Source organism: Melitaea cinxia, chromosome 8, assembly GCF_905220565.1.
Source record: "Melitaea cinxia chromosome 8, ilMelCinx1.1, whole genome shotgun sequence".
Taxonomy (NCBI): Eukaryota; Metazoa; Arthropoda; class Insecta; order Lepidoptera; family Nymphalidae; genus Melitaea; species Melitaea cinxia.
This window is the reverse complement of record NC_059401.1, coordinates 12823608-12955439: the sequence shown is the minus strand read 5'-3', so window position 1 is coordinate 12955439 and position 131832 is coordinate 12823608. Positions and strand designations below refer to the sequence as shown.

General features: G+C 33.0%; 4 protein-coding genes and 1 long non-coding RNA gene across 5 annotated transcripts; 3 read left to right on the top strand and 2 right to left on the bottom strand.

The window, feature by feature from the left end:
• The first annotated feature begins 22933 nt into the window (after positions 1-22933).
• LOC123656040 (facilitated trehalose transporter Tret1-like) lies at positions 22934-50580 on the top strand. The gene is made up of 8 exons (XM_045591762.1): positions 22934-23120; positions 23306-23520; positions 26657-26801; positions 30095-30233; positions 32273-32439; positions 41279-41474; positions 47955-48138; positions 50216-50580. Exons 1-8 carry the CDS (start codon positions 22934-22936, stop codon positions 50396-50398), a joined length of 1416 nt encoding a protein of 471 aa, XP_045447718.1. The 3' UTR covers positions 50399-50580.
• Positions 50581-58461: 7881 nt separating this feature from the next.
• On the top strand, positions 58462-60179 carry LOC123656039 (pro-resilin-like; the record flags this gene model as incomplete). Its single annotated transcript, XM_045591760.1, has 4 exons — positions 58462-59034; positions 59124-59313; positions 59502-59543; positions 59678-60179. Coding segments are annotated over 4 exons (1209 nt in total), but the record flags the coding sequence as incomplete, so codon positions are not given.
• Positions 60180-61342: 1163 nt separating this feature from the next.
• On the bottom strand, positions 61343-72524 carry LOC123656038. Its single transcript, XM_045591759.1, has 6 exons — positions 72482-72524; positions 68829-69037; positions 63913-64048; positions 62350-62615; positions 61794-61974; positions 61343-61530 (listed from the first exon to the last, which is right to left on the bottom strand). The coding sequence occupies exons 1-6, from the start codon at positions 72522-72524 to the stop codon at positions 61457-61459; spliced, it is 909 nt and encodes a 302-aa protein (XP_045447715.1). The 3' UTR covers positions 61343-61456.
• Positions 72525-79778: 7254 nt separating this feature from the next.
• Positions 79779-96284, top strand: LOC123655971. Its single transcript, XR_006743478.1, has 3 exons — positions 79779-79880; positions 95919-95924; positions 96271-96284. It is a non-coding gene; the product is annotated as an uncharacterized LOC123655971 (long non-coding RNA).
• A 7203-nt stretch (positions 96285-103487) lies between these two features.
• LOC123656037 lies at positions 103488-109540 on the bottom strand. Its single transcript, XM_045591758.1, has 5 exons — positions 109528-109540; positions 107573-107787; positions 105717-105852; positions 104531-104790; positions 103488-103694 (listed from the first exon to the last, which is right to left on the bottom strand). Exons 1-5 carry the CDS (start codon positions 109538-109540, stop codon positions 103488-103490), a joined length of 831 nt encoding a protein of 276 aa, XP_045447714.1.
• Between the last annotated feature and the right edge of the window lie 22292 nt (positions 109541-131832).

Genomic DNA, 131832 nt, shown 5'->3' with positions numbered 1-131832 from the left:
AATACCAGCAGCGTTCTTGAAACAGGTATTATTATATTTTCGTATTTTTATTAAAGTACTTTTTTTCAATTATACAGTAAATAAATATTTGATGTGCTTAAAAGAAGTCTATTACATATATGTAATATATATAATATACTATTAGTTCGTGTGCTAATTGTAACATACAGTAACTTTGTAATTCTTTTAGTTGAACAAAATAAACAATAATGTGCCTGTTGTCTTCTATAAAAATACTGACTACTTCATCGGTAGCTATAAAAGTTTTTTTTTTTTAATAGATGAGAAATACTTGATGATTTTTAGATCGTCATTCTATTTCTTTTATTTTTATATTCAACTTTCATTTGTCTCTTAATTACGAACAAAGTTTAATTAATTTAACGTAAGCCGGTTTAATGATCTTTATTTTTCAAAAAGACATAATTATACAAGATACATGATATTTTAAATGAGAATATTGTTACAGTGTTATTTAAATAAATAAGTCTGAAATTACTTGTAATTTCATTCTCAGGAAGCGTGTGTTACGGAAATCAGTGTTCAAATGATAGCAATCATTGTTGTTACTGTCATTAATTTTAAACTTTGGAATTATTTCTGTTCAAAATAGAAATACTGCACGCATGAGTTCATTTACCTACAGGTGTATTACAAAAATGTACAATTAAATTAAAAAAAACCTCAAATACCTTCACTAGAGTGTCAAAAGAACACACACATCACACAAACGCCCAAACCATGAAAACCGTTTGTAGGACCTACAAAAACATTTGTCATTTGTGGGCATCGTACCCGCGACCTCTAACTATTAACCAGTCACTGTGACCACATCAATTTTATGTAATACTGGTATAAAATATAAATGTTTCTAATAATATTTCTATCTTTCTCGTTTTGTATTAAATTCAAAATTTCGAAACAAATTTATATTTAAGGTTGATACAGTAAGAGTAGCTGTCTTACTTACTTGTCTCAAGTACTTTTTGTGTCAATTTTGTTACATTTTGTAACGTTTAGATACACATTTTTCTATATTTTAGATAGTTTTAGTGGCATGTTAGCATGTGTTCTTTCTGTATGATTAGACTAGCCCATTTTCTAGTTTATAGTGACTCTGCTATCTGCTCCGAGGGTTGTGGGTTCGATTCCCACCCCGAGTCTGAGTGTAATATATATATTTATTTATATATGTATTATGTATAAGTATGTTTATCGAAAAAAAAAATTTATCTATATCAGTTGGCTGTTACTTATAACACAATCATTAAGTTGCTTACTTTAGGAACAGACGACCGTGTGTGTATTGTGTAGATATTTATTTATTTATTATTATTATTATTTATACTCTGGGGGTCGTGGGTCCGTTTCCCGCCCTGAGCCAGCCTACTAGCTATATCAGTCGCCTGTTACCTATATACAATCAATAAGTTAGGAACAGACAACCGTGTGTTTATGTTATATAGATGTATTTATTTATTTACGATGTAGTTTCTTTAATAGTAAGAATTATTAAAAAAAAATTCACCTATTGATTGTTTATAAAAAAAAAAACATTTTCTCTTTATAATTCCTTCACACTCGAAGCTATCATAAATCATGACACGGCACGGTAGCCGTACTTCACTGGCAAAATGTTTGAATTTATCAATACAGGTAAAAGATACGATTCTGAAAATATATTTTGAACGTTATAAATGATTTATATGTTACTGAATAAACCAGTTAAACTAAATATGTGTAAAGTTATAATTCGTTATTCGTCATAGGCTAGAGCACATTGTGTTTATGTACTGTAATTATTACATTTATGAATAATTCTGCAAATTTGTAAACAAAAAACGTGACAAATTATTTCCGTTAGATTTTTTGGTTACAAATGCTACAGTAATATAAAATTAAGTTACTAAAAATATTTTGTCTTTGTTAATATTTCTTGGGAGCTGATTTAGAAAATGATTAAAATCATATTTAAAAATGCGATCAAATTAGTTGCTGCAGATTTACTGACCAAAAATTTAGTATCAAATAAATTTAAATAAAATTTACTTAAATAATTGTGTTTGCTCGCAAACGAAAAAAAAACCGACTTCAATTACATCGAAGAGTAATACAACGTAGATCGACGAAAAAATAGTAATACTTTGTTCGTATTCCATATAACGCGACATTATAAAATTGTAGAATTATATAATGTCCTACTGTTATTTCTAACATTTTGTTAGCGATTGTAGGCAGAAATTTCATAAAAGGCCCGTCGTCGATTCGCGCGAAGCGCTGACATCGCTTATTACGGCGGGTTTTTTAGTTGAAGCGGATTTATATTGAATCACGGTTTATGTCTTTTTTATTAAAAATATGTAATGTCATGTTTTGACACAGCTCCGATGCACGACTGGAGTTTACCCCTTCAGATCAACTGTCTAAATAGGCACAAAAAGGCTTACTAGTCTAAGAAATATATTATTACTATATCAAATTGTAAATAAATGAATGTAATAACGCCATCTATCGGAACCTAATTGTGTTATTAGAAAACGTCTGAACGCCATCTCTAACAAGGTCATTCGTTCAGTAGATTTTACTGTTCAATTTTTTCATTCCGGGGCCTTAAATGAAAATCGATTCTTAAGGAGAAAACTCCAAAAACAGTCAAGTAAATACGCCATATCAGATATAGCTCAAAAAGTTCGAGTCAAATCTCAATTATATTTAAATGGGACCACATGACAAGCACCACCTATCGATTAAAAAAAGAATCATCGATATCGGTCCACCCAGTAAAATAGTAATGAGGTTAATATAACGTTGGTCGACGTAAAATAGCCAAGTAAATACCCAGTATTAGCGATAACTCAAAAATTAAAAGCTCAAATATATTTATAACGAATAAACTGCTACTCTCTACTCTAGTGGAATATTGTAATTTGATCGATAGTGAACGAAGTAATTTCATAACATTTTGATAGATGGCGTTGTGGCAAAGTATTGAACATGACCACAGTCGTCTTAACATCGTCATGTAAATACGTGTCATCAAAGATTACTCAAAAATTGCTCATTATATCTCAATCATATTTAAAACGGACGACATGACAAGTATTAGCTTTTGATTTATACAAAAAAGATCAAAATCAGTGCACCCAGTAAAAAGATATAACGTATAATACAACGTAGGGTGACGAAAAAACCGTCAAGTAAATACGCAATATTAGATATAACTCACAAATTACGAATCAAATCTCAATTAAATTTGAATGGGACCACGTGACGAATAGTAGCTTTTAATTTATATAAGAAACGTCAAAATCGGTGCACCCAGTAAAAAGTTATGAGGTATAATACAACGTAAGGTGACGAAAATAATGTCAAGTAAATACGCGTTATCAAAGATTAATCAAAAAGTAGTTATCAGATCTCGATAAAATTTGTATGTGACCACATGATAAACATCAGCTTTCGATTAAAGTAAAAATTATCAAAATCGATACAACCAGTAAAAAGTTATTGCGGATTTTCAAGAGTTTCTCTCGATTTCTCTGGGATCCCATCATCAGATCCTGGTTTCCTTATCATGGTACTAAACTAGGGATATCCCCTTTCCAACAAAAAAAGAATTATCAAAATCGGTACATCCAGTAGAAAGTTATGTGGTATAATACAACGTAGGTCGACGAAAAAAGCGTCAAGTAAAAACGCATTATTAGATATAATTCGAAAAGTAGTTGTTAGATCTCAAATAAATTTAAATGGGACCAATCGGCACACACCACCTTTCGATTAAAACAAAATTTGTCGAAATCGGTCTACCTGGTCAAAAGTTCTGATGTAACATACATAAAAAAAAAAAAAAAAAAAAAAAAAATACAGTCGAATTGAGAACCTCCTCCTTTTTTGGAAGTCGGTTAATAAAATTAGCTTCAGATATATTATTTAAATTATAAAAGTATTTGTAACAAGTAGCTATTAATACACCTGAACACATATTCAAACAGTATTAAAATTATAATGTAATGACTAAATTTTTCGTTATATTAAATCTACTAACTGTGTAAAAGAACGGCCGGACTGATTAAATAAATTAATTTTCATAACAGTATCCAAGATCTCATCTCTGTGAAGAAAATACGATTATAAGAAACTTTGCGAAACTCCTTTGTTTTTAGTTTAATTCTTTGTTACCTCTTTTTAAAACATATAATGAATAGAAACTGGACAGATATTAATGAGCACTGTTTATCAAATAAGGAAACCTCATAAAAATATTCAATGAAGCAAAATAATATAGAATGAGCACATAAATTTGCATTTAATTCTAACATTTAAATATATACTTGTATGTATTTAAATCAAACTACAGTTAAAATATTTAATTATTGTGCATTCTGTCGCCGTTATCAGGTAACTTTTAAATTATGGCACATGATAAAATTAAAGTAAAAATGAAACGGTATTTATTATTATTTTACACTTCCTAATCGCGGCTTGTATATCTATCTTTTTTTTTCTTTCTTTAGATATAATATTATTATTATTATTTTTTAGTAATAAAAAGGTGCCAATACAGTTTTGATCGATATTTGCACGAAATAGATGCGTCGTTAATAGTATTATTGTTTGTTTATAAAATATCATCGGGACACACGGATTGACGAGTTTTTTACCTGGCCGTCCGGCCTTGACGGCACGGCTATAGAAAAAAAGAGTTGTTTACAATAAATGAAGACATAATTTGTAAAAATGATGATAATATTGAAAATATGTCCCGCAGTAGCCCGATAATTGAAAGAAATTGAATACAAGGAAAATGAAAACATTCACAAAATAATGAAATTAAAATTTATATAAAAAGTACAAAGATTTCACCTAAACAACTCATCATTCATCATCATCATCATTTCAGTCTATCACAGTCCACTGCTGGACATAGGCCTCCACAAGTTCACGACAAAAATGGCGTGAACTCATGTGTTTTGTCCATAGTCACCACGCTGGGCAGGCGGGTTGGTGACCGCAGGGCTGGCTTTGTCGCACCGAAGACGTTGCCGTCTTCGGCCTGTGTATTTCAAAGCCAGCAGTTGTATGGTTATCCCGCTATCGCTCGGATTTTTAAGTTCCATGGTGGTAGTGGAACTGTGTTATCCCTTAGTCGCCTCTTACGACACCCACGGGAAGATAGGGGGTGGCTATATTCTTTACTGCTAGAGCCACGCTACAGAACCCACTGAACAATTCACGATTGCAAAAGTACTTAAAAATAATAATATAAATAAAATAAACAGAGTAAAATTCATCAGCCCATACAAGATAAGAATTGATTTATTAAGCGATATTAATGCTGAGAGACTAATAATCTGCAAAGGTTTTATTGAGAAGACTTGGAGAATCTATAGAGCGATGGAGAAAGACGTGTCGTGTGGAGTATTAAGAAACATAGATTTAGAGACCAGAGGACAGAGATGTCCAAATCAATTTGAAGATGTCCAATCAATTGTTGGCGCTGTACATATAATTGATTTTGAAAAAGATTGACATTTTAAAGATCGGCTATCCTACGCAAAAAGAATCTTTCAATTCGAATCCGTATTTCCTGAAATTAGCGCGTTTAAGTAAACAAACACACTTTTCAGCATTATAATGTCGGTATTGATGTATACATTTGTTCGCGAAAATTGTCGTGTTTGATAGAAAATGTTTGGTTATATCATATCTATCTCGGGAGTAGGTAATCGCGAACGCTAAATATGGTTTTTCTCGCGTAAATTCCGATTTTCCGGTAATTTCGGGATAAAAAGTAGGTTATACGTTGCTCCATAATCTACTCTACGTTTTAGTAAAAGTCCCATAAATATCAGTTCAGCCTGTTAACAAATGATTTTAAAAAAATTCCAGGCCATCAGAATGACAAATTGACGAAAATTTTAAAATCGTTTTTTTTTTTTTGTGTTTTAGTATCGTGCAAAAAACTTAATATTACAGTATTCGTTGTTATCAATTTTTTTCTAATTTTACGGAGGTGTATATAGATAAATCCATAATGTAATCTCAATCAGGAACAATTTTTTTCTATCAAAACAAACTTATGTTCAACAACAACAACCTTATTATATTCTTTAATTTTTTCCTTGCTTTGTAACACAAAAATAAATTGTAAAACACAAACAGACAAACACACTTAGTAAGAACCAAGCAAGGTAATAAAACAACATAGGGAGAATAAACAAATGAGTAAAATAAGAAGCTAAGTTTTAATTTATAACGCTTCGGCCTGTAATATCCCACTGCTGGATATAGGCGTCTTACTCCATGTAGGAGAAGGATCAAAGCTTAATCCACCACGCTGCTCCAATTCGGATTGGCGGATATATTATGATAACAACCGGGACCGACGGCTTAACGTTATCTCCGAGATACGGTGAGAAGGTGGTAAAAGGACTGCACTGGATAATACAAATGTTTGTCATATGCGGGGATCGAAACCGCAACCGCAAGCGCAACAAACACAAACCAGTGCTGTGACCGTTGCGCGGGTCGTTAATTTATAAAAAATAATACATATATGTGGCTACGGTACTAAAGAATATAGCCACCCCCTCTCTTCCCGTGGGTGTCGTAAGAGGCGACTAAGGGATAACTCAGTTCCGCTACCACCTTGGAACTTAAAAACCCGACCGGTGGCAGGATAACCATCCAACTGCTAGCTTTGAAATACACAGGCCGAAGACGGGCAGCAGCGTCTTCGGTGCGACAAAGCCAGTCCTGCGGTCACCAACTCGCCTGCCCAGCGTGGTGACTATGGGCAAAACACATGAGTTCACGTTATTTTTGGCGTAAACTTGTGGAGGCCTATGTCCAGCAGTGGACTGTATAGGCTGTAATGATGAATACATACATATATTATCATTGTAATAAATGCTATTACTTCTAATATTTACTTAATGAGATGATTCTTAAAATAGGTCTTTTCAAGTTAAACTACACATTTTTAGTTGTGGCTATCTCAAGGATCGGGATATTATTTGCCTATTAAAATATCATTTCACTCATCAGTTACAAAGTCACCCCATTATTTTCTTTATGCAAATAGTTAAGTATGAGTATAACGCATATCAATACAAAAAAATAAAATTGGAGTGTCTGTTTGTAATATTAAAATAACCGCTTTTTACTAAATTTATATGGATGTATACACGGTACATATACCAAAATAACATTTTCTACAATTTTTGTCTGTCTATCTGTCTGTCTGTTTGTTTGTTCCGGCTAATCTCTGAAAAGACTGCACCGATTTTCACGGGACTTTCACTGGCAAATAGCTGATGTAGTGAGGAGTAACTTAGGCGACTTTTATTTTAGAAATTGATTTATTTTAAAGCTCTACAAACTGAACATTATCTTTTTGTTAAATTCCACGCGGACGAAGTCGCGGCCACAGCTAGTAATAAATATAATTAATATTAATTTGTAAACAAGTACCCAAATCACGGTCGTCGATTTATTCTACGAGAAGGTTGTTGTATTTTAAAGTGACAAAAGAGAAGTCCGGGATCAATCAAGTTTAAATATCGTTTGGCAAAATATTTTCCATCTTTAGAAAAGATTAACGATTAAACGATAACGATACACGTTACTAAATATTTAAGATAGCTACTAGGAGAGTTCACCAGTCTTTACATATTAAACTGGAAAGGAAGGTGAGGAAACCTACAAGTACACCCAGACTAGAAACAAATCATTGTACAAATAAAAATATCTACTACGGTCGGAAATCGAACTCGAACATCGGTGTTTGTAAGATTTTCACGCTTGTAATCAAATATGGCTAGCAACACAGTGGAGACCAAAATCAAGGACATGTATTAAAGATGAATGCCATTATTCTCAGCTATTGAATGGGACCATTTTGTCCGTATCCTGAGTTGCATGAACTAAAATAACTAGTAGATGGACTTCTTCCTTCACGCGACCAGTCGCGTGATTTTCTCGCCTCGCATTTTATGTTAAGGATATTAGTTTTAGAATTTAAAATCAACTTCAAGTGAATTTAAATATAATAACTCTTATAAAAAAATATTACGAAATTAACAGAACTTAACAAGCCTGGTTTCGTTGTTCCTTTTCCCAGCCATACAGAAGAAGGGTGTTCATTATGGTTTAACAAATTTCAATAATTTACATTTTCTATAGTCTGTTTTTTCTTTCTTTAACAAACGAGTATCGGCTATGTCTCTCGCACATTTCCAATATTGACAGAGTGAGATGTATTATTATTACGGGTGGGGCCAAACCTTTTGTTCTTGTTTTGAAATTGTAAAGATAAATGTATAATAATACTTTCATAAATAAATAAAAATATAATATTATATTGGATATAGTATAAATATGTTATGCATAAGAACTTATAAAAATATAATTATTGTATAATTCTTGTAATCTTAAAAACTGTCGTCATCACTTCCTTTTGATGATCTTTCTGCAGATACGTGAATATCTGCTCTAACATAATTATTTTGCACACAAATTTCGACTTCATACATTTTTTTTTTCGATCTTGGTTATCACATTATTGATACATCACGAACATTTTTGGCTATCCAATTTAGTTACTCCTTTTAATTTCATTAATTTTATAACTTTTGTTATTTGCTGTCAAGTAGCCCTTTATTTGAGCCCAAAAAAGTTCAATTAGATTGTGATCAAAGTGATATGGTAGCAAACGTAGACGCAACGTTTTGTGGCTATCTCGTCTACGACGAATAAAATTTTTCAAAGCGATCTTCAGTTTGGGTAACTAAATCCAAAAGTATCGTTAAATCATCATATTTCAAGAAAAAGAAGTGTCAAACTGTCAAAGTCGTATAAATTTTCTTTTATATATTTTATACGGTTTAATTGGAAATTATTTTCTAAATTATTAGTTTACATTAGAAATGAACACAAAATTATCAAAATTTAAGCAATGCGCAGCATGCACCAACGACATCTCAGCAACAGAGGTAATTAAATGCGGTACATGTGGCCTGCGATATCACATAGAATGTATCAACACGTCTTACAAAAAAATTAATGACCTACCACCAGAGTATAAGACTAAATGGTCTTGTCCCTCTTGCTGCTCTAAGAAACCAAAAGGTGATAATAGCAACACACCAGCACGTGGAACTACCGTTATCAACGATAGTCCATCTTCTAATATCACGCATAGGCGACCACAGCCTTCAGTACAGCCAACATCACAGGTACATGAATATTTTACCCTTGAAAATTTAAAACAGCTAGTCAAGGAAGAAATGGACACACTTTTGATTAAAATAGAATGTAAATTTGACAAAATAATGGAAATTAAAACTAGTGAAATGTGTAAAGAAATGTATGAGATTAAGGATGCATTAAACTTTATTAATAATCAATATGAGGACATAAAAAATAAAATTCAAGAAAAGCTAACTGTTGTCAAAGCACTGGAGGAAGAAAATGTAAAATTGAAATCGACAGTAGTTGATCTCAATAGCCGCCTAACTCTAATGGAACAGCACGCAAGGATGAGTAATTTGGAAATTCAATGTATACCAGAACATAAATCCGAAAACTTGCCAAATACTATTTTACAAATAGGTAAAATAATAGGCAATAATATATCGGACACTGATATTCACAGATGTACCAGGATTGCCAAAACAAATCCAGCAAATGGCCGCCCACGTTCCGTGATCGTAAAGTTTGCAAGCCCGCGTATTCGAGACACATTTTTGGCTGGAGTAATTAAATTCAATAAAAAAAATAAAGAGGATAAGTTAAATACAAGCCATGCTGGTATAGCTGGTGAGAAAAGACAAATATATGTCATGGACCACTTGACGCCTGAACTAAAAAAAATACATGCTTTTGCTAGAATAACAGCAAAAAAACTAAATTACAAATACGTATGGATAAAGAATGGACGTGTATTTTTAAGGGAAACGGATGGCTCTGAATGTATTGTTGTAAAGAATATCGAACAGCTGGAACAACTTAAATCTTAGAACTGTAATTTCGAATAATTTAGTCTTGTATTTATTATATATAAAATTCTATAATTTGAAAATATATTATCAAAATGTTAGAGGGATCAAAAGCAAAACACACGAGGTAAAACTTAATATTCTATCTAATGACTTTGATATTATTATACTAACAGAAACTTGGCTTAATGACGGAGTATTTGATGGTGAATTTATTGATAATCGCTATATAGTTTATCGTAGAGACAGAAAACAAAATAATACTAAAAAGGTTAGTAATGGAGGGGGAATAATGATCGCAGTAAAAAGTAGTATTAGTTCTAGTCGTTTATCACAGTGGGATAGTACTTGCGAGGATCTATGGGTGACAGTTGATGCAGTAATACAAAATAAACTTAGTCAAATAGCTATTTGTGCTGTGTATATACCACCACCAGTCAAAAGTGAAGCACTGAATACATTTTTAATTAACACCTCTAGAATAATTAACGCAAATGAACATGTGCTCATTATAGGTGATCTTAATTTAAGTAGTATATCATGGTCTGTATCACCAGAAGTAAATTATATGTACCCAGAATATGGTAATTGTCTTGGTAATTCTCTTATTGATTTTATTGAAGAAAATAATTTGAAACAATTTAATAACATTTTCAATTCAAATGAAAGATTACTTGATTTAGTCCTGACTTGTAATACGCATGTCAATGTCATCAAATACCCAAACCCTATCAGCATAGTTGACAATCACCATCCACCCTTATTAGTTAGTCTTGAACAAAGCGACTTAGCTAATATAGATGAAAAGACTACTGAAAGATTAAACTTCTATAAGGCAAACTATGGTAATATTATCAATGATTTAAATAATACACCTTGGCTTAATTTATTTTCAAATTGTTTTAATGTCAATTCTATGCTCACAATATTTTATAATAAAGTGAGGGAAATCATTGAAAAACATGTTCCTAAGACTAAACGTAAAAACAGTAAATTCCCTATATGGTATAACTATAAACTAATTTCCATGTTGAAAAAAAAAATAAATACAGGTTAAAATTTAAAATATTCAAAAACAAACTTGATAAAATTCATTTTGAATCTCTAAGAAACGACAGTAACAAGTTAATGAAGGAATGTTATGATAGATATATTGCATCAATTGAAGATAATTTGACGAAAAATCCTAAAAGTTTCTGGACTCATCTAAAAAATATGAAGCAGTCAACAAATACATATCCCGCAAAGATGAAGCTTGGTGATAAAATTGCCACTGATGGCTCTAGCTTATGCAATCTCTTTGCGGATTTCTTCGCATCAGTCTATGACTCGAGTGAATATTCACAAAATTACTCACATGTCTTGAATGTTATCTCAGGTAGCATTTGCAATATTAAAATTACCATTGAGGATATAATCAGAAAGCTGAAAGGACTTGATGTAAGAAAAGGATCAGGTCCGGACAATTTGCCTCCTTTATTCATTAAGGAATGCGCTGTTCCATTATCATTACCACTTCACTTAATATATAACAAATCTTTATGCACAGGTGTTTATCCTGAGATATGGAAGTTAGCAAGAATAGTCCCTGTTTATAAGAATGGCGATCGTGAATCTATAACCAACTACAGGCCTATATCAATACTCTCGACACTATCGAAAGTCTTCGAATCTTTGCTACATCCAATCTTGTCACGCCACGTTCACCATGCTCTCTCAGAATCTCAACACGGATTTATTGACTGTAGATCTACCATAACAAATCTAGCTAATTTCATGAACTTCGTTACAACATCTATAGATGCGTGTAGACAAGTCGATGCAGTTTACACAGATTTCTCAAAAGCATTTGACAGGGTAAACCACAAACTGCTGGTGGCAAAACTCTCAACTTTTGGCATAGGAGGGCCTCTTTTGTCTTGGATTTCTTCATATTTAGCCAACAGACGCTCATACGTAGTTATCAAAGGTCACAATTCTCTATTTTATCTCGCTGTGTCTGGTGTTCCTCAAGGATCAATTTTAGGACCATTACTATTTAATATTTTCATTAACGACATTACTAATTGCATCAAGAATTCCAAATGTTTAATTTATGCTGACGATTTAAAGCTTGCTAAAGAAATTACAAATAAGCATGACGTTAAGTCTTTACAAGAAGATATCAATAGAGTTTTCGAATGGTGTAAGTTAAATGGAATGGAGCTTAACCCTTCCAAATGTTCATATATTACTTTCACACGTAAACGATTTTTTGTTGAGGGAAAATATTTTATTGGTACGCACCAATTACAGAAATTGGAGTATGTTCGCGATTTAGGTATCACTATTGATGGTAAGTTACGTTATAATGTACATATTGATAACATATGCAGGTCGGCACGCAAGATGTTGGGGTTTATTTTTAGAAATTCTAAACAATTTAAAAAACTGAAAACCAAAAAAATTTTATTCACTACATTAGTAAGGAGTAAGCTAGAATATGGAACGCTCATTTGGAACCCTAACTACCAGACCCATAAAGATAGATTGGAAAGTATACAGAGACGGTTTACGCAATTTTATTCTATTGGACAGGACAAAAGAATGCCCTACTACTCACGGCTAAATAAGTTTCGGTTAAACTCACTCTCTAACCGGCGCAAGCTACTTGATATGGTATTCTTACACAAACTAGTGAATGGAACTGTGGATAATTCAGAACTCCTAAGCAAAATTTCAATTAACGTTCCCTCTCGCATACCACGATATCCCCTTTCACTATTTGCTTATAAAACCCAGAGAACAAACCTCGGTTATTATTCCCTCATCCCTAGACTGAGTAGGCTCTACAGAGAATTTACAGTTAAAAACAAGTCATTAGACATCTTTGCAGATAACTTAGCTGTATTTAAAAAGAAACTATTAAAGTCATTTGATTCCTCAAATCAAAAGTTATGTAGCACTAATATTAACTTATCTTAATTTATAATAGTAATAGTTATGTATTTAGTTCTTTATTTTGTATGTATTTTTTTTTTAATTTAAATCCTATATGTTTAAAATCTTTTGATGCTGATGACTCAATTGTCTAAAGCGCATGCTGTAACTACCTTTAAGAGGAATTATATGTATATACTTAATACCTTTGCATATATCTAATTGTAAATTTTTTAAACATGCAATTCTTTTGGTGGTTCTAATTAAATAAATAAATAAATAAATAATTTGTTAGTAACACTCAAGCGGTTACTGTTCTTTTTCTGTGATTTTCATGGTCTGTCTGATTCATGTCTCCAATAACCTTAAAAAAAGACGAAACATCTAATCTTAATATAAATAGGGTATTCCACTATGTTTGAAACAAAATGTTGATTTTCCAATAAAAGCCACAAAAAATATATATTTCGGCAAAATAAATACGCTTTCATGCCATAAAATTATATTATATTTTAAACCTTTTTTATTTCCGCGCAAACGCTATTTTGGTGACGTAATATTGTTAGCAACAAAAGTCGTGTATGACGTATGTAAGACCGAACTCGTTCAATACGTCAAAAGTTCAATACCTTATATATATACTCTTTGTCCTTCAACGTTTACAGCACCAAATATTTGGTGTTTTTGTGTAAAATAATGAATTACAATAGCTACCGTTGGTGTGTAGTGTCGAGCTGTACAAATACTAGCATTAAAAAAAACTATTAAGTTTTAATTTGGCAGTAACATAAGCAATAAAACATAATCTAACACTTTCTAACATTTTTTTTTTCAAATTAGATATACCTGGTTCTTACATAAAAAATCAGTATAATATAACAAGTTATACGTACAAAGATGTTTTAACATTTAAAAATTCAATAGAACAGAAGTCTCGGTTACATGCAAAAAACTTTGCAACCATCATTGAATCAATTTTTGGCAGATTCGTACTGTCTGCTTTTACAAAACCGGTTTTCATTTTAATAAATTAATAGGTACAAATGAAAAATGCACTAACGAAAGAGCACAACTATTACTCCTTGGTTAAAGTTGATGGATATGTACCTAGCTGTTTACAGCACTGACAAAACTTTGTTTTTTCCCGTATGACGTCATACCATGGTGGGACGTGTTTTAGGTCACGTGACATACAGATTAAAATATACGACTTTTAATTTGAATATAATAAATCAATAATGTGCTTTAATGATTCCAAATTAGAATATTTAAGTGTATGTCTACATAAATTTTAATTTTTATCAACTTTTATAATTTATTTTTCACTACCGAAAGTATCCGTAAGTATTAAGCGTCACTTTGTTTGTCCACGATGGACTTCTAAACTACTACGGACGCACAGTGGGCTAAAAATTCACGTTTCATAGACATTCAAACTTATTTTTTCAAGTGACGCTTTCTTTGCTTTTATGCGATTGAGAATAACTGCTAAATGCCTTATATAATGAACTTTCAGGTTTATAACCGTAAACACATTTTAGGCGTGAACTTGAACTATGAAACGCGAATTTCAGCTCACTGTGCGCCGCGTGCAGTTTGATCCAACTTGAAACATATTATATTCATATATTAAAAGAAAAAAATAAGGCGATATGAATATTTCCAATACAATATTTTTATTTATAATTTAGTTTGAAGTCATTAACTAATTTACTAATATTTGTTTATTTATCTATTTGTAATAATTAATGTAAAATATAATGTTATTTGCAGTTAAGTAAAAATGTTTACCTTGTACTCCGTAGATACATGAATTCCTATTGAACTTGATATTGTTTGATCAATTTCATTATGTTATCTATATGTAACAAGCAGAATATTTAATTGATTTAAACAAATTGTATACATATATAATTTGTTTTTATTTAGAATACTAAGGGCGCTTAGAACGCTTAACTACATGAATTATGTCCGCTTTGCCCCACGGACAAGCAGTATCGTCTGATTCACTTACGAAAACACGTGCACATGCAGGTATGGGTTAACTGAGTGTGCATGTGACTACAGCGTTTGTGTGAAACGGACTTTACGTGAGCGCAGTCAAAATTTTCGTTAAAACTGTAGTTATTTACATTTTAGTGCAATGTTAAAGGTTACATTTCCCATAGAGACAATTGTTAAAAATATTTCTTGAAGAGTAAGAGAAGTAGTAACTGTGTTCCTCAATACCTTTGCTAGCATATTGTACGCATAATTTCTAATTGAATTTTAAATTTTGATACTTATTAAGTACAATTTAACGGAACATTTTTTTCTTTTAATATTTGTATGTTATTAAAATTTGAAATTTATTTTTTTATACTGATTAATTAAGTTATAGTGACTAATTAATTATTATGTATATAATTTACGGTATATATTAATAAATTTAAATTACTACTTTATTCATCATAATATTTTATTAAATTTAATATTCACTGAAATTAGTAGAATTAATGAAATTTTATTAAATGTTAAAATTCTGATGAAAAAGAATATAAACATTTCCTATATTAAAAACTAACTTCATTAAGTTGGTAGGTAAAAACTAACTATTAAATTCAAGGGTAAAAACCCAGTTACACAACCGTTTGGAACAAGCATCTCCTACATAATTCACTTGAAAGAAAATCCGTAATGTAAATGTGGTTTAAAAATAGGTACAATTTTACGTGATACCCAATGATGTGAAAATAATAGCCAGATACAAATAAATATAGCTTCAATTCACTGGGATTTATTTGAATTGAAATTATCTTCTTTTTTTTTTGAGAGTAAAAGTATTTTTGCGCAATAATATAATTATTTCTCTTCGTTTTCTAATATTAACACGAATCTACATTGTCCATGTGTCTGCTAATTTGACAAACTGCTAATTGTTTTATCGTCGAAAAGATAAGAACGACTTTAATTTGTGTAACACTTAAATATTAAATAATATCTGTTTGCCCCTCTCTGTAAATTACTGTATATTATGTAAATATTACATCTAAAACTTCATATAGCATTTGTTTTGCCGTTCAAACCTTCTCTTGACAGTAACAATCATTACTAAAAGAATTATTCAATTTGCTGCAGTCGTTCGGCGTGGCCATGCGCATTGTCACAGTGGTCACTACATGTGGCTAATACGCTAGCTTTCACGCGCTCGATCCCCATGTTTGATGCTGCACACTGTCTTATAGTTTTTCTTATTGAGTAAAAATTACTTCTAAGTATTTCTTATACATATACAATTACACATAGTAACATATATTTTTGCCACTGTACGTAACCTTTATTTTAACCAATCTATATGTATTACGAACGAGGATAAGCCAAATTTATACATGTCAAGGCAATGATTCTAAAAGTGTGAATTATTATTATACTTGAACAACTTACTCGTGAGTCTTTTTTCGTTATTACAAATTTTATCTAAAAATATACGCAAATTCTAAATGTTAAAATTATTTTGTATTTATTTCTTAAAGTTAAGAAGTATTAGAGCTAAATCCACCACGCTGCTACACTGCGGGTATATTTCCTACTATGAGTAACGATCACTATCAGGTGTGTATGGTAACAATCGGGACCGACAACTGAATGTGCTCTCGAGGCATAGTGGAAGACCCACAAGGAGAGACATCCAAACCAGAAAGATAATTCGTATAAATAAAAATATCCATCCCGAGCGGGAATCAAACCCGCGAACCGTCGGTGTCGGTGTTCCAGAGCGGTTGTACAATACTTATATTGTGTAAATACAGGTTACCGGTATTGTAAAAATACAAACACAACCGTCGCCGGATGTCGTTCAGAAACAATATGATATACATTCAAGGTAATTCAGGTTGTTATTGTTTAGTACATTCTTTTATTTTACACAAGTTATGAATTAATATTTGTACTATACATTACACTATATATTATTATTCATTCGATTGCTTATGTAATGTCTCATACATTACGATAGCGATATACGACATTTTCATAGTATTAACTAATTGGAAATGACGTATGTCTCACCCGACTTGTTGAAATAGCTAGCCATTTACTTGAACGCCTGGCCTTTCATAATTATTCTACTATTTTGTTGGTTTTTTTTCCGTACATGAGTTATTATGGCGTTAGAGAAAAACGTTTATTTTATAACTAATATTATAGCTGAAGTTTTAGTAATGTCAATATGTTTCTCTGACCTGTGGCCTAAAACTATGTTCAATTAGATTTAAATGTGTTTATCCGCCCAATTGTGGGTAGCAGTATATTTTTACAGAAACGTTACAGTAGCAGACTTTTGATCTTTAAAAGTAAAAATTCCACTATTTATGCATAGAAATTAATCATGACGTCAGCTAGTCGTTACCGAGTCATGTTAACAATGCTCACTCTCAACAATTACGTATATTTAATGTTTTTATTTGTGAAATGTTATGTTAAAGGAAATGATTGTATAGTCATGATTGTATTGTTGATGTGGTTAATTTTAACTGAGGTAGAGCATTCTCCAACAACTGGGCAGGTACCTTACAGAAAATCACAGCTAAATAATACTGCTTTGAAGCAGTGCTGTGTTCTTGCCGTGAGTATGGCGATTAAAACTCCTGGAAGGGGAGAGGGATTGGGTGTAGGGCCGGCAAAGCAATTGCGATGCTTCTGGTGTTGCAGGTGTCTATAGGCTACGGTAATCGCTTACCATCAGGTGAGCCGTACGCTTGTTTGCCGATCAAGTCGTATTAAAAAAATTATGGCATTGATAAGTTAAGATAAAAATATGTCAAAATATGATCAATATTAACAAACAACACACACAAACTAGGCCAATCGACGTTTAGGAGCTAGCTTCAGTCGCAGTGTTAAATGAAAGATTTAATTGTTGAATTGAATATATATTTCAGTCGGTTGAGATAGGTGTGATATATAGAAAATGATCTAAGTTCATCAATCAGTATTTAACAATTTCTTTGTGATAGATCGCTTAATATGTATTTTAAGATAAATCCCAGACTCAGGCAAGAATCGAACCCGCAAACCGTAGAGCAGAAAGCGGGATCTGTGTCTACGCGCTAGTTAAAAAAACATTAACGAAACTATGACCTGTGTTATAGCAACCGTAAAAAAATATGATGGTGTAGCGAAAATGTAAAATTGATAAATTAGTGTGTCATATTGTTCACATGAAAACCAATAAAGTTATCAAATACAGAATAATCACTCTTTTTCAAGAGTCACTCTTGTGAAGTAAATACATACCTATATCTTAGATCTGACCGATTACTAGAGTCAAATCTTTTGATATTAGTACGATAGGACACATCAGAAACACAGATTATTATGATTTTCCTACCGATATCATACGTTGTGATGGCAGCTAAGGTGATTTAGGTACTCACTACGTACGTTAACGTATTTAATGGTACATATGAGAAAATTGATTTATATGTTGTGATCTTTTATTATTGATGCCGCGTGGGCGCAACGGTTACAGCCATGGATTGTACCTGTTGCGCTGGCGGTTGCGGGTTCAATCCCCGCACATGACAAACATTTGTACTGGCCATACAGGTGTTTGCTGGTCTGGGTGTTTGTGCAGTCCTTGTGGATCTCCCCACCGTGCCTCGGAGAGCACATTAAGACGTCGGTCCCGGTTGTTATCATGTACACCTGATAGCGATCGTTACTGATAGTAGGGAATATATCTGCCAACCCGCATTGGAGCAGCGTGGTGGATTAACCTCTGATCCTCCTCCTACATTGGGAAAGAGGCCTATGCCCAGTAGTGGGATATTACAGGCTGAAGCGTAGCGATCTTTTATTTAATAAAATACGGATAGTTAACATTAAAGTTTTTTTTCTTAATAGCATTTTGGTGATTTCATGGTGATTGCGTTTACAATTTATCAATTACACATTGTTAGGCGGTTAATTCAGTCCGAGTGAAGAAACACGCTTTGTTGACACTAACGACCTTTGGCGCTTCGCTGATTTCAATTAAGCGATTTTACGTGTGTTTCCGGAAAACTATCCTGGGGATCTTTAGGTCGCGAGTGAATAGGTTAGTTCTAGGTAAGTGTGCGCCATCCTAGACTGCAGTTTTACTTAAAATCAGGTGATATATTAGTCGTCAAACGCATCAAATCGCGCACGCATCCTATCATTGTATAAAAAAAATTAAGCGATGTTTTGTTTTTCTTATCAATTTCCGTTTTATAATCACAATATGACAAATAAATAAAATTGGAGTGTCTGTTTGTATAAAATAACCGCTTATTACAAAATGTATATCGATGTATACACGGTAAAATAATTTTTTTTACAATTTTTGTCTGTCTGCCTGTCTGTTTGTTTCGGCTAATCTCTGAAACGGCTGGACCGATTTTGACGGGACTGTCAGTGGCAGATAGTTAATGTAATAAAGAGTAACTTAGGCAACTTTTACTTTAGAAATGTATTTATTTTACAACTCTGCGAACTGAACAATAACTTTTTGTAAAATTCTACGCGGACGAAGTCGCGGGCACAGCTAGTCTTAATATAAAATGATAAAACATAATTTCATATTTCCATACAGATCATAATTCAAGTCAAGGTATTTCGTTATAATTATTTAATAAAAATAAAATAATTATATCGTTATAACTTTTCTGGTAATAATAATAAAAATTGTGTAGTGTGAAATTGCAATTTTCAGTTTCAGACATATATCTCGGTTGGTATAAATTATATGAATACTAATATTTTGTCGCATTATGGTGCGTTCAGACCTAGCCAATAAACGCGAACGAATACTACACGTGTGATGTTCACTATCGAATGTGACTTAATTCCTTTGACGTTGCATACTAATCGGATCTGGTTAGAATTTGTTATAGACATATTAGTTATAGATATTTTTAACATTCATTTTTCGTTACAACTCAACAATATGGTATGGTACGATTTGGCCTATAACAACCCACTGTTCGGCATAGGCCTCTTTTTCCATAGGGAAAAGGGGTCAGAGCTTAATCTGCCATCTGCTATGAGTAACGATCGCTACCATGTCTATGATAGCAGCTGGAACCAACAGCTTACGTGTTCTCCAATAAACAGTGGAGAGACACATAAGGACAGACCGCCAGATTGGAAACAAAGTTTTATACGTATACAAATTTTCACTCCAAGGGAAATCGAACCAGTGAACGCCGGGGTGTAGGCGCTAACACGGCAAGCACACCTCTACATCAGAGCGGTCATCGATTTTAAACGAAAAGCTGATTTAATTTTTTAACCTGGGTCGTTGATTGTCGCAAAACATTTGTATTTTCAAAATAAAGTAGGCACCTGCTATTTTGAATAATTTCAAAAAAGTGACTAAAAACATATAGTATGGCGGAATATTTTAAGGTTGTCTTATTATAATTTTTTCATGATGATCAAGTTTTTAATAGTTTATAATATTTATCAAGTTTGTAACCGGAATGTCTGGGGCGAACTTTGGGAGGCCTGTGTCCAGCAATGCACTGCAATAGGCTGAACTGATCTGATCTGATCAAGTTTATTCTAAAATAATGCATTATTTACGAAGGTGGCTTTAGACATGATAAGATGAATCCTTATCAAAATAAATATGTTATTCAATCGCAAGTTCTTCTTTTTGAACAAAATTGTCCTTAGCGTCACATGATTAAAGCATCACAAACACGATCTAATCATCATATGATCAAATGATTGACATGACTTCGATGAATATATATGATATCGTAGTATTAAAATAATTCTGCAACAAAATAAGTCTACCACACTCTTAAAGTAATGGTTTAAATATATGTTAGTACATTTTGTCCTCAAACTGTTGTGGATAAAACCGCAGGGCTAAGCTAGTGATATAATATTATCACGTTCATAAGTTTGTCTCCTTTATTAATTTCTACAAGTATTTGGTTAACAGCATCAGCTCAGCCTATTGCAGTTCACTGCTGGACATAGGCCTCCCCAAGTTCGCGCCAAACATCCTGTTTTTCGCAATTCTTATCCAGTCTACACCGGCAATCTTACGTAGGATCGTCGGTTCAACGGGCGTTTGCTAAGACGCGGTCTCCACTCCATAGGTTAACAGCAATCATCAGTAAAATGACTAACAAAAGCCCGATTCTATTTATGTATTATCGTCGATTGGTTGGTCTGAATGCACCTTTATAGACTGTAATAATATGATATTTTGTTTACAAATAGCTTCAGCATGAAAAGATGACTCATTTTTTAACGATAAGTTCGTTTTGGTCAAAGTGTGTAAAACAAATAGAAAAAAAGTATGAAAATGAAAAATTAAAAAGAAATACCTAAATTATACAATATTTTACAATAGTCAATTAGAGGTGTTTTAGAATAGGTCTTGCATTTTGGCTTTGAGGCCACATTACGCTACGCACTGCGTGAAACTTGAACGTGTTTAAAAACGGTTTCTCTGGCACCTTGCTTATTCTGTGCGAAAGACTAGTCTGTTGCGATCATACGAGTCGCGGCTAAAATATTTCAATATTTACTCATTAGCACTTAAAATCTAACCAGGGTAAGAAAAACAAAATAAGGGTCTGATTTTAATTTTCTTTTTACTAGAAAGAATTTCATAAGAAAAGACTGGATGATATAAAACTTCACCTTGTAACGCGTAGAACCTGGCTTAACATTAACGTGGCTAAAACCGCTAGTTTAATTTTATATAATGATTTTTAATAGAATTTAAGGTAGTTCGGCCGTTCCCTTAGTGCTTAAGGACAATAAAATTGAAACACTCTTCTAGTTTCTATACTGATTCCTATACCGCCCACGCGGCTAGGCTGTGGAATTCATTGCCGTCATCACTTCGTACTTCTACGACTACATATACTTACTATAATCACTATAAAAATATAAGAAATGAATTGAAGACGAATTACTGAACATCCTGTAACTGCTTGTAGTAAACCGGTTTTGCGTCTCGATCGCCTTCCCTGCGTACGCATTTACATCGAATTAAAAGATATACCTACTTACTTTAGTTTATAACCACCGTATTTTTATTGCCTAAATGAACTGTATTCAAACTTAACGCTCCGGATAAACCTCTGCGATTTTTGGAGTGTATTACTGCATTTTTTTATGTAAAATGAGTTTAAATAATAATAATAATAATAAACTTAAAGAGCATTATCTTTAATTTTTATTGGCCTGTGTATTTCAAAGACAGCAGTTGGATGGTTATCCTGCCATCGGTCGACTTTTTAAGTTCCTAGGTGATAGTGGAACTGTGTTATCCTTAGTCGCCTCTTACGACACCCACGGGAAGAGAGAGGGTGGCTATATTCTTTAATGCAGTAATTATTATTAGTGATATATATGTAAGTACCGACTAGTGCGGGTACTACGAAATATAATTGTATTAAATTATTATGTTTAATGAGGGTAACTCAGTTCCGCATTAAATGCTACCTAGCAACAAGTCTTCTCTTGGGCTACTATATTTTTGATATTTATAAATACTTAAATATTTATCAATGAGCTTATATTATTTTGTGTCAACGTTATTTTTTTGTATGTGTATGTATAATGTATATGTTTGCACATGTGTATGATTGTATATGTCTATAAATATATGTGCGTGTACGTATGTATATATGTATATGTATTTCAATGATTTAATGTTTTAATATTGTACGTCTACCTGCTGTAATTGATATCTGTAATTGTTCCGTTTTGGGTGTGCTGGAAGAAATCTCTTAAAGGGATAAGCACACCCATTATACGTGAGTCTCCATGACATATATAATTATTATGTATATAGTTTTGTACGTATAATAAATTGTTAAATAAATAAAAATAAATAAAATGAAAATTGATTAAAAGTGATTGTTATGTTTATGTTAAATTCATTTTTATTTAAAGTGCACAATAAAAAACTCTCGTTTATTACCTTCTGAAAATAAAATCTAAATAAAAAGATTGAGGATGTTGGCGTGTGGGTTTTCTCCGCAATGTACCGCGAGACACGCAGCTTCCTGTTCTTATGTCTTAAATTATTTCAGTTATGGCTGACCTTCGGCGCATCACTTGCTTTTCTCATCATCGGCCTTGTCAGAGGATATTCATCATCATCTATACCTTCAATGGAAAGTCTTAATCCGGATATTATACAACATAGCGAACAAAAATCATGGATTGGTAAAGTATTCTTCTTTAATATTAAATAATATCATAATGAGAAGAGATTTCATTTTTTGGTTGTTAGTAATGGATAAATGGTTTATTTGTAATGGATTCTTTTATTCTTGTTTACTTTTAATTTCAAAATAACCATTTCCTTTTATGTTATCCTTATATAATATGCTATATTTCTTACTCTACAGGTGCAATACCACCGCTAGGAGCTTTTTTTGGCAGTATGTGTTCCGGACCTCTGATGCAACGTGCAGGCAGGAAGCGGACATTGCAACTGACAGCACCGCTTTGGGGTGCCAGTTGGCTCATACTCGGATTTGCACCTAACTTTCCTGTTATACTATTGGGACGTATACTGTCGGGTTTTTGTGTTGGATTTGTTTTAGCGCCAGCGCAAGTATATGTAAGTATATTTAAAAAAAATGTTACAGTTTGTTACTGTCTAAATATTTATTATTTCAGCCTGATTTGCACCAAAACAAATATTCTTAAATTCTCAGAGAAATAAGTATAGGTACTATATTAATCTCTGTGATCTTGATCATGTTGCTGACACTGTCTTAGTCCACTCTTTTTGTTGCTTAGAATATTTAATCGTAAGTAGTCATTCTATATTACATAAGTAGAATTTTAGTAATTTTTAACCCTATCCTCCCCATTGTCAGCGAAAGTAAGTGAAACCCTACCAACTTCCCCCTGTGCTTACGTAAACATTGTTATAAATATTGTTAATCTATTCAGAAATAATAAATAAATATTGCTGACGTAACTACCGTCTAAACCATACCGATCCTCAAGTCAATAAAAATAAGCAAAAAAAAGACCGTACTAAATATTTTGATAACTGATAATAATTAGTAAGTTGTAAATCATTAAAAAAGTAAAAACAAGAATTGAAAAAAAAATTAAGCAACAAGATAAAAAAAATACAATCGTATTGATATTTTGCACAAAACTACGTCAATTTTAATGGTTCCTGGTCATAATCATCAAATAATTATATGAGGTTCAGAAAAAAAATAGTCATTTTATTAAATTATACTGTGTTAATAATAAGGTAAAAAAAATAACTTCTTAATTAAATTGAAATGAAAAAGATTCTTTTGATATCAGCAATTCTAGTACATATTCATTAAAAGTAATAATTAAAGTAATAATTGGTCTAATTTTTTAATATTTTTTCGTAATTACTATCGAAAAATGTAGAAGCAATTTGTGATATAAAAATTTGAAGTAATGTTAACATATTCAAGACTTCCATATTATCGTTAATGGAGATAGAGTTATTTATTTTTCGACGTTAAGGTTGTATAAATATCGGTTTTATAAATAACAAGCACAGTCCTAGTGGGTCTCCCCACCGTGCCTCGGAGAGCACATTAAGCCGTCGGTCCCGGTTGTTATCATGTACACCTGATAGCGATCGTTACTCATAGTAGGGAATATATCCGCCAACCCGCATTGGAGCAGCGTGGTGGATTAAGCTCTGATCCTTCTCGTACATGGGAAAGCGAAGAATTAAAGAAATAAGCGAAAAATTACTACTTTTAATTTAATTTTAATGCAGAAAATATTAAAAGGAAGAAACAATGAATTTCTATGTGATGGTCACAGTTTAAATTCACTTGAACTTCTTTGTTCTCTAGTAAAACTATTGTCTTTGTCTGTATGCGATTCTTTTTTCCTTTTCTCATGACCAAAAACCAACTGTTACTCATTAATCTGCTAACTACTTCACTTAAAAAATAGAAAAAAATTACAGCAAATTAAATATTTTTACTGTTTAACATCAGAAGTTTAGATAACAATAACATAGGGCTTTATATCGTGTAGTCAAATATCTGCTATTTTCATATCTGCTTACATTTTGATTCCCGGTTTATATCTGACAGTTAACAGTTGCTCGTATCCTTTTTAATATTGATATTTTCGTTTAACCCCTCTTGTCTATTTCTATGCACATTATCAACCAAAATAAGATTTTGATGTAAATGAATTTACTAGTATTTTACTGTAATAGTTTAATATTAAACTACTGTGTTATTCGAGATTTATATTCTGATTTATATTTCTTAATTAAATATGTTTTTTATGTGACATTTGCGAAATTAACCGTACTGTATTAGGATTACTGAAAGTCATCAAACCTATGAATAACAAAATTTCGAAGATATATATCTTGGTAAGTATATATAGTATATATGCAATGGAACAAATATTTTTTTTATAAAGAATTTTCAAACAGTTTTATAACGTCAGACATGTGTACATAAGCGTTAAATCTAACACAGATGTGGATATCACGGAACAGATGAGTATTGTCAGGTTATGAGGAAGTATATAGTTACTTTCAAGTACAATTATTCAAATGCTCAATTAAACAGAACAGACTTATAAATAGTGCAATATATAAAAAAATAACAAGACATAGCGGCTGTCTTATAAAGATTAATAGCTGACGTATTGTAAGAGTATTACCATAATTTGTGTTTCACGTATCTAAGCTGCAACTATGTACGCGTAGTTCTTTACGTGTTCGTATTGCTTAATATATCTTTGATAAGTTACCAATATGTTTATTAAGTTAAGCCATAGGTACTAATATTATAAATGTTTGAGTTACTCTGTCAATCCTTACGGTATTTGTTTATATTTTAATATAAAGAAATAGATTAGCATTAGATTTTAAAAGATATTTTATATTCCAAAGAAAAAGACAAAAAACATTAAGTTGTAAAGTTAGAAGTATATTTTTAAAGCTGTGTTTTAGGAGTTTTAGGACGATAGTACGTAGAATTTTCGATTTTCCGGTCGAATTAAAAAAAAAACTTATAGTTTTTTCCAAAAATATAAAAACAATAAAAAAAAATGTGAAACCAGTTGTGCAGTTCTCAAATATTATTCCCCAAATATAATACAAATGTGCAATGGACATTTTTTTTCAGATACTTTGTACAAGCCGTTCCATGCGGTTGCTTCGCGTTGACGTTTTTTACGTTCTTGCGAATCTCATAACTTTGAAATAATTTTTTTAATGAATAAATGTATTCACTAATTTTTTTTGACACTATTTTGTCTCCATACCATCTATCAACCATCATAATTATGAATATACGTGTTATGTGTGATATCTATATATAGAGGGTTGTAATGTTGTTTGTCCAATCTTTGAGACTACATAAATCGTTATTCCTTAATATCAATTTAGTGGTAATTGTTTAAATTTTGGGTCATATTGTTTATTTACCAACTGAAAATAGAATAATGTGGCTTATTAAATTCTAATAGTTATTCTTAACATTATGAGGCCTTTCTCCAGAAGTAAAATATTTGTAAAGAGTTGTAGCAAAAGTAAATTGTTAATAAGGGTTACTCGAAATACCTCGTCTTGCAATATCATTGTCAAACAGAAAGTACACTTATTCAAAAACAAATTGTACATAAATTTTATTTGTTTATAGGCTTAATAGCTTTTTATTACAGCTTGATCGGAAAACGTAACTAATAACGTCGAATTATAAATTGAACTTTGTTAACAGGTAAGCGAATGCTGTGATCCTGAAATCCGAGGGAGGCTGGGCTCTTTGCCCACTCTGTCTATGTCGCTGGGTATCCTCATTCCATACGTAGCCGGAAACTGGTTATCATGGAGATATTTGGCTTTCTTCTCTGCTTTATTTTGTGGTAATTTTTAACACTGCATTTGATTTATCTGAACTGAGGCAATATAATTGTATGTTCGTAAAACAAAATAACACCTGTCTGACTGCATTACATCGACAAGCAATACAGTGTGTAAATACGCATTATTAAAAAAAAAAAAATACTTATACATCGCAATAAATATAAATGAGACCACATGACAAGCGCCACCTTTTGTTTAAAAAAATCATCAAAATCGGTCCACGCAGTAAAAAGTTATGAGATACACACAAGAAGAAACAAAAAAATTGAGAACTTCCCCCTAAAAAATTCTACTCAAGCTTTTAAATATTTTTTTTTTTGCATGTTAGTCGATTTAATTTGATTTATGCCGTATGATAATTTAAAAAGTTTGAAAATCTGTGCAATATAATAATCTAACAATCTATCAATATAATAATATTATTATATAAAAATACAAAATATAAAGTGACTAAAATACTAAAACTTCGACATAGGAGGACAGCTATATATTTCTGTTATTTTTTTTATTTTCGACTAGTTACAATACATTCTCATATAATTGAGATGCTCACAGGCAGATTTAATAAAAACCAATTTTTTTTTTGCATTAGCAAGCAGGTTTTTTCTAATAATAAGATTTAAATGAATATAAAATTTATATTATAAAAAGGTGCGGTTTTATAGTTTTTTTGTAGATTGAGCAGAGTAACTACGCCAAAAGTAACACAAATCAAACAATATCTTTATCTTAAACATAAAAATAGCTTATTAACGTATTTTTGGCTATTATTGTCATTTAAATTATAAAGCTTGTTACTGGGGTGGTTGATCTGTAAAACACACATACACACATATATCTCGTTGCTTACTTTACTGATTGACGTCATTATTGTGCAAGATAAATATAAATCAAATAACAAAATTTACACCTCGATCAGAGCTATGTTTGAACAATTTATTTCATGTATTGGTGTAAATAAATATTGATGAAATAATTAAACAAAATCTTGTTTGTGTCTTATTCAGGGTTTTCAAACACAAATGCAATTCTGCAGTAACTTGATATGTAACTTACGTACAATGTTGTGTTGGTGTAACAAACTAACGATATTTTTTTTAACATATTATATTAGTTCCACTTACGTAAGTGTCGTGATTTCATAAAATTAATAATTTGATTAGAAAAAGAGCCTAAGAAAATTTATAGGAAATAATTGTGTTTGCAGGCAAACGAAAAAAAAAAATCGACTTCAATTATATCGACAAGTAATACAACGTAGGTAAACGAAAAAAATAGTCAAGTAAATACGCATTATCAAAGATTACTCTAAAAGTTGTAATCGGATCTCGATGAAATTTAAATGGGACCACATGATAAACATCGGCTTTCGATTAAATTGAAAGTCATCAAAATCGGTATACCCAGTAAAAAGTTATGCGGATTTTCGAGAGATTCCCTCAATTTCTCTAGGATCCCATCATCAGATTCTGATTTCCTTATCATGGTACCACACCAGGGATATTTCCTTTCCAAAAAAAAAAGAATTATCAAAATCGGTTCATAAGCGGCGAAGTAATCCCCAAACATATATATATATATATATATATATATATATATATATATATATATATACTAGCTGTGCCCGCGGCTTCGCCTGCGTTGAAATCAGTGTGTCACAAAGTTTTCCCGGCAAACTTCCAGTGAAACTCTCATCAAAATCGGCTTAGCCTTTCCGTAAACCTTCCTCTTGCCAATGGTGGAGCCCTCTCTTCAATGGTGAAACCGCATTAAAATCCGTTCAGTAGATTTTGAGCGAATTGATCACATACACTTTTGGAGACTTTGTTTTATAATACACTAACGCCGCGATTACGTCCGCGTGGTTATGAAGATATGCATTACTATTAAGATGTTTAACGCAAATATTTTTTTTATTTCAGTCACTTGAAATGCTTATCAAACTGAGTAACTTTTTAAAAGGCTCAATTTAGTATAATTTAATAGTAATTTTTATAAAACCTCTGTATACACCACATTTTTAGTTTTATTTTCAGGCTGTATATGTTTCATACAAACTATCAACCCCAATTAAACCCCCTTAGAGGTGGAATATTGTAAAATCTGTTCTAAGCGGACGTCTGCTAACTATAATCTACCTCCCTGCCAAATTTTATCTTTGTCCAACCTGGATAGATAGACCATCCAGCGGTTTTTGAGTTCTCGTGATGAGTGAGTTAGTGACCTTTCTCTTTTATATATATATAGATTACGATGCATTATTTGGACATCTCCTCGCCATCTATAGAGCATATATATTTTAAATTTCAAGTCTCTTACTGTAAAAACATAAGACTTTCATACAAAATTCCGACCCCCGCTTTATCCCCTTACGGGTCGATTTTCGTAAAATCAGTTCTAAGCGGATGTCTAAGCCATATAAGGAACCTACCTGCCAAATTTCAAGTTTGTAGCTGTTATAGTTTCGGAGGTTTCGTGATGAGTGAGTCAACCTACCATCCGCCGTTTAAACTCCAAAAGAGAGTTGATTTCTAAAGATACATTATTTGGTCACCTTTCTACAATCTATAGAGCATACTGTTTAAAATGTAAGTCTCTTACTTCAAAAACATAGGACTTTTATACAAACTTCCAACCCCCGTTTTACCCCTTTAGGGGTTGAGTTTCGTAAAATTAGTTCTTAGCGGATGTCTACGCCCTATAAGAAACCTACCTGCCAAATTTCAAGTTTGTAGCTGTTATAGTTTCGGAGATTTCGTGATGAGTGAGTCAATCTACCAATAATAATATAATCTAATAATAATCTAGTTAAATGATCTAGTTTTTCATAAAATCCGTTCTTAGCGGATGCTTACGTCTTATAAGGAGCCTACCTGCCAAATTTCAAGTTTTCAGGTGTTATAGTTTTGGAGATTTCGTGATGAGTGACCTTTCGCGTTTATATATATTATAGATACACGGTCGAATTGAGTAACCTCCTCCTTTTTTGAAGTCGGTTAAAAAATAGAGTAACGCTGTATAGTAACAAATATTTTATGTAGTAAAATGATAAGTGGAGACTCTTTCTCCTTCTATGCCTGGTAATCAATGTTTCAGGTTGAATTAATCAATAATTAATGAATCGATAATGTTAAATATAAACCTATTATCTAATACTAGTTACTTTTGGAGTTGCAATTGCGCTAGTTGTTATTCGTCATCTAGCAGATAGGGTAGGTTATTTTGTAAGTTAAAGCACAGTAAATATAAGTAAATTTAGTTATCGTGTTTAACTTTTATATTTTTCTTTTAGCTGCTTTGTTTTTTGTACTACTGCCGTTGCCCGAATCTCCAGTGTGGTTGAAGTCAAGAGGCCTGGACGACGCGCTCGCGATCAAGTGGCTGCACCTCTCTCATCACGCTATAGCTACCGTCAAAAATGATGACGAAGAGTACGTTTTGGTTTTACAATGTATTCTATGCACTTTTTATTTAACAAATCTCTGAACCTATGTACGTCAAAAAGATATGGCAGTTTTATGTATTATGATTACTGTTATAATGTTATTAGTGAATAATTCCCTTTGCGTATTTTTCACCCTAACTGAATCGTTAAAAATATCTCTATCATTTAAGCTTCATTGAGAGTCAATAAACCAACCTATGAATGAGTATTATGTATTTGGTTTTAATTAGAACTTTGTTTTAATCAATGGTTTGATAAAACAACAAATTAAAAAGCAGATATTAATTTATTAATATCGAATAGTCTTTCCTAAGAGGGTTGAAAAATCAATGTTTAAACGACTATAATTGAAACCTATGTAATTGGTAAAGACTTACCACACGTATTTAAATTAAGGGCCAATTTAATTATCCGTTACTGAAGGTTTTTTACCTGCCAAATAAAGTAAATAAGGGCCTGTTCCACCGTTTGCTGATAAAGTTTATTCTGCACATAACTACATAGTGTAAAACAAAGTCGCTTCCCGCTATCTGTGTGCTTAGATTTTTAAAACTACGCAACGGATTTTGATGAGGTGTTCTTTAGTAAATAGAATGATTTCAGAGGAAGTTTTATATGTATAAACATGCATAATATAGTAGAGGAACACTGATAGTTTTAGAGGTTTCTAATGTGATGTCGTAAATAAACACATTTTTAGGCATATATTATATTTATTTATTTATTTTATATTTTATATTTAGTATCAGCATTGCATCCGAGCGAAGCCGGGCGGGTCGCTAGTAGGGTAAAATAAGCCGTTAGTGTCTGTCTAACCTGGGTTAAGAACATACAATTTTCAGATTCACTAAAAGCGAATAGAAATATTCCATTAATTAACGAAAATTCGATGGTGAAAAAGAAAAATACGCCATAAACTTTTATCTATTGGATACTGTCATGCGTTAGATAGCTTTAACGGCAACCGGTAAAACAGGCCTTTACGGTCATAGGTTAGATAGTTACTTTCGCTCGTAAATAAAGTTTAGTTTGCTGGTAAAACAGAAAGAAAACTATCAAACTCTTATCTATTAGATAAAAGTTCCTTATATATTTTTTGTTATTGTTTATTCTTTTATTGTTGTTTGTTTTCCAATAAAGAGAGTTATGAAAAGTATAAAATTGTAATAAATATATTTCATACAGAGAAATACATTTTCGGTCTTAAATCATAACAACACATGTCAGACTCAACTCAACTCTTTCGGCTTAACGCCAAAAACGAGGAGATTTAATATGTCAATTCCAAACATATTAACTGCTGTCGCTTCATTAAACTTATATTTACAAAATTTTGCTAATGGTGCTTATATAACATTGTATATGTTTAAGTATATATGTAAAATTGAAATACAGACGAAACTTATTAGTTGTAGGGACAAATAATAACAGAGACGGGTTTTAAACGTAAGCGTTTTAAGCTCTTGGATGACGAACGGGTGGAACAAAATTATTAATGTAAAACGTAACTTTATTATTGTAGAACTTCTTCTTTGTTACTCGAGATATCTTAATTTTATTTCACATTCATTTCCAGTGACTTTAATTTTCATTGTGATAAAAATTAAATTTCTTAGTTAAGAAAAAATACAAATGCAAAATTTTGCTATTTCATTTCGACCTGTAATATCCCACTGCTGGGCCTAGGCTACTTTCCCCATGTAGAAGAAGGATCAGAGCTTAATCCACCACGCTGCTACAATGCGGGTTGGCGGATATATTCCCTACTGTGAGTAACGATCGCTATCAGTTGTACATGATAACAACCGGGATCAACAGCTTAACGTGCTCTCCGGGGCACGGTAGGGAGACCAACAAGGACTAACAATCAGACCGAAAATAAATATTTGTCCACTCCGCGCGGGAATCGAACCCGCGACCGCCGGTGTTTTAGGTGCCGCCGACACGGCACACGCACCATTACACCACGAGTTTACTATATTAAACATTTACAAACATCTTACATTTAAAAAAAATTCGTTGCAGAAACAATGAAAAAGTGGAGGAACCGAAGAGTTTGTTTACACGTGAAGTATTCTTCTCATCATCCGTAATGAGGCCTCTAATTGTTGGTTTTGCCTTACTTTTCTTCCAACAATTCAGTGGCATTGATGCTGTCATCTTCTTCACCGTCGAGATATTCCAAAAAGCTGGTAATTATTTCATTCAATATTAGTGGCATGTGAAAAAATGCAAATGTAGTGTAGTTATAGCCAATATGTGCTTGTGATAAAAACATGCATTTGAGAAAATATTTTGATAAGATTACATTCGTGTCAATAGGGCAACCATTGTTGTCACTCCTGTAAGAGATATTTATCGTACAAAGATAGATATATCTGACGACAGAACACTAAAGTTTGATAATATTATTTCTTTCTTCTATTTATACGACCTAGCGTGATCTCCTACATTTATCTACGGATCAGATTGATCAGATATGTATGCTTTATCTTTTGTCCAATCACTTCTAATGCGTCATATTTTTTTTAGTATGACTGAGGCTGATTAGGTTTATTAAAATAATACACTCGTTTGCGTTACCCTCGAGACAATAATAGAGCAGCGAAAATGCTAAACGTTTTATGATAAAATCAGTAACTTAACAGAGTTCATCTATTAGTATCAAAGATGGAATTAATGGCTATTCTTGACTTGACTTCAAGTACAAAAAACTATTTTAGACATGATTTTGATACAAAATACCTGCTACTATTGGTAGGGGAGCCCTACTGGGGATTTTGGGAGTTACTCGAGCGCATCAGAATAATATAATGAGGGTAACCTTGCACCTTGTGAAGTACTTCAATTATATTTACATAAAAAATTTAAATGAGATATCTCCTCGCGTTATTGCCTCTACTGGTGAAAAGAGGGCTGGTGCATTTTTGCCCAGAGAATCGACATAGCGATTCAACGGGGAAATGCTGCCAGCATTCTAGGCACAATTCAACGTGGAAATGGTTTGTACCATAACTATCTATAAATATTTAGCTCTTAAGTCTTAGTTTTTAATTGTAATATATTTTGTAAAATAAATAAACTACTTGATCCCTTTTTATGGTATTGAGCGTCTAAGACAAGCGAACAGATTCTATAGACGCTTCGTCTTGAAGTTGTCGTGGTACTGATCCAAAATCTAACAATTGTGTTGAGAAAATTCCTTCATCTGACGGTTTGAAAAAAAATCTATCCCTTCGTATGGTCACACCCACCACGTAAATCGGCAGATTAATATTTACCCGTTATCAGGAACATGTAGTGCGTTATACTATTAACATCTGATTCACTCGAATACCTATTTCTTTGTAACTGACTACAAGCTCTCCCCACCGCTGAAATATACATAGCCTTTTTTAATAATATCTAATCTTCACAGTTAAATTGGTCTCCACTATGCTCGTGTAAATCCACATTTAGCATTCTGACCTTCATTACCATAGTATATAATTTCAATTTCTTAATGTAGACTAGTCTTAATTATAACCAAAATAATTGTGTTTGCTCGCAAACGAAAAAAAAAACGACTTCAATTACATCGACAAGTAATACAACGTAGGTAGACGAAAAAATAGTCAAGTAAATACGCGTTATCAAAGATTACTCAAAAATTTGTAACCAGATCTCAATGAAATTCAAATGTTACCACGTGATAAATACCAACTTTTGATTAAATTAAAAATCATCTAAATCGGTACACGGTATAGATAGTTTTGGCAAAAGTCAAATAATTTTTAGTTTAAACAAAGAATTTAAGTAAAGAAGTAAGAATTTAAGGAAGTAATAATTATGTGTCAGGAAAAATTAACTATCAAATAAAATGTTCTGAAATGACTCGATATTTTTAAATAGCTTATAATTAAGTTTATTAAGATATTTTATTATTCTATACAAGTTATAATTATTAAAGAGAATATTTTTCGTGCAATATTTAAACATCTATATTCATATAATGCATTACAAGTACACATGAAATTATACGTTTTTTGCATGAGCATGTTTTTTATAAGTAATATTACGTAACAATGATATTTGTAGTCCATAGTTCTTTCTTAATTACACATTTTATAGCGCATTGTTTGTCAAATATTAATAACAAAGGAAAGATGTAAAATTGCGTGTATGATGGAGCGATACATTTAGTACTTCCCCGACATTTTAAGCGGATTACAAAGAAAACCTAATGTCTAATGATAATGACACCTCGTTTCTCTTGATTTATTTCATTAAATATATAACATTGTAATGTAAATAATGTACTTTATCCGCCCAAATGTAAATAATGCACGTTAAATATATATGTAATGTAAATAATGTACTTTAACTGCCTTATGGCGTTGCTTATTGTTATGTTTTACGTTTTGATTCGGTACACGTTATAACACAAGAATGGTTTTAAATAGTTAGCGCTATAAAATATTTTAATAATTGTATATATTTCTTTTGTATAGCTCATAACTAAAAAGAACTAGGTTTTAATTTATACTATAGAGATGGGTCGATATATAGCCTGCCGTCTGACGCAAGTTCTCACCGGGCACGGCTGCTTTGGTGAATACTTGTGTCGGACGGCCCAAAGGGAGCCGACGATTGGATGTCACGATTGTAGCGCGGCGGTGGACTCGGCCCAGCACACCCTCGAGGTGTGCCCGAGATGGGCGGCGCTGCGTCGCGATCTGACGACAGTCCTCGGAGGGGACTTGTCACTGCCGAGCGTCATCACCGCGATGCTCGGCGACGACGAGTCCTGGAAGGCGATGGTCTTCTTCTGCGAGACAGTAAAGTCCCAGAAGGAGGACGACGAGTGGATGAGAGAGGAGGCCTCCGTCCGCAGGCAACGAACGGGGATGCGTAGGAGGCGCTACTTAATGCGCCTCCAGTAACGCCCCTGTGCCCGTGTCGGACCGGGATGGGAACCTGGTCCTGCTAAACACAGCGTCGTCGGGATTGTTCAGAGGTGAGCCGGACAGTCCCCGTGGAAGAGAAGTCTGGACTTTTCACCAAGGCCAGCCTGTCGCTGGAAGGATCCTGTTGCATGCAGATCTGGGACCCTCCAATTAAAAGGACTGAAGGCTCCCGCAGGGGTTTTGGTCGGTAGTGCACCCCCAAGTGCTGAAGCCGACATACGGTCTAGGAATGCCTACCCGGGCATCCTGGATATCACATGTAAAAGGGTTCCCCTGCGATAAAAAAAATGGGGCGAGGTATAACAATTAATTTTTTTTTTAATAGACCTCCAACATCAGTCAGGAGTTGTTTACTTATATTCATTTATGCCAGTTCTCGCTTTTATCCTGCTCGTGCTTTCATTCTGCATATTTTATCTATCTTTTATTCCTCGTCATTTATCCGTAGCGTAATCATCAACATATATAATAAAAATGTAACAGGTCGCTGTCTGTGCATTTAAGATATTTTTTTTTTTTATGTCATTAGGTCGGTAAACAAGCGTACGGCTCACCTGATGGTAAGCGATTACCGTAGCTTATAGACACCTGCAACACAAGAAGCATCGCAAGCGCGTTACCGACCCAATCCCCAATCCCCCCAGGAGATATATGAGAAAAATTATTATTGGGACCTTTATCAACGCAAATAGCACCCAAAACAATGACTGTCAGAATTTTTTTCTGATTGTCTGTCTGTTGTGCGCTTGTGCATGCTAATCTCAGAAACGGCTTATCTGATTTAGATGTGGTTTTACTCATATATTGTGACAAGGTTAGCTTAACATTTAGTGTTTGTTTTATGCCAATCGGTTCATAAATAAAAACGTTATTCCAATTTAAAGAATCAAGTTGACCATGTAAAGTCATTATTCTACGCGGACGAAGTCGCGGGCACAGCTAGTCTACAATATTATTTACTTTAATTATAAGCAAGGTAGAAGGAAACAACCATAAGGCACATTTATCATTAACAATTTTTAACCAATGACTATATATACTTATTCTAGGGTTACTCCAGTTTCATTATAAATTTTTAACCGACTTCCAAAAAAGGAGGAGGTTCTCAATTCGACTGTATTTTTTTTTTTATGTATGTTACATCAGAACTTTTGAGCGGGTAGACCGATTTCGACAAATTTTGTTTTAACCAAAAGGTGGTGTGGGCCAATTGGTCCCATTTAAATTTATTTGAGATCTAACTACTACTTCTCGAGTTATATCTAATAATGCGTTTTTACTTGACGGTTTTTTCGTCGACCTACGTTGTATTATACCACATAACTTTCTACTGGATGTACCGATTTTGATAATTCTTATTTTGTTGGAAAAGGGATATCCTTAGTTTGATACCATGATAAGGAAACCAGGATCTGATGATGGGATCACAGAGAAATCGAGGGAAACTCTCGAAAATCCGCAATAACTTTTTACTGGGTGTACCGATTTTGATAATTTTTAATTTAATCGAAAGCTGATATTTATCATGTGGTCACATATAAATTTTATCGAGATCTGATAACTACTTTTTGAGTAATCTTTGATAACGCGTAGTTTCTTGACTATTTTTTCGTCGATCTACGTTGTCTTATTTGTCGATGTAATTGAAGTCGGTTTTTTTTCGTTTGCGAGCAAACACAATTGTTACAAATATTTAAATCTTAACCTAGTCACTACCCTTACCATTACCTACCATTTTTTTATATTAATACTACATCACTTACCATTACTTTTACTACGTGTAACACACTATTTATATCGCTATTCTATAATAAAAAACTGAATAATATAAACAAAATCTAATTTATTTATTTATTTACATGTATTACACATATAGCACTCACAAATATCACATATATTAATTATATATTAGTATTTAATTTATAAAATATTATAATATGTAAATTTATCAAACAAGCATACCTGCACGATACCCGTAGTATACGATTTGACATTAGCTCTTTCCCTCGCATCGAGGTTTGAACAATGGTAATTAATTATAGACATCTCAAAACAGTCTCTGACTTAATTATTGCCGATTTTAAACATTCTAAATTGCATATAGCTAAATACACATAACAAAACATTTTTTTCTTACGTTGGCGTATTGACGTGTTGGCGTATTGGCGTGTTGGCGTGTTGGCGTGTTGGCGTGTTGGCGTGTTGGCGTGTTGGCGTGTTGGCGTGTTGGCGTGTTGGCGTGTTGGCGTGTTGGCGTGTTGGCGTGTTGGCGTGTTGGCGTGTTGGCGTGTTGGCGTGTTGGCGTGTTGGCGTGTTGGCGTGTTGGCGTGTTGGCGTGTTGGCGTGTTGGCGTGTTGGCGTGTTGGCGTGTTGGCGTGTTGGCGCATTGGCGTATTGGCGTGTTGGCGTGTTGGCGTGTTGGCGTATTGGCACATTGGCGTATTGGCGTGTTGGCGTGTTGGCGTGTTGGGGTTTTGGCATGTTGGGGTGTTGGCGTGTGGCGTATTGGCGTATTGACGTGTTATAGTGTTGGCGTATTGGCGTGTTGGAGTGTTGGCGTGTTGGAGTGTTGGCGTATTGGCGTGTTGGCGTGTTGGCGTGTTGGCGTGTTGGCATGTTGGCGCATTGGCGTGTTGGCGTGTTGGCGTTTTGGCGTGTTGGCGTGTTGGCGTATTGGTGTGTTGGCGTATTGGCGTATTGACGTGTTGGCGTGTTGGCGTGTTGGCGCATTGGCATATTGGCGTGTTGGCGTATTGGCGTGTTGGCATGTTGGCGTGTTGGACTGTTGGCGTGTTGGCGTATTGGCACATTGGTATGTTGGCGTGTTGACGTGTTGGCGTATTGGCACATTGGCGTATTGGCGTGTTGACGTGTTGGCGTGTTGGCGTGTTGACGTGTTGACGTGTTGGCACCCCAACATGCCAAAACCCCAGTTTTGGCATGTTGGGGTGTTGGCGTGTTGGAGTTTTGGCATGTTGACGTGTTGGCGTATTGGCGTGTTTAAGTTTAGCGGACAGTAAAAAAAATGTCGATGTTTCCGATTTTAGTAATTTTCCAATATGCAATGAAACGAAACTAATGAATGAAAACTATTGCTAATGGGCGTCAGATGTAGCCCGGACGACGACTACTGACTACTGCGCTCAGTCAGGCGTTATACACATTATATAATTTATATGTCGAAAGCCGGTAGAGATAACTCTAGAAGAAGTCTCTTCCAGCTAACCTGCGGTGGTTGTTTTATTTATTTTTTATTTTATTACTGGACTTTCATTTGGACAAAATCTCTGTGTTGTTACGGCAATAAAATATATAGCCGCCCCCTATCTTCCCGTGGGTGTCGTAAGAGGCGACTAAGAGATAACACAGTTCCACTACCACCTTGGAATTTAAAAAGCCATCCAACTGCTGGATTTCAAATACACAGGCTGAAGACGGACAGCAGCGTCTTCAGTGCGACAAAGCCAGCCCTGCGGTCACCAATCTGCCTGCCCACCGTGGTGACTATGGCAAACACACAGCTTGAACTTGCGGAGGCCTATGTCCAGCAGTAGACTGTATCAAGCTAAAGTGAAGATGATGATGATGATGAACACGGAATCGACTATCTATTTAAGCGTTATATCAAGTCAGTCAGTCAGTCCACTGCTGGACAAAGGCCTCACTGAGTTCGCGCAAGACATCCCGGTTTTCCGCAATATAACAATATATTTATATATAATTACTAGCTGTGCCCGCGGCTTCTTCCGCGTTTAAATCAGTGAGTCACAAAGTTTTCCAGGCAAACTTCCAGTGAAACTCAAAATCTCATCAAAATCAGCTTAGTCGTTCCGTAAATCTTCCTCTTGAAGCCCTCTCTCCATTGGTAAAACCGCATGAAAAGCCGTTCAGTAAATTTTGAGGGAATCGATCACATACACTTTTGGGGACTTATTGTTATAATACACTAACTGTTGCCCGCGACTACGTTCGTGTGGTTATGAAGATATTGCATTACTATCAAGATGTTTAAGTAAATTATTTTTTTTATTTCAGTCACTTGAAATGCTTATCACGCTGAGTAATTTTTTAAAAGGTACAATTTATTAGTTATTTTTATAAAACCTCTCTATACACCACATTTTTAGTTTTATTTTCAGGCTGCAGTATAAATAACCTAGCAGGCGAACTTATAGCTGCTGTATATGTTTCATACAAACTATCAACCCCAATCAAACGCCCTTAACAGTGGAATATCAAAAAATCCGTTCTTAGCGGACGTTTACTAACTATAATCTACCTCCCTGCTAAATTTTATCTTTGTCCATCCTGGATGGATGGACCATCCAGCGGTTTTTGAGTTCTCGTAATGAGTGAGTCAGTGACCTTTCTCTTTTATATATATAGATTACGATGCCTTATTTGGACTCCTTTTCACCATCTATATAGCATACATTTTAAATTTCGTCTCTTACTTTAAAAACATAGGCCTTTCATACAAACTTCCGACCCCCGTTTTATCCTCTTAGATGTCGAGTTTCGTAAAATCCGTTCTCAGCGGATGTTTGCGCCCTATAAGGAACCTACCTGCCAAATTTCAGGTTTATAGTTGTTATATTTTCGGAGATTTCGTGATGAGTGAGTCAACCTACTATCCCCCGTTTTAACACTAAAAGGGAGTTGAATTCTAAAGACACATTATTTAGACACCTTCTCACCATCTATAGAGCACACATTTTAAATTTCAAGTCTCTTACTTCAAAAATATAGGATTTTCATACAAACTTCCAACCCCGTTTCACCCCCTTAGGGGTCGAGTTTCGTAAAACCCGTTCTTAGCGGATGTCTACGTCCTATAAGGAGCTTACCTGCCAAATTTTAAGATTGTAGGTGTTATAGTTTTGGAGATTTCGTGATAAGTGACCTTTCGCTTTTATATATATACGGGATTTATGAACGTCGTTTATGAACTGATTTTGACAATTCTTTTTTTGTTGGAAAGGAGGATCTGATGATGGAATCCTTGAGAAATCGAAGGGAACCCTTGAAAATCGTAGTGACGACTAGTGTGTTTATTAACTTTTTTCGTCAACTTACGCTGTGAAACTTGTCTATATAATTGAAGTCGTTTTTTTTTTCGTTTGCGAGCAAATACAATTATGTTTAACTCACATTTTTCTACCCCCTTTTTTTAAATTAACAATATAATTTTCATATCTAGGAAAATTGTAGCCTGTGTTGACAATGTAATTAGTCGCGGTTAGCGTCGTATGCCCGAAGTGACGGCGATTTATAGTTGCAATTATCACTTAACTTTTATGTTTTTATGTCAGTTTATACAATAGAAAAAAGCACTCAGGTCCGACTTATGTTTACCGGAGGTCCTACATTTAATAACATTTGTTAAGATTATAGTTCAATCAATATCAAGTACTCTTCACACGTAGTCGAGTTTAATAATATATCATCATCTTTCAAAGTAAAATTAAAAAGCAAAAACGCTCGCAGATTTTATGTTTCATAAACTCCAGTAGGAGTCAGTACGAATAATACGAATGTGAAGTACCTACAGACGCGAAACTTTACGATAAATAAATTACTTTGTTCAAATAGGCTTTAAAAGTACCTTTTACCCGTTATTTTTATAAATTATAATTGTACTAGCGACCCGACCCGGCTTCGCACGGTTGCAAAAACTATCAGTGTTCTTCTACTATATTATGCATGTTTTATACATATAAACCTTCCTCTGAAATTACTCTGTTGTACTAAAGAAAACCGCATCAAAATCCTTTGCGCAGTTTTAAAGATCTAAGCATACAGACAGCGGGAAGCAACTTTTTTTTCATACTATCTAATGATTAGTCTTTAAAAACTTAATAAATGGTTAAAATTAACTGCCACTAATTCGAAAAGTAGATTCTACAGAAAAGCATCAGCACTTAACAAAAATAAAACATCGTTGAAGGAAACTTCAATGACTTTGCTATAAATATTTACTTTGTGCATGTAAACCATTGAACAATATAATTATTTAATTTTATTATATGTATGTAAGGGGCGTTTTTTTATGTTTCATTGATTTCAATTTTATAATTTTTCCCAGGGAGTAGTCTAAATCCAAGTGCAGCAACAGTCATAGTGGGCGTAGTGCAGTTGATCAGCAGCGGGGTGAGCACGATGCTAGTAGATCGCTCAGGCCGGCGGCCGCTTCTGCTTATCTCCGCCCTCACCATGTGTGCTTCGATGCTGTCTATGGGCTGTGCATTCTTCTTTGAATTCGAGAAGAACTCATTCCTCGGGTGAGTCTGATGCCAACGAATCATTTTTATTTATGACAGAAAGGAGAATGTGTCTGAGTTATAGTGTGTGGGTATTTATTTTCCAAATTGATTTAATTATAGTTTACTGTGTGGAGTGTTTCATTAATAATAGAGTTTGTATTTGTGTCATGTACCTGTGTATACCTTCATTGCTTCCTATTACCTATGAGATTTATACTAAACTTATATATCTTAATGTTTCGTTGCGATGAAATAATCTAAAAAAAGTCTTCAAAAATGACTATTTGAAGCGATCGTAAAGTGCCTATCGTCATGGATATCAAATTTAAGGAAGCTATTTAAAAGAAATTTTGAAACTACCACGCTATTTGGACGTGTTCATACCGTATATACATTTATTTTATTTTTATCTATTTATTACATTAACATTAACAATATTTAACCTATTATTACTTTTAAAAAAGTATATAAAAATAGCAGTCCACCGGTGGCAGGTTGAAGCCCAGCACGCCGGTAGTTAAGTTTCCAGGCTAAGAAACCCCCGTCTCAATATATATCATCCATGATCATTCATCATAAACGCGTGATAGCTATCATGAATTTTGATGGGGAAAGAATTCGTCAACTTTCAATAAAAATTTACAGATTGTTTCAGTTCAGTTCATCTCTTCTGGTATTGGTTATTGTGGCATATTTTATAGTCCGTATAAAAGATTTTTCTAAACAAACCGGCAAAGTGCCGAGATTAGTACGATGAAATAAAAAAAAAAAAACTTATTAGCTTTATAATCATCATCATCATCATCATTTCAGCCTATCACAGTCCACTGCTGGACATAGGCCTCCACAAGTTCGCGCCAAAAATGGCGTGAACTCATGTGTTTTGCCCATAATCGCCACGCTGGTCAGGCGGTTTGGTGAGCTTTATAATAGAAGTGTAAAATAGCCTGGCTAATAAATAGGCGTTATAATGTGCAATGAAACTTTGGTATTTCGAAGTTTGTAGTTATATGTTTATTGTTCTGAATTTTGAATGACTTATATTTAAATGTTACGTTAGCTCATCACTTTGCTCATTATTATTATTAAAATTAATGGACGTACTACTTTTGAATAATTTGCATGAGTAGGTTGTGATTGTAAAATTGAAAACTATGTAAATTGGACTGGCGTTTTCGGGGATATTAAAATAGTTGAGTAAAAATAGCAGCGAGTCATTATAACGATAATTTAAATATCATTTAGCAGTTTCATTCACAAATAATTCGTTTAAAATTAATTGTAAAATTTTAATTCACTATTTTCATCATAAAAAAATTAAGTATCCATTTAATATCAAGAAAAAATATATTTATTCGTAGTTTTACTAGTTTCTAGACTCGAAACTTTTCAGATTGTTCATTTAGTAATTTGTTTAACTAATTTTTAAATACGCTATTAACGCTCCCCCTCTCTTCCCGTGGGTATCGTAAGAGGCGACTAAAGGATAACACAGTTCCACTACCGCCTTTGAACTTAATAATTGTGTTTGCTCGCAAACGAAAAAAAAAACCGACTTCAATTACATCGACGAGTAATACAACGCAGATCGACGAAAAAATAGCCAAGTAACTACGCGTTATCAAAGATTACTCAAAAAGTAGTTATCAGATCTCGATAAAATTTATATGTGACCACATGATAAACATTAAGTTTTGACTAAATTAAAAATTATTAAAATCGACACACCCAGTAAAAAGTTATTGCGGATTTTAAAGAGTTTCCCTCGATTTCTCTGGGATTCCATCATCAGATCCTGGTTTTCTTATCGTGGTACCAAACTAGGAATATCCCCTTTCCAACAAAAAAAGAATTATCAAAATCAGTACATCCAGTAGAAAGTTATGCGGTATAATACAACGTAGGTCGACGAAAAAACGTCAAATAAAAACGTATTATTAGATATAACTCGAAAAGTAGTTGTTAGATCTCAAATAAATTTAAATGGGACCAATTGGCACACACTACCTTTCGATTAAAAAAAATTGTCGAAATCGGTCCACACGGTCAAAAGTTCTGATGTAACATACATAAAAAAAATACAGTCGAATTGAGAACGTCCTCCTTTTTTGGAAGTCGGTTAAAAAGCCGACCGATGGCGGGATAACCATCCAACTGCTGACATTGAAATACACCGGCCGAATAGCGTCTTCAATGCGACAAAGCCAGCCGTGCGGTTACCAACCCGCCTGCCCAGCGTGGTGACTATGGGCAAAACACAGTAGTTTACGCTATTTTTGGCAAGAAATTGTGGAGGCCTTTGTCCAGCTGTGGACTGCGATAAGCTGAAATGATGATGAAATGATGATTAATTTTTAAATATATAATACATATTGTTTTCTAGTTAATATAGTATTTAGTGAATGATGAGAATCTGCACAGATAAAGAAGATCTGATGACCAATTAAGAAAATAATTGATATAAAATGAATGTGAATTGATCTCAATAAAAAGTCTGATAAAAATAGACCAAAATTATTTAAAAATTAATATTAATGTTATAAGTGACGCGTTGGCGCAAGGGTTATGACACTGGTTTGTGGCTGTTGCCCTGTCGGTTACGGGTTTGATCCCCGCACATGACGAACATTTGTATTGGCCATACTGATATTTGGGGTGGACTGGGTGTTTGTACAGTACTTGTGGGTCTCCCCGCCGTGCGTCGGAGAGCACGTTGAGCCGTCAGTCCCGGTTGTTATCATGTACACCTGATAGCGATCTGTTAGGATGCCGACCCTGTTTGTCTTTTTTTTAAAAAACTACTCTACACCGCTAACTGCTTTATTCAAAAAGATTGGACACAATGTTGGATAATTGACTTCCGAACTTTAATTGATGTCCGATCTACTCGGCGCTCTGAGTCTAACTGACTGTTTTTAAAATAAAATAATATTAACAAAGAAAAGTAGTATTTCAATAAAAGTTGTATAAAATATATAATACTAGCTGGTAAGCGCGACTTCTGGCGTGAACTTGGCCTACGTCCAGCAATAGACTGCAATAGGCTGAAATGAGTGACTGACTGACTGACTGACTGACTGACTGACTGACTGACCCGCGACTTCGTCTGCGCAGGATTAGTAAGTACTTCAAGTAGCTTATTATCTTCTCAATATCTTTCTTTATACCAAAATTTATCAAAATTGGTTCTGTGAGATAAAAATCATATTGTTACTACCAAATGTGCATTAGAAATATATTATCAACTTTTATTGTATTTATGGTTCACTGTTTTTGCGATAATGGCTTACTCATAAAAGATAGATATATGCTGTCGCGGACTTTTTTCTAGGGCTAATTAAGATAAACATTTCTCTTATACATTATTATATACGTGTAGACTCTAGAGTTTTTGCAGCGTGTGCCAAAATAGCTCGCAGGTGGCAGATTTTTTTTCCGACTTACTTGACAATTATCGTTATATTTTGAAAAATTCACACACTATCTTTAAAAATTATAGCCTATGTGTTATTTTAATATATAAGCTATATTATTGTAAGCTTTCAATAAAATCCATTAAGTAGTTTTTGCGTGAAAGAGGAACAAACATGTATACATCCATACATCTGTACATCCATACATACAAACTTTCGCGTTTATTAGTAGGATTATAGATACAGTATAGTTTAAAATACATATTTCTAAATCTTTTTTAAAGAAATATCGAAAATTTTTACTGCGTTACGTTATATTCTGCGACCACATAACGAACACCGGTCAATAACACGATATACAAATAAAAGAAACAAACAGAACAAATGGTTCCTAATAGAATGCTCACGTTTTTTATTTAGTTAACAAGAATGTGTACTATTAGAGTTTTCTTTCAAAAGATTTACTTTAGTTATCGTCATAAAGTTGTTTATATATATTCAATACTTTTGTATGCCCTGTTAATTACAAATGTTTATATTATTAATTTATATAATTTAAGTGACGTTAATTATACATATATATTTACTTCCGCTTAGTGTGTAACTAAATTATCTAATAGATGTAATATTAGTTTGAGTCGTACTTATAAAAAGTGATTAGCGTATTGTAAATAAACAGTCACAAGTAAAAATACCTACTATATGTCTTTTACCGTATGTATTAAAAAATTAATAAAAGTAAATGTAAAAGAATACGAACTAAGTGAAACCGTAAAAAAAATATTTGCCATTAGTTTTTTTATCTAAACTACTTATATACATGATATTGATAATGATTACTGTCATGCATCTAAGTCCGGAAATATTATGAAATTTATTAGATGAGAATGATATGGAACTAATTTACATATATTATGTTTCATAAAAATAGAAAATTTGATGTTTATTATATACTAACGACCCACCCCGGCTTCGCGCAGTTGCAAAAACAATCACGAATCACAATATATTATCACGGGAAGCGACTTTGTTTTATACCATGTAATGATAAATATGCTGTGTGGTTACGGCATTAAAGAATATAGCCACCCTCTCTCTTCCCATGAGTGTCATAAGAGGCAATAACATAGTTCCATTACCACCTTGGACCTTAATTAGATATAACTCGAAAAGTAGTTGTTAGATCTCAAATAAATTTCAATGGGACCAATTGACACACACCACCTTTCGATTAAAAAATTTTTTGTCGAAATCGGTCCACACGGTCAAAAGTTCTGATGTAACATACATTAAAAAAAAAATACAGTCGAATTGAGAACCTCCTCCTTTTTTGGAAGTCGGTTAAAAAGCCGACCGATGGCGGGATAACCATCCATCTACTGGCTTTGAAATAGTGGTGATTATGGGAAAAACACATGAGTTCACGCCATTTTTGTGCGAACTTGTTGAAGCCTATGTCCAGTAGTGGTCTGCGATAGACTGAACTGATGATGATGATGACTGATTAATGATAAATATAGAACATTTATGAATTTTGTTCTTAATAATAACCCAATAGATGACGGCGTTCAATCAAATAGAAAAGTATATACAGAAAAGCAATAGTTTTGTAATAAAGCTAGGTTATACAGATTTTTCAGCTGCTATATACAGTCCATCAAAGAGAAAGTTCTATGTGTGTATTAGCTTATATTCCGCTTCAATAAAAAAATTGCTAGGTTTTGGTTTTACTTTGTTTCAATATACGAGCTTCTCTACTTGAGCCCACTGCTTTAGTAAAAGTGCAATCCAACCGTCAGGTATAAGTACATTATTACTGCTTTAAAATATTACAATGAATTCAATTCTTCGATGAAGTTGTTAAATTTGTTTCTTGTATCAATGCAACAACTTTATTATTTATCTATACTCTATAACAACTGGAATGAAAGCCATCGCTAATCACTTGAACATTAAAACGTATAACTAAATTTCTTTTATTTAGCACATTTAAACGAACGCTTTAAACATGCCTATGTCTGACAGTTTTTAACAGTAGAGAAATTTACTTATTTCGTTTGTTTAACGAGTTATACATTACTAGAACGCTTCGTTTAAACGTGCTATGGATAGTTCTACTCACATTGGCACGTGAATGTGTAGGTGCTATGTGTACGTACACATATGTTTGGCTGTGTGTCTGTATTTTGGAGTATGTAACTTAGATTCATGTGACAGTAATGCGTCAGTAATCATTACAGTGACGCGAGTACTTATTATCTTGTATTCAATTACGTTCAATAAAAATAAGAAAAAAAGATTCATGCAGATCTTTTTTTTTAAATTTGGAATTAAATTAAAAGTCATTTAATAATATATTATTCTGTATGCGTTTGAATGTTTAAAAATATAAAATATATTTATTGATAGCGGAAGTTACTAGATTATAATAAAAATGCTTGACGCACAAAGCACCAAACGACGATTAGAAACATCTTTACTTAATGATAAACTGACACGCTTAAGAAAGGGATTAAAGAATTTTTCATTATTTTCTTTTTAATAAACCTTTTAATAATCTGTTATAATTTACTTCGTTAACCTGAAATATTATATTATTAGAGTTTTAATAAAAAGCAAATTGTTATCTAAATTCATAATTTAATTAAAATTGGGCTTATTGTTTGGAATCCCTTAAACCTAAAGATATTTTTGCCGGCACGTCTTCAAAATGTTTTGAGTAAAATTTTCAAATTTGTTTAAATTTCTTGTTTACTAGCACTTTTCAACGATTAGTATTGGAAATACAATTGTATCAATATATATGAACGGAATATATGTTTATAAGTTAAGTAACGTAAGTAGTGAAAATATATATATCTTAAACGAAACCTATAAAATAAAGTGTAAGTTACAGTATCAATTTTAGGAACAGTAATTAATAAAGTAAGTTAGTAATTACAAGTACACAGGAAGCCACTAGAGATGTTTAGGTACTGTTATCATACGTACTCGTATGATCATGTTATATGAAACTTTTTTTGAACTATTTTTCACTATAAGCTAAAATAAAATTCTAACAAACATAATTTTTGTTGTTTTTTAGATACCTGCCGATCGCAAGCTTGGTGGTGTTCATGGTAGGATTCTCGCTAGGTTTCGGCGGGCTACCGTTTCTGCTGTTAGGGGAACTCTTTCCCACGCACTACCGTTCTCAACTCTCCGCCATGGCGAGTGCCGTGAACCTGCTGTCCATGTTCACCGTCATCAAATCTTACCATGCTTTAGATGTAAGTAGTTTTATTATACGCTAACTGTAACTTCAACTGCGTACAACATTTATTTTAAGTAATTTATATTATGAAACGTTCTGATGTAGTAATGCAGAAGTCGTCTTCACAGTTTCACATTCCATTTCAGCACGCAGCAGATATTTGCGTTTGCACAAATATTTGTTTTGTTCTAGGTGTATATCCTTTGCCCACGAATCCTCGTAACGCACATAAAGCGATCATTATGACTGTTAACGTCATGGAGAATTTAGTGCTAATCCGTGATTGAGCAACATTAAATAATCTAGCTTTTCCTGTATGGAAGGACGACCTTTGCCAGGATAATTTGTGGGAGATTCAATTCAGTTTTATATTGTCCTTCTGAAATCATCCTCTCATTTTACATCTACATTTTTCGCTCCTTAACAAAAGCCTAAATATGAAGTTAGGGATAGCTTAAATATAGACTATACTTCTACGAAGCGTAAGTAAAAAAAACAAATAGAGAAACAGAAATTTTATTTTAAACCTTTTTTTACTTTTATAAAATTTTCGTATAAGGCAATACAAAAATAAAACTAGAAATAATAATCTGATTTACGTTATATTCGTAAATTGGCGACTAAAAATTGTATTTTAGTGCTTGTTAGACGTAAAAAATTTCACGCTGAAATTTACTTTGCTAAATTTTTATTATAAGTACTTACAATTATATTAGAATCAAAAAGGTATTTCAAATATAATTTTCATTTATGACGAAAAATACGACACTAAATTGAACTATGAACATTGTTTATGTAAAAATTAAAATAATTTGATTTAATTTAAGTCCTACTAGAAACTGCCGCAGGAACATTAAAGTGTAACAAATTTTTTATGTCAATGTCACCATAATACTCGTAAGTAGACATAATTTTTTTGATTGCCACCGACTTACAAGTCATCAAACAGCAATGTGAATTTACAATAAAGAGTCCTTAACACTATAATAAAAATCCTTTTAATTAATTTTAATTAAATGTGTTAAAAGACGATTGTAATACTTATTTTTGAAGGTTATGCTTAAAAACGAAGTTTTATGGTGATTTGTGAGAGAAAATACAGTAAACATAAATTATTCGAAGTATTTTAAGCATTTATAATTAATTACTCGGCACATTTTGTTAAGTTCCTCATACTCTTGCTTTTCACTCAAATCTGTTTTGATTGTTAGTTGATTAGTTAAATTAAAAAATAGAAGCAGCAGTTTTATGACGAAGGCTGAAGATTTTGAGAAAACAAGTATCGTCTATACATATTTTTAACTAAGCTCTGGGGGCTCGTATCTGCGTGTATCCAACCCTAATGTTTGGATTTTAGTTTTACGATTTAATCACTTCAGATTGCTTATGAGCTTTTCAGACTAATTCCAAAAGATTTTTTTTTAATTTTTTAAACCCATTAGGTTTTTTAAGGAAGTCTTTGTTTGAAATTATTATAGCCTTCTTTTTTTGTGGAGTTTACCTGTATTTTATTTCGAAGTCATTAAAAGATAACAACTTCACTGTATTTTAATGATGCCAACGAAATAATTTCACTTGATATACTGGAAATTTGAATTTAAAACCAGATTAATATTATAAAAATTCTAATGAAAAGACAAATAAATTCTTAGATTGGGAAGAGTAATCGTGACCGGTAGCAATAAAGGAAGAAAGAAATGTACAAAGGAAGTTTCGTTATTGAAATGATTTGGTCTGTTAAATGTCGTTTGCTAAAAAGGATATGAAAATGATAAACAAGTGATAAAATTACCATACATTTTGATATATATTAACGAATTGATCAATCGCCTATTTTCTTATCTAGCCTTGATTCGGAGAACTAGACCAAAGTTGTAGTACATGTAAATATATGATACAATACATCGTATTATTAAGTTAGTTGTAAAAGTACGTCGTTTGTTTAGCATCAACTAAAAACTGCTACATAGAATTTAAAAAAATGTATGAGCAATTATTGCTAAATCAGTTTTCAAAGTTACCACCTAAAATGATTAGTTTATAAAATTATAATTTCGATAACATTTAATTACATTTAATTTTCATTATTTCAGCGTGTTCTTACGTCAGCTGGTACATTCTGGATGTACTCCGCTTTCTGCGCCGTGGCCTTCTTCTTTGTGATATTCATGGTTCCGGAAACGAAGGGCAAATCACTAGCAGAAATAGAACAACATTTCCGCGGCAAGAAAACTAAGGAACCTGTTAATTTACAATCAGTTCAATCTAAATTTTAGAACTTTAATTTTACTTTTAACGCTTTAAATACGCTGTTTTTAATATTCAAAAGTATTCATAGCCTAATCTTAGTGAAAAAGAGTTTTGTCTCGTCATGGGTCATATTAACTTATTAAAAATAATTTTTATCCAGATAATTTACGACAAATTCGTAAATATCATAAATAAAATTATATATATAGAATATTTTTGAATTTATTGCTTAGACAATTTTAGCTACAAGAAATAATCTATTAAATTATAAATTACGTTAGTTGTTTATTTTAAGATTAAGTTGTGAGTAGTTTAACATTAGCAGTTTTGTGGGTCTCTCACAATCGCACCAATAGAACACAATCCGACCAAAATCTTAAACGATGTGTCATGTGAATCAACATTACAACATAGGAAAAACTGTTGTAGGGTCAACGATTGTGAACTTTTTACATCTTGTCGCTTTGCGTTGTCGCGTTTGACTCTCGCTTAAAGCAACGAGATATTTGTAGAGGCATATAGTTAAAATTATGAAAAGCTTATACGCTATATAATATGTATATACACGATATGGAACTATTTTTCTAATTTCTAAAACATTATTTTAAAACTAAAACTATAGTAAGTGTATTGTGGTTTGTAATAATAATAATAAGAAGTCTCATTTTACTAAAAAAAATAAATAGATTTAACGAAAAAAATTGACGGGTTCGCGACTATTATTATAGATTAATAGTTAAATTGATATTTTAAGTATTTCACGCTGTGATAGTATGTCATATTTTTATGTTAATTTGTACACGTAAGAGGTACGCGTTGACGTTTTTATAATTATAGGCGTATTAAATTTATATAGTTTATAATGTGAAAATATATATTGGAATGAAAAATAAAATTCTCATTTCGTCACCATACCACTGTTTTATTAAAATCCTTTTTACTCCTTTTTAAATAGACACTTTTATTTGTTATAGCTATTTCATACCTTGACCATATAAGTTGACACATGCGGTTTCATCTCCGTAGCTCATGATATAATAATATAAATAAATAAATAATTCTTTATTTTAGACCCATAAAACAATTCTTCGTACAATGGATAAAAACAACAAAACAAATACCTACAACTTAATATTTTTAATTGTTACAACAGTTTTACAAGTAAAATAATATTAATCACTCACTTACTCACTTCAGCCTATCGCAGTCGACTGCTCGACATAGGTCTCCACAAGCTCGCGCCAAAAATGGCCTGAACTCATGTGTGTTGCCCGTAGTCACCGCACTGGACAGGTGGGTTATTGGTGACTGCAGGGCTAGCTTTGTCGCATCGAAGACACTACTTCCCGTCTTCGACCTGTGTATTTGAAACCTTTTTAAGTTCCAAGGTGGTAGTGGAACTGCGTTATCCCTTAGTAGTTTCTTACGACACCCACGGGAAGATTCTTAGATGGTTATATTCCTTACTGCCGAAACCAAACTGCAAAATAATATTAATAATCATATACAATTATATGATATGATAGATATGCGTGTAAAACGACTTCGTTACGAATTCACTTCAATTGTTCATATTGTGACACAGTAGTATTTATATAGTAATAACTATATTCTAGATCGTGTATCAAAATAAGACTTCTCCGGACAGCAGTCACTCCAATAAATTATATATTCAATGTACAGTTTTGACTTTTCTACCATTTTATTATATATATAGATTAAGCGAACTCACATCAATACGAAAATATTGTCTCTTTGGTAGACTCAAAACCTTGAATATTATGATACTGAAGTTCCGCTTTAGATTTTTTAAATTTGCTTAATTTCTAAATGGTTCTAATGGTTGGAAAGCGTGCGCTCTATTCGAAGTTTCATTAAGTACATAAAAGTAATTTGTGTAAGTGTTCGCCACTTACCAGACTGGAGTGAACTTAAAATCTATTTAAAAAATTCAGACCTATACTTGATTAGTAATGACATGGATGTTATTAACCGATTAACTATCGAAATTCTTATGTTGTTACAAAGATTAATTTATTGATTTACCTGTTTATTACGTTCTTATTATTAATAAATATTAATTGTTTTTGTTATTTTTGATAATTTTGCTTCTTGTAGATTTTTTTTTATCTCTTTGAAATCGTTCAACATTCTAAGGCAAGACTAACGTCCAAAAGAGAAGCAGGTTTTTTATTTTATTTTACCAGCTAATAAGTTTTATATATTGTGAGGTCAATTTAATTAATATATCATTCTTATTTTTTTTAACACTTCGTAAACAATGATTAGTCATATTGACTAATAATTGCAAACGAATAATCAAATGATTTTAATATCGATCATTCGATTTGTCAGAATCAACTGTCAGCAAAGATGTCAACTCACTTTGTACCGAGCTGTGAAAAGGTTGTGTTGGAAATATAAATTTGTTTTAATCCTACAAACTACGTTTTATTTCTGAGATAAGGAGTTGACTCTTTTAATATAAAATAGCCTGGAGTCAATTACTTCCAACTGTTTTTTTTTTTCATTTCGAAATGAAATATAATATTACTATGATTGTTATAATTAATATTATAGGTACACGTTTTTTAAAATTAACTTTCAACGTTTACTACTATCGTCTAAAATGTATGCTTATTGTGCCATAAAAAAGTTACCAGCGCTATTTTAACAGAAGGCAAAATCCGGAATATTTTCGGAAGCGCTAGTAATTTTTTTCTTTAAACTTATTTTTGTAACGACACTTTTGGGTCCGAGTTTCAAGTTGCCCGTATAGCTCTTTTCTGTAGAACATATATCGTAGTTAGCGTGATACATTACTCCTAAGTGCAATAACACGAGACGGTACATAATATATTATTCTTTGAAATTATATATGAGTTTTATAAATTCGAATATAAATCAAAATGTACATAGAATAGACATATATGTAGACAGACAGACACACTAAAGTTATAAAAACGATTGATTCGGTATCTACTGGTGAAAATCCCGAAAAAAGAAAAACGATTTAGACCTCAATAAATAAAAATTGATTTTAATTTAAGAAAACATTTTTTACAGTTCAGTGTTCATTATTATTACTTGTTATTAGTTACAATAATAATGAAATAATCATTAAAACTTTAATTAATTTTGTAATTTTGAATTTTACAAAAGGTGGAAGACTTTAGGGATTTAATATGCATTTATTACATTGTTTTAAGCTCCGTGTTTGCATACATAAATCATGAAATACCACCAGAACCAGCACGATCTTATTATTCCAACATGATTCAATTATTATTGTATCTAATAGTCCGAATGTTTTGTGTACTTTTTACTGAAATTAATATTAGCAAGAAAGATCTATTTGACTCATATATTAGAAACAAAACTCTATATATTTTAATGAAGTAAGAATATAACGACAAAGGCATTATCATAATTCAAATTGAACGTGTTAAACTCATTGCACAACTACTAAAGTACTATTATATTTGGACTGTAATACAATGCAATGGTCTTGATGTTACAGGCGTCCATAAGCTTGGGTAACTCTCTGTTATTTATCAAGTTAACCGTAAACTTTATTATCCTAGTAGTATTTAAAACTACCAAAAATCTATCATTTTTTTTTTTGGAATTCATTACATGCTCCCCAGCATTTCAACATAAATGCTTACATGCTGTTTGACTTTGTTCTTATAATTTATGTAAATTTAAGCCGTGTTGCTCTCCAACCTACGCTGCCCCAAATACTATGTGGCTCCGAGCAGTTCCAATTGGAACTCCAAAACCGATTCGATTCGCTGGAAACTACTAGCGACGTGGACGAGATACGTGGTGAAGATGGTGTGTACACTGGGTCGCAGGCACTTTCCACCAACAAAACCAACGAAGCAGACCAAACTTTCCCCGAAGCCTTGGATCTGATGCGGCAGAGGCGCGAGTTGTCGGCTGCTTCGCCAGAACAGAGGGCTCTTTCCAAGAGGATACGGAAGCTTGTACGCCGAGACCTCCGCTGCTCAAATACGAGAGAGATTGCTACTCTGATTGAGCAGAATAGGGGGTCCAAAGTTCTCCAAAGACCATTGGGGAGAGGCCTTCTTGCGAAGCTAAAAACAGCGGATGGCAGAACCGTCTGCTCTCGCTCTCAGATCCGTGAAGAGGTTGAGAAAATTTATGGACAGCTGAACTCCTTAAAGCCGCAGGGTGACCTGTCCTGAAAGCCTTGGCAAGACTATTTAACGCCGTCATCCACCGAGGTACCACGCCGGAGGCGTGTTCCAGGAGTGTGGCGGTGAAGTTCTTTAAGAGAGGCGATAAGTCTCTGTTAAAGAATTACAGACCGAACTCACTTCTGAGCTACGTCTATAAGCTGTTTTCGAGGGTTGTTACGAATCGTCTCGCTAGAAGATTCGACGAATTCCAACCACCAGAGCAGGCTGGGTTTCGAAATGGCTACAGCACCGTAGACCACATATACATCCAACATCCAACAGCTGTGTATGGCATTTGTGGACTACGAGAAAGCCTTAGACTCTGTCGAGACCTGGGCTGTCCTGGACTCTCTGCAGAGATGTCATATCGACTGGCGATATATCGATGTACTGAAATGTATGTACGACGCGGCGACGATGACCGTTCATGTCAATGACCAAAGAACAAGACCTACTTCCCTTCGGCGCGGGGTAAGACAGGGGGATGTAATATCACCGAAACTATTTACCACTGCGCTAGAGGATGTTTTTAAGACCTTAGATTGGGGGGAACGAGGCATCAACGTCAATGGTGAATTCATCTCTCACCTTCATTTCGCCGACGATATTGTCATCTTTACGGAGACCTGGATGAGTTAGGCCAAATGCTGGCCGGCCTAAACGAGTCCTCCCGACGTGTCGGTCTCTGTATGAACTTGGATAAGACGAAAGTTATGTTTAACAACCAAGTCATACCGATACCGGTATCAGTCGATGGTACCCTTCTCGAAGTTGTTCAGGATTATATTTACCTAGGCCATACTATCCAACTAGGCCGCAACAACTTCGAGAAAGAGGCCGATAGGAGAATTCGGTTGGGTTGGGCGACATTTGGCAGACTTCGTCGAGTCTTCACTTCGAAGATTCCGCAATGCTTGAAAACAAAAGTCTTCGAACAATGCGTCCTGCCTGTGTTAACATACGCAGCCGAGACGTAGACTCTGACGAAGGGACTGGTCCACAAGTTTAGGGTCGCTCAAAGTGCAATGGAACGGGCTATGCTTGGGGTTTCCCTCAAAGATAGGATTAGAAATGAGACTATCCGCGAGAGAACGAAAGTAACCGACATAGCCTACAGAATTAGGAAGTTGAAGTGGTAGTGGGCTGGTCATCTGTGTCGCAGGACCGATGGCCGTTGGATTAGACGGGTCCTAGAGTGGAGACCGCGTCTTGGCAAACGCAGTGTGGGACGTCCTCCGGCCCGTTAGACCGACGAACTACGTAAGATTGCCGGTGTCGGCTGGATGAGGATTGCGGAAGCCCGGGATGTCTGGCGCGAACTTGGGTAGGCCTATGTCCAGCAGTGGACTGCGATAAGCTGAAGTGAAGCAGTGTTTGTGTGTCACAAATAAAGGTGATTCGATTAGACTTAATAGTTATATTGACAACCTTGCTAAAAAATAAAAATATCATTTTGAAAAAAAAAGTTCTTTATAATTTGTTTTATGAGTAAATAAAACTTAGGTTCACCTTTAATATTACTTTAATTGGAATACACATACGTAATTATAACTCTTCTTAATAAGTATATGTGTGAAGCGTTAATGAGCGAAAAGATTGCATCACTCGACCCAACTTCAAGAGAGCACGGAGGAAACTCACGAAGCGATTTAGTTTGTATTCGAACTGGACTAGGGTTGGTACCGCAATTTAATCATATTGATGAAATTTTCATTCATTTTCTAAATCAGTAATGTTTATTTACTTTTTTAATTAGTAAGTAATGTTCATACCGATAAGACTATCTAATGAATCTATATAAAAAAAATATTACTACATCAAAGAAGAAAAAATCAAGGTGTGAATTAAAAGTTGTTTTAAAACTTTTTCTTGTTTTAGATGTATATTTTTATGTACATATCTGTTTTTAATGAAAATAAATGAAAAATAAATAAATGAATGGGAAGAGAATAAAAAAGAATACACTAAACTGTACACTACAAAAGATTTACATTAAAAGTCATACAAGCATACGCTTCAGCCTGTAATAGTAACGGTCACAGCACTGGTTTGTGGCTGTTGCACTTGCGGTTGCGGTTTCGATCCCCGCACATGACAAACATTTGTATTATCCATACAGATGTTTGCCGTGGTCGGGGTGCTAGTGCAGTCCTTTTACCACCTTCTCACCGTGTCTCGGAGAGAACGTTAAGCCGTCGGTCCCGGTTGTTATCATGTAAACCTAATAGCGATCGTTACTCATAGCAGGGAATATATCCGCCAACCCGCATTGGGGCAGCGTGGTGGATTAAGCTCTGATCCTTCTGCTACATGGGGAAAAAACCTATGCCTAGCCGTGGAATATTACACGCTGAAGCGTTACACGAGAATATAAGGCTAGCTAACAATGGTGAGTAAGTGATTTTTGACCCGATCTTCAAAAGATGTAAATGTTTGCGCCTTTCTAATGCTGAGCAGTAATGTTACACAATCGTACTGCCTGCCTTATTTGAGATTTATTAAATAATCTTATAATTTAAATTAATAAATACACCGAAGTGACAACCCTGCGTTACATTTACAAATCGAACAGAAGAATACGTAAATGAGAATCGACCTATAAAACAATCATAAACTAGTCTGACAGAATGTCTAAATAAAATTATAAATATTTTAAAATATACGTTTTTTATCTTTTTGATTTATGAAAGGTACGTGTCACGTTAATGTGTGTATAACGTTAACGTACATTACAAAAAAAATACAATTTCGTATGTATTGTAATACAATATTGTGTAAAAATTTATACCTCCTTTTTAGAAGTTGATAAAAAAAGTATATTATGTGCACATAAAATTCAGTCTATAGAAATATGTAATGTTATCATCTCAATTTTGGTACATGTCATCATCGTTTTAAAAGTTATAATTAAAATTTATTTTCTAAATACTAACATTTGTGTTATTAAAATATGTAATTTAACTGTTCTCTTCAATTATATTGTAATATAATTTGAAATATATTTAGAAAGTATATTAAATATAATTAAATTAAATATAATAATTTAGTTATTTATTAATGCATAAAGAACTTAAAACTAACATTACAGTGAACACAATGAGTTAGTTAAGTTGATCATAAATTCTACCTCTATCTACAGATTTTTGTATACAAATAACATTAAATTTAACAAATAATTTAAACAATTCAATGAAATTAATTAAAAAAATAATAATTTTAGGTCTAAAAAATTAAATAATCACACAAAAAATCATAAAATTTATAAAAAACAAACATACAATAATAATAACACAAATTAGTACATTGAAATTAATGAAATTAAAATCAATTTCAATCTGTAACATTAAATTTAACAATGAATTTAAACAATTCAATAAAATCAATTAAATAAACTATTATATTCACTTCCATGTACAGAACTTTTCCGAGTTTTGTAGGAAATAAATAAAATTACATATTATTCGTAAGCAAAGAACTGGACTAGCTGCTAGTGCTATGTTGCGTGTCAACAATGATATAAGGGATACTTGTAAATCATTGCAATGTCGAGTGTCGCAACAATTCCTCGCATCTGGAAATGGATGCACGAAATTAAGCTAAGACACGATGCGCGTGCTTACTTCTTGGGTTATTGACAATGCGACGTTCACCACAACGATCCTTAGTATATAAGATTGGATTAAGTGTTCAAAACATATTCCAAACCTTAGTTTCAATACAGAAACACTTACTCTAGTATAATTGTCTATATTCAGTTTTACTAAGATGATTCTAGTAAGTTCTTTGTTATTTGTACTTGTCATTTTTTATTATTTACACGTAAAACAAATAAAAATTTTGAATTACACTTTTTTCAGTGGATTCTTTGCTTAGCAGCGTTTGCATTAACAACAAGCAAATGTGAACCACCAGTGAATAGTTATCTACCTCCTAGCTCAGGATCTGGATCTGGAGGGCGACCATCATCCCAATATGGTGCTCCAGGAAGTGATCAGGGATCTCTTGGTGGATTTAATTCCGCTGCACCAAGCTTTGGTGGCCAACCAAGAGACAGCTATAATTCACCAGGACTAAACCCATCCGTACCATCTTCAGAGTATGGAGTACCCGGACAAGGATCTGGGTTCCCAAGAGGTGATTCACGGGGGTCTCAAGTATCAGGACAAGGTTTTACTCCAAGCTCTCAGTACGGAAGTCCAAATCAACGTGGAACCAATGGAGGTGCAAGTGGACCGTTCCGTGGACGTGGTTCATCACAGAGACCAGATTCTTCTTATGGAACACCGTCAAACCAATATCAGTCCCCTAGCAGTACCGGTTTCAATGGTGCAAATTCAGACCAGGGTTCGAGGCAGTTTGGTGGATCTCCGTCATCTTCTTACGGAACCCCTGATTTCGGTAATAAATTCACTGATAAAGGTCAAAATTATCGCGAATCAGGGGTAAATGACTCTAACGTAAGTTATGTCTATAAATATTTTTTTTGCAAAATAAAAGTTTAATTTTCGAATGTTCGTTTATAAAATAAATGAATTATTTTTTATAGGAACCAGCTAAATATGAATTTAGCTATGAAGTTGATGATCCAGACACAGGTACTAAGTTCGGTCATTCAGAACAACGTGATGGAGATGTGACCACAGGGGAGTATAATGTAGTGCTTCCTGACGGCAGGAAGCAGGTGGTCGAGTACGAGGCAGATCGTGAGGGTTACAAGCCCCAAATCCGATATGAGGGTTTGTTTATCTAGCGCTTACCACTTGTGCATATACACATAATAAAAACACACATATATATATATATATCTTAAAATGTATAATAGAACTTTTGTAGACGATAATTTCTTTTGTGCTAAATGTAATTATATCAATTATGTTTTGTTAAATGATCAAAAGTAATAACTATTGTCGTTTTTGGGTGACAGGTACTGGAAGCGGTTCTGGATTAGGATCTGGTTTTAGACGTGGTAATTATTGTACAATATTATATATTACAGATATGGTTTTGAAATAATTGTGGAAATATACAACTATCAATTTATAGTTTCTTGCTGCGAATAAATAGGAGGCACCAATGTAATTGTCAAATATTTTTCACTAGGAGATCAAGGCAGAAACCAAGGGTTTAACGTTGCAAGTGCTAACGCTGACGCCTTCGCTGGTAGTAGTACTGGTTATCCATCTGGAAGTCAGCTTCAAGATGGAAGATATCAACGGCCTGGTTTTGGCCAAGGCTCTAGTACCTCAGGTTATCCTGGAGCGAAGCCAGATGGACAAGGATTTGATGGACAAGGTCAAGGATATCCGGGTAGCAGCGGTGGTTACCCTAGTAGCGGTCCTCAAGTTGGGAGAAATTACCCTGGAAATCAAAGCGATGGCGGCTATTCTTCAGGACCTCAGAGTAGAGGGGGTAACCGAGGAGGCGGCAGAGGATCTGGTGGTTTTGGTGGCGAGGACGGTTATCCTAGTGGTGGTCCAAATGGCCCTCGTGGTTCTGGATATTAATTTTAAATCTCATACATATACAAACTTCAGGCAAATCTAAGCTTATACAGTGTTTTCTTTTAAAATGATGCTTCAATGAATAAACAAAGTGTAGTAAATATTTTGTTTTATTTTGTAATCTGATTTTTTTTAATAATTGAAATAACCCGCAAATAAAATTCCGCTTTTTGAAACATGTAATACTTACGTATAATATTTATGACTTACATTTAATTCCAAGTTATAAATCAAAGAGCTACAATGTTGCCATTAATTAATTGACAAAATAATTGACAACCGCTCTGGTGTCTGGTCACGGGTTCGATTCCCGTTCAGAGTGGATATTTGTGGTTATTCAAATACTTGTTTCCTATCATGTTGCTAGTCCTTGTGAGTCTCCCCACCGTTCATCGGAGAGCACGTTAAGCCGTCGGTCCCGGTAGTTATCATGTATACCTGATAGTGATCGTTACTCATAGTAGGGAATATATCCGCCAACTCGCATTGAAGCAGCGTAGTGGATTAAGCCTATGCCCAGCAGTGGGATATTACAGGCTGAAGCGAATTGATAAAATATTTTTGAATTTCGCATTAAATGAGACCTACAAATTTCAACCATTTTAAAATTTTTACGTAGCAAGATAAATTATTTTTTTCCCAAACTTTTTTACATAATGTGTCTATCGTTATTGTGTATATCGTTCTTATGTACCTAAAAATAGTTCTGATAGAGTATCTAACGCTTGATCCATCTACTCCTTCTACGTCGCGTTTTAATAAGAGTTTTGAATTAAATTTAGTCACTCCTTTTTTATCCAATACATTTTCCAGCCAGTGTATAATTTGACAAAAAAATCTTGGAGTTTTAGTGCCTATACTCTTTGTGCTTATCACCTGATAATACACAAAATAATAGACGTACTCTTAATGGGAGTTTTTTTTTTTAAATATTTTTAGTGACATTCATTTATTAAGTAAAAAAAAAACATGAACATTTCAAAAGACCGTTAAAATTTATTTATTTGTACATAAAGTTAAATAGTTTTTAGTAATATATGTGTTGTATATAATTTCTATTTTTATGAAACGTAAAAAAGAATATGATATTATGTTATATTAAGACAAATATTTTCATTTAAAATTCTTGTGTTAATAACGTAAAGGAAATGTCTTCGGTTCACAATCTGATTGAAAAATATAAAAACAAGAATATACATTTAACGTAAAATTTTCACATCACTATAAAGACTTATAAAAATATTAAATATAAAAAAAATGCATATCACAAATGTACAAGAGCCATTACTCTTATAGGTATGATCCCTTTGTCTTTAAAAAGCATTTTTTATTTTTCTTAACATTAAGAACAAAATGCAAATAGAATTTTTCGTCGACATTAGATCAATAACAGTAAAATAAATGTGGATGGTAGTATTGCCCATGATGAGATTTTCGACGTTGATTTATTTTCTGAAACAAAAAAAAAACTGTTGATTATCAACTTGTCAAAGTACTTCTTATATCTAACTTTATGTATTATATATATTTACTGATTGATTTATTTGTATTTTGCTCTGTGATCTATATTTTTACGCAAAAGAAAATTTATGTCCTATATTTGTTTTCGAAATAAATCATGCTTTTGTCAACTACTCGCTTTTTATATTAAAAATCATTTTAAACTTTTTAAAGAATTCCTGCTAACTGGAACTTATCATCATTCTAATAAATACCTTGAACATCTTCATCTTTTTGGGATTCGGCAGTCGACAAGAAGTCAATATTTTCATGAATCACGCTCTCTTCATAGTTATCCATTACACTGTAAGTGTTGTCTGTTCGTGCAGGTTCTTCTACTTGCAATATATGATGAACGACTTCTTGTTGATAAAGTGGAGCGAGAGATACTTGGCACTGACAAAATATAAGTGATTTTTTAACATCATAAACAAGCCTACCTACATTGTTTTTTTTTTTTTACTTCTATAGTATATTAATTTACTTTAGAGTAATTATTCACAGAGCGATTTTGTTCAGCGTGCGATCATCACTTCAGCCTATCGCAGTCCACTGCTGAACATAGGCCTCCACAAGTTCACGCCAAAAATGGCGTGAGCTCATGTGTGTTGCCCATAGTCACCACGCTGGGCAGGCGAGTTGGTGCGCGACACTGAAAAAGGAACTACGTATTTCTACCTTAAGACGCCGCCGTACGTATAAAGCCTCGAACCAAACATATGCACTGATAGTAAGTCAAAATCGCTCTACGACCTCACACTCCTCTCTAACCTTAAGTTTTATTTCTCCTTTCCGAAAGTGGTTCGGTTGCACTACGAAACTTAGTCCTAACGTTGTGTCCTGAGCATCAGAGCGCTCTTTTGACGTTTTGTCCCATGGTCCTCGTAACATATTATTTGGGGCTGGTAAGTCATTGATTAACCATTTAATTTGTGACTTTGGACGAGCTCTTGTTGATGTGCAGTTTATATCGAGTAAATCTCCAACTTTCATTTCATTTTTAAGTCCTATCATTCGCGGCATATTGTTTGGCAAAACTGAAAAAAAAGCAAAGAAAACCTTAATATCGTTTTTTTTTTCACTTTAGTAATATTTTGAAGCGAAGTTCCTTATCGCGTGGTACACGCACTGATGGGAGCGAGATAAAAAAGAGAGACAAGACTTTTTCTTGACACTTCTTGCTATGGTATAAAATTAGATTTCAAACTTGGGTGTCATATTTTAGGTACCACAAACCAGTTATCCCAATTACCCGCCAACGAGCTTAGCAGTGGAATCTCCAATCGTTCTCCTATATGGAGAAAGAGGCTTATGCTCAGCAGTGGGATGTAACAGGCTGAATCATGACAGCAATTATTACTTTTATTGAAAATGATGGTAAAATATATCTTAAGTTTTGTTTATTTTTATAATAAATAATAATTAATGTTTATTTCTAAAATAAAAAAAATAAATAAATTTATACAGTTTCTAAATTTTCCTTAACATAAAATAACATTTAACACAACAATTTTGTCGGTTTGTTCCAGCTAATCTCTAAAACGGCTAGACCGATTTCGACGGGACTTTTACTGGCAGATAGCGGATGTAACAAGGAATAACTTACGCTACTTTTATTTTAGAAATTTATTTATTTTGTAACTCTGCGAACTAAACAATATTTTGTTTTTAATTTCACGCAGACGAAGTCGCGGGTAGCTACTTTTACAATATAAATTATGACATCACAGCAAACGTCTACCAATAAGCGAAAATAACTTCGTTCCGACCGGGGGTCCATAGATCCCTCACACAGTTTTTCTTTATGTTATCTATTTAGACTTTATTGTACACCACAAGTACATAATTCATATTAAAAACAGTTTGACGATAGTTACATATGCAGTACAATAGGATAATGATCTTAAGATATATGATCTTAATGAATACATTTTTTAAATTTTAATTAAACTAAGAAAACTCCAAAAAAAGCTTGGCTGTTTATTAATTATACATGTTCGTATGTTGAACAATTTAATAAAGTTTATTTTATTTGTATATTTATGTTTATTGTGTATATGCCGTCACTATAAATTTGGCTGATGTTTGTGTACGCTATCATTTGCTTTGGTCATGGAGAAAGGGAGGCTATAATGTGATTTTCGATGGTTAATCTAATAGCTCCATTTCCACAGCAAGGTTCCTTGGACATGATTCATTGCAGTCTCGTATTATCATACAATATTAACGCTCGCTTGCCAACATCAAAATAACATCTCAACCTAGATATTTAAATAAAATAAAAAAAACAAACCCAGTCAAAATAATCTTTTTGATGAACAAAAACAAACTTACGTTGTATATCAATAATTTTTTCATCAGCAACAGTCATGAAGTAAGGCGCTTCGCCGGAGACTTCGCAACGGTAAACGCCGCTTGAATCCCTCGTTAGGTGTTCAAGAGTAACAACCGAGCTGGATGACCTGGATATCTTCAAGTAAAAGTGAAGTTGGCTCATTATTTTCAGTTATAAAAGTTTTGCAATAACAGTCACTGATCGTAAAGTACATATCCTCAACAGTTTATAAATAAACTACCCCAAAACCCGGCCATTGTATTGCATATTCTGTGAATATATTGAGGTGTCTACCTATCACGACACAAAATATATAAATCTGTCTGTCATGTCACGAGCCATTCGGACGGACGACATGAAAGACAGTTTTACATTTGGATGTATATTAAAAACAGCATAATAATGGTAGCGCGTATTTATTTCCATAGAATATTTATTATTTACGATAATAAACTCTTAGATGAATACTAAATGTGAACTGTATTTTTAATTTTAATTTACTTTTGTCATTTTCGTTTTTTATCTCGCATACGAATGCTACCTATAAAAACTTACGCTAATCGTAAATGTGATTGCTAATAGCTCTTCAAGTATATTAAAAAATTAGTAATTGTTTTAGAAAAAAAACGTGTTGAAGTTTTTTCGACCTGCAAAAATAAATTTATTTGTCTATATTAGTTACCTCATAAAGAATACACAAATCTGCGGACAAAGTTAGTTAGAATAAATTATAACTTATTTTAATTTAGTTTCAAATTCAAATTGAGATAACTATATTAATCAAGTGATTTATATTAAAACTTTTTAGGGTCCTCGTGAATGTGATTTGAATAAAAGCTTCTTCGTAGACTTCACCTTTTATCAATATTTGAAATGGTTATAATTATACCAACTAAAACCAAATTGGTTGATATTCAGTTCAAAAAATACAAATAGGTCGCGATTTTTATATATTTTATTAAAAAATAATAATATGAAGAAAAGTATAAATATCGCATTCAATTTGAGTTGTACTATTTTATTTAAAACCTTTTAATTTTTTGCAATATATGTAAGTATGTTTGTTTGTTAGGGTGGAATCTTGCAACTTAATTTTGAAGCATACCTTTAACCGTTTGTGCTGAAATTTTATATTCTCGTTTAGTTTAGATAAAAATACATATTTAGCTATATGACATCGTTCTAAATCCAATATTTTTCCACAATTTATATGATATTTTTGACCCAGCAAACGTTGTTTTGATGCTAAATCATAATAAAATAAATTATCAAAATATATTTAAAAAAAATAGGGGTGGACTTAACATTAACACCCTTAACATTTAGGGGGGATGAAAAATAGATTTTGTTCGATTCTCAGACCTACCCAATATGCACACAAAATTTCATGAGAATCGGTCAATCCGTTTCGGAGACGTTTAACTACAAACACCGCGACACGAGAATTTTATATATTAGATAAAGCTTGCCACGAAATACACCTACATAGATGAACAAGTACATTAAATAACTTGATCTAATCGATTACCATTTTTATAATTTTCAAACTAAGTAAATACGAGTACATACTTGATTCTCGCGTGATACTTAGTCTCACTCTTTCTCTCATTTTGTCTTCGTGAACGTGTCATGAGCTAAAATTTTCTAGAAACGTGGTAACGTTATAGTTTATAGCGCAACTGTAGCATTATGACAGTTCCTCAGGAAACAAATTGTTTCAAATAGCAACTAGGCTAAGCGTATCTTGGATATAAAATGTTCAGAGAATGTATAAGTGACATAACTATGCTGTTACTATCATTTTTGAACGAGCTGATTTAACTTATATATTTAATAATATTTTTAAATATTGTGCTTAGTTCCACGCTCGCTTGTCGCCGAAAGACAAAAGAAAAATATTTTATAATGTAAAATTAAAAAACAAAATTTATTGCCATAACAAGTGGGTGGTTTACATAATAAGTTTTACGCTCAAACCCACATTACTGTTATGATTTCCTCCTACTTCTGAAAGTCGTGGCATTACATATATCACTCCATTTTAAATAATGTTCAATCAACAGCTTTTTAACGTTAAAATAATTTATATAGTCGGAATAATGATAAAGATTAGCGAATCCAAACACATTATATCTTAAATGTATTAACTCCTTAGCCTAATAATATTTGAATAGCTAATAATACGTTATCTGTATAGCTAACAACATAATATTTGGATTGCTAATAAGCTCAATTAACGCCTAACATGTATTTTGCCCTTCAGACTCTACTCTCTACACTACAATTTCTTCGACGACGCTTAAGCTCAGCTGTCATGACACCGGGTCACAGCTGTTTCTCTGACAGTTGCGGGTTCGATCATTGGATTTTTTTAATCATTATTTAGTTTCTAAACATTTGAATGGGCCATACTAGATTTTTCTGTAGAGATCGCGTTTGTGCACATGCACACATGCACAGTCATGTTTTTCAACGTACATTTGTTCTGGACACCCGATACAGGAGTTAAATACTAGTAATAGGCCGTTGAGTGTGAAGCGTTTATAGGCGTTTTATAAAAATAAAACAAAAAACTGCGGTGAACAATAATGTCTGAGTTTCAGCGTACGATCAGAATATTTAATCATCAACCTCTTTATAACCATAGTCTATAAAAACGTTCACGTCGTCCATAAGTATTGTTTTGTCTAGTCATATTGACTTTTTTTGTAATAAATACGTCATAGAGCGAAGGACCAAATTATTTCTGTATTTTATATCATCGCTTTGACATTTTATACTGTTTCTGGTTAAGTCGCATTAAACAATTGACTCATATCATTTAAATAGCTTTAATATAATGAGATTGACTGGTCAAAGGCAATTTGCGAAATAAATCTCTTTAATATAAGTAGCTTATTGCTTTATTATTGCTTTTTGTACTAAAATATATATTTATTTAAGGCTATATATTATAAAATTATATTTGGAGTGTGATTTCAAGTAGGAAAACTTTAAGAACAGTTAACTAGACTAATTTTAAATGCACGTCATGTTCTGTAGGGACTTAGTCACGCTAAGTTTTTTTTTAAAGGACGGGTATGAGATTACCGCTATAATGCATGATAGGAGCGTGCAACGTGCTTTTTTTAGTTTAACCCTGCATAGGTCGCGCACCAAAAAGTTACGCCAGTGGTCGCGAGGATTACATATGTAATCCATTTTCAAATTAAAGAGAAACAAATATAAAATTTTTATGAATTGTATAAAAACATCAGCACTGCATCTTTATTAACTAAATATCATCAACAAAACCTTACCGCAACTTATTTTTTACAAACAATCAACATAAACATAAAAATCTATAATTAACCTAATAATTGCCCATTGGATCTAATTGCAATCACAAAATGAATAATGCTGGTAATAACTTCTAATTTTTTTTGAGCAGGATAGTCAACAATGCTTTCCAAGGATCCCCCATATATACTCTAACCTTAATCTTGACTGTTAGATTACTTTGTTCATATGTTTTTCAAACTCCTTTATGAGCAAATGTTTTCATCCTCTATACATACATGTTACTTAAACCCACGTCTGCAAACACTATCATAGTTTTTATTCACTGTGCATACATTTTTTTTTAATTTATACTTTGGTCTGTCTGTTCATAGAGGCACAAATACTATACAGTAACTTTACGTCATTTTTTATTCAATATGTTTTGATCGTATCAAGCGACGACGTCGTTGAGACTCCCATTCAACCTAAGATATTTCGTCATCAGGGATGTATTGCCCCTTGGATTCAGATGTATTGTTTTTAAATTATCGATTTTTTATGGGTGGATTACGACATGATTTACGACCATTGCAGGGTTAATTTCCTCTATAGCCACTTTGAGAATCAGGTTATATCTGATTTTATTTAACAAGGATGTAAATTCGACGTAACTTCAACGTATTAATCGTATCAAGTATTTTTTTTTATATCACTAGGTCGGCAAACAAGCGTACGGCTCACCTGATGGTAAGAGATTACCGTAGCTTATAGACGCCTGCAACACCAGAAGCATCGCAAGCGCGTTGCCGACCAAATCCCCATTCCCCCCCAGGAGCTCTGGTTACTTTACTCACCAACAGAAACACAATACTGCTTGAAAGCAGTATTATTAAGCTGTGATCTTCTGTAAGGTCGAGGTACTACGCCAGTCGGGCAGCTCCATATTTTGAGCAGAAAATTCCTGCTGTGCCCTACCTCAGTTCTATATCTAAACAAATCTTGTTCTTTCTATTATAAGCATAATAAAAGGTAAGTTGTTGAATTTAATAGACCATTGGACAGTAAATACCTTAAATAGAATTTTATTTCAAGAATATTTTAATAGTAACTTTTAATGAAAATATTGTTACTAAAAGCAAAGACAGTCTAGTGGTTGGGACTCTTGAATCAATATTTGAAGATCGCGGTTTTAAATCCGAGCAAATACTGCTGAGTTTCAAAGAACAAAAACTTAAACTTCGTCCCGTTTTTAGCAGTTAAGGAAAACGTTTTGATAAATATAAGCCTTATACGAAATTTTAATGAATATTTTTAAATATGCCCTTTCGAACTGGGGCGTAAATCAAAATCAGAACCGAAAATATTTTTATTTTAGTAAGCTACAAAAGCACTTTTAAATCAAAATTTTATACACGTTTAATGGTTAGCTACCATAATGTATATTGCAGAATATTCGGAATGTAGATTGCAGAATGTATATTGCAGAGAAGAATAAGAAAGAAGCTTCGCAATTACTCTTTTTAGAAAAATTGTCAATCATTTTGAATTTAATAAAAATACCTTCTAAACAGAAGAAAGGTAAGGCCTGTCTTAAACATATGGCTGGTCAAACTTGTACAGCTTGTCAAAGTACGATAATAGATTTTATACTGACATCAACAAAAACTCCTGGCATTTGAAAGTAGCTCGTTTGTTCGCTGCTTGAAGGCACATATCGATAAAACTCCCTGCCATCTTTATACCACTTGACGGAGTAGAGGTCGTCTCCTTCCAGGTCAAATTGACATCCCAGCAAAGCCTGACCTCCCTCGGCAGCATGGCCTGGCACTCGAAGGTCAAGGATACGAATGCTTTCTACCACAGCTGGAATGCATGGACAACATGGTTAGCTATTGTTTGATGTTCGTTAAATATCATTATCACGTAATTATAGATTTGTTTCTCAAATTATTATCATATATATTAAAACGCTAAGGTTTAAGATGTTTGCCTCCCTTTTTAGAAAAAACCTCGCAATTACTCCACATACATTATATATCATTTTATAGATAATTGCTTGCTTTACCGACATCAACAATTAAAAAAAATATTATTTATTGCTTTTGATTTTGTAAGTTAAGTAATAATTTAAATTACATATAATTATTATGACGGCTTAATTTTGAAACAACGTCACCGTGATTGACGGTTGGTAAATTTTTTGTTCAATTTCAAATCAACTCACGCATAAATACTTTTTTGTAATTTTGTAAAGTGATAATTATTATACTTCTTTAGTGCGAATTATTCGCACATTAAAAAAAGTCAGTGTGGCTAATTCGAAGTTTAGCTTAAACAAAGAAAGCTAGAAATTCGAAAATTTTATTCTTTTATCATCTAAACATTTACGTGATGTGTAAAAAATTGTTTTCGTAATATAAAAATACTCTTCAATTTTATTTATTTGTATCTACTAATATTTAACTCTGTACTGCTTTTAATGGTAGTAAGAAGATTGATGCATATTCATTGCTCATAAAGTACGGATTACTTTGCAATGGGAGAAATTCTGATTACATTCTTGGAATTTTTTTTTTATATATATATCTCGGTCGGCAAACAAGCTTACGGCTCACCTGATGATAAGCGATTACCGCAGCTTATAGACGTCTGCAGCACCAGAAGCATTGCAAGCGCGTTGCCGACCCTATCCTCCGTTTCCCCAAAAAGCTCTAGTCACCTAACTCACCAACAGGAACACAACAGTACTTGAAAGCAGTATTATTTAGCTGTGATCTTCTATAAGGTCGAGGTACTTCCTCAGTCGGGCTGCTCCATATTTGAGCAGGAAATTTCCTGTACCCTACCTCAGATAAATCTTATCCGGCTACGATTTATGCAATATTTTACCAATTAAATGGAACATAAAAATATATACGCAAGTTATCACGTACGAGCATGCAAAATATCTGTACATAATACTTGGATTATTTTTAAAAAATCGTATCATCCGTGTTAGTTTTGATTCTTGTCCGATTGATCAACATTTAAAAAAAAACTCACAACTCTTGAAGGATGTTTTATAGCTTATACTCCTTAATAAAAAGCTATGTAAAACCAAATACTTTCTAGTTGGGATCCCAAAATTATGGTTTTCAAATTAATCTCTTCTTTTTTAAGCGGCTTGAAATTTTGACGAGAATTTTACAAAATATAGTAAATGATTTATAAATAAATAATACTGCTTTTAGTTCAGCAAAGTAATTACGATTCTATATTAAAAAAATTAGGTGATGTCATGGGACACCAGGTAGGAACGAAATTCCTTCATATAGTATAGAAGCAACACAATTTGAAAAAAAAAATTGAATTTTATATATATCTAGTACTTGATTTTTTTTTTATTTTTTTGATTGGTTTTTAATGAAGTATATAAAAGTATTTAGGAAATTTAGTATTTTAAAAAAATACAAATACCGTAAAATAAAATAAATCAAACAAAATAATAATAATAATAATAATTCAAACTATTAAGTGAAATAAAAAAACATATGTCTTTATTTATTTTTGTCGACAGTATTCATCATCATCATCATTACAGCCTATACAGTCCACTGCTGAACATAGGCCTCCACAAGTTTACGCCAAAAATAACGTGAACTCATGTGTTTTGCCCATAGTCACCACGCTGGGCAGGCGGGTTGGTGACCGCAGTACTGGCTTTGTCGCACCGAAGACGCTACTGCCCGTCTTCGGCCTGTGTATTTCAAAGCCAGCAGTTGGATGGTTATCCCGCCATCGGTCGGCTTCTTAAGTTCCAAGGTGGTTGTGGAACCTTGTTATCCCTTAGTCGCCTCTTACGACACCCACGGGAAGAGAGGGGGTGGCTAAATTCTTTAGTGCCGTAGCCACACAGCACTGTCGACAGTATTAAATTACATAAAAAATTTAAGGTTTACTAGTAATATTTTAGTTTTACAAACGTCATGTTATACAGTCGTGTGACTGATATTACGTCACTTCCGTTATATATTTTTCTTACGGTTTTAGTATCACATTTTTTTCAGTTCGGTCGCCCAGCCTGCCGTAAGGAACTTCGTACCAATAAAATCATATTAATTATATAATAATTATTTTTGCAATAATGAGGAACTTCGTACTGCAGATTTGGTTATAAAATGCCGGCCGGTAACTTTACTTACAAACAATGCAATGTTAATTATCATAATAATAAATTAACGCGTTTGCGAATACCATATTTTTTTTTTATGTCACTAGGTCGGCAAACAAGCATACGGCTCACCTGATGGTAAGCGATTACCGTAGCTTATAGACACCTGCAACACCAGAAGCATCGCAAGCGCGTTGCCGACCCAATCCCCAATCCCCCCAGGAGCTCTGGTCACCTTACTCACCAACAGGAACACAATACTGCTTGAAAACAGTATTATTTAGCTGTGATCTTCTGTAAGGTCGAGGTACTACCCCAGTCGGGCTGCTCCATATTTTGAGCAGGAAATTCCTGCTGTGCCCTACCTCAGTTAAAAATATTCTTATTATGAATACGTTATCCTGCTCTACTAATATAATAAATGCAAAAGTTTGTGAGAATGAATAAATGTTTGTTAGTCTTCCAACTTCTGACCTAATTGAGAAGAAACTTGGTACGTAGATAGTTGGAGATTGAAAATGACACATAGCTAGTTTTTATCCCTGCAGTCCAACGGGGAAATTATGCGGAAGGCGTAACTATTATCATAATAACTTCTCTTACGCCGTCGTTATTATATTTTGTTGTTAAGTTGTTAAGTAGATAACCGAGAATACACCCGTAGATCATGAAGTCAAAAATCTTATTTACGTTGAAATAAATATGTTGTAAAATTATGACTTTATTACGAACAATTATTCATTATTATTAAAAAAATCATTGAGCGATCTCCATCTAAGTTTTTCATTTGTTTCCTATATTCAACAAATTGCAAACTTTTATGTTTAAAACGTTCCCGTTTTCATTTATATTTTTCCGTAACTCGCCGCTTTTATGTGTAGTAAAACGTGAGTGGAATACGCGATGTTTATAGTTGAAAATTTGCCTAGGTTATTTTTATATACAAAACAAGCAATTATCTACATAATAATTAACATTTTATTGGATATTTTTCGTTCATATGAAATATATATTTGATTTTATAGCATAGTCATAATTTAAAGTACTTCACACTTTTAATGTACCTATTATTACTGCAAACAAACATAATTCGAGGAATTCTGAAAGCCTTCATTACGACAATTGATTGGAATTTCATTAAAATGGAAATAATTTACCCTGTTTCCACAGCAATAATATAATTACCACTGCACTGTTCATGGTAGATTTATTATTTTTAACACTTAGTCCACATTCACTCATGTAAAAAGATTATTGAAATTTCACTTCATAACACAAGCTAATTGAAAATTTGATGTGTACAAAAATTAGATATAAAGTATTGTGAAATTATATTAATTTTGAGGTTAAAATATGTCGTTGGTTGTGAACGAATATAAAATGGGTCGGCAAATTTCTCGCGACGGTCTATATTTAAAAGTCTAAACGACGCGTACGCATGCGCAGATGTACACATACTTGCCCGAAGAGTGCGATCGGTTAATTTATAACCGTATTAACAAATACAATAAATCGAAACACATAGAAGCTACTAAGCCGTTTGCGATTGACTTGGCCTGTGTTTAGATAGATATATCCTAGAGTAGAGTAGATACGCGTCTGTTCCTAGTGTAGGAATTTAATGCCTGAGTTTTGGATAAATAAATGTAAATTTACATAATACATAAATATTACACTCAGACTGGGGAGTATTGAACCCACTGGAGCAGAAAGCGACTGCCCAACCCCTTAGCCCAGATAAGTGCGGCAACGGGCTAATCAATAAATATATAATATTCGAAATAACACTTTAAAATTTCAAATTCTTACATGAACTCCTACTTGAACAAAACTGTGAGATGGAATTATTTTACTAAAATGAATCATTTGTCCTATTTCATGAAAAATAATGTCCATTGTGCGTTATATAACGCACTAATATGATTGTTTTAATTCATTTTACTTTTTATTTATCTTTCGGTCATGACTCTTGTGACTTTAGTGTCAACAGAATAATTATAGATAAATATAGGTTTCATAATTTCAAATTTATTCTGTTGAATAACAAAAGTTAAAATATTCCGTGAATAAAATAATATTAAGCATATATTTTTTTTAATGTTTTTAAGATACATTTATAAATGTAACACATCTTAAATGTAATTTATTTATACAAAATATTATACATATTTACAATTCACAACTTAAGAACTAAATATTTACAGATAGTAGGCATAAATTAAATGAAGTATAATAGGAGTCAACATATCCATTGAACGAAGTCACTATTAATACTAACCAATTCGGTAAAATATAATCACTTCATTTTTTGAGTATCTACTTTAATAAGGAGAAATCTTTATTTAACCGACTTCAAAAAAAGAAGGAGGTTCTCAATATGACTGTATTTTTAAATGCGTTACCACATATATTTTTATCGAGTATGCCTATTTTGTTAATTTTGACGATTTGTAATCGATAGCTCGTGCTTGTCATTTAAATTTTATCGATAGGTGCCTTATGAGTACTGTTTAACCGACTTCAAAAAAGGAGGAGGTTACTCAATTCGACTGTATATATTTTACTTTTTTTTAAAAGGTATGTTCGGGGATAACTTCTTCGTTTATAAACCGATTTTGATTTTTTTTTGTTGGAAAGGAGCTATTTCAAGTGTGCTACCATGATAAGGAAACCCGGATCTGACGATAGAATTCCAGAGAAATCGAGGGAAACCCTTGACGACTAGTGCGTTTGTTAATTTTTTTCGTCTAGTTACGTTGTATTACTTGTCGATGTAATTGAAATCGGTTTTTTTTCGTTTCCAAGCAAACACAATTATTGAGTTGTCTATAATAATTAATTTATTATTTTTCGACTACACTTAAAGTCGGTTTTTTTTTCGTTTGCAAGCATATACAATTACTGTGACTATATTAAACACGACATCTCTTGAAGTTAGTGTTATAACGAACAAACAACATATTTTATTGAACAAAGTTAATATTAATGGTATTCCGTTATTTCGTTTCAGTATGCCATGTATTTTTTAACCCAGTTCAAATTACTGAGTAACTTTTAATTATGAAATATGTTTTTATTTGTTATTAGTATTTATAATTTTAATTTTAATTATCTAAATAAAATAATATCTTAAACGTACAAAATTAGTTATAATCAGACAGTTCCAACTAAATAATTTGTTCTGTTATAAACTGTAAGAGTCAATTAATATTACAACTACTTTGTAGTAGTCTCATATTAGTTGCTGGTATTTAATCTCTCTGCTATACTGCAGCCTCAACATGCCAGAGCGTACTGTATGTTTACCGCTCCTATCCTGTGAACCTCTCTGTGGTCTGTAGTATCACAGCCTAAAACCTTACTTGTAAAGTAAGGTAGAATACAAAAATAAATGCGCTATGAGATTAATTAATTTATTTGTATATTTTTTAGTATACACTACAAATACATTATGAAACAAAACTTTAGTTTAGTATAATATTGTTTCGTATTAGCAGCCATATCTAACTAGCCGTTTATTCCAGGCAACCCAAAAATATTAACTGAGGTAGGACACAGCAGGAAATTTCTGCTCAAAATATGGAGCGGCTCAACTGGGGTCGACCAACAGAAGACCACAGCGAAATAATACTGTTTTCAAACAGTTGTGTGTTCCTGTTCGTGAGTAAGGTGACTAGAGCTTCTGGGAGAGGAGGGGGGATAGGGGATTGGATCGGCAACGCGCTTTCGATGCCTCTGGTGTTGCAGACGTCTATAAGCTACGGTAATGGCTTACGATCAGGTGAGCCGTACGCTTGTTTGCCGATCTAGTATTATTTAAAAAAAAAATTTGATTTAACAATTAAAATATTTGACTAAAACAAGTTCCGAGATGTCGCTCGGGTCCATATAACTTGATATACATCTATGTAATTATACGTTAATGTGTGTGTGTGTTCTTTTGTCGTTTGTTATTACGTTTTCAATTCCTACGTTTTTTTCCTCTTCGCTTTGTAATTGTGTACTTGTATTTTTGTGTGGCCTCTTAAAAAAATAATATAGGATTTACAGAAGAAGGTTAAATTATAAAAATTATTTATGTATTCTAAGAAAAAAGTCTAAAGTTAGTTAGTAGAGTTAATCTAATTAAATGAGGGAGTTATAATTAAGTCCATAAATTATATCGATGACTCATAAAAATCGTGCCCCCATATGAGTGATGCATGTTTTTCACATAATAAACGTAGGGGATACGGCGTGTTCGTCATGAATGAGGAATGTTATCTATATAAATAAATAAAATTAGAGTGCCTGTTTGTAATATTATCATAAACACTTTTTACTAAATGCATATGGATGTATTATACACACGGTACATATACCAAAATAACAATTTTTACAATTTTTGTTTTTCTGTCTGTCTGTTTGTTCCGACTAATTTCTGAAACGGCTGATCAGATTTTGACGGGACTTTTACCAGCAGATAGCTGATGTAATAAGAAGTAACTTAGGCTACTTTTATTTTAGAAATTGATTTATTTTGTAACTCTGCGAACTGAACAATAACTTTTTTAATTACACGCGGACGAAGTCGCGCGCATAGCTAGTTTAAAGAATAATAAAATTTGGACGAATTAATCAAAACAGCTTATAACTAGCTCCTAAATTAACATAACATTATTTTATTTGAATCTCAAATGATTTTGTTACGTTTTTTATTATCTACGTAAATTTGTATTATTTATTATTATTATATGCTCTATTATTATTCGAGCGATCGATTCAATTATACCGTAATGTACCGTATAACCATTAACCATTTACTATATGTGTAAATGATATACGAATATATTATATACAAATAATAAAGTATACTATAGAATTTAATTGCAACAAAAAATCTGTTTTTATATCACTTTGTAACAAATCTAATCGTAAAATTATATATTTTATGAAGAATTACAACACAGTTCACTCTATTAAAATTTATTTTAATTTTAATGACAAAATTAAATTATACACCAGTGTCACTGCAGTCAATTTAACTATAAAATATAAGAGTTTATTAAAATTCACTTGAATTTTCCCGAAAAAATGATTTAAATTTATTGAACATAATTAATACGAATTTAAAATTCTCGTCTTTTCTTCCGTAGTATAAGAAAACCCAGCAGGCGAATTGTAACTCGTCGTCTGAGGTGCTGGGATATTTTCATACTTGTCTAACATGTCACTAGTGTCTCCAATCAGATTCAAAACTTTGTACGTGAGCTGCAAGTTAGTCGGCAGACAGTAAGATGTCACTGCTATGCATCTAACTTTGCAATAGTAGTTCTGACATGTTTTGAGAATATCAAAGGGTTCTCTAAATTGGTCAAAGTGGTGTGGTGTGTTGTGTTTTTAATAATTGTGTTTGCAGACAAACGAAAAAAAAACCGACTTCAATTACATCAAAGAGTAATACAACGTAGATCGACGAAAAAATAGTTAAGTAACTACGCGTTATCAAAGATTACTCAAAAAGTAGTTATCAGATCTCGATAAAATTTATATGTGACCACATGATAAACATCAGCTTTCGATTAAATTATTGAGAACCACCTCCTTTTTTGGAAGTTGGTTAAAAATAAGGGTCTTTATTACGTGTCTGAAAATATGGGCTAGTTATTATAGTGCTATGACTTGCACTCAAGTGTAATTCAACTATGATAATTAGCGTTTCAGCATCCCACTTCTGGCAGTGAGCTTCTTTTGTGAAGAAGGTAAGATAGAGATTAATGTTCCAAGCTGATCTGCAGCGATTTTTGTTTGTTATATTCAATATATATGAAACCTTTTTTACTTACCATTTTTCTACGCCGTTGAGCTTAGTTTAGACAGTTGTTGTTGCCATAACTTCAGTTTCCAATGATTGTTTTTCAGAGGTCACAGAGATCAGAGAATGAAATACGCATTAAAGTTTGTAAAAAAAAACCAAATTTTACATTAAAAAATTTGTTTGAACTGTATTAAATTAACCCAAAATATTATACAAATAACAACTGTATGATTTTGTTTGAATTGATCGTTATAATTTCAGGCTATTCATTTAAAAACAAAAAGTTTGTTCGGTTCTAAATTAGTTTTGTTCGAAAATCTATCCAAACTACGTATTAGCAGTTTTATAATTAAATAGCTTTTCATTTTTGTTTAATGATGATTTATATTTTTACTTATTGATGACTTACATTTTTTCCGTTTATTTAATTGTAATTATTAACAGACTTCAAAAAAGTTAAGTTACTCAGTTCGGAGATAGCTTCGTCGTTTATGAACCGATTTTGGTAATACTTTTTTTTTTGTTGGAAAGGATATATTCCAAGGGTGGTACCATGATAAGGGAACCAGGATCTGATGATGGAATCCCAGATAAAGCGAGGGAAACCCTCGAAAATCGTAGTGACGACTAGTGCGTTTGTAAATTTTTTTCGTCTACTTACATTGTATTAATTGTCGATGTAATTGAAGTCGGTTTTTTTTCGTTTGCTAGCAAATACAATTATGATAATTGAAATGATAAGTACTGTTACTCTTTTCAGTCTCTGTTTAACCAGTAAATAACGTTTTGTAGCTGATTAACAAGAACACTACTTTACTTACGTACCAAGTGTCCATCAAGAACACTGCTTTACTTCCGTACCAAGTGTCCATATCCATAAGAATGAATTACATTCATCAACTTTCATGAAACTCAAAAAGACAACTTCTAAGCAAATTTCATCCAGCATTCCATTATTTGTTAGGTAAACTTAGGTTAGAAAAGGAAACCAACCTTGAGAAACGTTAGAACATATGCTTGTATATTTTAATCAGATTTGTAATGAATAATATACAAACTTCATTGTACGCGTATGAACCTCATACAATCGATGTTGTGATTTATATAGAGAAAAAGAGACGAAATATATATAAGGCAGCCTTATCGCTACAACGGTGGTCTATGCTATCTTCTAAAATGAATTAGAAAATTTAAATAAAAAGCATAAGAAACCTCTTCCGTTATTTAATTTCAAATTTCAGTTAATTTTAAAACATTTAACACAATTTAATTTCAAAAACAAATAATCTTAAACCATCGATAAATACCACGACTCTCTTAATTAAAATATAAATGACTGAAACCTAATAAATAATTCAACCAAATTTAATAGTTACACAAAACGTATACGCCCGATAAACCTTAATTTCAATTCTTTATTTGAAATAAATCACGCTGAGAAAATCAAGAAAGCGGCAATAAAAACAATGTTACGTATAAAACAAAATGACGTGCGGACCGTTTGTCCGTACGTGTCCACGAAGGATACCGGTAATATTGAACAAATACGGCTATTTACCAACGTTTAATATTCGTTTGGGAGTTAATTAAGCTCGCCCACAGGACCCGGACTCCCTTCACCTTCCAACAGGTACTTCATACATTTGTATATTATTATCATACTATGATAACATTGAAACAATAATATATAGGTACAACAACTCGCACTACACGGTAGTACCAATGTGTTTAAGCGACTTCAAATAGGCAAAGGGTCTCAATTTGACTGTTTAATTATTATGTTTGATGTGATTTTTTTTATTCCCAATCTGGTGCTTGTCAGGTGGTCCTATTTAAATGTGTGGCAGATCTAAGTATTAGGTTATAGTATTACTGATCGATGTAATTGAAATCGTTTTTTTTTTTCGTTTGCTAGTAACGCTATTATTTTGTTTGATAAGAAACACAATTATTAAATAAATAAATATCTACAACAAACACACACAGTATAAACGAAGTTAATGTTCCTTTTTTATTAATCGAAAAATGTAGAACCATCGCCTCAGCCTGTAATATCCCACTACTAGTCATAGGACTCTTTTCCCATGTACGAGAAAGATCAGAGCTTAATCCACCACGCTGCTTCAATGCGGGTTGGCCAATATATTCCTTACTATGAGTAACGATCGCTATCAGGTGTACATGATAACAACCGGGACCGACGGCTTAACGTGCTCTCCGAGGCACGGTGAGTAGACCCACAAGGACTGCACAAACACCCAGACCACGGCAAACACGTGTATGGCCAATACAAATGTTTTTCATGTGCGGGGATCAAACCCGCAACCGCCAGCGCAACAGGTACAATCCATGGCTATAACCGTTGCGCCAACGCGGCGTTAAAGGCGTAGACCCATACCTTAAGAAAAATTCAAAACTAAAAAAAAATTGTACTGAATGATAGAATTTTTTACGGAGCTAGAATGTTAAATACCATTATACCCGTATTCGTTAATGAACTTCCCGAAGACCTACAAAAGTTATAATACCTGGACAGACGCAAATATAGAAGATCACTAAAAGAACATTTATTGAAATATTTAAGCGTTTAATAGTCACAAAACTTTGGTAATTACCTTAATTTAGTTTTAATTGCTATAATATGGTACGGTACGGTATAAATATTATATGATAATATGGTATGCGACGCGGCGGCTTGTCCGGATAAACTCTTGTGAGTTTTTGTGGCAGGCTTATGAATAAGTGTTAAGTATGTGTTTGTTTGTGTGTCACCAACCCGCCTGCCCAGCGTGGTGACTATGGGCAACACACATGAGTTACCACAATTTTGGGCGTGAACTTGTGGAGGCCTATGTCTAGCAGTGGACTGTGATAGGCTGAAATAATGATGAAATGATGATGTGTATTTTGTATTTTTGAACAAATAAAAATAAAACGATCCTTAAAAAACTCCAATGAGACTCAGCGGAGCCGAGTTTGTGGGTCTCAACATTGTTATAACGCAGGCATTGTTATAACGCAGTGATGTCAAACACACATCACGCGAAATTTGTGTGGCCCAGAGAGAATTGAATTTTTCTGATAGGTTTATAAAAAAATTCAATCATTTTTTATATATTCATTTGAAATTTCATAAATGCACTTATGTTACTTCTGTTTCGTAAGAGTAAGTTTTCAGTAATTTGTCTTCTCTAAGATACGGTTATGTGGATCACCTAGTCGACGGTATTATTGTTTCTTATCCACCTTTGACTTACGTGATTGTTACACTGATAGGCAAACTATTCAGTAAGTAAGCCTGCAGTTAAACAGCTTTTATGCAATGCTTTATCTTTACCCAGTAAAGAAATTTTTAGAAGCTGTTACATTAAAGTAAATGTAAAGAATATTAAAATAATTAATATTAATTAAAGTAACAAATTAACTATTATCTCGAATTTATATTAAACTAAAAACATTTATATTTAATAAATCCGTTCCTCCAGAGAGAAATTCGAGAATGAATTACACGAAAAAGTTCTAAATTACAAAACTTTTATAACTATGTATGAAAAATATATGTTTATTCGAGTAAAGAACTGTTTAAAAGAGAAACGGGAAAATTAGTCAGAATATTAAATCGGTATTAAGGTCGTAGAAAGTCTTTGTATATACACGACTTGACCGACAATAGTAGAAATAAATCTAAATAAAACCTCAGGTCGGTGGAATGAATGATTAAACGGAGGAGTTCTTAGTTTGTTTTCACTTTGGCTCGGACAATAGAGTGCGGTCGGTCTAAGGGAAAATTACGCCGCCCGCGGGAACTCGCACTAGTAAATCATCATTAGACGCCGCGCTTGCGGGACATGCCTCGTCTTTATAAAAGATTCAACCTAATACAAACGAGACGGGCGAGTAATGGGAAATTTACTCTCTTAGTAAAAAAAAATATATCCAGGAATCATGTCATGTTTTAGTTTTAGAAACGAGAGCCAATATTTCTTTTCATGTCTTAACGTTAGATTTTTATCGATAATTTACTCGATGATTTTAACTAGGTTCAAACCACTGATACCAGCACATGTTTGACCATCATATTATACGATGGTCAAATATCTGCAGGTATCAACAAATATAATAAGATATTTTTAGATGCATTTTTGTTACTTTGATAATTGTCATAATAATCGAGTCAACAAATAAAAACTTGTTACACATAACAAGGCTTAAGGAGTGCAAATTATTACTGAGAGATTAAAATAAATATTATAATTTTAAAATAAACTGTCAACAATCATATATTTTTTACCAACAAGATTAAGTTTGCTTTCTCCCCAAGGTAATCTGTAAAATCGCAGTTATTAAGGTATACGTGGGCTTTATAGGGAACTTTAACGTACTGAATGTTATGGCAGGTGAAAATTGCCTCCTTCATCCTATTTAAGACTTTGAATCATTTCAGTTTACGCCTTATAGCGTTAACAAGCTACACGAAGAAAAAAATCGTAAATATTAAACTCGCTTCAAAATGTTTCGGGTATTTCATTGATGCTTTAGATAGTTGTTGAGATAAAAGAAATTCATATTCTTACATTTCTGGTAATTTTACAAAAAACTAACTTATTATCGTCTGTTTATTGATATTTTATATCTAGAACTGATGATTTTTAAAATGTGTTAGTTATATATCAAGATATACTCTGGTAAAATAGTTTAACGAATGCTATAAATTACTAGTTCTTAATCACAGACTCCATTTGACAAAAGTAAAATCATCTGTCATCAATTCTTAAGTAGATTTCATTTATTAGATATTTTATAAACCTTCAGCGCAACGAGATAAGCAGCGTTTCGATCTAATCGTAATAAACACTGAAACCCAAGTATTTATTGCAGCAGACGGAACAGCATAGATTGCACTTACAAAACCAACGGCCGTGATGAACGAGTGTCAAACTTCACAACGATTTTAGTTGTATGTAACGTGACGAATAAGACCAACCTATTGGTTACACACTAAGATAGATTAGGGCTTTGAATACCAAGATTTGGATGAAGCTGTTTCGAAACTCCTGTAGGGAGAAAGAGGCCTATGCCCAACTGTGGGATGTTACAGGCTGTATACGTTTCGAAACTATCGATTCGTAACTTTAGTCCTGAAAGCGACGTAATTGATTTAGTCAAGTCATTTAACATTATGGTACTCATCACAAATGACCAGCATTATGTCTCACCATAGAGGCAGCATACCTAATATTTTTATCAATTTGTTATAACTATGTCAATTCTATTAATCTAAGATAGGTTTAAAACATTCACAGTTACATACTCTCATTGGAAGTTTCTAAAATTTTAATCTCCGTTTTCTTTGTTGTAATCGCAGTGAAATAGCACACAAGTACTAGCACACTAGTAGTAGCTGTAACAGGCTTGGGTGACATAAGAATATCCTAGTTTTTAGTTAGTTTTAATTTGTCGTATTTGTGTCTATTTACCTCTTTATAATGCCAGTGTACTAATTTAGGTACTCTAAGGGTTTCTAACAAGGCAAAGGAAAAATTAGCCGCAGGTAAACAATTTATATTTAATAATTTTCTCTTTTCATGGTTTTTTCATTAAAAACGAAACATTTTATTAAAATAAATCATGGCAGCGTATTATTAAGAAAGTTGATAACTTATAAAACGAGACATTTTGTAATATTGGACGAGCGTAAACTTTAGTTAATCAAAACAGCGGTGAGCTAGCGGGTCAAAGTAGTTTAGAGGATTTGTCTCCCTCCCCCCTGGGATATGGGACAACGGTAAAATAATTTGAATTTATTAAATTGTGCTCATTAAACTTGGGTTAATTTGTTTTATTTAAAGTTATTTAAGAGTGAATATGGGACTGAGGTTTAAAAGGGTTTGACTACGTAAAAGACGCTACAAATAGCGTCACATTACCTTTTCTTTTAAGAGTTATAAAAGTATCCATCTTTATCTTTTTCCTATGAATTAAATGGTTCGTATAAATATAAATAAATATTCTTAAACATAAATACATACTTTTTACGGGGCTTCAAGAAAGCATAACATCTATGACATACTAAACGTACTATCCTATTGGTATAAAATTATAACTGTCGAAAAATATATTTATTGAGAACTATTATAAATAAATAGAAAAACCGTACGGTGTTACCCGCATCGATTGCTGTTTCGATTTTAGTTCTGATGTTTTATAGCCTATCTAGCGCCTTTGTCAATAAACGGACTTTTTAAATTAAAAAAATTTTATTGGGGAAGTCTGAGTCTAATCTTAAGATCCTGTTATTTAGATTAGATTAAAGTAAATAAAAAAAAAAATCTTTAAACTAATAATTAGTTTAAGTTTTTTGAACAAATAAACGATCTAGACTGAACTAAAATAACCATCAAATGACCCGCTATTGAAATAATGGTTTCCTATCTCTTTTCTTTTAAATAGGCTTAAAATTATGAGGTTAAAAAAGATACGTTAATGTAAAAATAAATAAATAAAGATATAAATTATAAGTATTTACGAACAAAGTAACATTGAAAAGTAGAAAATAAATGATAATGTAAGGTTTCAAAACTACAAGTATGATTCTGAGTAACGAAGTCATGATAACTAAGCCGCCTTGTTTAAGAATACTCAAAGTCTAGGATAAGAAATTGCATTGTAGGGTGTTTTCCTTGTGCGATCGACACTCAACGGGTACCTCATTAGCTCCACGACTATGTGCCTCAGTGGCTATACACGAGATAGGAGGCGTTCTGCTCTCTCGAAGATAAATAAAATGACTGGAATTTTACCCGTGTATGTTAATTGTATTTGTAATAATGTACTGTTTGATTACGATACTTTCTTGACATTCAAATAATGTCTAGGGTCTATTAAAAGTCTAAGTAAATAAAGCACTGTCATTAGTACAGTGCTGATATACTTGTAATGATTTGTACGAGTATGATGCAAAGTGTATTCAAATCAATATTATTAAAATACCACAAGCTTTCAATATTTCCAAGTGACTATCTCGTATTAATAAAAGAGTATATTGTATATAAAGATGGTGTATTAAGAACCTCATTAAGGTAAAAAGGCGTGTGTGAAGTCATGCTCGCAAGCGCCCTTGCTGTTAGACGGTCGCTCGCACCCTGATTTTTGAACTGTAAGGTGTTGCCAAGCTGATATCACGCGCGTCTCTTGTCATTCACACTTCATTTCGTCTGTAAATTTATTCATTATATTTTTGGCTGTAACTTCATTATGAATAAATATATTCCATAAAAGTAAACAGTTTTTTTCAACTGCGTTCAATATTAGTTGCCATCGCGTAACCATGTTTAATTGTGAGTTATGTATGTTTACATATTTATGTATGTGTATGTATATGTAATATAGTTCTGTATGTGTGGCACACGTTTACACATTGCAGTGATATATCAACATTGAATTTTTTGAAATAGTAGCTGACCCTACAAACGTTGTTTTGCCATATATGTTATTAATCCCCTTAATCCCCATCCCCCATTATAACTTAGGGGTATGAAAAATAAATGTTGGCCGATTCTCAGATCTATCCGATACGCACACAAAATTTCATAAAAATCGGTCCAGCCGTTTCGGAGCAGTATGGTAACTAGCATTGTGACACGAGAATTTTATATATAAGATAAACTAGAATTTGATGAGAACCAAATTGAGATACTCGCGAGACTATTGGAATCAACATGTTCATATGATTTTCAGTAAAATCATCTGCTCCTTCAACTTCGTTTTAATTTAGCCACTCTAAGCCGTTGGCAAAAAACAAATATGGTGGTTTGACAGTCAGTAGACGTATAACGTCGAAGTATGAACGAAATTATTTTCTTTCGAACGAATTAGTGAATGATCTTAATCTTATTACGATAACGCTTAAGATTAAATCTTATCATGTACAATCTGCATTAAATGGACCAAAATAGTATATATATTTTTTGTTTCAATCAGAAAAAAAATTACGTGATATTTGCCGATATTGCCCCTCTCTCCAACGTAAGATTAGATGAGATTTGACTCGACCCCCTCCCTTCTTAAACATCTCACGTATTTAATGAACGCCCCCTTTCTTATGTACCTAATAAAATGTAAAATAGGCATAAATAAAGTTATTTAATTCATCATATTTTTTTAAATCCATTAGTTATTTTAGCGGAAAAGATGTTTAACGAGGTTAGTAAAAGTTATTACATTTTCAAATGTTTTACGCCTAAAATACTTAAGCTATTGAGCTAAAAACTCAATTGGATTAATAAACTTGGAAATAAACGTGTCAAAGCCAGTCCAATGAAAATTGAATAACTTAGTGAACTATTACAATACGATAAATTTGAAGTTAATTTGATTAAATTTCAATAATTTCGAAGATGTTGAAGACCATTAGCACAGTGGCTTCAACACTGGCTGATTGTGCTGGCGGTCGCGGATTCGATCTCCGCTCATGCCAACATTTCTATATGGCATTCAAACGTTTTCAATGATCTGAGCGTTTATACTTGTATATTATTCGTTTTTCCGATCCCCCACAAAAAAGTAAATCCTAGTGAGAGGTCGTTGAATGTGAGGCGTTAATTATATCTTTAACCGACTTCCAAAAAAGGAGGAGTTCTAAATTCGATTACTTTTTTTTATGTATGTTACATCAGAACTTTTGCCTGGGAGGACCGATTTCGACAAAAATTTTGTTAATCGAAAGGCGATGCGCGTCATTTGGTGCCATTTAAATTTGTTTGAGATATAACAACTACTTTTCGAGCTATTTCTAAAAATGCGTCTTTACTTGACCATTTTTTTGTCGACCGACGTTGTATTATACCGCATAACTTTTTACGGGGTGTACCGATTTTGATGATTTTTATTTTAATCGAAAGCTGGTATTTATCGTGTGGTCACGTTTTCAATTTCATCAAGATCAGATTAAAGCTTTTTGAGTAATCTTTGATAACGCGTATTTACTCGACTATTTTTTTCGTGTACCTACGTTGTATTACTTGTCGATGTAATTGAAGTCGTTTTTTTTTTCATTTGCGAGCAAATACAATTATTATTACTAAGCTCTAGTTATTGCATGTAGCGTAGAAATTACAATGTGGAGGGAACCGGTGGGTTATAATTATATAATTGTGAGTTCAAGTTCAGACTAACAACATCTAAATAGTATTGAAAAAGATAATATGGTGGAATCTTTTGTGTATCACACCTTATTTAGTATTATTGTTATAAGAATAACTAAAAAAATATCTCGGTTTTGATAATGTAATGTTAAAATATGTCAACAGTGTGACGTTATTATACATTACTTCTATATTCTTATACGTGAAGACCTTTCATTAGCCAAATGTTGTTTAGTTCAATTTGCTATGTGTTGTTATTTGTGCTGTTGGTTTTCCGAATATTAAATAAATAAATAAATAAATATTAAATTATCGAGTATAAGAAAAAAGTATAAATTTATCGAAATAAAACACTTACTAACATATTATAAATTATAATTATATATTTATGTTAAGTTTGCTAACGTAGTTGTTTAAAAAAAATTAGTTTTGTTTCATGTAGATAATATAAAACGCCTTATATTCTAGACTAGCCGACTCGTGCCCACTTCGTTGGGCGTTAATTATTTTTGTAATGCAAATATATAGTAAAGTTTTCATTTTGCTCGCATTTCTCCAACTTGATTTACATATAGTATTATTTTTCACTGAATAAAAAATATATACTCCTGAATAGTGTAGCTTTCTGTTAGTGAAAGAATTTCCATGATTGGATCAGTATTTGCGAAGATTACCCCCTACAAACAAACAAAGCTAAAAAATTTACCTCTATATGATAGTATAGATTTATATATAATTATAATATATATATTCTTTATTGCACACCATTAAAAGATAGAAATAAAAGTAGTACAATTAGAGGAAGATGTACAAAGGCGGTCTTATCGCTAAAAAAGCAATTTCTTCCAGACAACCTTTGGGTATAGAACAGGGCGTAGAAAAGCGGTATAACTGGTAATAACTGGGTCCGGCAGACGTTGACCAGCAGACGTTGCTCGGAAAACAGCTACCAAATTTGATAGCTTCCATACCGATAGCAGCGCCACCTACCAGGTCCTCTTGAGACAAAAACTACCCTATCTCCCAAGTTGGACCAAATTACAGATGCTTACAAAATTTGATAAAAATTGGTTAAGTAGTTTCGGAGTTACATACATTTAAAAAAGGCATTGTTATCGCCGACCCTCGTAATCCTTATTAGGGATGAGTTATCATAAAATCCGCTTATTGATCATTTCTACATCACATATAGGAGATTCTTACCAAATATGCAGTCGATAAGAACTACAGTTTAAAAACGGAAACTTTCCATTGTTAACGTTGGGTATGAAAAATAGATGTTGGCCAATTCTCAGAACTTTGGAACTCTCTTCCTCTCTCTATAAGAGAAGCTCAATCTCTTGCTTGTTTTTAAAAATATCAAGGCGCATTTTTTGTCGCTAAATACTTCATAAATATCATTAGCATCTCCATAAATATATATATTGTGTTGTATTTTCTATATGTAGTATATATGTATATATTTATTTGCATATATGTATGTGTATGTATATTGTGTATGTATGTATGTGTATATGTATGTATATTTACTTGTTTTAATATAATATTGCTCGTTAACTATATGCCAATTCTTTATCAACTGTTTGTACACTTCCCTACCGCTTCTCTTTTTCTACGCTATATCCTATGCCCAAAGGTTGTCTGAAGGAAATCGCTCTTAGCGATAAGACCGCCTTTGTACATCTTTCTTTGCATGTATCACTTTTTTTTGTAATGTTTCTTTATGGTGTACAATAAAGATTATTTATTATTATTATTTATTTATTTATTATAAGTTTAAATTTGCTAATTAATCTATCTATACAAATAATAAAATTAAGGTGTCTGTTTGTAATATTAAAATAACCGCTTTTTACTAAATGTATATAGATGTATACACGGCACCTACACCAATTTTATACCAAGGTTATTTTAATATTACAAACAAACACTCCAATTTTACTTATTTGTATAGATTGTAAATCAGTGTAGGCAATACACTCAATAAGTTGTACTTAAATAGGTTCTTGGACCTATATTATAATAACGTTTAGAAAGATACCCTCGTTATCAGTTCCAATCGCCCCTCGATGTCACAACAATAGCGTGAGCAATTTCCAGGCATTTCCCATTTAAATATGTTCCCTCGGTTTCCTTGTGTAGGGTTAGATGAATGAGAGTCGTGTGGGTGCATTGCATGAGGGAATTGCTTGATGAGTCACACTGGCAATGACAATCAATGTTTTTTTTATTGATTGTATTCGTTTCAACCGATACTGTATTTTTATTTCAGATTACGTCGGTTTGTAGAGTGAAAAGAGATATTTATCTGATTTTTCTCTACTGTACTGGTACGGCTCCTGTTTAAACATTTACCATAACAGACTACTTTCATTAGGTTATGTCGTAACGTAATGTATTATTTGTATATCTCACAGGTGTTATTAGTGTAATAACAGTGATAATGCAAGTCGAAACCCGTCTACTTAGTTTAAACACATAATCATAAAACTCTCTTTGCCCTAAATTTTACAGGTTTATTTTAACTAGCTGTACTCGCGATTTTGTCCATCGAATAGTGACTACATGTTCTATGTTATTCTTGAAATTGGCGTTACTTTTTTATTAACTATCCGCTACTACTTGAGGCATATATACGTTACCTTAGGAGTAACTAACTCTTTGAGAGGAATATTTTAAATAATACGTACTTAATAAATTAAAATATTAAGTTTTCCTGCCTCTAATGGTCATGAATATTTTTGTCACGATCTAGGCGCTTGTGCTTTTTTGACGTGCATTTTAACTGATATGCTAGGCTTCAATATAAATAATAATCTTATATAAATAATGTTTGGCAGCTTCACTAGCTTTGTTTACTTATGTTGAGCGTGATGATCATTCAGCGTACTAAAAGCTATATTTTTTTCCAATAAATAGGTTTTTCTAACTCAATAAGAATAGAGAATCAGAAAAGAATTTTGAATCCAATCTACAGATTCCGAGATTAGTGCATTTAAAAAACAAGTTACACGTTGTTTGACAGTGAATAATAATCTTTAAAGTATTGAAACTGTTATCACTTTCTTTCATTTATGACTTAGTGGCAAAAAGACGAAGTATTAATGTTTCAAATAATTAAAAATTAAATCGAAAATACGTGAATAAATCAAATAAGGGCTTTTAATCAAAGTCAGTTTTGTATTTCAGGTCAGTAAATTTTAAAACAGTTATACTTTTATGTTAGAAGACATATTTAATGATTTAAATAATCAAAAGTGAGTGCTGGCGTGCCGTGACTCTGGGTCCATACGTACATTAAGTAAATTATACGCAAACATCTAATGGGCGTATGACATGCGATAACGTTGCAACTCTTTATGTCCCAGATAAAAACTAATATTTTTTTTATTTGAGTTCAATGTTTTTAAGTTGTACCAATTATATTGGAATTGTGCTATTATTGAAGTATTCAGCTGAGTTTTAAGTAAAGTTATTTGCACAATTAATTTTCTGGCCTATCCGCAGAAAGTTACCCTCTCGCCTAACGATCACAGACTCGATTCCTGCTCAGGACTGATCGTCTCTTAATGTCTGGTATTGTGTCTTGTGCACACAAAGCCATCGTTCCCGGCTGTTATGGTATGATTAAATGGAATGGCTAGTTATCCAAACCGCAATGGATCATCGAACGGATTAAGCTCCAATTATGTGGAGATAGAGCTCTTCACCCACAAGTGGAAGGTTAGCAAACTGATTAAATTCAGTTCAATAAATGTAAAACTATCGGATGTTTCCTATAATAAATTTCCATCCAGCCAATTCATCATATTTTAAATTAAAACAAGATAGCTATCATTCTTTATTGTCTTTATACCATACGTAAATGCTCGAAGTACGCTTTTGTGTTTCAGTGTTAATTTGAACCCTTTTAAGTGTATTCATCATTAAAGAGTAATTGATTTTCTCACCGACATAATTAATTGTCGAAACACTGACCTTATTGTACTATGACTTAAGTATAGCGAAGCAAAAATACCTTGGTATTGATAATGAAGAGAAGAAAACGAATTTAATTTACACATTCGAAAAATGAGTAAGGTATATTAAATATTACTTTAAAAACTAAAAAAGTACTCATCAGATCTCGATTTTATTTAAATCGGATCTCATATAAGCACCATCTTTCGATTAAAGGAAGGATCATTAAAATCGGCACAACAAGTGAAAGTAAGAGTTATGATGTAACACATATAAAAAATAAAATCGAATCGAAAAATTACAGTCGAGCCGTCGCAAGAACATCCTTTTTAAAAAAATCGGTTAGAAACGAAAATGTCATATACATTTTTAATTTAACTTTCTATAAAATATCGTCTTAATCGATATCTAATATTATTTACTTGAAGTATGCTACAAAAGCTCTTTTAAATCGACAAATTACAATTATATTTGTTTTTATTAAGTGCTACCGCCAATTCAGAGTGTTACAATCTGCAGAGGGAAATCGGCAAGAAACTCCGTAGTAACTATTACAAAAAGAAACTGAGTTTTATTATAAAATTAATACTATTAATTTGCATGAAATACAGCGCCACAGAATCCACACATCTTTATCACTTATATAAATCTTAATCTTAATGTTTAAATGAGAATAATATGCTTTACCTATTATTATTCTTTTTACATTAATTTTAGTACTGTGTGGCTACGGTACTAAAGAATTTAGCCACCCCCTCTCTTCCCGTGGGTGTCGTAAGAGGCGACTAAGGGATATCACAGTTTCACTACCACCTTGGAACTTGAAAAGCCGACCGGTGGCGGGATAACCATCCAACTGCTGGCTTTGAAATACACAGGCCGAAGACGGGCAGCAGCGTCTTCGGTGCGACAAAGCCAGTACTGCGGTCACCAACCCGCCTGCCCAGCGCGGTGACTGTGGGCAAAACACATGAGTTCACGTTATTTTTGGCGTAAACTTGTGGAGGCCTATGTCCAGCAGTGGACTGTAAAGGCTGTAATGATGATAAATTTTAAATTTATTTTCTGACGATTATAAAATCGTAACGCCTAAAAATCGTAAACCTTTCTCACCATAGAAATACAACACTGCTTGAAAGCAATACTATTTAGTAATGAACTTCTGTAAGATTAAGGTACATCACCAATTGGGCTACTCCAGATTTTGAGCAGCATATTTCCTGCTATGCCTTACCTTAGTTAGAAACCTATAAATGAGACGTTTACTTTGCGCAGTCGGAAACTTGAGGTTTTAATTTTGTCATTCCTTCTATTCTGCGATTAATATATTAAAACAATCGATATTCTTTTGAATATATGTAAATATTATTATAAATATACTGTGACGCAGTTGCTAGTAGGTATATTTACCATGCGAAAAACATCCCGTAGGGAGACTCGAGCTCCAAGATCAAAAATGGCACACAAGTTTTTTTCGCAAAATTTATATCTCCCGTGTCTGGATTGCGATTAGTTTAAAAGCATATATTTCAGATTCTGCGTGACAGCATTCAACCTAGTTAAAACATTTAAGATTTTGTTAAGGCCGTTGTAATAAAAAAAGTACTAACTAGTAAGGAAGCTTAAACTTGTGTAATCTCCATTGGAATAATTCGAATACAAGACGTCTTTTAACTGTCCTTCAAAATAATAATATCAACGTATCTTCAAAATAAAGCAGCTTAAAAACTATGATAAAGACCTTAATGCGAAAAAAGCGTGAAATATTTTTATGCATTTGACAAAAATATTTCACGGTATGTTTTATTAATATTCATGTGTGGTCTTTACTTCAACTTCGAAGTATATATATACTTCTTATATACCCAACAAATGATGTAGGTACTTATTAACTCTGGAATATTATTTTTAACAAATGGAGTATATAATATTCCATTTGTTATAATAACATTAGAAATAATTCATTACCTGTTAAGTAATATTCATGTATCTGTGTTAATTTTTTTAACAGACTTCAAAACCAGAAAGAGATTCTTACTTGGACTGTTTTTATGTATGTGACCTCAAAACTTTTTACTGGGTGAAACGATTTCAGTGATTCTTTTTTTTAGTCGAAAGGTGGTGTTTGTCATTTGGTTAAATTAATATTAAACGAGATCTGACGGGTACTTATTGAGTTACCTCTAATAATGCCTGATGTGCTATGCTGAACTATTTTTTCGTCGACCGTCGTTGAATTACTGATCGATATAATTGAAGTCAGTTTTTTTTAATGATTTAGTGATTTTAAATCATGTTTTATTAGTCTAAGATTACTTTCTTTTATAAGGGTCTACGATTATATTTTATCATTGCTTCGTAGCTGTTTATGATGAACGCTAACTTATCAAATAGCCCACACGCGAGAATTATATTAAGGCAGCGCATAACAAGCAATTCCGCTCTCAAAATCTGGAGCATTCCGATCGGGATATTACCTCAACCCTAGTGGAGACCACAGCTAAATATTAATACTCTCACGTGGTGTTAAATTACAGTGGTTTGAAGCAGCCAGAGCTTCGAAGCATGCACTATGTTGACAGAGGACATAGCATTGGCAGCGAGTCATAGGTTAAGGTAATCGCTACCTACCAGGGTACTGTTGGCCTTCTCACTTTATTTACGATTTCTTTTTTTTTTATAAATGTACTGATTTTGCCTTAATGCAGAAAACCCTTATGTCGCGCGTTAAAAAAAATATTTAATACATATATGTAGATGTAATTAAATTAAAAAAGAACAGAATAAGAGAATATTAATTCTATCTTAATGCGAAGAACTAAATCACAGAGGTAAATATATATTTTAAAAAAAAGTTAGCGATCAGATTGGATTGGAGAACAAAATTAAATTAGACTAATGTAGAAAGTAATTTAATACAAGGAAACACAATTTTAAGCTTAATACAAATTTGAATGAACAAACAACTTTATCTTTCTTTTATGGATTAAACGAACGAGTTTAACACAATCCGAAATTATTTTTAACCGACTTCAAAAAAAGGAGGAGGTTACTCAATTCGACCGTATATATATTTTTAACCGATATATATATTTTTTTTTTTTTTATGTATGTTCGGAGATAACTTCTTCGTTTATAAACCGATTTTGATAATTCTTTTTTTGTTGGAAAGGAGATATTCATAGTTTGGTACCATGATAAGGAAACCAGGATCTGATGATGGGATCCCAGAGAAATCGAGGGAAACTTTCAAAAATCGTAAGGGTGACTAGTAAATTTAATCATGTTTTCATTAAGTACTATAAAGCACTACTATTTAATAAAGGTCTGGCTGGAGTCGATCTGAAGATGGAGAAGAAAGATAGTCGAGGGAAATCTTCAACAATTTATAGCAATTACCTGCTTTTTGAACTTAATTCGTTTGTATTGATGAGTACTTTCCACCTGTATGAGTTATAAGTGCCATTATAGTCTGATGATGGAGACAAAAGATAGTCGAGGGAACTCTTTAACGATTTATATCAATTACCTGCTGTTTGAACTTAATTCGTTTCTATTGATGAGAACTTTGCATATATATGAGTTATAAGTACCATTTCAGTCTGATGATGGAGACGAAAGATAGTCGAGGGAACTCTTCAACGACTTATAGCAATTACCTGCTGTTTGAACTTAATTCGTTTCTATTGATGAGAACTTTGCATATATATGAGTTATAAGTACCATTTCAGTCTGATGATGGAGACGAAAGATAGTCGAGGGAACTCTTTAACAATTTATAGCAATTACCTGCTTTTTGAACTTAATTCGTTTCTATTGATGAGAACTTTGCACCTGTATGAGTTATGAGTGCCATTACAGTCTGATGATGGAGACAAAAGTTAGTCGAGGGAACTCTTTAACGATTTATAGCAATTACCTGCTGTTTGAACTTAATTCGTTTCTATTGATGAGAACTTTGCATATATATGAGTTATAAGTACCATTTCAATCTGATGATGAAGACGAAAGATAGTCGAGGGAACTCTTCAACGACTTATAGCAATTACCTGCTATTTGAACTTAATTCGTTTCTATTGATGAGAACTTTGCACCTATATGAGTTGCAAGTGCCATTACAGTCTGATGCTGGAGACGAAAGATAGTCTAGGGAACTTTTCAACGATATATAGCAATTACCTGCTATCTGGTCATCAGTGTCGCAGGACCAGGTTTGATGATTAGCCTATCAACACTCGAGGGAATTTCTCAACAATTTACAGCAGTTACCTTTTGCTGTTTGACGACCGCTTTGATATAATGTTGCATGTGCCGTGTCGGCGGCGCCTAAACACCGACGGTTGCGGATTCTATTCTAGCTCGGAGTGGATATTTATGTTTATATAAATATTTATTTTCGGTCTAGTTGTTAATCCTTGTGGTTCTCCCAACCAAGCCTCGGAGAACACGCTAGGCTGTCAGTCCCGGTTGTTATTACGTACACCTGATAGCGAACTTTACTCATAGTATGTCGACGCTTTAGCGCAGCGGTCACAGCACCGGCTGTTGCGCTGGCGTTAGTGGGTTCAATTCCCGCGCACGACAGACATTTGTATTGGCCATATAGATGTTTGTCATGATCGGGTGTTTGTGCTTGTGTATTGTGTAGGTTTCCGAACCCCCGACATAAGAGAAAAAGCATCCTTGTTAGGTCTACCCATCACTAAAAATTGTAAGTTAAAATAATTTTTAACAAAAAAAAACCGACTTCAAAATGGAAACTAAAAAGTGAAAAATAAATTTACTTAGTACAAAGTAATTCGTATTTTGATTTAGTTAATCAGAAATGATTAAATAAATATTTTATAATTTTGAAGTTGGTGCCAAGTAAATACTACAACAACCTGGCTACAATAACAAATACAAACAACACACACACACAACAAACAAGTACAAAAAATATTATTAGATATGTCAAAACAATAACAGAATAATAACAGTATTCAACCTAATAGTCAATGAACCAAATTATGAAAGAAAACTGAATACAACTTACGAGTAGATACTAGAGTAGTTATTGTTTTACTTGGCACCGACTTCAAAATTATAAAATATTTATTTAATCATTTCTGATTAACTAAATCAAAATACGAATTACTTTGTACTAAGTAAATTTATTTTTCACTTTTTAGTTTCCATTTTGAAGTCGGTTTTTTTTTGTTAAAAATTATTTTAAATCTACACTATGGACCGAAATACTTTTTTGATTAATCTAATATTAACTTAAACTACACTGCGGGCTCAAATTATTTCTGACACGTGGGTGGAGGTTAACTGTGGTTACTTATCACACCGGGTCTCCGTGACACGAGGCTCCGCAGAAACTCCCTGGATGACCACCCGCCAGTTTCTCGAGTTCAGTTGTCCAAACTCCACGATACCATCTCCATCACGAATGGTTGCTTACGCAGCCCTACGTCACACGAAATACGCTAATAGCGAAACGCCCAGCAATTAATGAATGAATTGCAAATTCGACAAAACGAAATAATTGTCAAGAGAATGAACGAAGAATAAAAATATACGTTACACTTATACAGTCGTGATTTCGTTTTCATGTAATTCTAGGAATGCTTATTGTTCAGTTACGAGTTGAGGTTGCAAATCAAAATTCATTTGCTTCATAAATATATTTTGACAAGCCCGTAGGCGCAGTTTGTAGTGGCCCTGCTATCTGTTCCGCGGGTTGCGGGTTCGATTCCCGCCTGGGTCTGGGTGTAATATTTGTATTTATATATGTATTATTTCTATGTATATTTATCAAAAAAAAAAAATTATGACAGTCGACTGTATGTAACAAGCATTAATTTGCTTATCATGGGAACACACGACCGTGTGTGTATGTTATATTTATTTATTTATTTTATACAAAGGTAAATATGAAGAACAATGTTTCTATATTCGTTATCAATAAACTGAGTCACAGCTTAGGAGCTTTTTAGTGTTATTAAAACTATGAAATCTTCATTTCTTGAATTTTAAACGTTGTTTATACACCTTGTCGCAGTTTTGTACAAAAAACGTACTTACTTGAAACTACTAAGTTAATGCTAAATTCTGAGAATTGAAAATAAGCTAATATTTTTTCATCATACTTTGAAAAAAGAGATAAAAATTACAGATATAAATTAGAACAGACAAGAAATACATTTCGTAACATAAACTATTTGCTATACGTAATGTAAAAAAAATAGTTTTATAATTGTAACAAGAAACGTATGGTACTTACGGTAAAGACTTTATTTCCATATTATTCATTACCTTAAAATGGTGCCTTTTCTTTATGCTTCTTATATCATTCAGTATTTGCCGAAATCATTAAAAATAAAATAACAGAAATAAATTCAACACACTCACTTACCTTTTTTATTACTCCTTAATGCATATCGAAATAAATAAATAAATAAATAAATAAAATTATTTAAAAAAAAAGAACAGGCTATATATATTTTATTATCGGTACCCTTTTTATTTTGAGTCATAAATTATGTACATAATTCCAATAATGTTGATATAAGTTTTAAAACTAAACAAATTCAACTCAAACTAACTAAAAAAACGAACATGTTATTAGACCACTAAAATGATATCAGTAAGGACAATGGTGCACAAAAGGGTAAACAAATTAATGTATGTTTCGTTTTCAATCAAAATAATCAGCCTTTGTTTTATAATTTTAATTATAATTACATACACAAAACTGCTTTGTTTTAAATACAAAAGCTTCATAGCTAATAGCTATAATCTAGACCATTGATATCACGCCAGGCAAAGGTTGGATTTTCCGTACGTTAGTGTTGCATTGTAATGGTAATGTAAGCACTATTACGCGTAGCAGTAATTTTTGACGTACATCCATAACTGACGCGTCATTCAAAACCACAAATCGGTATTAGAATCTAAGTATTTTGAAAACACCCAAACACAAACATTGATGAATATTTCTTGTGAAGGGATTTTTTGTAACATTTCCGCCAATTAATGTTTTTTATGTAAGTGTAGTTATTGAATGGCGAGGGTCGCGGTTTCTATTTCCGCTTGGGGTGGATGTTCTGCATTTACAGATACAGATATTTATTTATTGTCTCGGTGTACCTATGTTCTTTTCAAATCGTATATTGATGTTAGTTTTATAAATATCAGTCAGCACATTTTTTTATTTACACACTAGCTGTCCTTGCGACTTCGTTCGCGTGGAATTTAACAAAAAAAAAAATTATTGTTCAGTCCGCAGAGTTATAAAATATATAAATTTCTAAAATAGTATAATATACATATATAAAGTAGCTTAAGTTACTCCTTATTACATCAGCTATCTGCCAGTGGAAGTACCGTCAAAATCGGTCCAGCCTTTTCAAAGATTAGCCGGAACAGACAGATGACAGACACGGACAAACAAAAATCGTAAAAAATATTAATTTGGTATATGTACCGTGTATACATCAATATGCATTTAGTAAAAAGCGGTTATTTTAATATTACAAACAGATACTATACTTTTAATTATTTGTACAAACTCCCAAATTACTAATTATAAGTCTGTCACAAAAATAGCATAAAAATATTTAGTCTATATAAGTGATGTATTGAAATGTAGGAGAGCTTTTCTAATAAATGTTATTGTGAATATATACTTGGTACGATTTACTTTTGATATCATTATCAATTTGTGAACGTCTCTTACCAATAATATTTTATATATAAAATATCTATATAATAAAATTTCACTGATAAAATATCAGAGATAAATTGATTCTACAATATTTTACAGGTTGTCGAGTTTTGTTCAAGTGACTTTCGTCTGAGCTCTCTTGAATACAATTCAGTTTTTATTAGAATTATATATTTTCAGTAATATTACTGTCTGTGCTGAGATATTAAATAAATCAGCTAAATCTTAACAATTCAGCTATTTATATATATATTATATTATAACCCTAAGTGACACTGTCAGAAATTTAAAAAAAGATATTATATATAAAAAAAATTATAGCAATGAATAGAAATCAAGTTAATACAATTACTGATTACTCTTAAATGCTTGAGACTCGAAAAGTAAATTAACAGAAGCTGGTACGCACCACACACCGCACAAATGCGCTTTGTGTGTGAGTAAGCATAAAACGTGACGAGCGATCTACAAAACGATATATCCATAAAGACTTGAAAAATACACTAAGAAAAAAGATAAAAAAACTTTTTAAACAATATTTGGAGTGAAATACAATATTTGATTTAATTCGTGTACTGTGTGGTTACGGCAGTAAAGAATATAGCCACCTTATCTCATCCCGTGGGTATCGTAAGAGGCGATTAAGGGATAGCACAGTTCCACTACCACCTTGGAACTTAAAAAGCCGACCGATGGCGGGATAACCATCTAACTGCTAGCTTTCAAATACACAGGTCGAAAATGGGCAGCAGCGTCATCGGTGCGACAAAGCCAGCCCTACGTGACCTCGACCAATACACCTCCTCAAACCAAACTTATGTTTAGTTCGAGGTTTTATACACAAAGCGGCGTCATAAGATAGAAATACGCAGTTCCTTTCCGGTATCGCGCATCAACCCGCCTGCTCAGCGTGGTCACTATGGGCAACACATACGAGTGCACGCCATTTTTTGCGCGAACTTGTGGAGGCCTACGGCCAGCAGTGGACCGCGATAGACTGAAGTGATGATTCGTATAACCTTCTCTTACTCAATATCTCTCTATTTTTATATTTATCACAATTTATTTTAATTTATTGTAATTTCTAATTCATGTTACAATTAATTATTCATTTACCGCTTTTTATATGCCTTGTCCTATACCTAAAGGTTGTCTGGAAGAAATCAATAGCATTTAGCGATAAGACCGCCTTTGTACATGTTACTCAATTTGTACTACTTTAGTTTTTTTTTTTGTATCTTTTAATGGTGTACTATAAATAGTATTATTATTACTTCAGTATGTTAAATTGTGTGTTCAGTCAGTCATTCTAAATGTCAGTTATTATCACTGAAAAACCATCAAATTTCAAACCGATTATAGATATGTCAATCAAATAAAAAAAAATGTGAACACTTACCTCAAGATAATTAAATAAAATAAGAATAGAGGTAAAGAATATTTAAATAAGGCCCGTCGACATAAAACCACTCGTCATTTCCACTTAATTTAATTCATTTGAGCTTATATACTCCCTTTTTACAAACTTATATACTATTTAATTTTATTCTAACAACAATAAGCAACAATATCAACTGCATATTTTAAAACTTATGACTGTATTCATTTATATAAATTTTTCAGCTCTTTCAAAAACAATTACAAATATGTATTTCCTCTTTCTTACAATTACGTTTTACTTAAATACAAATGACACCTTTATACAGTATTAAGAAAAAAAAAGCGCTATTATTTGTCTACATTACCACATAAGCTACTACTCGAATTGTAATGACTTATCACATCATATACAATACTAATAATACTTCACTCAATGTTGAATTTAACACATTTGAAATTCGAGAGATCATTTTACTCAACGTTTTTTTTCTCGTATCTCTGAGTTTTCAAATAACATATTAAAATTTGAGATATTTCTCATTATGAATTCATTTTAAACCAGATCTTTTAAATAAAAAGTCATACGAAGTTCATCTATTTCTTGAACACTAGATCGTTCATATATTACGATCATAACGCGTCTGTATGTGCGTGTTCTTGTAAAGTGTTCCTCTGCTTTGTGTAAGCGAGCCCAGCAAGCGTCGTACAAGAAACACGCTACATTAATGATAAAGCATACCTCTATATGTATAATTCTTAAAAAGAAGTGAGTACAAAATAATAAAACTACTAAAACCTTTCCTTTAAAATTATTTGCAAATGTGTCTTTAAGGAATATTTCTCTTGTCTAATTTAGAGTTGAGTAATACAAAATGTTTTTCTTTACTCTCATCTGGAAATTTAATTCTCTATAATAAACAGATTACGTATATAAGTATTACGTATTACGTATATAAGATTACGTATGAATCATTTTTAAGACGTTAAGTTGTGATATTTCATGACAGTATTTTCTTGGAAGTCTCAAAACCTTTTTTAAAAGTAATTTTTTTAATGATAAATGACAAAAAAAGCTAATGAATTACTGATACATTGAGAGTTTTAATTTTAAAATTTAATAGTTTTAATAGTTTAAATTAAATGATACTATTTGAAATATTGACGATTTTATTGGGCGACCAGTTGGAAAACCAGTTGTCTTAAACTGTCGATATTTAAAACGAATGAGTAAATTGTATATTCCTCTATCTTATATAACATTCCTATATAAAATATTAAAGTTTTTTTCTTTGATTTGCGAGTAAACTCTATTTTATATGACATACAAACTTAAAAAAAATCTAAATTTTTAGGCAATAAATACTAAAATTATTTATATACTAATATTATTTTGGTGACATTGGTTTTGTCAACACATGATTTCAACAAATTAATTTTAGAGAACTGCAGAATGGCAAAAAATTGCTGAATCAAAACGTCAAGACATATCGTGACCACAGTCATATACACACAGTATATACAGGTCATGCAATGCAGCCCAATTTCGATGGTGAGAGCTAGTACCATAGTGTCATACTTTTCGTTCGCGTCAACGCCGCTGTACGTCACTGTTATCGATGGGTGCACACACCGATTGAGTGAAGTTTCATTGCAATTGGTTATATCGAGTGACGTTTCATTGTAATTGGTTATATTTTAAAACATAAATGCATTACGTGTAAAAGAAAAAGAGACAGAATGCTATTCTTTCTTCGTTACACAGCACACGAATCTATCGTCATGCCACTGGTGGCCTTAAAAGAAAAGCGCAACCATTAGGCCGACGTACCCCCACTACTATTATTTTATTTTATTTTATTTTTATTTTATTTTTATTATTGCAAGACCTTTGTAGAAGACCGTAATCGTGGTGCTGGATCGGCATCATTATCAGAATTAGAACTTAAAAAAATTAATTAATATTTATTTTAAGCTTAAAAAATACATTTCAAGTAAAATAAATTAGTTTTTTGTAAAAAAATATATTAATATGTTAAGTGTCTGTTCTTTGAATCAATAATAATATAGAAAATTACTTCATGTACAGAGTTACATGTTGTGATAAATTGGACCGATGTTGAGCATTTCCCAAAATACGCAGAATTGGTTTTCGAAACATATGCGTGAATCGTCAAACTGAATTGAAAAAGGAAACGTTATAATAACAATATTTGAAAGAAAAAAAAACAACCAAACCAACGAAAAAATTTCTTCGCTTAAACAGTGAATTTTCATAATCTTAAACTTCATACAATACATAACTACAATTGTTCTCTCTTACCATTAAACGGTTAGACCATCAATTGACTGCGTGTAAGTCGTGTAGCTATACTATCTGACAAGCAGTAATTCTTAAATACGTCGTATTTTTATTTAAACACACATCTATCAAAAGACAATTTCATAAAAAGATACGCTACACTACTCGTCCCTGTACAGTTTTGTGATAGGATAGATAATTATAAATTTATTCAAACTTAACTAACTTAATTGTATAATATCGTCTCTAGCGTTTATAACAAATATTACAAATATATACGTTCGTGTCGACAGGATGGTAAATAACACATTGTGCTATGTGTATTGGGCTTCTCGAAGCGAAGTGACTCACTACGACTAAATGTGACCAATAAGCTCACACGAAGTGAGTTAGTATGACGTCAGGAAAATAATATTGTAGGTAGTGTATATACCGCAATCAATTCACTTAGTAATTAAATTCATATTATCTAATAATATTTCTATATTATAATATTCGGGGGCGATAAAGCTATATAGATAGGATTCATAGTTAGAAAATGTCGTTTTATCCCTGTTGTTAGGCAATGAAAAAATGGCTACAATATCGTTAGAATACGGAGGTAAATTTCGCAAGTGTCAATAAATTTGTAATCCGGTGTGTCCGGTGTGTCGGGATCGACTGAGAATACCACGGATCAAATCCCCTTGTCTCTAGATCGATTATTTTTTTCCTTTTTTTTCTAATTGCAATTATTGTTTCTTTTTTTATTTAAATAACCAAGTTCATATTTTTTATTATGTTGGTAAAATCAAAAAATATCATTCATATTTTATCAATATGTAATTCGTATTAATATGATTTCCAAAAAACACGATTTACTTAAAATACTGAGCTAAGCTCGGTCACCCAGGTACTGTGAATTGAGGCAAGAAAAAAGGACAAATTATGTTTGTTTATTTATATTTTATGAGTTGCGTTGCGTAACCTTGCCGTGTTTTCCGTACACATAGCACAATGGTAAAACCGAATATTGGAAAATGATTAATAAAGTATTAAAGTACCACTGATAATTATAATACTTTTTCCTACTACATATTATTACACGTTATTTCAATGACTAGGTTAAATAAATTTAGCTAAAATATTAACTGTACAATAGACATATTCTTATTCCAATGTTAAAAAATCTTTGCCATAGCTGAAACTTTTTTATTACTTTTATAATATAAATCGAATATTTTTATTCAATATTAAAATTACCTTCTTTTACGTTTATACATATGTATTACGATCGAGTTCTTTGGTTAATATTAGATATATACATTAAATTCTGAAGTGATATCGTAAACTCGTATGAGTAATATATAGAGACATATATATATATTATACTTTAATCGAATATGTCACTTACCATAAGTTTTCACTTATAATCAATTTGAAAGTAATAATAATGGAAAGTTTTAATGACAAGGGCTGGCATTAGCACGTGAGCAACCCACGATTCTATTTTGCGACAATACGAACGCTGCGACCGTGATTTCTACCCACGATGCCCGCCGCACCCTCCACTTAACCGTAGAGCTTTCATCATGGGGAGTAGTTGTACCCTTTTCTTCTTCTTTTATAATATACTATAAGATACAAAATACAGTCCATTTACGGCCGTTTTCAAAAATCTATCTATCACTGAACTTGCTTACTACTACAGGTTTTTGACACAATTTGTATAGATTTTACGTGAGTTTTGACCTATCTCGGTCATATCGTAAGCAAATTCAGAGATAAATAAATTATTGAAACTAGCTGTTAGCATTTATCCAGCACCAGGTAGGCAGTTTTCCCTACCAGAATGACACAGGACGCGGGCTCCAACGGAAAGTCTGACATATTCTCACACGGCACGCATCCCCGCCAGCGCCAGCAGCGCGGCGAGCGGCGCCAGCGCGCCCGGCGCGCGCGCGTCCGCTCCCGCCCGTACGCGGTCGGCGCGCGACGCGCCCTCCAGCGCCTCCCGCGAGCGCGAGTGGCCCTTCAGCCGCTCGCCCTGCACGCTCTCCTCGTTGCTGCGCCAGTACACCGTCGCGATGGTGGCGAGACACTGCAGAGTGTAAAAAGTCTTGTATTATATTCACAACTAGCGAACCCGTGATAATATACTGTTTATTTCGAAGCATAATTATGTTTGCAGGCAAACGAAGAAAAACCGACTTCAATTATATCGACAAGTAATACAACGTAGGTAGACGAAAAAATAGTCAAATAAATACGCATTATCAAAGATTACCCCAAAAGTTGTGATCAGATCTCGATGAAATTTAAATGTGACTACATGATAAACATCGGCTTTCGATTAAATCAAAAATCATTAAAATCGGTAGACCCAGTAAAAAGTTATGCGGAGTTTCGAGAGTTTTCCTCGATTTCTCCGGGATCCCATCATCAGATCCTGTTTTCCTTATCATGGTACCAAATTAGAGATATCTCCTTTCCAACAAAAAAAGAATTATCAAAATCGGTTTATAAACGACGGAGCTATCCCCGAACATACATAAAAAAATATATATATACGGTCGAATTGAGTAACCTTGTCCTTTTTTTGAAGTCGGTTAAAAATAATTGCATTTGCTCGCAAACGAAAAAACAAGAACTAATAACGTATGTCGACGATAAATTAGTCAATTAAATATGCATTATTAGATATAACTCAAAAAGTACTTGTTAGATATAGTTACTAAAATGTTTGTATATCTCTATGTTAATGTTTGTACATTTAATCATGAACATACTTATATTTGTTTTATATTTATAATCTGCCCAGCATCATATTTATGTAAAATTATAATAAATGTTATTTAATAATAACGATTTTTTAGAATGTACTTAAGTAAATAAAAAAATAAATATTCCATTTATAAATATCATCCTTTTTATTACCTTCAATTTTAAATCGCCCTTTTTAAAGTGCTTCGGCTTAACCTTAAAGTCCAGGGAGAGCGTCGTGGTCTCCAGTCCGTCCTCGTGACGGAAGTGCTCGGGCCCCCGCACGACGGCCGGCGGCGCGGGCTCACCGTTGACGTACCACGCTAGCTGGGTGGCAGGCCGCGAGCGCCCCGACGTGCAGTTCACCTGCACGCGATCGCCGAGCTGGTAGCGCACGCGGGACCCCGATATTACCGGACCCTCGGACGGTAGAGCTACAGTATTTTTTAAGCTTAGCTTGATGTCACATAAGTAGACGGGAGTAAATCATTAAAAGGGTTTACGGTGCCTCACTCGTCAACTTCTGATCTATATTCTACACAAACAATTAAATTGGAGTGTCTGTTTGTAATATAAAATATAAAATAACCGCTTTTTACTAAACGCAAATGGATGTATACACGGTACATATACCAAAATAACATTTCTGTCTTGTCTGTCTGCTTGTTCCGGCTAATCTCTGAAACGGCTGGACCGATTTTGACGGGACTTTCACCTACTCCACCGTTCACCTTTTACTAAGGAGTGCTTTTATTCTAGAAATTTATATATTTTATAACTGTGCGATCTTAACAATAACTTTTTTGTTAAATTCCACCCGAACGAAGTCGCGGGCACAGCTAGTTGTATATAAATATATCAAATATAATATAACTTTATAATAAAGAATAAGAAATTGGTTTATCGTTGTCAGCAAACAATATGCTTTCAATTTTCCTTTCTTGTACTTAGAATAAATGTAAAAATCATCTAAATATAAACGCCCGTAGGTAGGTTGAAAACCTTATTACGATCCCACTGAAAAGCTGAATGCAAATAAAAGAGCGCGTTAATTCTATGAAACTCATTAACAGTGTATTTTCTGTTTATAAATAAAATAGCAACACTGACTGACTCTATTTGATATCTTATTTGTGATTTTTGAAGCTAAGTTTAATTTTATCTCTTACGTAAGCCACTAATATACTATCAGAGATCAGATTTCGTCAGGAGGTGAATCGGCCCTTAGAGTATTTGTACTGTCGAGTCAAACATACGAGTAGATGTGTTAATTAATGTACCACAAATAGTCATTTTTTATAATTTCAGATTATTTCTTAGGTCTACGACTATTACAACTAGTACAAAGATATGCACATACCGACAATAATCATATCCGCGTAGTCGGAGACGGTCGGGAAAAGCGGTCTCTCCCCGGACACCTCGCAACGATAGCGTCCGCCCGTCTCCAGCACCGCCGGGTACAGCGTCACGTTGGACGCATTAGGAGAGGATTCCTTAAACATTTTTTGAGCTTACTCCTTACAAAATGATATTAGACCTGTCACTTTACTTCACTTCAGCCTATCGCAGTTCACTGCTGGACATAGGCCTTCACAAGTTCGTGCCAAAAAAGGCGTGATCTCATATGTGTTGCCCATAGTCACCACTCTGGGCAGGCGGATTGGTGACCGCAGGGCTGGTTTTGTCGCACCGAATATCTTCTTTATATATAAGAACACCTGACTCACTCATCGATACCCAGCCCAAATCCTTGGTCCTAAAAAGCTGAAATTTTGCACAGAGTTTCCCTTTATGATTTATACAAGGAATAAGGAATGATATTTCGAAATGCAACCCCTAAAGGGGTAAAGTTTCTCAAAAAGGGATTCGAAACTTCGTAGGAGTACTCCCAAAAATAAATAAGCAAATAAGTCTTTGGTGATTGTCCGAAAATCAACTCCTTAGGGGGGGGGAATGGGGTAAATAAACCTTAATAATCGACATGGGTGTCATTATTTATGTTTTTAGGACGTTGATTGCGAAAATGGCAGTTATTTCGAAGTCTAAGACGCGGACATGACATAAAATTAATAAAATTATTTCCCAACACAAACTCTGAACTCCCGTTTCACCACTATGGGGTGACTATTCAATTCGCGTTCGAAGGTGAAGAATATCAGTACAAATCTATGGATACTGTTGTGCATACGGATGATGCTATACACTATTCTGTGGAGTTCCTAAATATACTCAACCCACCTGGTCTACCGTCTCACACATTTATCCTTAAAGTGGGAGTTCCAGTAATGCTACTGAGAAATCTCAATCTAAGTTGTGCAATGGGACCAGGTTGCGTGTGAAAGCCTTACATAAAAACGTGGTAGAGGCTATTATATTTACTGGCTGTGCTCGAGATGAATCGGTGTATATACCGCGGATACCACTTATACCGACGGAATACCCATTCGAGTTTAAAAGATTGCAATTCCCCCTTAAAGTCTGTTTCGCAATGACGATCAATAAGTATCAGGGTCAGTCACTGAAAACAGCAGGAATTGATCTTAGGGGGGATTGCTTTCGCACGGCCAGTTTTACGTGGTCTGCTCGAGAGTGAGCTCATCTAACAACTTGGTCGTGTTAGCATCTGAAGGCAGAACCTCTAATGTAGTATATAAAGAAGTACTTCCAGCATAGAATTAAAAAATTAATAGTCTTAACCCATAGGCACTTCCTTAGGTAGGTGTTCTGTAGCGAAGCCGCGGGCAAAAGCTAGTACATTATTTTTTTTTTTTTTTATGTCACTAGGTCGGCAAACAAGCGTACGGCTCACCTGATGGTAAGCGATTACCGTAGCTTATAGACACCTGCAACACCAGAAGCATCGCAAGCGCGTTGCCGACTCAATCCCCAATCCCCACAGGAGCTCTGGTCACCTTACTCACCAACAGGAACACAATACTGCTTGAAAACAGTATTATTTAGCTGTGGTCTTCTGTAAGGTCGAGGTACTACCCCAGTCGGGCTGCTCCATTTTTTGAGCAGGAAATTCCTGCTGTGCCCTACCTACCTATATATGTACATACACATTAATACATTTAATAAATATCTTAATAAACTTGAAATTTCCTATTCTTTGACAAATTACTTTATGAAACAGAGACTGTCATATATACGTATTTCATACGTTTTTATTCAGATTTATTAGCTTTTAAACTTAAAAAAAAATTAAATTACCTCTACATCGACTCCGGGAAGTAAAAATTTTCTCCTCGGTTCGACATCTCTCGGCACGTGCCTGAAGAACTCCTTTCCATCCTTGTACCACTTGACGGAGTACAGGATATCTGTGGGGTTCAGTCGCCAGCGACACGACAGTGACGGCCGCGTGCCCAGCGGAACGTGTGTCGGCACCCGGAGCTCGAGCAGTTCCAACCCTGTCACGGTGTACTCTACAATAACAACACAAACAAAATAGAATTAGAATAATAGCTAAGATATTCTAGAAGTTGATAAGGTTTTCAGGAAAAGGACAACACAGCAGACTAAGGGCAAGTATGATATTTCATCATTATCATCATCATCATTACAGCCTATACAGTCCACTGCTGGACATAGGCCTCCACAAGTTTACGCCAAAAATAACGTGAACTCATGTGTTTTGCCCATAGTCACCACGCTGGGCAGGCGGGTTGGTGACCGCAGTACTGGCTTTGTCGCACCGAAGACGCTGCTGCCCGTCTTCGGCCTGTGTATTTCAAAGCCAGCAGTTGGATGGTTATCCCGCCATCGGTCGGCTTCTTAAGTTCCAAGGTGGTTGTGGAACCTTGTTATCCCTTAGTCGCCTCTTACGACACCCACGGGAAGAGAGGGGGTGGCTAAATTCTTTAGTGCCGTAGCCACACAGCACATGATATTTAGTCATTTTATTTAGATGTTTCTCAGGTAAGCATCACTATTGGTAGATCAGGGCGATGGTAGTATTATATTTAGCATATTATGTAAAGTGAAATGAACATATATATATATATATATATATATATATATATATATATATATATATATATATATATATATATATAATAAAAATGGAGTCTAACTGACGGTGAGAAAGACACATAAGTAATCCTGTAAGATATACGAGTATATGTATCTCTACAAATAAATGAAATTGGAGTGTCTGTTTATAATATTAAAGAAACCGCTTTTACTAAAGACATATAGGTGTAACACGGTACATATACCAAAATAACATTATTTACAATTTTTGTTTGTCAGTGTCTGTCTGTTTGTTCCGGCAAATTTCTGAAACAGCTGTACCGATTTTGAATGAACTTGAAATTTATTTATTTTATAACTCTGCGAACTGAACAATAACTTTTTTGTTAAATCCACGCGGACGAAGTCGCGGGCACAGCTATTTTCTAAATATAAATGAGGACTAGATTGTAGATATTTGAGATACTGATACAAGCAAGATTCCAATAAAATATATTGTAGGCTAGATTTTATTTAGCTGAAAAAAGCATGTTAAAAAGGTAAAAAAAAATAACATTAAACGCCACGTCAAATAATTTCCCATGCGACGTTCGCTCGCGGCCCGTAAAAGCAGCACTATTGCCCTCGCCCAGTAGTGGATAATATTACTTAGACACACCGAGCGCTAAGAAAATATAAGTAAATTGTTGAATTATAAGACAACAGGTGAGATTTTTTTTAATCTATACCTCTTGACAAAATATGTTTTAAAATAAAAAAATATACCTACATACCTTAAATAATAATAATATAAAAAACTCTAAAGGATAATTACATAGGTGTTAATTTTATATAAACTTGAAAGAAATATAGCATTTAAAGGCTCGCGAATTCTGCGAAACAGAGAAATAGTAAATTGAATGGAAATTTAAAATAACGAACTATTGTATAATGTGAATCCTATTATCATTTTCCTGCATTCAAACGAAATAAAATAGATTTTACGAGCAATATTTAATTCATGTGGACTTAAAACAGTTCTGTGCTGTAATACAGTTATTACAGTATAAAACAAAGCGAATAACACATCAATTTAAATTTGTTTGTTGATTATGGCTTCACTTGAATTATTTAACATTTTTACTAAAACAAATTTTTTTTAATATTTTGTCATTGTAAATAGTATTTACGTATACGTATTTATGTTGTTATACCTCCTTTTTTCATTATTAATTAAATGAGATTTTACTCAATCACGTTCGTTTCATCAACTCACTCAAACAATTTTTTCAATTGCATTATTTGCAAGCTTTTTCTGTCGTCCATTGAGGAATTCCATTCTCCAAGTTAGATGGTTTCAAAGGACCTTAATGAAATTCGTATTCAGTTTCCCGTGGGACATAACTAATTTAATAAAATGAAAATCATAAAAATAGCATTTATTATTACTTAAGCTGCATTTAATCAAAATTAATGAATGTAAAACTAGAATACCCGTACGAATAATTCACAATAAATCAGTAAAAAATTTACCGACCGTCAGTCATGTTGACGTTGTTTCAAAATAAAATCCGTCATATATATATAATTTTAATTATTAGTTACTTTACAAAAACAAAAGCAGTAATATTTTTTAGTTGTGGATGTTGGTAAAGTAAGGAATTATCTATAAAAAGATATATTATAATTTATGTGAAGTAAGTGAATAACGATTGCTTTACTAACAGCCAGGAAGGCTTAACGTGTTAGTATTATTAAGTTGCTGTGTCATATGAAGTTAAAACTTTTTTTGATGATTTAATAAAAAAATATCATCATCATTATCTAGGCTTGGTTAGGTTAGGTTTAGGAGTTGAATAATATATAAATGACCAAAAGAACTTCACATATATTAAATGGAATACGTCTTTAAAATTTAGTTTCTTTTGCATACATTTGATCACAAAATCTACAATCGCTCTGGTGTAGTGTAGGTGCGTGTGCCGTGCAGGCGTCTACACACCGGTGTTCGGGTTTGATCCTGTCGGTCCTGATTGATGTCATAAATACCTGATAGTCATCGTAACTCACAGTAGGTAATGTAAAACCTTCAGCTACATTTAGAAAGAGGCCTATGCCTAGCAGTGGGATATTATAGGCTGAATTATACGATCATAAAATATTAGTACTACCACCTCCTAGACATTTAAATTTTGTATCTATAACTTTTTTAAGCTACTGTTTATTCTACGCGAGACATATGTATATACAATTTAACAATCCATTTCATATGGCTTACTAAAACCTTCCGACAATTAAAAGTATTGAATATTCACAGAACGTATGCAAAGCTTGTAAAAAAAAATCATTTTCCGTTCGTAAATTTATACTGGATGAACGAGAACGCGGTTTTAATGAGAATATTGTTTTTAATGAAATATAAACAATCAGAAAATATATTGCAAACACGACTGACTCTGCCTTAAAATTAGTAATTGATTGCAATAATAAACTGTCCGTAGATCTTTATACTATCCATTTTTTTTCGTGAACATTCTCATCCTTTTTTTTTTAATTTTCTTCTATATAAACCTTGTACTGGACAAAAAAAAGAATGTTGAGTGTGAAGAATTGCAGACGTTCGGAAGCTATGCTAATAATATGACAAATAACAATATACATTTTACCGATTTGTATATACCGAATGTTCGACGATGGCGTTCTGTAGGTGTAATAGGTCATGGTTCCAGTGAAAAAACGGCGTAAGGGGTTTACGGACCCCCGGTCGGAACGAAGTTCCCTTTGATTTTTGGTAGATGTTTGCTGTACAGTCATAGTTAACAGAGCTAAATTTAAACATTTCTAATAAAGTATATTTATTTCTATATAATGATTTAATGTACAGAATAAAGGGTATGTGTAAAAAGCACAAAGCTCCAATGGTGTGGTGAATTATCCTAATTTAAGTTAACAACAAACGAAAATTTAGTAACTGTATAAATTTATTTTTTATAATTATAATATTTTATTTTTATTTTAGAAATAAACATTAATTATTATTTATCATAAAAATAAACAAAAGTGAAAATATATGTGTATTTACTCATCATTTTCAATCAGAGTAATAAATGGTTTGTGGTTAATAAAATATGACAGACCTAATTTTATATTTTAGCAAGAAGTGTCGAGAAAAAGTGTTGTTACGATTTTTTCAATCTCGCTTTCATTCCGCTCAGCGCATGTACCGTGCGAACAATTTCTAGCCCTTTTTTAAAATTTTAGTTTGTCTTAATATTTAAGCTACCCTGGCAACTTACTTCTGCATAACCGTCCAACACTATTTTTCTTAGCTTTAAAAACGTCGATAAAGTGAAATATTAATACTAACTGCCGCATACAACCAAAGAACCGTATATGGAAAGATTTTTTCTTTTTCTCGCAGAATGTTTTTCATTGTAAATAATTGTCGTGCTTACGCGCTCACGACAGATGTCTTGCGAAACAAGTCTATCAAAGTAGCTCGTCTATTTAAACAAAGTAAAATTTAAAAACGGGCTAGGATTGTTTTTTCAAGCGAAACGTGATCTATTAATAATTAATAAACGCTTCACCCTCAACGGCCCCCAGTAAGATTTTCTCACACAGCACAACGCCCAGACCACGACAAACATCTATATGGCCGATACAAATGCTGTCGTGAGCGGAAATCGAACCCGCGACCGCCAGCGTAACAGCCAGTGCTATGACTGCTGCGCCAACGCGTCGTCAAATAGTCTCTATTTCTATACATACATACATACCTATTATACATTCATACATAGATCTATACTCTTATTAATAACAAAATTGAATAATTTAAATTTAACTGTTTCATGTGGGAAACTTTGACATAATTAAAAATTTTACTTTGACGTCGTTTTCATAAGGATGTAGCGATATATTTCATTGAGGGGCGCGTCACAGCCGATGAAATCTGAATAAGTATGGTAACATTACTGAGAGTAAACAAACTTAGTATTCTTCTTTGTTTTCACATAAAAGTTTTCTAATAAACAGAGTATACTTCCTACGGTATACGTATGTAAGTCGAATGCTAAGAAAAGAGACTTTTGTTTTATACGCGTATGTTTGTATAAAAAAACTTTACGTAATATTTATTGGTAATAAGATATTTGTTAGTCACTTTGTAAAACGCTTTTAAAGTTACCTTCGGCCTTAGTCCGTCCATTACAGACGACTTAGACAGTGTCAGACGGACACTGTGTCGCCTAGTACAGTTTTCCTGAAGGAAAACGCAGAGTTGCGTAAACTCTGCGCCAGCCTCTCGACCTCACTGGCTAGGCTCACAGGAACGACGATTCGATACGTGGGGAGCCAGTTCTACTGCAGGAGTCTTTCGCATTTTAGAGCTATGCCACGAATGCTTGAAGGAGACCCTATTCCGGGTTTCAAATGAAGTTTTCCTTCTCCAGGACCCTGATGATTTTGAGCCAGATTTATCACTCGGTCGCCTTTTACGACCCCCACGGGAAGATGGAACAGCTATTCTACTCGGCCGACACCACACGGCATGTTAAAGTTAACTAGTTAAAAAATTACCGTAATTTTATTTATAATTTAAATATGGTTGCACTTCTACCATATTATTTATTCAGCAAACTAGATGAATTAGAACACATAATATTAGTTATTTCATAATAATATTAAGATCTGCGAGTCAGTGCCTGGGAAATGGCATTGCACGCTAAGCCGTCAATCCAGATTGCTAGCGCAGTGGTATACGTGATAGTTATCTTAGATTTGACGGATTGTACGAGTGATAATGCTGCATATAAATAAACTTAGACTAATTGTTGTACTTTGCTATTAGATTACATTAAAATTCTTTGTATTACTTGACGTGATAACGCATGTTGTGAAAACCTGTAATTAAAAGAACATTGGCATCCTATTATAAGGTCGTGTGTAAGAAACTATTATTAATGTATCTTTTATTGGTTATCCTTTAATATATAAATAATGATGTGTCATTCGATGTTTTATTCCTAAATCCGAGGGACCGAAAACATTTAAACGCAAACACAAATACTCAACCTCGGCAAGTATGTTTATGACCTTTGAATTACATTTGACAATGTTGGGGTTAAATCCGCGATTGTTAGCGCAACAGTCTGTTAGTTACTGTAACTACTGTGTCAACTCGAGATCTAGGAAAAAATCAAAATTTTCATTATACTCGTATACATTAGTATGCTTTATAGTAATATAGTATAAAGAATAATTATGAAAAATAAATAAATAATAAATATATACCTATTTGTTTAAAAATTCGTAAAGTATGATTCTATCCCTGCATACTCGTACCTACGTGTAAAATCAGATTACTAAACAACTGTGATTCCGCTTAAGGTATTTCAAATTATACGTAAAAGATATAAGCTCGACGCTTATCCTTACACACATAGATAAAGTTTTAGCGCGTTTGAATGGCAATGGCTGACATTATCGTAAAAGTCGAAACTTTGCGTGGAAATAGCTCCGTCGAAACATAAGGGGCTCACATACGATTGCCGAAGTTTGTAATGTACTAGGTCACGCGTTTTCATTGTAAGCGTGATAAATGTCAAACTACCTGTTCCGGGTCGCTAATAAAAAAGCGTATTCGATGATATATAGTTGAACATACTTTCCTTTATACCTTATTGATGCTCGTTACCTCCGATGAATACGAAGGGAGAGCGTTTATAAATGAAACTACCCTCCTCATGTGAATGAAATCCAATAGTGTTGGTTAATATTTAAATTTTAGAATATTTTTGTTTTTCTACTTATAATAGCAAAAAAATTATAATTGGATCTGCGCAATATATTATATATTTTCGGAATAGTTTCTGTATGTAAGCATGTTATTTTATAATTTTTAGTGAGGTAGAGCACAACAGGAAATATCCTGCCCAAAATCTGGAGTTCTTCGCCAGACAGCTGTCTTCGATCTTACAAAAGATTCATACCAGAGGAACTAGAACACATAATATTAGTTTATAATAGAAACGGGACTTTTTGAAAGCTCGACAAAAAATCTCTTATATAATGTACTAGCTGCTGCCCGCGACGTCGTCTGCGTGAACGCTATACAGCACCAAAAATACCCACGATTACACATTTTAAAATAACATACATTTACGCGTTTCTTCTTTACATTTCATATCTACAGAAAGTGCGGTAATAGAAGGAGACTGTCTTTTGTAAAATTGACCTTCAAAAAGAGCTTATTTTCAGCCTGCTTTGAATAAATGACTTTATGGTGATTCTGCTGAATTAAGTCATAAGTTGTGACTGAAGCAGATGGAGAAAATAATGAATAAGGAATACAGAATAGGGTAAAAATAGCATAATAACAACAACATTCAAATATGCGTCATTAGATTACACATTGTTACAGAATGCGTTGAAGAAATAAAGGTTCACTGCTCGTTCCCCGTAGGTGATACCGTGATAATTATATAGCCTATATGTTGACCCGACTTCTTAATAATATTCGTGCCAAATTTGAAGTAAATCCATGCCGTACTTTTTGAGTTTATCTCGGAAATACATACAGACAAACAGACAAAAATTCTAAAAACTATATTTTTGGCTTCGGTATCGATTGTGGATCACAGCCCAATTATTCTTTTAAAAAAATATTCAATGTACAGTTTTAACTTTCCCACCATTTTATTATATGTATAGATCATGTATGATTTTCTTTAAATATTTCCTCACCAGTCATCAGTTCAGCCTATCGCAGTCCACTGCTGGACATAGGCCTCCACAAGTTCGCGCCAAAAATGGCGTGAACTCATGTGTTTTGCCCATAGTCACCACGCTGCCGCGCTGGTCAGGCGGGTTGGTGAGTGCAGGAAGGAATATTTCCTAAATATAATTAAATTGTTTTTACCTCATGCCCGAAACTATCTGCAATTTAGAATCATATTCCACCACGTTTAAAAAAAAAGTTAAAGCAGGGTAGGGAAAACCACTATAGGGTATCAGTTTTTTTTTTTCTTTTTCAGTTTCCTAACTGCAAAGAAAATAGATCTATTGCTCCTTTTTCATTGTACTTAATTTCCTTAATAGCCATAAGTCTAGGTGCTATTCAACTTAGATGCTTCTTGAATTATTTCTACTAAGTGATCTTTCTTTGCGTGAAAGAGGTCTCAAAACAGGTATTGTTTAAACTAAATATTAAACAAAGTATAACTACATTAAGAGATAGAATAAATGGCCGATCTGTAATATACATACATGAATGCATGACGCATGCATAACGGATTTGACCTTAGTTCGTAGCGTAGTTTCCGTGCATATTGACGGATACACTTACATTCACTTGAAATAGATTTGATTCAAAAATCATCATCATCACCATCATCATTTCAGCCTATCACAGTCCACAGCTGGACACAGGCCTCCACAAGTTCGTGCCAAAAATGGCGTAAACTCATGTGTGTTGCCCATAGTCACGGGCAGGCGGGTTGGTGACCGCAGGGCTGGCTTTGTCGCACCGAAGACGATTCACAAATAATATTTTTAAAACCATTCTCAATATCAGTCAATTTAAATGGAAGAAAAATTTAACTGTATAGGTATATATTCAATAATATAAAATACATAATTGATACAAAGCTACTGAAATAAAACAAAGAAGTAAAAGAGCTTTCCATAAAAAAAGTGTAAACGTTAGCTAGAACGTTACAAAGATAGTATGTATTGTGGCATTAATAAAGTTTTTAGCATGAATTAAGCAAGACAGTCGTAATCCAGAGGAAGCCGGCGCCGGCACTGAAGGTCTTCGTATTATATTACATCGGGAAGGGGATTCACTTAACAAGTCTTTTCATTAAACGCTTTAGTAGCTCTAAATAATATGCTTACAACCTAGGGTTCCAACCTTCCTGTTTTCTTAAGACATGTCTCGGAATTTAGGTTTTACTGTACACATTGTTTACCACTTTGTATTTATAGACAGTATATTTATTTTATTTTGACACTATGTTTTACTGAGTGAGTATTCTCTAAGAGTCATAGCTTAGTGCTTTATTACCATACTTTAATGGCGTCCTTTCTTTTCAAATCTTACTAAACAAACTATTTCACAATGTAATAATTATCTTAGTCAGACCGTAGACCTGACAGTTGGATAAAATTCTATATCAATTGTAAAAAACGTACTCGACACAACCAGAAACGTACTAAAAACGGTTCGTTGCTTGTAACTCCGTCCGTGAATAATGTTTGTTAATATTATTTTTATTTCAGCACATCAAGCCCCAGTAGTGGAACAATTACTGCTAAAATAGAAAATTGATGGAAGTCGGAATTTATTTAATTAGTTGGTCGTTGAAAATATTTTTATAAAATACCCATATATCTCTGTTACTTTACGTACTCTTTACACTTCATGTCTATTGTCAATCATTGTTTGCCCGTTCTTATATCATTACAGCCTATACAGTCCACTGCTGGACATAGGCCTCCACAAGTTTACGCCAAAAATTACGTGAACTCATGTGTTTTGCCCGTAGTCACCACGCTAGGCAGACGGGTTGGTGACCGCAGGGCTGGCTTTGTCGCACCGAAGACTTTCTTATATAAAATATTAAATTTATTTCAAAATCCGCTCCTAAACGCCACCTCTTGGTCTGCGGTAAAGCGTCTAACACACAACGCCATGACTGTAATGTATCATTTTGCCTTCAAGTATTTTTTAAGCTTACCTAATTTCGCCTTGTAATAAAATATGAGTGTTTAAGAAGAATGACTCCATATGGCACGGAAGCTTATTGCACCGAAAAGAAGTTAGACTTTGTCAAATTGTTTAGTATGTGTCGGTTATTGGTAAAATATATTTTATTTTAATTATTAATTAAGTTTATTTAAAGATACGTCGTGTGTAATGTGTCCTCGGTATTATTATTCCTTACTTTCTTATTAAGTCGTTTTATCCTCAATTCCAACAATTTCCAGGCTACCCTATTGTATTCAAATAAAAAAATAAAAGTGGCGAATGTAAGTAGCATCGTATACATTACGTTCAATTAATTGCGTAACATTTACTCTAAGCCAATGTAATATCACATCATTGAGTTACTTCGTTTGAATATGTTTCTTTTATAATAAAAACTTTAATTGTTGTAATAGATATAAGCTTTATAACGGTGAAATGACGCTTATACTTTGCAGCATGAGTATGAAATAACATACATACATTTTAATTTGAAGATTTTATATCACTAATTTTATTGTCATAATATTAACTAAAATAATTCAGTGTACAATAACATTAAACTAACTTAGGCCATAATATATCACCCAGCGACAAACATACTTAAACGAAACACTAAGCGTCTTAAGCGCTAACTTATACACGAGTAACATCGCAAGGGTCGGCCAATACACGGTATTTAGTAGAATTACATCTACAATTTAATTTTAATTCAATTACAACTATTATATAAATGTGAAGAATATATAGAACCGTGAGTCAAATTGTCCGTTTTTTTTTAGTAAAATTTAACTCCAATTTTAATGCATTAACAGTTATAATAAAATTTATACAAAGGTAGATAATAAACAATAATAATACAACATATAATATTTTATTTTAAAATTTTAGAATTTTTTTATTTATCATGCACGATTCTAATTTTTTATGAAGCCACTGTTTGGAATATATAAGTAAAATATAACATCTTAAGAACTACAATAAAAATTACACATATAATCACGCCTCTTTCCCGTAGAGGTAGGCAGAAACCAGTTCTTTCCACTCGCTACGATCCTGACATACTTCTTTTTTTTTAAATAAAAAATAAAATAAAATAAAAATTACATATTTGAAACGAATCTTCTAGTATCTAAATTAACAAATTATTATTTAAATTGCGATATTTTGTAAGTGTATTCTCAACGTAATTTACGACCACGATTTATATTTCGTACAGAGTAAGTTGAGGCGAGATGTACTAAATACTTCTTAAGCGGTGTAATTAAGCGTTACTTAGCACCGCTGTGTAGAATGTCTCGTTCAATTATACGCAATTGAATGCAAGATCACGAGCTCGCGCCCATCGCCCACAAACCTCCAAACAAAACTCTACTCCACAATTACGTAGAATATGCGACACTCTGATGAAATATGTTAAATTAAGCTTATAAAGCAAACTATATGAGCATACGTTGTTGAGTACCAACGAAATGTCTATTTCACGGCGCGAAGGATATTCATCACGTACATAATTTTCTGCCCCAATTTTGAGATCCTGCCCTATTTTACATAACATTTTTTCATTCTTTTTTCATTTTTCGACCGTACCGATTTCAATGATTCTTTCTTACTCGAAAGCTGATGATTGTCAATTGGTCACATTTAATCGATTCTGTGCTTCTGAATAGCTTCAATCTGGGGATCTTTAGGTCGTCATCCTAGACCACATTCTTACTTAACATCAGGTGAAATAGTGGCCAAACGCAAGCCTATCTAATTTTTCGTGACCATTTTTTCGCATACCTACGTTGTTTTACTTGTATATATATATATACACAACTTAATATCTCCTGAAACACACATAAAACACAAAGACAAACGCCCAGACCAACAGCTATAGAGCCAATACAAATGTTTGTAGTGAGCAGAGATCAAAACCGCAACTGCCAGCGCAACAGCCAGTGCTGTGATCGCTGCGCCAACGCGTCCAAAATCTGGTTCTTGTCATGTATTCTTATTTAAATTTGGTCGAGATTGGTTAGAGTACTTTTTGAGTTATCTCTCATAATGCGTATTTACTTGACTATTTTTCGTCTAAATACGCTGTATGGTCGATGTCATTGAAGAAACGTATATTAAAAAATTAAATACCTATTTTAAATTTTTGTAATTAAATTTTAGTTAAACAAAATGAAACAAAATAAAGTGGTAAAATAAAAATGAACATAGTTATTATTTTTGCAATTATTAAAATAATGTGTACAGAATCGTTTGTGTGAATTTCATTTATAAGGTGTCATTAAAATAATCCATTTCAATCTTGTGTTTTACAAAAATATGTTATATATTGTTTGGGTTAAGGTTAAATATCGTGTGTTTTTCTTATGGAGGTAATCATAACATTGTGGGATTACGCATTGTCGTTACAGGACTCGTTTAGATAAGTAAAAGTAATTTTAGATCAAGAAATAACAAAATTATAATATCGTAGCATTTTCATAATGAAATTTAAATCGTAACCTTTTATTTTCTTGTAGAGCTAAAACGAAAAATCCCAAAATGGCATGACAGGTAAGTAACAAGTTTACTACAAACTTAGTATATTATAGTTTTTGTATGTATTTATATTTTATTACATTTAATTTGAAAATTTTACAATATCACGATAATACTGTATCTTTATATTATTTTTTAACTCTCTAAAATCTACATAATATTACATTAATGTTATATTACAAAAATGTATTAGGATTCTTAATTTTTAAAGATTTGTACCCATTAAAGATGATTTGATGACGTGTATCTAAAATGCAAATTTTTACTGCTGCAAATTTTTCAGTAAAAAGTTGATTTATTAAAATCTAATTAATTACATTGATGTCATAGAAAATCTTATGTTTACACTTTTTAACATAATTAAAGGCCTTGGCACTACTGACATATACCTGTTGTTTTGGGCGTTATTTTGTAGGTAGTTCGAATGATTTTAGAGTACTTACTTAATTGTAATCACTTTTTATGTAGTACTAAGAGATAAAGTCAAATAAATATATAATAATAACATAGGCGTGAAATTAGTTGTCTGTTAAAATTATTTTGGCAGAAATGTAATGCATGCAAGAAAATATGAGTGTTTAAGAAGAATGACTCCATATGACACGGGAGCGTATTGCACCGAAAAGAAGTTAAACTTTGTCAAATTGTTTAGTATGTGTCGGTTATTGGTAAAATATATTTTATTTAATTATTAATTAAGTATATTTAAAGATACGTCGTGTATAATGTGTCCTTGGTATTCTTATTCCTTGCTTTCTTGTTCAGTCTAAGTTTCTTATTTTTATGTAGTACTAAGAGATAAAGTCAAATAAATATATAATAACATACGCGTGAAATTAGTTGCCTGTTAAAGTTATTTTGGCAGCAAATGTAGCGAGTGCCATATTTTTTCTTCAAATTTAAATCTCCTAGTGAATTGTGGTTTTGTAATCACATTTATAAATCGTTATACGTCCTAATTCTGATGAACATCATAGTTCGCTTGATTATAAAATACAGCAAATAATTTGTTGGATATTTCCATTATGTAATGTCAATCAATGTTGTACGTGAAAGCATTTAGCTTTTTAATTTGGTGCGTAAATTACTTTTTGTATAGCATTTTTAGCGCTGTGGATTTTATCAATATTCGAATTTATTTTACAATTTTAATAAATATTCTTTTTTAACTCTGATAGTTATTAATTAAATAAATAAATATCTATTTAGTAATTTTTATTATAATTTATTTTATTATTTAATATATGCTATACTCGAATGTTACATTACATGCAGGCATGTTTAATGGCAATAGCATTATCGACTAACCAAATTTAGTGCGTACAATAGTTCCTCTATTTTGTAATGTTACAAATAAAAGGGAAAAATGAAATTTTTCTTTTTATTTGCAAAAAGTTCTGAGATTTTAAAAATAAATAAAATAAAAAAACTCAAAGTCGCAAGCAATAAATACATGCACATAAACACAAATTGTATAAACAATGGACCAATGTACACACACAGATGAAATTAGGTCCAAGGTTATTATTTTTTCAAAGACAGATAGATCTTTGTAGGTCTTTGCAAAGAAGCCAATTTTTTTTTAATTTCATAATGCTTGCAAATTAATAAAGATAAACGATACTCTTGATCTTCATGTAACAAACACTTTATATGGTGTCTGTGTTACATTCTTTTCATAAACATTTTTTTTTATATCTCATAAAATAAAATTAAATATTTTTAAATAAGCATTATATTTAGTATATTAATGTACTAAATATTAGTACTGTATAACTTGTACTGTGATAGTTTACATAAAACTAATGAAAACAGTAACAATTTAGTAAAAAAATAAGACGTAGACGTATAGACGATAGATTTTTTGACTTTAATATCTTCCTTTTAACCCTACTGATACTACTACCTTATTTATTTAATATATCTAAAAGGCTATTAATTAGCTACATATTTACCATTAAATATATGTTTTAAATCTATATAGCAGCGATACCTATATCATTTTTGACGTGACAACGTCTAATAAATAGATGAACGCCTGTTGCATACACGAAAAAGGATGACTCATTGTCCCGTTGCGCCCATTGTTCCGTAACGCTCATTGTACGCTTGTGCCGCATCTATCTCTCTTCCACTCGATTGGCCTATGCGTCCGAGGAAATGTTTTGTTATGACATTGTCACGTTAAACTGTCGTCCGTAAATCAACCTTAGATTTTTTTATTGACAATAGTACTATGGTTTTCTTCTAATATTTATCAGTTACTATTGAAACAGACGCTTGTAATGTCAACACGTTTTAATGTTAAATAAACTACAGATTGTGTTTATGCACAACCATAACAATAAGTTAGTAATAAGTTAGCTTTAGCTATTGTCTAAATAAATATTCAAACTATTTGCTCCACAAACATAAGGGAGCGCAACGAGATTACGCTTTGTTTATGGTCCCACTCGCATCATCCTTAAATCTTCTGGTTATTTGCAAGTAGACGAAGATTTTATTCGTGATTCTGGAGATAATATGCTGACAATCGTAACTGCTTAATGCTCTTCCAAGTGCCCGCTTTGTGCTACTAATACTATTTAAGGTACTTTTTTTCTCTCTTTCTCAGCTTAAGCTTTAACTGTTACGAAACCACTTCTAATTTTCTGACTGGCTGAACGTTTTAAACAGTTATGACGTGTTTTTTTTTTATTTATTTTTTTAATTTAAATTTATTTTTACAAGATTTGTATTCAAGCGGCTGCGGAATCGTGGTTAGTGATTAGTAAATAAAAGCATTCTAAAATTATTTTAATATTTTTTTTGATTAAAATTAAAAAGTGACGATGTCATGTAATTTACTACATACTAAGTGAATTAATCTGTATTTATTATTAAATATTGCTTAATAATTCCTTTTTTTTATTAAGATTTACCTTCCACGCTTACACCATACGCCAGTCGGGCTGCTCCGGAATTAGATCAACGTACTTCCTGCTGTGCCTGAATCTTTAGCCAGTATTCAGTGAGTTAAATCTAGGTGTGTATAGTTGATTTTTTTTTTTGAGATACAAAGATGTGGTGAAATTGTCCTTCTGAAAATTAGTAGCTATCCGTCCATCCGTCACACTCGAGTCTCATAAGTAGAAGTATAAGCTTTATTGTTTGTTCAATTACAATACATATATTGCCTAAAACTTTTTTTAGTTCCAAAATATATTTTATTTCTTACGAATTGTTTTCGAAATAAATAACATCGATACTAAACATAACAAAATTATGGGCAATGCCTAAAAGAGACCCATCCCAAATTCATCAATTTAAAATGTTCTGAATAACAAACAAAAGCTAAATAGAATGAGTGCTTATTAAATATACTCGTAATTAAATACTCAATTCATTAGAGCAGTTTACTTAAATCCATCTATTATAGTCTTCAGGTACAAAGACTTGAAATACCTACTAAAAATACTTTCTAAAATAATCTTTTAATTTCATGTCAGACTTTACATCTGCCGGTTAGCAACAAACACCACGCTTATTTCTTCTTTCAGGATTTGTGAAGTTACACTATCGTACCAAAGCTCAACGCCAAATTAAAATATAGTATATAAACTAATATATTAGTCAGTGCAGTATATTTTTCATTTTTTATTTTTATTTATTTTTTTACGGTAGTTTTGATTGAAATTGCAGTCGTTGTTTCATTAGTTAAAAATAATAAGGCAAAAAAATTGTATAATATTATTTTAATTGTAGAATTCGAAATCGAAATGAGTTACGTGTACGTACTACCCTTGACATGATCTGTCTACCGATCGAAACTTGCAAATTATATCTTCAAAAAATAAGTGTACTTTGTTTATAGTGAATGTGATGTAATTTGCATTTTATTTGAGCAAAATGAAGTCTACTTTCAGCGAATTTTAAAAGTAATTCAAATTAGGAGATAAAAAATGCAATTTTTTATACAACACGGTGGGGAAACTATCGTACGGCCTACCTGATAGTGGCTATTACTGTAACCTTAGACGCCTGCAACACCAGAATAATCACAAGCGCGTTGTCGACACTACCCCTTAATTCCCCTAGGAGCCCTGATCACCTTACTCACCAAAGGAACGTAAAACTGCTTGAAACCAGTATTATTTAGCAATAATCTTCAGAAAGCTCGAGAAACTTTCCCAGTCGGGCTGCTCCAGATTTTGAGCACGATATTTCCTGCTGTGCCTACCTCTGTAATTATCCATTGATCTTCTCAGAAACATGTATTTATGAGAATACATATTTTTTAGTATGTCTACTCGCAATTCAAATAAAACAGTGACCAGAGCGTCTCTTGAGAATCATAAGTTTTATACGTTTACTTAGATGTACATTTAGGCTACTAACATATCTTATCTTTTAGAGTGCCGCCGCCGCAAATCTCGTGGCAGTTATGAATGAATGTTGGTTCTTTAGACGTGGTTACAAAAAATGGCTGAACGTTACGTAAAAGAATTATTACCGTACACTAGAAAGTTACACTACACTGAAAGATCTTGTGGTTGATACGACAACCATTTATTTTTACGTTCTAAACTAATGGCTTACGTAAAAATTGTAAGTATTGATATACATATTATATACCCTTGAAACTTGTACAGAATATGTATTTCTGTATCTATTATAGTAATAAATAATATAAGCAAACTATTAACATGTCTAGTCTAGTCTCCATAAATAAAATGAACGCCAGTTAGATTTTTATTTATTTTACCTGGGGGCGTTCATAAATTACGAAATTATTAATAATTAATATAATTTGTGAGGTGTTTTTTTTAATTTCCTCTCCCCCCCTCCCCCCCTGGTGAGATGTCGTGACATTTTATTCAACCCTCTCCCCCATCCCCCAATCTCACGTGAGATTTTTAAAAATATGGGTTTCTTACGTAAACGCGTTGGATTGTTATTGTAAAAAGAAAAAAAAATGCTTCGTGCTTTTTAACCGACTTCCAAAAAAGGAGGAGGTTCTCAATTCGACTGTATTTTTTTTTTTTTTTTTTTTTATGTATGTTACATCAGAACTTTTGCCCGTGTGGACCGATTTCGACAAATTTTGTTTTAATCGAAAGGTTTTGTGTGCCAATTGGTCCCATTTAAATTTATTTGAGATCTAACAACTACTTTTCGAGTTATATCTAATAATGCGTTTTTACTTGACGCTTTTTTCGTCGACCTACGTTGTATTATACCGCATAACTTTCTACTGGATATACCCATTTTGATAATTCTTTTTTTGTTGGAAAGAGGATATCCCTAGTTTGGTACCATGATAACGAAACTAGGATCTGATGATGGGATCCCAGAGAAATCGAGGGAAACTCTCGAAAATCCGCAATAACTTTCTACTGGATGTACCGATTTTGATAATTCTTTTTTTGTTGGAAAGGGGATATCTGTAGTTTGATACCATGATAAAGAAACCAGGATCTGATGATGGGATCCCAGAGAAATCGAGGGAAACTCTTGAAAATCCGCTATAACTTTTTACTCGGTGTACCGATTTTAATAATTTTTAATTTAATCGAAAGCTGATGTTTGTCATGTGGTCACATATAAATTTTATTGAGATCTGATAACTACTTTTTGAGTAATCTTTGATAACGCGTAGTTACTTGACTATTTTGTCGTCGATCTACGTTGTATTACTCGTCGATGTAATTGAAGTCGGTTATTTTTTCGTTTGCGAGCAAACACAATTATATTTACGACTAGTTAAGACTATCAGACACAATCAACAAACCAGATAGTAGGTGTATAACGTCGAAGTATGAATGAAATTATTTTCTTTCGAACGAATTAGTGAATGATCTTAATCGTATGACGATAACGTTTAAGATTAAATCTTAAGCATGTACAATCTGCATTAAATGGACAAAAATAATATTTTTTTTTGTTTCAATCAGAAAAAAAATTAGGTGATATTTGCCGACCCCCCCCCCCCCCCCCTCTCCAACGTAAGATTAGATGAGATTTGACTCGACCTCCCCCCCTTAAACATCTCACGTATTTTATGAACGCCCCCTTGGTACGAGATGGGTACAATTACAACTCACATACATACTACTGACTATACAAAGAAAAGATACAGTGACCTCCGTGTTCTCTACAACAATGCATTCAGGACATTGTTGGGGCTGCCTCGATGCTGCAGCGCCTCAGGCATGTTTGCAGACGCAAGAACCGACTGCTTCCACACCACCATGCGTAAGCGATGCGCATCTTTTGTGCGTAGAGTAAGGAGCAGAAAAACAGTGTGCTGAAGATGATCGCGGCACGTTTTGATTGCTTTTGCCTCTAAATGCCAGAGCGAAAACTTTAAATATTAATTATTATTTTTTATTCATATTTGACATTGTTTTATTGTAATTAGTTGTTTTAGTTTTAATATAATGAAATTGTTGTAAAATTATTTATTTGTATTTGGTATTATTTATTATTAATGTGATTTTATTATTGTATTATTGTATTTTGCAAATTGTCGTGTCATTATTTTTTTTTTTGTTGTATTTGTGTTATAAGAATTGTTTTATGGGTCAATTGTTACCTGAAATAAAGAAAATTATTATTGTACATGTAAACAGTACAGCAAACATCAAATTTCACGCACTAATATGCATACATTACATTACAGCCTATACAGTCCACTGCTGTACATAGGCCTCCACAAGTTCACGTCAAAAACAACGTGAACTCATGTGTTTTGCCCATAGTCACCACGCTGGGCAGGCGGGTTGGTGACCGCAGGGCTGGCTTTGTCGCACCGAAGACGCTGCTGCCCGTCTTCGGCCTGTGTATTTCAAAGCCAGCAGTTGGATGGTTATCCCGCCACTGGTCGGCTTTTTAAGTTCCAAGGTGGTAGCGGAACTGTGTTATCCCTTAGTCGCCTCTTACGACACCCACGGGAAGAGAGGGGGTGGCTATATTCTTTAGTACCGTAGCCACACAGTACAATACTAATATGCATATCATAAACAAAATCATAAGTCATTTATTCGCACATTAACTTCTGCCCGCGACTTCGTCCGCATAGAATAGGAACAATTCTGTCATACATGATGTTTGCAAAACTTTGACTGTCTACGCAGGGCACGCAGCGGAAGCTCTCAAAAGGAAAAAAACCCGATTTTGAAACATACTTGGTGCTCCGCTCTTATTGGTCTTAGCGTTATGATATATAGCCTATAGCCTTTGTCGATAAATGAGCTATCTAACACTGAAATTAAATTGAAACTAAAAATTTCAAATCGAAGCATTAGTTGCTGAGATTAGTGCGTTCAAACAAAAAAACAAACAAACTCTTCAGCTTTATTATATTAGTATAGATTACACGCAGTAGCGTCTGCGTTCTGATATACTTAAAAATTATATAAAAAGGCCGTTTAGTGCTAAAAGTTATGTATGTTACCTGGTGGTAACACGTTTATATACAAATATTTGCTTAAATTAAATTAAACATATTACAATATTTGTTTAGATTTATTCCGTGTTACACACGAGTAATGATTACAATTTAACACACAATATGCCTGTAATATTACTTGACGATAAACATTACTCGAACACACATAGCTTGTTGACAAGCTTGGGTAATGATAATTAACTTTAATTTAATGTTTAATTATAAGATTATTTGTAAACAAAGCTTAACTAACTGTACGGAATTATTAAAATTAAATCGTAGATCTTATTTATTTTATTTATTCTTACTTTCGCATACCAAATACAAAGTTTTTACGATATGAAAAATGCCAAGAAAATACAAGTCGCTTCAGTTACAACATCAGCTCGCTTACAGCGATATCTTCCTAAGTCAGTCCTTTGGGCAGAGGACTGACATAGAGAGTGTCTGTACATATTATGCTCATATACATACATATACATCATAATACATATATATATGTATACATACACACACAAACACAAACACACACACACACACATTCTTTATATATATATTTATATATAAAGAACTTGATACATTTTAAATTTATGATAAAACATCATAGCGTAAAGTACTGAAATAAAAATTGCTTTCCATAATTAATTTACATTTCTTTAATAAGTTTTAGATATAAAATGAACTTCAGTTTTACTTATAAAATGAAGATGCAAAGAACACATTTTGAATTACTGATGTTTACCTACTTTACAAAATCTCACATTAAAATATTCTACGTCAACATTTATATTATAAAAAGGAAAAAATGTGTGTGTGTGGGGGGGGGGTACAATTTGTGTTGTTCAAAAAATTATTAAATTCCTTAATTAATAATTTATATTTCTTTTTTTTATTTTCTACGTGATACGTTTTATCTAGTGTTCTCCTCATTCAAATAAGTTCAGAATAATGTTTTTTTAAAAACTAACTCTAACGCTCCTAAAGTGTGTCACAATTACAAATCATACAAACAAGGCAAACTGTTATTTCCGCTCTCATAAATTACGAATTACACGAGAAAGCTGCGATGATAACAATACATTTTCAAGAATAATTCATACCCGTTGCATTCATATGAAAGGGGCACGTACTCGGTAACGTACGGTCCAATTTTGGCGCGCAATTTACCTGCAGATGCAACAAATACAAAGAGGTTGTATTTTCAAGGAGGGCGCGGAGGCGTGCGAGGCTCTGTGACGGGGCGAGGGACGGGGCGAGCGCGGGCAGCGTGTGCCGGGTCGGATTACGGCGGACATCTGCCGCGCGACGCAACAATCAACCTAACGAGTGACGCTCGCGACGGGATTAAAGCCTAATGCCGCTGTGAACAATACCGTTCATGCCCTTTATCAGTTACGCTGAGACGTCAACAAATCGCTCGTGTCACCATAATGGGCCTCCGCACCTATTCATAATAATCAAAAGCGAAATACTTTTGCATTGAAATCGGCTGTTCCAGACTTAAAAACAACGTTGACACGATTTAAAATTAAGAAATAAACATTTAACACCGAAACAATGATTAGTAATAACTTAAGTTTTAATACAAAACTTAAAAGCATTCAATACTCAATAACAACTCATCTATATTATTTGCTTTATCGTGTTTTTGTGATCTTTTGTTAAAATTATTTGTTATCATCATTTGAATATTGGTTTTCATTTGACTCAACACCAAGTTGTTGGTACCAAGGTAGTAAATGTCTAATTTTGTGTGTTTAAGTACGTTTAACGTAACGAGAACACTAATTTGATATCTTTAGGTATAGAGTAAAAAATAATTACTATTTTCAGAAGATACAAAGTAGAACTGGCTCTAATTACAGTGTCATATTAAATTTCTATCAAACTCTAGTGCTAAGTTACAAGTTCTTTGAAAGTAGCAAGAAGCTCGACGCTCGCTGCCCGAACTACAGAACGCAAAAAGAAGCGGGAAATAAAATTTCAGTCCCGGTTCTATCGGTACTTTCGGGAATTTTATTTTAATTACGCAATTCATAGTAAAATGAACTAGAGATGCAAACTGGGTATCCACGTGATTTGCCTGTGTAGGCTGGATGAGAATTGCGGAAAACCATGTCTGGCGCGACTTGGGGAGGCCCATGTCCAGCAGTGGACTGCAATAGGCTGAACTGTCTGACGTGGACTTGAAGTGGACTTTTGACCCACACTTAGCCCTCCCATTCGTGGCAGCTAGATCCATATTTTTTTCATTTATAATAGTAGAAAACATTTAAACATAATTTTGCTTTTCATAAGTTTCTAGAATGTTTATGGTTTATCTATTATCTATACATACTATATATACAAGTAAATAAAATTGGAGTGACTGTTTGTAATATTAAAATACACGGTACATATACCAATATCACATTTTTTTCAATTTTTATCTCTCTGTCTGTTTGTCTGTTTGTTCCGGCTAATCTCTGAAACGGCTGGACCGATTTTGATGAGACTTTCACTGGCAGATAGCTGATATACTAAGCAGTATTTTAGGCTACTTTTATTTTTGAAATTTATTTATTTTGTAACTCTGAAAACTGAACAATGGCTTTATTGTTAAATTCCACACGAAGGAAGTCACGGGCATAGCTAGTAAGCAAATAAATCTTTTCGTGAATATTTTTTTTTTTTCGGTTAAAAATATCAGACGCACCGCGCTCGCGTATTGCATGGATTTGACAAAACAGAAATTGCGTTGTGCATTTATTTGGTCGACGTTTTTACAAGTTTTATGGACTAGTGCCAACGTTACACTGCCCTAACGACGAGCGATTACGTTCGACAGAATAAAAATTGAACACTCCTATTCGATTTCTCTTTCAACAACGGGAAACATTTTTCATTTGAAACAAATATTGTTTTTGTTTGTAAAATTTTTTTTAACTTTTATTTCAAAATGGTTTTCAATAAATCTCTGACTCAGATTATTATTTTGATGTTCTAAATCAAAAGAACAATAAAGTTACGCAATTTCTATGTCTCTATTTTATTCATTGACCCGTTGTTTAAAGGGCATATCTTAACAACCGTGTTAGTTAGAAAATGCAAGTCAACACAGTATCATATATGTTCTACAGCTAACACAAACATCTTACCTATAGCTCATTCAAACGACAACGAGTAACAAATATAAAACGAACTAAAAAAAATTAAGGGGATTGTACCCCTTTCAGGAAGTGCCCGCGACTGAGGGTGCAACACTGCTATGCTGCTGGTGCTTAGTACGCGTGCTCCATAATTTCCAATATCTTTGATTATTCATTTCTGAATATATTTTTATCCCGTAAGCAGATGAGTGAAAGTCGAAAATATTTCAGATAATCTAGTACTAGCCCTGCGGTCATCTGCGCATCATGGTTTCACCTACTAAAATATTTTTAAACTAATACTTATGCTCGGCCACTTACATAGCCACGCTGCTCTGATTTAATATTATCTCTTAAGTTATGCATCATGCAGTGTGTTGCAAATTGTATTGGCTTCATATTAAGTAAATAAATAAAAACGTGGTGTACTTTGTGAAACGATGATAGTTTGAAACAAATAGATTAAACTATGGTTGCTCGAAAATGAAAGAAAAAACTGACTTAAATTACATCGGTAAGTAATGCCAGATAGTCGGTAAAACAGTCAATTTCATACATATTATGAGGGATAGCTCAAAGAGTACTTGTCAGATTTCGATCAAACTAAAATTTTCTTACATGACAAGTATTAGATTTTGATTAAAAAGAATCATCAGAATCGGTACACCTAGTAAAAAGTTATGGTAAACACACATTAAAAAATACAGCCGAATTGAGAACCACCTGAATCCTTTATAAAGTCAGTTAAAAAGTGACAGGAGGTTCTTTATGTATGTTGCCTCATAACTTTTAACCGGGTGAACCAATTTTGATGATTATTTTTTAATCAAAAGGTGCGTGTCATTTGGTCCCATTTAATTTTAATTGAGATCTAACAAGTATTTTTAGAGTTATATCTAATAATTCGTATTTACTTGAATTTTCGTCGACCTACGTTGTATTATACCGCATTTCCCCAGGTATATCGATTTTGATGATTCTCATTCTTTAATCAAAAGCTAATGCTTTTCTTGTAGTCGCATTCAAATTTTATCGATATCTGATGACTACTTTTTGAGTAATTTTTGATAACGCGTACATACCTACTTGCCTATTTTTCATCTACTTACGTTGTATTACATGTCGATGTAATTGAAGTCGGTTTTTGCGAGCAAAAACAATTATTATTAATTAACTTATTGTCTTATATAGTTATTAAATCATTTTGTAATAACATGAGACTAACAGAACGGGTTTTTGAACAAAATAACGTAATTATATATAACTACGTATAGCTATTATCCAAAATTAGTTTATTTATAATTTAAATTATCTTGCTAGGAACCCTAATTATTTTTGTAATTAATGTTGGCGATGACTTGTGAAATCATTTCCTATGTAGCCTTCTACTTGTTAATGTTTTATCAAAATTGTTGCAAATATTTCAGATGCAAAATAAATCGCGACAAACAAACAGGAACATAGGTAGGAAAGGAAACAAACCGACAAACAATATGAGGTTACGTATTGATGTAAGACTTTATGTATGTTATGTATCAAAGAAGCAGTAACAAAAAAATTCAATCAATTTAAAGATATTACAATGTCTTAATTTAGAAGCGTATAAAACTTTTTTGTTAAGAAAATGTTGTTCGTATTTGGTACCATAAGCTGCACGAGCCTCGTTTTGAAAATTGAA

Excerpts from the sequence above, each read along its gene's own strand:
- LOC123656040 (XM_045591762.1), top strand. The coding sequence starts at position 22,934 with ATGTACCGCGAGACACGCAGCTTCCTGTTCTTATGTCTTAAATTATTT. Across the intron at positions 23,121-23,305 it reads CGAACAAAAATCATGGATTG|GTGCAATACCACCGCTAGGA; the intron begins GTAAAGTATTCT and ends CTTACTCTACAG. Across the intron at positions 23,521-26,656 it reads TAGCGCCAGCGCAAGTATAT|GTAAGCGAATGCTGTGATCC; the intron begins GTAAGTATATTT and ends CTTTGTTAACAG.
- LOC123656038 (XM_045591759.1), bottom strand. The coding sequence starts at position 72,524 with ATGAACAGTGCAGTGGTAATTATATTATTGCTGTGGAAACAGG. Across the intron at positions 64,049-68,828 it reads TGCCAGGAGTTTTTGTTGAT|ATATCCAGGTCATCCAGCTC; the intron begins GTCAGTATAAAA and ends TTTTACTTGAAG. Across the intron at positions 62,616-63,912 it reads AAAAATTATTGATATACAAC|TTTTGCCAAACAATATGCCG; the intron begins GTAAGTTTGTTT and ends CTTTTTTTTCAG.
- LOC123656037 (XM_045591758.1), bottom strand. Across the intron at positions 104,791-105,716 it reads CGCGGATATGATTATTGTCG|CTCTACCGTCCGAGGGTCCG; the intron begins GTATGTGCATAT and ends AAAATACTGTAG. Across the intron at positions 103,695-104,530 it reads AGGGCGATTTAAAATTGAAG|TGTCTCGCCACCATCGCGAC; the intron begins GTAATAAAAAGG and ends TACACTCTGCAG.